The sequence below is a fragment of the Schistosoma mansoni genome, chromosome 1 (assembly GCF_000237925.1).
Source record: "Schistosoma mansoni strain Puerto Rico chromosome 1, complete genome".
Classification (NCBI taxonomy): Eukaryota; Metazoa; Platyhelminthes; class Trematoda; order Strigeidida; family Schistosomatidae; genus Schistosoma; species Schistosoma mansoni.
The window spans coordinates 49129101-49273279 of NC_031495.1; the positions used below are offsets into that span (position 1 = coordinate 49129101).

At 34.9% G+C, this 144179-nt stretch overlaps 6 protein-coding genes and 1 non-coding gene across 10 annotated transcripts; 4 read left to right on the forward strand and 3 right to left on the reverse strand.

Annotated features, from left to right (window-relative positions):
- Positions 1 to 3201: 3201 nt before the first annotated feature.
- Smp_186020 (putative heat shock protein) lies at positions 3202 to 4399 on the forward strand (the record flags this gene model as incomplete). The annotated part of the gene is made up of 4 exons (XM_018794694.1): positions 3202 to 3444; positions 3611 to 3781; positions 3890 to 4087; positions 4235 to 4399. 4 exons carry the CDS (start codon positions 3202 to 3204, stop codon positions 4397 to 4399), a joined length of 777 nt encoding a protein of 258 aa, XP_018649081.1.
- A 1464-nt stretch (positions 4400 to 5863) lies between these two features.
- Smp_185680 (hypothetical protein) lies at positions 5864 to 6295 on the reverse strand (the record flags this gene model as incomplete). The annotated part of the gene is made up of 2 exons (XM_018794695.1): positions 5864 to 6073; positions 6182 to 6295. 2 exons carry the CDS (start codon positions 6293 to 6295, stop codon positions 5864 to 5866), a joined length of 324 nt encoding a protein of 107 aa, XP_018649082.1.
- An 11294-nt stretch (positions 6296 to 17589) lies between these two features.
- Positions 17590 to 19311, forward strand: Smp_049300.1 (putative major egg antigen; the record flags this gene model as incomplete). Of its 4 annotated transcripts, XM_018794696.1 has the most annotated exons (5): positions 17612 to 17854; positions 18021 to 18191; positions 18300 to 18497; positions 18645 to 18789; positions 18920 to 19311. In XM_018794696.1, 5 exons carry the CDS (start codon positions 17612 to 17614, stop codon positions 19225 to 19227), a joined length of 1065 nt encoding a protein of 354 aa, XP_018649086.1. In that variant the 3' UTR covers positions 19228 to 19311. The 4 variants fall into 4 exon arrangements, with proteins under 4 accessions (XP_018649084.1, XP_018649086.1, XP_018649085.1 ...); XM_018794699.1 differs by having other exon boundaries at positions 17590 to 17854; positions 18645 to 19311; XM_018794697.1 differs by lacking the exon at positions 18645 to 18789.
- A 6188-nt stretch (positions 19312 to 25499) lies between these two features.
- On the reverse strand, positions 25500 to 31592 carry Smp_148560.1 (hypothetical protein). Its single transcript, XM_018794701.1, has 2 exons — positions 31342 to 31592; positions 25500 to 27317 (listed from the first exon to the last, which is right to left on the reverse strand). Exon 2 carries the CDS (start codon positions 27004 to 27006, stop codon positions 25891 to 25893), a length of 1116 nt encoding a protein of 371 aa, XP_018649087.1. The 5' UTR covers positions 27007 to 27317; positions 31342 to 31592; the 3' UTR covers positions 25500 to 25890.
- Positions 31593 to 38452: 6860 nt separating this feature from the next.
- Positions 38453 to 59300, forward strand: Smp_049330 (hypothetical protein). Its single transcript, XM_018794702.1, has 8 exons — positions 38453 to 38500; positions 40966 to 41155; positions 45108 to 45444; positions 46805 to 47078; positions 48247 to 48729; positions 51118 to 51409; positions 55607 to 55670; positions 58622 to 59300. Exons 1-8 carry the CDS (start codon positions 38486 to 38488, stop codon positions 58665 to 58667), a joined length of 1701 nt encoding a protein of 566 aa, XP_018649088.1. The 5' UTR covers positions 38453 to 38485; the 3' UTR covers positions 58668 to 59300.
- Positions 59301 to 73024: 13724 nt separating this feature from the next.
- Smp_200020 (uncharacterized protein) lies at positions 73025 to 102696 on the forward strand (the record flags this gene model as incomplete). The annotated part of the gene is made up of 2 exons (XM_018794703.1): positions 73025 to 73280; positions 102509 to 102696. The coding sequence occupies 2 exons, from the start codon at positions 73025 to 73027 to the stop codon at positions 102694 to 102696; spliced, it is 444 nt and encodes a 147-aa protein (XP_018649089.1).
- Positions 102697 to 121332: 18636 nt separating this feature from the next.
- On the reverse strand, positions 121333 to 121399 carry Smp_tRNA_02398_Gln_TTG.1.1. Its single transcript has one exon. It is a non-coding gene (tRNA).
- Positions 121400 to 144179: the final 22780 nt, after the last annotated feature.

Consider the following 144179-nt stretch of genomic DNA (forward strand, 5'->3'; position numbering starts at 1 on the left):
ACTATGGTCGGAGGCATGGGCTCAGGATAAAGAAAAAAATCAAAGGAAAAGAGAAAAGTGTAGCATGTGTGTAGTAAAGGGATAGAGTCCTATACCGTATCTGTTGTTAGTTGAGAGGTTAGTCGGGAAAACGTACGGGTAGGAGTACTCGACTGTAAAGTGTGACGGTAGTCTCGTTCGTACCTCGTGAGACTGCAATCTCATCCGAATCTAAGGGCGGCGTGGTCTGCTGATCTGAACGTGAGACTGAAGTCTAGTCTGTAGACGGTGCAGATGACACGTACTGTTGACTGGGACGTGAGAATGAGGTCTCTGATGTATCTAGTGTTGGGATCCGAAGTAGATGTACAGATCCCGCTAGAAGGTTTGATGAGTCTAGCATTGAGTCTCGGCTTATCATGTAGGGCACTGACTTGAGATGATCAATGCTGACTATCTCGACGCGGCTATGTCGATCAACCTCGAAGGCCTTTTCGTGACGGGAAATCACGTGAAAAGATCCTTCGCAAGGCTGGTGGCAATGGTCCCACAATATCCACATGAATGTGATCGTAGTGAGCATCAGGTGTAGCGAAAGTGCCAATCGGGGCAGATACATGCCTGTACACTTTTGATCGTTGTCATTGTAAGGATTGCTTTACCCATATACGGACATCTTTATTCATGGACGACCAGACGTATTGTGCAGCGACGAGGAGTAATGTGGCTCGATACCTAAATGAGATAGATCATGAAGGGCGTCAAAGATGAGATGACGGTAAGCAGAGTGTACGACGGGTCTGGGTGAAATCCGATGCATCGACCGCTATACTAAGCGTGGCTAGTGGGTCAGGATGAGAGAGAAGTGTGACTAGAGGTGGAGCCATTTTGATCTCTGAAAATGCAGTACGTGCGACGTCATTTAATTCTAGTTTGTGTGGGTTACCGCGAAGTTAGTCGGTTGATGGTCGTAACCGTTCTGCCACATGTGGGATGAAATATCGATAGACATTGACCAAACTGAGAAATGCCTTCAGTTCCTTGGGTGTGGACGGTACGGTGTACTCCCTTATTGCACGTACTTTGTCCCCCAAGGTAGAATACCCTCTTACTTAATAACATGACCTAAGAATTTTATCTCCGTTTTCCAAAGTTCACACTTGTCCGAGTTGACTATCATTCGATCATCCTAAAAGAAGCCGAAATATTAGCGTTAGGTGCTGATAATGTTCGTCTACGTTTGATGACGCGATTAGTAGGTCACAATATAGACGTGAACAAACTCGAAGTCTCGTACTATGCTATCGATAAAACTTTGGAAAGTTTGAGAAGCAGTCCGTAATCCAAATGGCAATCGTAGGAACTCAAACAGACAGAAAGAAGTCATGATAGTAGTTTTCTCGATGTCTTTAAGAGCGACTGGGATCTGGTGATATGCTCGTACCAGATCGATCTTAGTGAAGATAGTCGTACCCTAGAGTGATGCCGTGATGTCATGTACGTGTGGGTAGCTATCGAAAAGCGTAACTGCGTTTAAAGCTCGGTAGTCTACACATGGTCTCCAACTAGCCCGATACATTTTGCATACCATGTGGAGATGTTGGGCCCAGGGACTGTGAGAAGGACGAATAATACCAATAGCTAGCAAATTGTCAAACTCACGATTAGGGAATGCTGATTTGTCCGGTGGCAGTCGGAGAGTATTTGAAGTGACTGGGGGTCCGCGGGTGACTATGTGGTGTAGCACACATCAGGGGCACATGTCCCTCTTTGAATGAATGTTCACATACTCATCAACCGTCTTCTATTACTCCACATCCACTCTACACTCACAACATGAACAAACATGAAGTCAATGAGATTCCAATGGAAAATCAAAAATGGAAAAATTTCAAACTGACAAAAATTGATAGGCCTCTAGTATGAGTCACAATCAGCACCAAGATGTGAAATAATTCTAATCTGTAGTTATTTGTCGACTGACCGTGTGGTTCGTTTACATTGGAAACAGTAAGAGTAGATCAATATTTCAAGCAACTAGTGGAGTAAAGTTACTCGCCAATCTTCAAATATTTGAGATTTCTAGAACACTATTATCAGGTGTCTTTGGTTTAGTGAAATTATAATTTCTGTTCAACCCCAAGCTTATTCTGTAGTTATGTAAGTCGGATGCAGTACAACACGTACATGGGAGTATGACAACGAAAACTTCGAATTTATAAGCAATGTTGAGCATGGATTATAGCAATATTACTTCACGACAATTAGTAAAGTTTTCGACTAATTTTGGTTAAAAATACTTTCAATTGAGAAGTCGTTCAAAAGTGTACTAATGTTGAAAACGCATCAGTGCATATAACCAAAGGGACTTGGAAACACAGGCATAAATCTAAGTACGAAAGCTTTATAATAATCAATAGATGTGTCAAATATCACAAATTCTTTACAAATTTAGTCAGCAAACGTTATCGATTAGAGAAGACGTTGATCACGACAATCAACTTGCGGATTCCAGATTATTTGTGTGATAAGTAAACAAACTGGTGAAAGGAGTATTTCAGAAATACTCTCAGTAAAGTACAGTTTGGGATGAATTCTCATCTGGATACATGAAGTACGTATCATGAACTTTAAAGATTTTGATTGCTTTACACGAAAATCACTGTTTATAGTTCAGTTTTGACCAAACAATCTAAGCTGTCTGCTTTCAACTAAAAAGAGAATGAGCCGAACAAATAAACAGTCTGTTGACTATTCCCGATTGATCCTGTCGGGACTCACCTAATTAATTTGAGTGCTTTTGAAATCCTTGCCAAATAACCATGAGTGTGTATAGAAATAAAATTATCAAGTACGACATCACTAATGGTCAGTTGTGATTTGTAGTGAATAGCATTAGTATGGAAGCACTAGGATTTCACTAGAATTCCGGAGTGTTTTCTAGAGAGTTCTAGTAAATAAGGTGTGATGTGTGTTGACACAGAGCAAACATATGCCGACGTAGACCAGACAGGACGAGAGAAATCTAGAACTTTCGAGAAAATGTCCTTCAATCACCAATCAGATTTGGACTTGATTACACTGTAGAAATATTAGTGTTCTGATTGGTTGTTGCCTGTCTAGAGATTATTGGATAATCTCTCTCACCCACTACTATATAAGTGAGTTAAACAGCCGACATTCAATTCATATTGCTGTTCTATTTCTGTTGTTGTGTTCAATATGTCTGGTGGGAAACAACATAACGCAGTTAGTATTCCTGTGAATCGTGAGCAACGGTCATTTGAGAGACAGAGACGTGATCTGTTAACTGGCCTTGAACACGGGAGTGGTACTCATCGTGGCAACTTAATCGGACCATACACGGAAGACTGGCCGAGTACAGTGGACAGTTGGATCAACTCCTCGTGGAGGCGATGGGATGAAGAAATGCGACGTTTGAGACGTGGAATGTTTGCACTATTAGTGAGTTTGGCTATTCAGTATTCAGGTGATCATTAATACATATGATTTTGTGAGATAATGTTTGTAATTTGTGTATATTAGAAATGCAATAATGCATTGTGTGAGGAGATTTTGCATTAAATTCAAGGAGAGATTTGATGATCTCTGTATGTACTTTGAATTTCAGCCATTGGATACTTTCACCCACGGGATTCTGGAAAATCCATTCGCTTTAATGCACCAAATGGATCGTCATATCCAGGATATCCGAGAGAGAATGGGCTCAATGGATGTGCCGTCGACCGGTTCAGTGAGTGACTTTTTGAAGGACGCCTACGAAGTAGGTGAGGATGGCAAGGTGAGTCCGTGTTGACAAGCAGGTAGGTTGTGTTTAGTGTTTTGTGCAATTGGTTTGAATATGACCATGGATTGACGAGTGTTATTATGGTTGTTGTTTATTGCGTAGGTACATTTCAAGGTACGATTCGATGCACAAGGTTTCGCTCCTCAGGACATCAATGTGACGTCGAGTGAGAACCGTGTGACGGTACACGCGAAGAAGGAGACGACGACCGATGGTGGGAAGTGTAGTCGGGAGTTCTGTCGTATGGTGCAGCTGCCGAAGAGTATTGATGATAGTCAACTGAAATGTCGCATGACAGATGTAAGTTACTGAGTTGACGACCGTGGTTGCTGGTGGTATTGTGTGTGCGTGTGTGTTGTATTTGCAGTTGTTCGCATTTCGAATCATGTTAGAATAGTTGGAGATTTGCTTTCAACCTTGTTCTGTGCGTTTGTTTGTTTGTTTCAGGATGGTGTTTTGATGTTGGAGGCTCCAGTGAAGGTTGATCAGAACCAGTCGTTGACGCTGAACGAGTCTGGTCAGGTGGCTGTTCGACCGAAATCGGACAATCAGATTAAGGCAGTTCCTGCATCACAAGCTCTTGTTGCGAAAGGTGAGAGGAGTTGTGATTGACTTAGATGTAACATGTGTGTGTGTTGATGGTGATCTGGTGGGTGTGTTATTCTCGTTTGTGTGTGTTGCATTTTCATCATAACATTTGTATGTTTTCCTATCCATTTCAGGTGTTCATGGTCTGTCGTATGTGGATGATGGTTCAGGTGGGAAGCGACTGCATGTTGAAGTTCCAGTGGACCCAGTGTACAAGCCTGAAGACTTGTGTGTGAATGTCGATTCGAATCGTGTTGTGGTTAGTGGACGTCATCATAAGCAGAAGAGTGGTCAATATGGAAAGTCGAGTTCATTTGCAGAGTTCAGTCAGTCGTATGCGATTCCAGAGACAGTTGATCCGTTATCTGTTTCTGCTCAGGTGGTCGGCAATACATTGGTATTGGAGGCGTCATTGGAGAAGCAACATGCAATTACTCACTAGAAGAGAATATGTTTTACTGAACTAATCGTTGCTTAATGTTACAATATTGATGTAATTTTTCCGAATAAATATTTTTAAATTGCATTCGATTCCATGTTATTTATTTCGTGATCAGCGTACTGAGTTGACTTGTTGAACGTTTACTTCCTGGTGTACGGTTGGTAAGACGATAGTTTGGTTTTGATCTACATGTTGTTCCTGCGTTCAGATTCTGTGAAATTGATTTTCCATTGGAATCTTCGTGACTTCATGCTTGTTCATGTTGTGAGTGTAGAGTGGATGTGGAGTAATAGAAGACGGTTGATGAGTATGTGAACATTCATTCAATGAGAGACATGTGCCCCTGATGCCTAACTTTCACCTACCTGGACGCACTATGTTTGAAATAGAAAACGGGAAATTAAACTGTGGTGTCAGTTGTTGATGTGATTATCTATGAGTCTGATTTGTGTCCATTTGTTGATTTCCTAAACGGAATTCTCGAGACAGCCTTCATCTAAAGTTGGAAACATTATCATGTTGTTCGAAACCAATCTAGTCACTCAGTATGTTCGTCGAATTATTGTGCTTTAGGTGACGACATTCTTTTGACTAGTTTGACTGGACTTCCGTGAATTGATGAATAGCCTGCATTATCATATTGAAGTAAGAAGCCATTGATCCGTTTTTCTAGTTCGACAAATGTACTCAAATTCATTGGTGTAATGGAACTCATTAAGGTTTAAACGAAATTTTCTGCTGAACTGAGGATGTCGTTGGGCCATAAATAGTTGGATATATCGAGTATCGTTAAGACATCTTTTGAAATTATTTCTGTGAAATGGGTTGCATCATCAGCCAGTGATACGTTGGGTATCACTTCACAACTAAATATTATCATTGCTCTTTGAGTAGACTCCTCAATAGGACTATTCGTAAGTGCTAACAAACGCAAAGAACAAGGTTGAAAGCAAATCTCCAACTATTCTAACATGATTCGAAATGCGAACAACTGCAAATACAACACACACGCACACACAATACCACCAGCAACCACGGTCGTCAACTCAGTAACTTACATCTGTCATGCGACATTTCAGTTGACTATCATCAATACTCTTCGGCAGCTGCATCATACGACAGAACTCCCGACTACACTTCCCACCATCGGTCGTCGTCTCCTTCTTCGCGTGTACCGTCACACGGTTCTCACTCGACGTCACATTGATGTCCTGAGGAGCGAAACCTTGTGCATCGAATCGTACCTTGAAATGTACCTACGCAATAAACAACAACCATAATAACACTCGTCAATCCATGGTCATATTCAAACCAATTGCACAAAACACTAAACACAACCTACCTGCTTGTCAACACGGACTCACCTTGCCATCCTCACCTACTTCGTAGGCGTCCTTCAAAAAGTCACTCACTGAACCGGTCGACGGCACATCCATTGAGCCCATTCTCTCTCGGATATCCTGGATATGACGATCCATTTGGTGCATTAAAGCGAATGGATTTTCCAGAATCCCGTGGGTGAAAGTATCCAATGGCTGAAATTCAAAGTACATACAGAGATCATCAAATCTCTCCTTGAATTTAATGCAAAATCTCCTCACACAATGCATTATTGCATTTCTAATATACACAAATTACAAACATTATCTCACAAAATCATATGTATTAATGATCACCTGAATACTGAATAGCCAAACTCACTAATAGTGCAAACATTCCACGTCTCAAACGTCGCATTTCTTCATCCCATCGCCTCCACGAGGAGTTGATCCAACTGTCCACTGTACTCGGCCAGTCTTCCGTGTATGGTCCGATTAAGTTGCCACGATGAGTACCACTCCCGTGTTCAAGGCCAGTTAACAGATCACGTCTCTGTCTCTCAAATGACCGTTGCTCACGATTCACAGGAATACTAACTGCGTTATGTTGTTTCCCACCAGACATATTGAACACAACAACAGAAATAGAACAGCAATATGAATTGAATGTCGGCTGTTTAACTCACTTATATAGTAGTGGGTGAGAGAGATTATCCAATAATCTCTAGACAGGCAACAACCAATCAGAACACTAATATTTCTACAGTGTAATCAAGTCCAAATCTGATTGGTGATTGAAGGACATTTTCTCGAAAGTTCTAGATTTCTCTCGTCCTGTCTGGTCTACGTCGGCATATGTTTGCTCTGTGTCAACACACATCACACCTTATTTACTAGAACTCTCTAGAAAACACTCCGGAATTCTAGTGAAATCCTAGTGCTTCCATACTAATGCTATTCACTACAAATCACAACTGACCATTAGTGATGTCGTACTTGATAATTTTATTTCTATACACACTCATGGTTATTTGGCAAGGATTTCAAAAGCACTCAAATTAATTAGGTGAGTCCCGACAGGATCAATCGGGAATAGTCAACAGACTGTTTATTTGTTCGGCTCATTCTCTTTTTAGTTGAAAGCAGACAGCTTAGATTGTTTGGTCAAAACTGAACTATAAACAGTGATTTTCGTGTAAAGCAATCAAAATCTTTAAAGTTCATGATACGTACTTCATGTATCCAGATGAGAATTCATCCCAAACTGTACTTTACTGAGAGTATTTCTGAAATACTCCTTTCACCAGTTTGTTTACTTATCACACAAATAATCTGGAATCCGCAAGTTGATTGTCGTGATCAACGTCTTCTCTAATCGATAACGTTTGCTGACTAAATTTGTAAAGAATTTGTGATATTTGACACATCTATTGATTATTATAAAGCTTTCGTACTTAGATTTATGCCTGTGTTTCCAAGTCCCTTTGGTTATATGCACTGATGCGTTTTCAACATTAGTACACTTTTGAACGACTTCTCAATTGAAAGTATTTTTAACCAAAATTAGTCGAAAACTTTACTAATTGTCGTGAAGTAATATTGCTATAATCCATGCTCAACATTGCTTATAAATTCGAAGTTTTCGTTGTCATACTCCCATGTACGTGTTGTACTGCATCCGACTTACATAACTACAGAATAAGCTTGGGGTTGAACAGAAATTATAATTTCACTAAACCAAAGACACCTGATAATAGTGTTCTAGAAATCTCAAATATTTGAAGATTGGCGAGTAACTTTACTCCACTAGTTGCTTGAAATATTGATCTACTCTTACTGTTTCCAATGTAAACGAACCACACGGTCAGTCGACAAATAACTACAGATTAGAATTATTTCACATCTTGGTGCTGATTGTGACTCATACTAGAGGCCTATCAATTTTTGTCAGTTTGAAATTTTTCCATTTTTGATTTTCCATTGGAATCTCATTGACTTCATGTTTGTTCATGTTGTGAGTGTAGAGTGGATGTGGAGTAATAGAAGACGGTTGATGAGTATGTGAACATTCATTCAATGAGAGACATGTGCCCCTGATGCCTAACTTTCACCTACCTGGACGCACTATGTTTGAAATAGAAAACGGGAAATTAAACTGTGGTGTCAGTTGTTGATGTGATTATCTATGAGTCTGATTTGTGTCCATTTGTTGATTTCCTAAACGGAATTCTCGAGACAGCCTTCATCTAAAGTTGGAAACATTATCATGTTGTTCGAAACCAATCTAGTCACTCAGTATGTTCGTCGAATTATTGTGCTTTAGGTGACGACATTCTTTTGACTAGTTTGACTGGACTTCCGTGAATTGATGAATAGCCTGCATTATCATATTGAAGTAAGAAGCCATTGATCCGTTTTTCTAGTTCGACAAATGTACTCAAATTCATTGGTGTAATGGAACTCATTAAGGTTTAAACGAAATTTTCTGCTGAACTGAGGATGTCGTTGGGCCATAAATAGTTGGATATATCGAGTATCGTTAAGACATCTTTTGAAATTATTTCTGTGAAATGGGTTGCATCATCAGCCAGTGATACGTTGGGTATCACTTCACAACTAAATATTATCATTGCTCTTTGAGTAGACTCCTCAATAGGACTATTCGTAAGTACTAATTTTTTTCCATTTTTGAATTAATAACTACTAAAGCGTAATACGAATTAAAAAATGGGCCTCATTAATAAACGTGAGTACGTTGTCACGGTCCATAAAATCCAGGCCAAAGATCCCAAGTGGGTTCATTGTATGATGGCTTATGTAATCAAGCAGGATTGTTTCTCGATTTCCAACATATATCAACATCAATCTCATTAACTTTCGAGACAACTCACATCTTGGTTCTGATTGTGACTCATACTAGAGGCCTATTAATTTTTGTCAGTTTGAAATTTGTACGCAACGTACAGATATTTATCCCTTCTTGTTTACATGGGAAGTTGGGTCACTTGAATTTTCCTAATAACAAGGTATCTACGGTTGATTTTGTCTTATATAACCAGTGATTTATTCACTTTGATTCACTAGTAGTTGAATTCATGTGTCTTGAGAATGGTCAAATCAAACTCAACGTTTTTAAACTTTTTCATATATATATTCCAATTAGGTTTGTTGTTTTGGTTATCTTTATTTAATTCTATGGTACCTTTCAGTGTTAAACCCTCAAACTACTTCAACTCACCTTACAGAACAATGTGGTATGTCAACTGAAGATATAATGTGCATTTAATTAACTAGATTTCAAAAGGTTATAGGAATTATTCTTTTTACCATCATATACCACAACCCACAAGTCAAAAATAGTGCAGAATGTTTTTCGCTCATTGGGGTTCCTAGCTTTTATTCGCTTACCATACTAGTTATAGAAATCGTGGATTTTTATGAGTTTTAAATTTTTATTTACAATAAATAGCCTATGAGTCAATCTTTCTCGTATTCTGTCGAGTCATCTAAGGTAGACTTTACCAAACTATGCAATATTGTCAGTTTAAACAACCTTCTTCAAATCTACCGTATTAAATTCCGATTATTGCTATTTACAGAAATTTATTTGGATCTTCAGGGTATCTGTAGAATTTCATGTTCACCTGGATTAAAATGTCTAGTCATCAAGTTATTTTCGATATATGATCAATAAATGATTACTCTGTCTAGACTTCTCCAATCCTAAACTCGAAACGCATGTTTATATCTTGTACTCACATAGAAATATACTTCTTTCTGTTGCTGGCCCTCTTTTTCTATATCGAAAATGTTAAATTCTCGAAAGCCTTTCATTTCAAGATATTTAAGCTTGAATCTTCATCTCTTACATCTGAATAAAATCATGATGGTGTAATGAACTGAAATTACGTTATATTTAAAACGCGATAATACAACATGATTTAGATATGTTAGAATTTGTGTCCATTAGTATAGAGGCAAATAAACGAATTTTATGTTAATGTGATCGACAATTTGTTTGATACATAACAATATACACGAAAGATTGTCTTAAGCCGAACTCTTTGTTGTTTGGATTTAAACGGAATTGAACAACCTCATTCGTCCGATTTTGTTTGCTCATAAATTCCAATAAATTGTACCTGGATATTGTTGTGTTGTAACCAATCTCAAAACTACGTTAATTCAGTCTACGCTCATAGGTTACCTCCATCTATAAACGATTTAAGAAACGGATAAAAGTACAAATTAGCTTTGTGCAATAGAACCTTGAAAAGATGAAGCACACATCCTGGATTCCATTGCTAGCTATCATCCATCTCTAATAATTATATTTCTAGTGAATTATCGTATTTGGTAAACTTCTGAATAAATAAATTGATATGATGCTGTTAACAGAGTGTCCAAGTATCAAGAAGCGTTCATATAATGACAATCAGATTGATGAGAAGAAGTGGTATGAAAATAGTTTACAGATGGAAATCATGACAGTTAATTTTCTACTTGAAGAACTTAAATAAGGTTATATTACTGTACACCTTTTAGTTCTAATCGTGGACAGAATAGATAAGATGTTCGATAACGAAGCTGTCAGTCGACTTACACTTTGCTTTTAATAACCATGCAAGTTAACACTCTGTGATGAGATTAGAAAGTGTACGATATGTACTGAACTATATTTACATACGTGGTGGGATAATCCATTTGTTATGTTTACATTATTAAAACAGTCATCTGATTGCTTAGGTCATGAGACAGTTCATGGTTTATTCACGTGATTAGTTTATCCTAATTTTAACTACGGTGAGAAATGTTTATAATCAAGTTAGGGTTGTAATAATATTGGCCCTTACAAACTATTATTTATCTGCAGAATAAGTTTTAAATAGTTAATATCGAATTTCTATTCAATAGCATCATCGTACAGAAATACTTGTTCCAACATGTAGGAATACTTCATAAAATATCTGCTTTTTTCTGTTCAAGCTCATAATAAATCGAATGAGAGATTATTTTCTGAGTAATCGATAGGACCATAGTTCATGAACAAATCAACCAGATGTAAAACAGACACCTAGACTCTGGCACCAAATTCATCCATCCATATGGTGGAGTGGCATTTCGACATTATAACTGATGTCAGTTGTAATAAAATGCCTAGCTCTAACTCCTGATCCCGATTCATCACTCTAATTCCTAATCCTATTTCTAATTAACCAAGTGGTCAAAGTTTCTCAAATTCAGTTCGGTATCACTCAGATACTGTCCACCGAGTAATCGTACATTCATTAGTGATATTTAATTTGAAGTTATTCATTACGCTCAGTTGGAATTTCGCCAAAAACCATGTTGGATTTTCAGATTCATGCATCAATTCTGTCGTTTCCGTAAACCATGGTATATGTAGTATGTCTTGTATGCTTTTACGTTCCGTTTTCGATTCTATTGTATATTATGCCTTTTCGATTCCCAAACGTTTTACCATTCATAAAGCGTTTACAATATTTCGCAGTAGTTTCTATTGCCTGTTATTTTCTTCATTTTAGAATTTCAAAGTTCAGACTAATACTAAGCGCTGATCAATTTCATGTGAAGTTTCTTGCTATGTTTCATAAATGCTGTAGGGTTTTAAATTACTGGGACGTTGTTTACTAGCACGATGCGTGCCGATGACCGTCAGTAATTTGGTTTGTTAGAGCTTGTATATGCACGTGGAATCTCAAAGCTTTTAATGTTGATTATTAATAAATAATTCTTAAATGTACACCTTTCAAACAGAAGGTGAACTATCATCGTACCCACTGGTTGTTGTAAATGTACTATTTAGTGTAAGTAGTTTCGGTGATTAAATGAATACAAGCATGCTCAATACAGCTGTGGTCAATTACGTCATAATTCACAACCAGATATTTTATTATGATAATTAGAAGCATTCGAATCAACGTACTGACTAAGGATTCCGGAAATAATGCAATTTAAATCATGGGGAACTAGATGAGCACAAATGAACGTATTATATTTTGGATCCGTAATCAGCTCTCAGTAAAGTACAAAGGTATCATTAGTTCACTGAATTACCACATCCGCCACAGCTTACATTGGATTCCAAGTTTCTGTAATCGATTGTACTTCTTCTCCTTAGGTTCATCATGTGTCTGTTCGACTGTGTATCGGATGTAGACTCTGTATGATCTAGAATGTACTCATTGGTATTAGAATTATTAATATGTAACTTCTACAAACTCCAAACATCTCATATTTGATCGAAGAATTATTCCTTTCAAAAACTTTGATGGAGTCTCTTTCGTCACAGGATGTTTAGCATTGCTATATTGCAGTATAAATGTATCTACTCTCCTATCCAGTTCATTGAATGTTGAAGCAGCAATAGAATCAATAGCAGTTTTCAATGTCCTGACAACATTTTCATCCTGACTATTAGAACAAGGGTGACTGGAAGCAGTAAACAAATGTTTGCACCCTATACCATTCAACCAGGCAGTGACTGGATCCACAAAAAAACGTGAGCCATTATCAGTCATTAAAAGCATGGAACCCATTCTCGACTAAACACCTCTCTTAATGCTTGGATTGTGAAGTCAGAATTTGATGAAGTTGTGATAAAATCTTCATGCCACTTAGAAAACGAATCAATGACTATAGGTGCATAGTATTTGCGAAGAAATCGACCACAATATTCTGCATCGATTCTCTACCAGACCGCAGACGATACTGGCCATGGAGTCCGCTTCGAAGACTGACTTTTCAACTTATGACATTTTCCATAATTGTTTGCTGTACGACATTTATCTGCATTTTTATCTGGCCACCAACATGCGAGCCTTGCCAAGGACTTCATTTTCCCAACACCTAATTGTCCACTATGAAGATTTTCAAGGACAGATCTACCTAATGAAAGAGGAATAACGGCACGATAATTTAAACAAAACATACCATCAGCAGTAATAGATAACTCATCCCGCTTTGCAAAATAGACAGGAAATCTACGTTTCAGATTAGCATTCCAACCTTTCCTTATAGCACTGAGTACACATCCAAAGTATCTACGAGTTTCTTTAATAAGATCTGGACGTCTCACCGTTGAAGGTTTCACTATCAAACAGTTTGAATTATTAACAGGTCTATCTTGTAATGATCATCGAGAAATGTAGTCAACGTTTGGAATCGGTTAGGCACTCCTGTGCTGAACCGTATAGTCATAGACGCTCAAAGCAATACTCCATTGTTGAACCATAACAGCTGAGGAACGTGACAGGGATTTTTCAGGATGATAAATGAACTTTAAAGCTTCATGGTCGGTAACAATAGTGAATCTCTTTCGAAATAAATATTTATGGTGTCTTTTAACAGCCCAAAACACAGCTAATGCTTCTTGCTGAGTTAGTGAATAACCTTGTTCAGAAACAGTAAGTTTGCGCGAAACACAGATAACTGGTCTAACTTCCTGCTTCAAAAACTTCACCAATACCCAGAGGTGGTGCGTCAGTAATTAGTACAGACTGTACACTAGCAGAGTAAGTTCGAAGAACAGCATTACTTTGAAGAAAGTTTAGTAGACTTCGTATGCATGATTCTTGTTCCTCACTCCCATTTGAATGAATTGGATATCGAAATATGGAATAAACAATTGACACGACAAGGAAAATTAGGAATATGACGGGAATAGTATTGAAGAGCACCCATTAGTGAACGTAGTTCTGTAAGATTTTCCGGAGATGGTGCATTTGTCAGTGCAGCTAGTCGTCTAATATCTGGTGTAAAACCATTACCATCAACTAGGTATCTAAGACATTAGAAACTAGATACGCAAAATGAACACTTATTTGGATTCACCGTAATATTCTTCTTGATTAAACGACACAATAAAGCAATAAGTCTCTGGTCACGAACTACCTTATCAGCACCACTAACAATGAGATCATCTTGATAAACTTCAACAACTTCAAGATCACTGAACACCCTACTCATAACTTCTTGAAGTATGGATGGAGAATAATGTAGACCAAATGGAAGGAAGTTGTATTTGAACAAACCGAAAGGAGTGTTAACCGTCGTCAAAATAGATGAAAATTGATCTAAAGGGATTTGAAGATAAGAATCTTTTAGGTCAACTTTCGAGAGCATAATAGAACCATGAAGTCGATTTAGAATATCTTCAGCCTCCACGCATGCACGTTTGCTTCAACAAACAGGAGTTCAGTGTTAATCTATAGTCACCACATATTCTAGGGGTCTTGCCACACGACTTCAATAGAGTAACAATAGGAATACCCCATGCTGAAGACTGAATCGGTTCAATTATATCTTTCGGACACAAATCGTTCAATGTCTTATGTACTGCTTCTCGAAGACCATAGGGAATTATTCGTCTTTTAAGAAAGACTGGATCACCCTGTACTTGAAGTTTTATAGGCTGAATTTTCATACCTCCACTGCACTTGGCACCCGCAGCTATCAAATCTTTAAGCAAAGCATCAGGATTTTCTTTAGAAACTAGTAAAGGCAACTCCACTTTAAGCATTTTCAGATTTATTGAACCCAGTATTGACAGTCCTGTTTCGCTAACTAAAAATTCACAAGGCATGTATCAAGAATTATCATCTCTTATTAACAATTCACATAATCCTCGTATGAACAGTCTATGTCCAGTAATCCCCAATATTGAGAGTTCATTGGAACTCACCATAGTGTTAAGATCCGAAGATTTCAATTTTTTGAATGAAATAACGGACTCTACACTGTCTGTGTCCACAATAAAGTCAGGAAATGATCCAAGGGATGTGTATAATCGCTTTTGAATATGAGCATTACCTTTCTAAATGGTGGATAAAGATAAAAGATCATTTGGAATAGCCGAATTATTGCGACCCGAATTACAAGGTTTTGGACTGTAGTGAACACAAACAGTAATGCATAGAATCGGTTGTATTTAAACTGAAAATTATAGAACGTCTTATTAAGATCTGATAATCATGCAATAAAAACTTCATTTGCAAAATGTCAGTCAATCGTCTCAGATTTCATTGTTCCTGCATTTTCATGCCAATTGTTTGCACTTTCCGTTCTTTCCTTCTCGATCTTCTACTGAAATACATTCTATTCCTGACTATCGTTGTATACTACTTATGCGGATATAAGTAGCCCACACCACAGTACTACTTGAAGCAAAATAAACAGTAGTTTTGCATACCGACTGAATGTGTCCTGTTTTACCACATTTAAAACATTTAGCATTAAGAAATGCACAGGAATTACGAGAATGGAATTTGTCACAGGAAAAACATTCACCAAACTTTTTCTTACCTTTGTGGTTCGCTTTGCGATTCCTTGATGAATCACCTTTCATATTTTCACGAGAATAGGAATCACTATTAATCGAACGCAAGTTTGATCGATCCTGATATTGTATTTCATCACGACGACTGAGCAAAGTATTGGAATTTTCATCGACTGCATATCAAGTACATTCACTGTTTCGTAGTTAATACATGCAGTCCTAGCATCTTGATATGAACAGTTCGGCATGCTTGACAACTCTCTCTTTCCAGACCTGGTATGTTAATTCCTGCAATTAATCGATCCCTTAGTTGTACATGAAGTTGGTCACCGAAATTGCATTTTGCAGTTTGTCTGTGCAACTCAAGGGTGAATTCCCTAACCTTTTGGTTATTCTGACGAATCATCTCATTGAAAGTTTGCTCTCTCACGACATTCAAAACTGGTGCACTTCACATTATTCAATAGCAGTTCCTTAAGAATTGCATAGGGATGTGAGATAGGCTTATCTGGAAATGCCAAGTCTTTAGTGAGCTGTAGGCATCCTTTTCGGTGAATGTAAGGAAACAGAGTCACAATTTTATCATCTTTAACATCTTTGCTGGTCATACTACAGATTCCAAACCCTACAATTTAATCGTTCGAAGCTTCAGAAATTGAATGCGTATCCAACTGCTCAGTCAAAGGCTCCATCATAACCCCATAAAAATAATAATAATAATAACAATAATAATAAGCACCTAACCTGATTCGCTAACTAAGAATTTCCGAAATAGTGCATTCTAAGGTAGATAAAAATAAATGAACACAACTGAACGTGTTATATTTGGAATTCATAATAGGCTCGGATTCGAGTGCAAAGGAATCATCAGTTAGTACAAATACCCCAATTATATATTCATGTGAAATAATTCTAATCTGTAGTTATTTGTCGACTGACAGTCTGGTTCGTTTACATTGGAAACAGTAAGAGTAGATCAATATTTCAAGCAACTAGTGGAGTAAAGTTACTCGCCAATCTTCAAATATTTGAGATTTCTAGAACACTATTATCAGGTGTCTTTGGTTTAGTGAAATTATAATTTCTGTTCAACCCCAAGCTTATTCTGTAGTTATGTAAGTCGGATGCAGTACAACACGTACATGGGAGTATGACAACGAAAACTTCGAATTTATAAGCAATGTTGAGCATGGATTATAGCAATATTACTTCACGACAATTAGTAAAGTTTTCGACTAATTTTGGTTAAAAATACTTTCAATTGAGAAGTCGTTCAAAAGTGTACTAATGTTGAAAACGCATCAGTGCATATAACCAAAGGGACTTGGAAACACAGGCATAAATCTAAGTACGAAAGCTTTATAATAATCAATAGATGTGTCAAATATCACAAATTCTTTACAAATTTAGTCAGCAAACGTTATCGATTAGAGAAGACGTTGATCACGACAATCAACTTGCGGATTCCAGATTATTTGTGTGATAAGTAAACAAACTGGTGAAAGGAGTATTTCAGAAATACTCTCAGTAAAGTACAGTTTGGGATGAATTCTCATCTGGATACATGAAGTACGTATCATGAACTTTAAAGATTTTGATTGCTTTACACGAAAATCACTGTTTATAGTTCAGTTTTGACCAAACAATCTAAGCTGTCTGCTTTCAACTAAAAAGAGAATGAGCCGAACAAATAAACAGTCTGTTGACTATTCCCGATTGATCCTGTCGGGACTCACCTAATTAATTTGAGTGCTTTTGAAATCCTTGCCAAATAACCATGAGTGTGTATAGAAATAAAATTATCAAGTACGACATCACTAATGGTCAGTTGTGATTTGTAGTGAATAGCATTAGTATGGAAGCACTAGGATTTCACTAGAATTCCGGAGTGTTTTCTAGAGAGTTCTAGTAAATAAGGTGTGATGTGTGTTGACACAGAGCAAACATATGCCGACGTAGACCAGACAGGACGAGAGAAATCTAGAACTTTCGAGAAAATGTCCTTCAATCACCAATCAGATTTGGACTTGATTACACTGTAGAAATATTAGTGTTCTGATTGGTTGTTGCCTGTCTAGAGATTATTGGATAATCCCTCTCACCCACTACTATATAAGTGAGTTAAACAGCCGACATTCAATTCATATTGCTGTTCTATTTCTGTTGTTGTGTTCAATATGTCTGGTGGGAAACAACATAACGCAGTTAGTATTCCTGTGAATCGTGAGCAACGGTCATTTGAGAGACAGAGACGTGATCTGTTAACTGGCCTTGAACACGGGAGTGGTACTCATCGTGGCAACTTAATCGGACCATACACGGAAGACTGGCCGAGTACAGTGGACAGTTGGATCAACTCCTCGTGGAGGCGATGGGATGAAGAAATGCGACGTTTGAGACGTGGAATGTTTGCACTATTAGTGAGTTTGGCTATTCAGTATTCAGGTGATCATTAATACATATGACTTTGTGAGATAATGTTTGTAATTTGTGTATATTAGAAATGCAATAATGCATTGTGTGAGGAGATTTTGCATTAAATTCAAGGAGAGATTTGATGATCTCTGTATGTACTTTGAATTTCAGCCATTGGATACTTTCACCCACGGGATTCTGGAAAATCCATTCGCTTTAATGCACCAAATGGATCGTCATATCCAGGATATCCGAGAGAGAATGGGCTCAATGGATGTGCCGTCGACCGGTTCAGTGAGTGACTTTTTGAAGGACGCCTACGAAGTAGGTGAGGATGGCAAGGTGAGTCCGTGTTGACAAGCAGGTAGGTTGTGTTTAGTGTTTTGTGCAATTGGTTTGAATATGACCATGGATTGACGAGTGTTATTATGGTTGTTGTTTATTGCGTAGGTACATTTCAAAGTACGATTCGATGCACAAGGTTTCGCTCCTCAGGACATCAATGTGACGTCGAGTGAGAACCGTGTGACGGTACACGCGAAGAAGGAGACGACGACCGATGGTGGGAAGTGTAGTCGGGAGTTCTGTCGTATGGTGCAGCTGCCGAAGAGTATTGATGATAGTCAACTGAAATGTCGCATGACAGATGTAAGTTACTGAGTTGACGACCGTGGTTGCTGGTGGTATTGTGTGTGCGTGTGTGTTGTATTTGCAGTTGTTCGCATTTCGAATCATGTTAGAATAGTTGGAGATTTGCTTTCAACCTTGTTCTGTGCGTTTGTTTGTTTGTTTCAGGATGGTGTTTTGATGTTGGAGGCTCCAGTGAAGGTTGATCAGAACCAGTCGTTGACGCTGAACGAGTCTGGTCAGGTGGCTGTTCGACCGAAATCGGACAATCAGATCAAGGCAGTTCCTGCATCACAAGCTCTTGTTGCGAAAGGTGAGAGGAGTTGTGATTGACTTAGATGTAACATGTGTGTGTGTTGATGGTGATCTGGTGGGTGTGTTATTCTCGTTTGTGTGTGTTGCATTTTCATCATAACATTTGTATGTTTTCCTATCCATTTCAGGTGTTCATGGTCTGTCGTATGTGGATGATGGTTCAGGTGGGAAGCGACTGCATGTTGAAGTTCCAGTGGACCCAGTGTACAAGCCTGAAGACTTGTGTGTGAATGTCGATTCGAATCGTGTTGTGGTTAGTGGACGTCATCATAAGCAGAAGAGTGGTCAATATGGAAAGTCGAGTTCATTTGCAGAGTTCAGTCAGTCGTATGCGATTCCAGAGACAGTTGATCCGTTATCTGTTTCTGCTCAGGTGGTCGGCAATACATTGGTATTGGAGGCGCCATTGGAGAAGCAACATGCAATTACTCACTAGAAGAGAATATGTTTTACTGAACTAATCGTTGCTTAATGTTACAATATTGATGTAATTTTTCCGAATAAATATTTTTAAATTGCATTCGATTCCATGTTATTTATTTCGTGATCAGCGTACTGAGTTGACTTGTTGAACGTTTACTTCCTGGTGTACGGTTGGTAAGACGATAGTTTGGTTTTGATCTACATGTTGTTCCTGCGTTCAGATTCTGTGAAATTGATTTTCCATTGGAATCTTCGTGACTTCATGCTTGTTCATGTTGTGAGTGTAGAGTGGATGTGGAGTAATAGAAGACGGTTGATGAGTATGTGAACATTCATTCAATGAGAGACATGTGCCCCTGATGCCTAACTTTCACCTACCTGGACGCACTATGTTTGAAATAGAAAACGGGAAATTAAACTGTGGTGTCAGTTGTTGATGTGATTATCTATGAGTCTGATTTGTGTCCATTTGTTGATTTCCTAAACGGAATTCTCGAGACAGCCTTCATCTAAAGTTGGAAACATTATCATGTTGTTCGAAACCAATCTAGTCACTCAGTGTGTTCGTCACATTTTAGTTGTAATACGTATAGACAGGTAACTCACTAATCTTATGGATGGTGATCAACTAAGGCCGATCATACGACGCTGTTAAATCCTTGTGAGTCGCTCAATGTTTTTTTTCTTTCGGTGAAGATTTTTCAATGTTCTACTTTTTCATATTCTTTGATTTGCTATTAGTCCTTACCATCTCTTAACCACATATAATCTCTATATTTATCTTCATAGCAGTATGATGTATACTGGATGTATTTTTAACCCATTGTACAAATGCTGTAGCCATCTGATATACTTGTAACATGGAACTAGTAGAGACAGTGTATTCGAACTATGGGCTTTGATTTGATAAATATTCATACTTACTACAAATATAAGGGAACCTAACATCATAAAAGGATGGATGGTGGCATTACTGACCAGCATACATGATGGTGGGGAGATAACTTCAATCCACCCGCGTTTGTAATACAGAACATTTTGTTTAAATACGGCTCCTTATTGTCTAGTGGAATATATATATATATATATATATATATATATATATATATATATATATATATATTAATAACAGGGAAATAGACTATGTAGTCATACGTTAACTATTCCTCTATGAACATTGTCTGCTCTGCTTCTCATCCTTTCTTTTTCTTACACCCTTTTTCAGCCTCCTTGAGATACGCCATCGAAAACGGATATGGAAAGGGTGACTTCGTCTTGCACATTATTAAATTTTCAGATATTCCAGAGGGATATAAAGTTGCGGTTTCTAGAAAGCCCCAACTTCACATGGATCTATTCTCGATCACCAGTTGCGTGTCGCAATGCAACCTTCATAAAGCGCGCCAGCTGTGACAATGACAATACGATTCTTACTAAAACCATCTACATTCATATTTTATAGAATATTAACCCAGCTGAGTAATTTACTACAGTGAAAATCGTAACTTTTGTAACAATTTGATCTTGCCTGTAAACTGGCATGTCTCATGTAGCAAACTGTTATTTGAGAATAAATTATTATTATTTGGGATTCGAAATCAAGTACCCAGGAATAACTAGTTCATGCATATACCACAGAATTATAAATCAAAGGTTCGAAAATTGAGGTGCAGAAAACATTCACTGCGGCCAAACTGAATGGGTTTTCTACAGTCATTCAATAATGAAAACCAGCAATGAAGATAGACTGCCTGAACTTGCCACATCCATGTGTGTTTATCAATCCAACTGTTCCTGTGGGACCAGTTATATAGGGGTACAATTCTGTAAGTCAGTCGTCGCATAGCGTAATACCATCCATCTTCGTTGAGAAACAAACAGTTAAGAGTTCTATTCTCGCTCACTTGGTGGACAAATGACGTCAGTCTGGCTTGATTAATGCTTATAAGGTCATTCACTATATTCTGTCAAATTTACCACATGGTTCACAAGTTCGTCTTTTGGATATTACTGAAGCTATTGGAACCCATGTCCACAAACCTAATCTTTGTGTTCAAAAGCATTTTGTACATTCAGTGTCTCTGACTTGGTCATCGATATAAGAATGAGTTTTGTCTGAACATTTATTGACCTCGTTCATTCCAAAACATTCAAACAATCTTATTTTGTTTACTTTTTGCAATTTTACATATCCTCAATATGTCTGTTGGTTCTGAAATAGTTACTAAAATACTAACCTTTCATTAAAATAGTTTTTTTTTATTTCTTTCTAGATATTATGCAATGTAGCGACTATTGAATTCCTTTTTTCGAATAGGTATGAAAATGCCACTGGTATTTCTAGTTTGAAAACACTTCAATCAGTAACACCTTCTATAATTGAATCGTACCCACACATTAAAATCAAAAGTCAGAAGCGAAGAGGTTCGAAAATCTATTTGATAGACTATCAATATATCGAGAAACGACTGATCTAACTGGCTAATGGTTACAGGAGAAGTTGAACACTGCGCTCCCACTTGTGATCTGATGCGAATGCATGAACGAGCACCTTCAGGTAGTTGAGTCTACTAAAATTAATGTGGTCATCATCCTATGCCGAACACTTACAAAGCTATTTGTTTTGGGGATTCATTTACCGCTAAAAGTACTTTAACTATTACAGTCCCCTTTCTTCTGATTACTCAGTATTATTTTACAACCACTTGGACATTATATAATTATTATGTTATGCAACTATTCTAAGAGTATTATCTGATTGTATATATATATATATACATACTACTTATATGTCAACATAAGTAGCATACACCACGATGCCAGTGCAAGTATTCCTTTGTTTTAGTTTATTGTATGTTTTGAATGATTTTTACCAAGGTAAATAAAGAGAGTAAAATCACCGCCGTTCTACTTTCACTCATGGCAGACATTATTTTTACAAAGTTCTGTCAAATTTCTTGTTTAAAAGATATTGTTTTCACAATATAGTTTTAAGAAGACAAGAACCAGGGTTTTGAACTAATATTATCTCTCGAAGTTTTTATAAACACATGTCTAATATATTCCGATGCTTATTTTTTTAAAGCCTCACAAAAGGTCATACGATGATAATAAAGTCAGATACTTAAAACACAAGCATTCATAACTTCTCATCGATGTGTACACTCAGTTTAACATGAGTTAGGTCTCAGGATCTTTAAGTTTTTTTTCTCAGGGTATTATATGTTTAACCATCAGTCAGTAAACCAAAAACTTACTTAATCATCTATCGTCATCGGTTATACAATTTAAATTCCGACTAAATAGATTTCACAGATCATGGCTTAACGCTAGAGCTATGAGCACAACACTATTATTAATTTAGGTAGTTTTTCGTAGTCTGGGTGTAATATCTAGATAAATTTCATCATGAACTAATATACTGTGAACAATAACTAGAATTTTAACAGATAGTAATGAACAAAATTTAATTAATAGTAGAAAAGTGAACCAGCTTTGTTAGGATAACTTTGTAATTTTATAACATCAAGTCTTCCTCTATTCTAAAGATACAATTTCATTGAGAGGGTATGCAAGGAAAAACGTGAGCATATGGCTTTGGAAGATAGAATAACAAGAGAAAATATAAAGCAGCGACTTAGTATGCACAAGGTAGTTATTCAGTAATTCATAGTCTTTTAATAGATGAAAACAGATGTTTATATCTTAAGAATCAAAAACTACTTGTGAGTAGTCTAAAATCACCAGTCAGTTAACCGAACAATTTATAAATCGACCTTATTAGACACATAATGTTTACTTCATATGACGATAGTCTGATAATACTATGGTAGTCATTACGTTAATAAGAAACTATTGGAAGATCGAAATACATAATTTTCCATTTAACCATGAGTAACAATTACTCTTGACTTCATCAGTGGAAACTAATTATTTTCTAATTTATCTGTTGTATATAATGATAATGTCATCAGAGTTGAAGAATGGATTAGTCGTACACAGGAATGAATCATGGTTACATTTATTACATCTGTATTCTCACTTAAGCCTATGAAAATGAAAAGTATTCTTATAATAAGATTAACTTTTTCATCGGAATACTAAGTACCAAGTTGATCCATCACATCTGATCTAATCTAGAATATGTATGGCTTATTTTCAATGTTCACTGACCAGTGCTACTAATTGGAATAAATGTTCATTTTTGTTTCGTTTATATTTTCGTATGGATCAACTAAGAGACATAATTCTGAGTTAGATACAATGACTACTTCATCTGACCAAGCAGTAAATATATCCTTAATCAATATTAGATCGGCCATAAATTAAGACGTTTACATTTACCATACATTATAAGTAAAATATAAAGCCAAATGTGGAGAACTCTAACGGTGATGATAAATTTATGACACTACAAAAAAAATATCTTGTATATTAGTTTATTCAGTTTGACGAATGTATACAAAATAATGAAATGTATAATCAGTTGAACAAAGATAATCTGAAATAAAGCTTGAAAATTTAGTTGAATGATTATTCATCTGATATATATACAATAATTATTATTTCGACCACTCTATTTTATCTAAATTTCATTGAAATCACGAACCGACTTAAGTTAGACAACTATTGGGAGAACTGAATTTCTGTCTCGTCCCAAAGTGAGACTCCTTAGGAGTGAGCATCCACAACCTTCGGTTTCGCGCTCTAACGCTTAACCTCTAGAACACTGAAATGGGATTCCATGGTGTACAAGTCTAGCTCCAATCAATCCACGATATTACGCGACCGCCTTCCATTATCTTTGTTGAGTAACTGCGTCACACCCGACATAGTTCGGATTCACTGGTCACGGCTTCCCACTAGAATTCCGGAAATTTCGTCTCGAAACTAGTCACTAGTGAGCACATGTAATTGTCAGCATGAGATTTCGGAGATTGTTTAAATATTTATTCCGATTATTAATCTCCCATATCCAACTAACTTATAAACTTATTCAAGCCAAAATTATTCATTCCAATATTAATAATTTCATTTTGCCTTACCAATAATCTTAAATTCATATCCTGCTATTTTAAACGATGTACTTACTCTGAACTTGGTTATCCTTTCTAAACATGAATTTAGATGTATTACTGTAGGACCTAAGCTGAAGTTAGATTACTTCATGATTTCAAAGGAAATCAATAATCTTCACAACACCATATTAGCAAAAACAATATTATACGTTTATATATCTGTTTGTGATATGATGGGAACTTTCAAACAATTAATGGTAAATATTGATCATCGATATAACATAGTTTACTAAAAGAGGAACCCATGGATTTCAATCAAAATGTGGTTAATAGCTAGTTTCCTAAATGGACTGATTTATTTACCACCTAATCGTTCTTATGATCTTCTACTCAATTCCCATCGTTGTGTAATTTGTGATTGATTATCTAATCTGATTGTTGCTTACACGATTGTTCCTCTTATCCTACGTTATTTATACTTATCTTGATCGCTACCCTTTCGATGTCAACTAACCTAATATATTCACCTGAACATCTGAAAATCCTAGCTAACAGAATTACTCAAATCATAATTCTGAATTCATATCTCGTATTTTCTTAACATTAAATTACTAATTTTCATTTTTGGTTCGGACTGATAACTATGGAACATGGTAAAAAAGGATTCTCTGTTCAGATATTTGTGTTTCCGTTTGTTAAGAGCTTGATCTGACTGTATGTAAAGATAATGACAACCAATTTCCATAAAAATGTATAGGAAAATAATTTTTGTTTAAGTCTATTAATAGAACAGTTGATTAATGACTGTGTGAAATAATAAATTGTCTAGCAGAAACTGTGAATTTTTATATGTTCAAGACATGACACTTATTCACATCATAACTTATATTAGTGGGAATCATGTAAAGACTACTGGTCAGAGGTTTTATGTTAGAAATCGATATTTGAAGAGTTCACTGATAAAGAAGATAAGTTTTTTTCTTCACTATATGGTAACTGGAGTACACCTTATAGTTTTATTTTCATTATTTTTTTCCAATTATCGCTCTTGACACACAGTTTTAGGTATTTTCTCCACTGAAAGTGCAACGTATAAACTGACCCTGTGGTGTATGCTACTTACGTTGATAGACATAAGTAGTATGTAACACCGATCAAAAGAAGGTTGAGAAGAATGAACTGAAGAAAACAGGAAGGGGAATATAAAGAGATCGAGAATTGGGACGATGAAGGATGTGAAGGACAATTGATGGAAGATTCGCAAACGAAGTATTTAATATATGGTTTTCACATTTTACGAAAGAACTCTGTAATTTTGTATTAAACAATAAATTGGTTGTTCCCACCTGTATATTTGTTTACTACAACCCATTATTGTATAAGTTATAAAATTTTAACAGTAACTAATAAAATATCAAAAAAATCAGATTTGTCACTTTATTTATCTGGTACATTATTGTTCCTAAAGGCACGAAAATTTCGAAAATAATCTGATTGACTAAAATGTTAGAAGATAACAGAAATTATTAGGAACGCAGTCATAGTAAACGAAATGTCATTCAAAAAAATCGCACACAAGAGGGAAATAGTACTAAAAAAATATTTAATACTTAACATTCTGATATGAAGTAAGTAAAATTGAACAGTATAAATAACAACTAGCTCCATTTAATTAATCCTAAACTAGCAAACATTTTATTAAGTTTTGCTAATGCATATTGTAAAGATCGTTTAGGTCCAGCGGAAAATAAACCTAAACGAGTTTGATGTAGACTAGACTTTTTGACTATATTATATAAGGTATTTTGTAGTCGTTGATTTCTATCTGTATGAGATAAATTTGATAAAAATGTTCGAGCATCATTAGGATTATGATTTCGAATCTCTTGAACAGAAAGTAAACATATATGATCGGGAATATTTTTCAGAAGTTGAAAGATATTTTCAGATTCATTGTTGCATGGCTTAAACCAATGCAATTCATTTTCACAGTGATTAGATTTTGAAAATGGTTTAAGAGAAAAACCGTATAGTTGGAGAGAATCCAAAGCATTATTATAAAGCGAGCGAAATTCAGATAATCGACTTTTACCAGACACTAAGCGCCTTACTTTCTGTCTATCTTCACCGATAATCATTCGCCAATCTCCATTGTAAGATATTGAAGAAATTGTGTAGAATAAGTCATATTCATTCAACGGGAAATTTTTTGGATAATTTTGTAAAATTGAGTAAGATACGGAGGCGAGTAGATTTTTATTTTGTGATGCACACAGTTTATCATCATAAACTTGAGGTGAAGAGAAATCAGACTCATTAGGAATCCATAATACAGGCTTTTGTAGGCGCCCAGCTAAGTAGAGATGTGACCAATCACACAAATCGGTGAGCAGACTATCCAATGAAACTACACCGTATTTAAACGACAGTTTGGTATTATCAAGTGGATCACTCCACTCAATAAATGGATTGTAATAAACTTTGGGACCGGGAATACGAGAATGAAAAGCCTCTAGGCTTGATGATTGGTACTTTTGGGCATAATTCCGAACTACAAAATTGTAGTGATTAGGGTTTTCAGAAATATTTTTCAGATGCCATTCCACAGGATTACGAACAATTATAACTAGATCAATAAGTGAATTACTTGATGTTCTGTCCTTCTGTGGAAAAACGACAGATCCATAAGCAAAAGAAGCTACATAGTTTGTTCGATCTGTGTTAAGAGTATCGATAAGACGTTTGAGTTTTCCAACCAGTCTACTGTTTGTCATTATTCCTTTCGGAGACAGATATTTTTCTAATGCTTACGACAGTTCCGGACTTAACATCTTCTAGGCGTCTCTGACCACGACGTAGTGCTGCCTCTATACCAAAAACATCAGTCTTTTTGTAGGCACTTGCTTGAGATCGGAACTCAGAACGGATAAAGTCTTTGAGTTGATCAGAGTTAGAACCGTTATTTACACTGCTGGTACTATTTTCTAACTTGGACTTGATCTGCAACAAATCAACAGTTCGTAGAAAATTTCGATACAAACGAATAACTTCTAGTTGAAGTCTGCTATGACCAGAATTCATAAAACTAAAAAAATAAAAGTGTATGGGTAAACGTATTAGATAATCTTAACTCCAACCTTGACATTAAGCAACATGAATTATGTAAATTATATTGTATATACTTTGTCACAATGATGGTGTTAGATAACATTGAGTAAAGAGCTGTTGGAGAACAATAGAGTAAGCTGTCTGCTACCTTGTGGTGACAGATTTAACAGGAATGTAATAACAAACTAATCAAAATGATGTCACACAACGACATATTTTAGGCATTACAAGCATTTTTAGGTACACTCAGTCAAGCACTTGAGGTTTCAAAATCATATGACAGTTCACCATAATCTCTGACTCGACTGGTAGTGTTTCAGTAAAAAGCCTTCATAAGGTTTGCGTACTTCTGAGGTACACCTTTCAATGACAGACACTACCACAGGACCTCTCTGTCTACAGAGTCGAATTCTGCCTTTAAGTCAGGAAAAACTATCCTTGTCGGACGCCGATAAACATACCTATATTTTAAACTCTGACGAATAATAAATATGCGATCGATACAACCACGACCAGGTCTGAAGCCAGTCTGATTTTCTCATGTTTGCAGTTCACGAGTGTTAGTTAGGCGCCCGATAATTATTGAGGCTAGTATTTTAGATACTATATTAATTAAACTAATCCCTCTATGGTTATCACAGGATGATTTTGATCCTTTCTCATATATTGAGATAATCAGTGATCGCGACCAGTCAGACGGGATTACGTCCAACTCCTAGATCTTAGCTAAAAATATTAGTCAACCTAGTCTCTAAAACTGGACCACTATACCTAAAGACCTATGGAGCCAATCCATCTCGACCAGCTGCTCTTCCTCGTTTCAGATTAGCTATAGCCTTTCGAACTTCAACTAGGGTCGAGGGGCCTACTTCAATGTTCTATTCATAGTGTTTGGAAATGGTGGGTAGTTGTAGAATAACTGAAGACCAGCTGAACTGTTCTCTAAAGTGTTCCACCCATCGTCCTAAACTTCTGGACTGAGAGTAGATTAGAGTGTCGTCTTTTTCCGAGATTGTCTTGCTCACACTTGACTTCTTAATTCGTTTCCTTTATCAGTCTGAAAAGTTGTCTTGTGTTACCAATAACTGCTACCTTTCCCATTTCTTTTGCTTTCGTTCCCCACCATTGCTCATAGTCGTTCCGTAGACTTTTGGTTAATCTAGGTTTAATTTGTTTTTGCTCCTTATCGTGTTTAGAGCGTGATGGGATAAGTTTACGAGAGTCTATCAGTGTCAGAGATGTCGCAGAAATCCACTGGTTTTTCGTGACCCTTTGGTTCAAATCACTAATAGGTGTCGCCACTGTTTCTACAGCTGTCCGTATATCTTTCCAACCAATATCTGGGTCAGCCTCTTTAACAGAACTGCTTAAATGTGGACTCAGTTGTTCCGGGAACTTACTATGGCTTTCTCATCCCTCCGTTCAATTCTAATGGCTCCTCTTAGTATGGTTTTTCTGAGTCCAGTGAGGTGCAAACAAACGCGTGCTCGTGTTAGAGCATGTTCAGAGTCTAAACATGTACTCTAGAATGAGCGATTGTCTTCCGTCGAGCCTCTCCAACGATGACTGATGGCAATATGGTCTATTTGAGTCCATCGTTGGTTTGGTGCAAGGAGTTGCCATGTTAGACGATGTCTCTCCTTATGTTTAAAATTAGAGCTTGCTAAAAACAAACGATTGTCTGGACACAGTTGCAGCAGACTGTCACCATTATCTGTTTGCTGAGTCGGAATATTAAAATAACCACCTAAATGTCTCACTGCTTGATTTAAGCTACTTACTTGGGTGTTAAAGTCACCTGCTACGAGTATTATATCTGAGTGTTTAGCCTTTTGAAGTTCACAAAGATTTCTGTAAGTCATGTTTTACTTCATCCAGACTGCAGTCAGCGGGAACGTAGGCAGAAACGACGAAAAGGCAACGACGTGTATCACTACTCTTCCGAGTCCTTACGGAGCCACTAAGTCGAACATTACACATGAGACTGTTAACAAAGATCCATTTTAATAGTGCTTGTTCTGCTCTCGTAATTAGTGCTATGCCTACACCTGCCAGTTCACAAGAACTAGCCATCGGGTCGCCAGATACATGGAGGGTGTATCTTGTCGGTTCACAATTTTGGCGAGGAGAGGTCAAGTGAATGACCACACTAGGATCCTGTGTGTTTCGGAGACACAGCATACATCAATGGTACGACGTTTTAGGGTCTTAGCCAAGCAGGTCTGCTGGCCGATGTAACATAGAGTGTTTGGGGTAAAGGCTTGGCCATGGTGACATTTGAGGAGGATGTCAAGAGAAGTTTAGAATCGATGGTCGAGGTAGGGGAAATAATAGGAATTGAAGAGGGAGATTGATTGTGAATACAATGGTCTTGAGTGCTGTTAGAGGTATGAGGGCGGTTTTCACTTTCCGGTTGCCTGCATCGTGAAGAGTTCCTTCTAGAGGTAGGTACCTGAAAAGAGAATTGGGTGAGAGGTGGTCTTAGTGGCCTTAGAGTGTCACCACAGTGCCCAAGGGACAACTGCATGAGGCCGGCCACACACGACCGTTTTGTGGGTAATTTTTATGTTAGTTCCGTACTTGTTGAGACCCTACTGCCGGAGACGGAAATCCGTGGGATAAGACGTGTGTATTTTTAGGATCGATCTTTTCTAACCCTACACTTCCTTGCGGTAAGGCAGCATCGCTGTTATGCTGGTTGTCTGAAGGAAACACCTTACTGCCGTTACACCTCTGTACGATCAGCACTACGGCTCCGCCTTCGGATCTTGAGTTTGCTTCTTTTAGTCATACTGTTCTTCAACTGATCTGCCTGACATGGTGGGACCTTGAGGAGCGATTGTTTCAGCCAGTATAACTCTATTGGTTAATCACGAAAGGCAAACCTGATCACCACGTCAAGGTAACAGCTAGGGTCGAAATATTAAGGACCATGTCATAAAGTTTGAAATTTCTTATTGTAAAAGATAGTACCTTGAAAGAAACACCACGTTTTCATGGAAAACAAACCATGTGTGGTAAACATCATAATCACCGAACGTGGCCCGCCGACTAGTTTTCCTTGAGTCAGTAAAATTTACTTCTTAAACGACAAGTATCAGTGCAAAAATATTGTAGAATATCGGTTACACAAGGTTTAGTTATATAGAATCGGGTAATATGTGCCCTATGAACCAACACGTTGAAATGCCTTTTTTGTGACTATTTATTCTTTTTATAGTCAGTAAAGAAAACTCAGAATCACGAAACTAACCCGAGCAAGTTCAAAGGAACGATGGTTGTTCTTTGCAGTTTTTGTTTCAAGGATCTAAAAAGCAATTGTGATTCTATTATTGTCATTTTGCACATCCAAAAACAATAAAAAATATGATGAAGGCGAGGGGCCAGAATATTTGCTTTGCTACCTGTTGGGGCAAAATAGAGAAAACTCCCAAAAATCACCCTCTGAAGGAACACTGTTCAGGGATTCACACGACGTAGTCTACTTTCAGCACACAATTTCTACTAGTCAGTTTACACAACTTTCTCACTCAATCTAAAGGGTTTAGAAACACGATACAATTGTTGAAAGACATTCATGTACAGAAACTTAATCAAATTTTACAGGCATATCCGCAACGGGAAGGTGCCAATAAGCCCACATTAAGAGCTACATTTATGATTACGGTAAACAGAAATCCTAAAAAAATAAATTTACGAGTGAATCCGTGGTTTATCATGCGATTTGTTAAGAAATGGTGGGATCCTATTACAACCGCAACGAAAAACACGTTTTCTAATATAGGTCTACTCGGTCTCTATACAACACATCGAAGTGAAAAGTTGATGTGTGTGCAATAAACAGTTTTATACACATAATTCCCTATATCACCTCGAATCAAGTAAAAGTAAATATTTGAGAAGAATAACACGAATTCATTATATTTCGTTTGCTTCCCGTCAGCTGGTTACAAATTGTGACATTTAAAATCATGATTACAAAATAGGTTTAAATTACTCACATGAATGAGTTCATCTGAAAGTTACTTCGAAGGTATGTTTGCAATATTTTATCCAGTTTATCAAATTCATTCACACCCTTGCTATATTATACTGATGTATCTTCCATTTGAACTCATTCATGTGATAAATGCAAACCCATCTTGTAATTGTGATCTTAAATATCACGGATTATAAGCAGTTGACAGGAACCAAACGAAAGTGTTACTCATCGTCAAGATTATGTTTACCTTGAGTCAACATGTAGTGACGCAGAAGTTTACATGACGCGGTCCTAACCTTCAAACTTCAGATTTGTGTAGTAAGGACAGGTCTGGGGCCTATGTTAATCCTCTTCTAGTATGCCTCTATGAGCGCCCAGTCTCCTCTTGAATGAATCAATTTAAGGCACCGACACCACTTCTTCGGGCAACAGGTTCCAAGAATTGATGACTCTGTGTGAAAACCTGTATGACACTGGTATTTTATTCATTCTACGCTTTTCTACTTGCCTGCTATATCCTCTGAGATGCTCCGATCTAATGGGAAAGAAAGAGAGGATATATTATGCCCAAAATCACTTCCTAGTATTTTATGCATCAAAACCAGATCACCTCATAATCTGCGATAGGACAGAGTGGAGAGGTCTAGCTTTTCAAGCCGCTCTTTGTATGGTGAACCCAGCAGTTCTGGAATTGCGCGGGTAGCTTCACCTTTTACTTCTTCTAGGATATCTGAGTCACCTTTTAAACAGGGGCCTGTAGCCTGAACGCAGTTTTCAAAGTTAGTTCTCACTAAAGTTGTGTATATGGTAGTGAACATATGAAAATCTAACTTGGTGAATATCCGTCTTAAAACCCCTAGGGTTCTAAAGTCCTAGCTGCAACCTCTGGGAAATGGGCCGTGGTCTTTAGATCATGACTCACTGTCACTCCAAGATCCATGTGAGACCGGAGCACGGGTACAGGCACTTACATTATTCTGCACCTATTTACCTTCGTATCCCCAAAGTGCATGTAGACACACTTTGCCGCGTTGATCGGCATCAGCTACTCCTTACACCAGTCAATCACAACATTTAAGTCTGCCTGAAGTGCTCATGTATCTGCGTCCCCCGTTATTTCTCGCTAGATTTCTACATCGTCTGCGTATAATGACATTGAGTACTCTACTATACTTGAGAGATCATTCACATACAGTATAAAAAGTAAAGGACTTAGGACAGAACCTTGAGGTGCTCTACTAAGTAATAGTCTCCAGATGGAGCACTTCGAATTCACTCTTTCTGTCGACGGCCTACTAGGAAATCCTTAGGCCATTTTAGGAGAGGTCTGGTAATATCAAAATTTTCTAACTTCAAGAGCAGTCTATTTGTTGGCACCTTGTCAAATGCTTTACTGAAGACTATGTAGACAACATCTGTAACAGCTCAGGTTGGTTGGTTAAGAGTTGACCCCAAACAACCAAGCATATGCTAAAACAGTATTGTTCAAGTATTCATTCACTTCCTTACTTTTTGTAAGCGTTATATTCCCTATTATCTTATATTGAATGTTGAGAGCCTTTGTTTGTCTGAACAGATAATCCCACGCTCCACTGTGACTGCGCGAAGATCGAAATAAAGACCTATTCACTACTTCTCTGGTTTCTTCTGTCAATAGCACGAGGGTTACCTTAAGGCACGAAACATCCACTGATTTTCCGTTGTCTAGAGCCTTCATCTATTGCTTCCTTGCTATGAGGGGGTTTGTTGTGCAAGATGAATCTTTCATGAAACCATGCTGTTCTCTGTTTAACAAGTTGTTGGTTTCCACAAATGTCCTCATGGTCTTTTTGACTATTCTTTCCAGTATTTTAACTGCAGCATTGGTAAGGCTGACAGGTCTGTAGTTCGATGGAAGTTGTCTTGGTCCTGTTTTGTGTATTGAAGTGACGATCGTATCCTTCCAGTCCGTAGGTAATGCATCTTGGTCAAGTGACATGTTAAATATCACAGTGAGGCTGCAATATATTGTGCAATTTGTCTCAGGATTTTGGAGTGTAGTTTATTTGGTACTGTTGATTCTTCCGTGTCTAAACTGCTAAGAGCCTTAAGTACATCGTCTCCATCAATGTCCACAGTAAGCAGACGGTTTGTCGACTTCGTATTTGGGTCTACTTCTCCCTCTAGAAGAGGCTCCTGAATGAAAACTGCCCCAAAATAGTTAGCCATAGCCTCTACTTTTTCCTGATAATCCTCCATCATTTCAGATCCACTCCTTCCCGTAATTAGGTTGTGAATCCAGTGCTTCATCCTTGTTCTACAATTAATGTACGAGAAAGTCTTTCGGGCTGCTTGAATGCAGACTGTGCCAACTGCATTTCATATTTTCTCTATGCTTCCTGGATTTTAATTGCACACTTATTTCTTACCTACCTGTAGCGTTCCATAGCACTTGATGTTCCGAGGCGGATGGCAACGTTCTAACATTTCTTCTTCTGTCATAGTAAACGTTCAATATCCCTGCCTATCCAGGGACGGCCGTGCTTCTTCTTCTTTGGGACTGTCCAGTGTATATATGGTTGAGTTAACTGATTGTATAACTGCCCAATATGAGTCTATGCCTCTATAACTGATGACCCTGAATCAATTTTCCAGTTTCCAGAAGATGGTGCAGCGTTTATCGCCTCCATGTCTGCCTTCTATTTGTTAGGACAGGCAGTCGCAACTGTTTGACAGTCCATCCCAGTAATGAATTTGAATAAGATGACTGCATGAACGTTTTTTTCCCTAGAGGTGGTAGGAATGTCATTTGGCTGGAGTCATCACCATGTGTGATGACTAAGTCCAAGAGAGACGAAGGGCTTCGTAAGTCATATGTGGAACTAGAAGCCCGATCGCAATTTTCAATCCTGGATCACACTGAGATTGTGTATAATGTAGTAAACAAGTTGGTGTACAACTTAAAAAATGTTCATTTTAAAACGCATAAGGTTTTGAACGCCTTGGCTGCGACCGTGCGGCATCAGGTCGTGATCTTAAGATCATGGCTCATTATTACCCCAAGATCATTGCGAAACCAGACCTTAGGTACAGGCACTTACACTATGTTGTACCTAGTTGCCTTCGTATCACAACTGTGGATGAAGATACACTTCACTACATTGATAGGCATCAGTCATGTTTTAGACCAGCTAATTAGAATGTCAAATTCCATCTGAGGTGCACATGCATCTGCGTCCCCTATCATTTCTCGTCAACTTTTTCGACCATCGGTGTAAAGTAGCGTCATGGACTCAATTATGCTTGGGAGTTCATTTACACAGCATAAAAAGTAAAGGACCTAGAACAGAGCCTTTAGATACTGCATTAAGTACTGGTTTCCAGGAGGATTATTTAGGATCTGTTAATACTTTCTAAGACCTGTTAGGAAATGGTTGATCCACCTAAGGAAAGATCAGGCAATTCCTGGATTCTCCGGCTACAAGAATAGTCCATTATCGAGTTCCCTGCTGAAAACTACGTGGATGACACTCATAGATTTTTCCATGTCTAGAGACTGTCCATTGTTATCCTGCTTTAAGGAGTTTTATCGTACAAGATAATTCCCTCCTAAAGCCATGTTGTTTACTGTTTTACAAGTGGTTGGTTTCCATGAATTCCGTTATCGGCATGTTGATTATTCTTCATAGTATCCTAACTACTGGGGAGGCTGACAGGTTTGTAGTTTGATGCAAGCTATCTTGATCCTGTGTTATGAGGTGAAGTGACAAATGTATCTCTCCAGTCAATAAGCAACTCTCCTCAGTCAAGTGACATATTGAATTTTGATGTCAGTGTGACAGAAATGTGCTATGCTATTTGTCTGAAGGTTGTAGAGTGCAGTTCATAAAATCATGTCGTTTTTTCTGTGTCTAAGATGCTAAGAGCCTCTAGTTTGTCGTCTCGACTAAAATCTGTAGTGAGAGGTCAATTCCGAGACTTTATATTTGAGTCTAGTATATCGTCTAGAGGAGTCTGCTGAGTGGAAAATGTCCATAAATAGTCCGCGATGGCTTCTGCTTTTTTCTGGTTTACCTCTGTCATTTGAGATGGACATCTGTCCGAAACTAGGTTTGGAATCAAATGGTGCTTGCTCGTTCTGTAATTTGTGTACGAAAACAGTCTCTTCGAATGTTCGACTACAGAATACACCAACTGCTTTTCATATTGTCTCAGAGCTGCTCAGATTGTACCTATATACTCATTTCGGACCAACCTGTACGGTTCTGTCGTATTGGTTGTGCCAAGGCTAGTTGCGATCTTCTAATATGTCTTCTTTTATCTTATTATACGCCGAATATCCCGATTTATCCTGAGAAGGCCGTGCTTCTTCTTCTTTAGGACGGTCTGGGGTATAAATGGGTGAGTTACTTGATTGTATAACTGCCAGATATGGATCTATATCACCTCTTCTAATGTACCTGAGTCAATCTCTAGTTTACTGACAAGGCTGCAGACTTGATCAATTTCATGTCCGTCTTCCATATGTTAGGATGGGCCGGCTCAACTGTCCGATATACGATATCGGACATAAACTTGAGTAAGATGGCCTCTTGACCCCTTCTTTCTATGAGTAGGGGAACTTTACCTGACTGACATTATCACCTTCAGTGAAGACTGAGTTCAAGACAGACGGGGAGTTTTGTAAGAAATATATGATGGAATCTCGAATGCGGTGTTCTTGATGACCCAACTCCTCAGATTCTTAATTTGAAAATGGTACATCAAAGTTACTTGCCATAAGGCATTTACACCTATTTGATCAAAATTTAAGTTAATTTATGACTGCGATATGCTACATATAATTCAATTTTTGACCCTTTTCATTTTGGCCTCCGGAGCTCTAGTTCACATGTCCTTTTCATTCTTTCAGATGTACATTCTGTTGATCATTTTGGTTCCATTTGAGATGGTGCCACTTGTACTCAGTTACAGTCTTCAACGAATTTTTATGTTCTTTACCGAACTACATTCATGTTGTTTTAGTTGATACATAGTAATGGCGGTAGCGATTTTAATTCGCAATTCATTATAATTCTCTTGTTTGTATTGGCAAGGATTGTGCATTTTTCGATTGCGAGTCGAAGCACTTCTGGAATCCGAAAATCTCCGTGTTAGAACAAAATTAAATATTGTCTTTCGAACGATTTGAATATGATCTACCCAGAAAGGATAGAGTGTCATTTATTTGTTACACTTGATTTGACTACTGAGTGAACAACGATTGATTGAATAACTGTGTGGTAATATATATTCAGGACCATCCTTTACCCAATCACTTTGTGGTTTCGAGTAGGCGATAGCGCGTATCCCAACTAACCTTGACAATTATTCATTAATCCAAACGTAGTTTAGAAGCTACAATAAGACAGCCTTTTCAGTCCTTAACTGAAAACGACTCCCACATCAGTGTGTTTCTGGAGAATGGATAGCCCGACATTTGCACCAGGCGCTCCACAAGTCTACTTTATAACAACTATAAATTTAAAAAGCTACACTACATAAATACTTAGCACGACCGAAATCCTAGTACAATTTTTGTGGAGATTGTATCCGATATGTAACGTGGACGCGATGCCCATTTGGAAAATACGTTGGAGAAATCACAGCATATCTGAACGAATGAACTGCTATCAACTTTTATAGATTATATTTACTAAGCAACGCTGATTAGGATGCATACCGTGAACCAGTATATGTTGTAACTTATAGATCATGCTTGTAAATATGGCGCGTACCCGTCCATGCAGAAATATATAATAATTATTATACACTTTAAATGTGTCTGTGCCTCTATGACTGACAAATACCATAATGTACTGAGGACAATAGATCGATATCTGCAAACTTCCGGACAATTCTCATAATTTATGCGACTTTTTTTGAAGCTATGAACTACCATCTTCATATTTTATCGCCTCTCATGTCATAATGTAATCAGCATATAGCAAAACAGGTAGTGAAAGGAGATTAGAAAGCTCATTTACACACACTAAGAATAACACTAGTTACAAAACTTTTGAGGATGCCACAGATATTTCTAGTTTGACAACAATTCAGTCAGTAACACCGTCTATATTTAAATCGTACCCACAAGGTAAAATCAAAAGTCAGAAGCGAGAAGGTTCGAAGATCTATTTGATAGGCTATTAATATATCGAGAAGCAACTGATTTAACTGGCTAGTGGTTACAGGAGAAGTTGAGCACGGCGCTCCCACTCGTGATGTGATGTGAATGCATGAACGAGCGCCTTCAGGTAGTTGAGTCTACTAAGACTAATGTGGTCAGCATCCAATGTCGAACATTTACAGAGCTATTTATTTTGGGGATTCATTTACCTCTGCTCCTTGACCTGGGGAACTTAGGGAAGCACACCTTTTCACAATGAATACTTGGAGTTAAAACTTACTATTTTGTGGCGCTCAACAAAAGAACCATTTTTAACGGCAAATAGCCACCAATTTTCTCTGAGCCTCTGACATTCGTGCCAACCTCAACTATGTTACTGAAGACAATCTATGTCAATTCATTTTGTCACGCATTCTCACCAGATCACCATTGAACATGTCGTGCCACACATTCGTCACAACAACTAGCCAGCTCAGATTACACATTTCTGGACAAACCGAAAAACCTCCGTAATTCCTGACTGCAGGTTTGACTGAGTTTGGAATCACCGATCACAAATTTGTTGCGGACAACAGTGTAGTGAAGCATTAAATATCTGTGACATCTTTCACTTCAACATACTTGCGACATATTACTCAGGTAAGGTGATCTAACACTTCCTACCGTATGGTGGGTAAAGATCTCGATAATAATATGTCCTATGATATTCTTCCTTCCGGACCTAACATTATGAGATAAGATTCTTCAGAATTTCAGAAGCTGAGATTAAGTCATTCCCCACTTAAGTTTCTCTGTTCACATCGACGTGTGAATTACTAGAATTCTTTATCGGCACGCGAAATATGAGAACCTTTGACCTGAAAGCTTGTACCATTAATAAATCGGGAGATTTAAGTTAAGTCACTTGACCTTCTACTCTTGTTAATGAAGACTGGAAGTTTTTCGCGGCTAGTATGTCTCTTATCTCTACTCCAATGATTCTCCGGTGCCTACACGAGCGGTGTAGCTCCTACTAATGGGTATACTTCGAGTACGTAACCTATTTGTCCATTTTAAAATGACAAAGACGACATCCCCAACCAAAAGTGTTATCATAGAAAGTATGTGTTGTAATATCAACCCAATCAGACAAAAAAGAGGAAATGACGAACCTTAAGGAAATACAGGCAACATTCCCAAAAAAATTATTATGTTTATAAGCGACAATGTATCAGTAGTTTGAATAAACAATTTTTGTAAGTTGGAGACGATATTCAGGGGTAAAATAATGCAATTCTGAGGAAATAAGGGAATAATTCAGATTGTAGTTTCCTTTTTTTGGCTACCCGGGAAACATTCTTTATTTTCCTAGATGTTGCTGTTTTCTTCCCAAGATTCACACATCTCCCTAAACCCACCTACATTTATATGGGGACTTTGGAAGAATATTCTTCCTAGGTTCCTTTATATCTATGGTTTTTCTCCCAACTGCATCACCCTCCAAATTATTATAATAAAGTAATAGAGATTTCCCCCTAGGACTAATAATTTGAAAAGTCAATCTTCGAAGGTTCGAGAATTCAGATCGAATCGTTTGCGACATGTGTTTTGCTTTTCTCACTGGGTAGTGAATTATTGAAATTTTCTACCAAAGTGCACATAATCGACACCTGTCAGTGCATTCAAAGGTACACTGATCTCAATAGTACTACAGGTCACGAAAATTGACAGCCACTTGATCTATCCTTACCTCTAAAGACTGTCAAGAGTATGTTTACTTCCAGAAGTCTGTAATCATGACAATATTCTCTGTAAAACAATCGAGAATCTAAGTAAGTCATTTGTCAGCGTAATTCCCAGCAATAATTAGTGTCCATGCATGGAGTTCTGCAGTTTATTTGGTTTGAAAAACTAACATGTCACAGTATCAAGCCTATTAGGTGATTAATAACAAACTTTTCTAAGTGTCATGAATGTGTAAAACGTAAAGACTTCTATTTTCTAAAGCTTGTTTTAGTTGAAAACTTATTGTTACATTCAAAAGACCACTGAAGCCTTCTTAGAGTATGTCTAATATCGTTCGTGATCATTATTTGTAGATTTGTATTCTCGTTTTTCTTCAGAGTTCGCGCTTGCTCACTTTAACACGTGTTATTGGAAGAGCCCTTAGTGGTTATACATATGTTCTTATTTAAATTCTCTTCACATGAATAAGAGCTCTACACTTTGGTCTTCAAAGAGGCTATGCAGTCATGACTTGTATGATTTCAATTCATCTTGAAGTACTGTAGTGTTTACTGTTTTTTCTGGTACAGTACTCTCGAAGAAAAGTAGGGGCGGCCAAACCAAACCATTGAATCAATCCAAGAAGTCACTGACAAATAGATTTAGTCATGTTAATAGGTATAGACTACCTGGTTGGGGTCTGCGTGATTATTATAATCAATGGTTGGAGACTTTGAATGACAGCTTAAAATTGTTTGCAATGGCACAGGTGCATCTATTCTTTGTCTTTCCCTAAACTCCAAAATTCTAAATTCCTCATAACCTTTATTTATCTTCATTTCGCTAATTTATATTTTCCCGAGTCATATCTTCGATGCCTAATCTTTACTATTACCACCGATACTGTTATTATCTCTACCATTCTGGGATTTCACTTGACAACCTCATCTCTGTACCAGTAAGGTATGACTTGAATCGATGTACATGCGTACAGGTTCTACGTTTTGATTGACAATTTTCTGTTTTTGATGCCGTCCCGAATGATGTGAATCCAGCCACTTTTTCCGGTTTTATTATTTATGCCATACTATTCATAAGAAAATATCTCAAAGTGGTCTAAACACTAAATTGATAAATACGACCATAATTTTTACAAGTGGAATCCATAGCCAACTTATGGTTTCCAGGAGATAAGAAAAATGTATTCATTAGGAAACTACGACCGTAGTCTAAACGCGAATACCCTCTATCTACTTTGTAAATGATAACAAGGAAAATTAAATATTTCAGCTGCTAAGTGCTACGCAAATAAAACTAGAGTTATCAAGATGATTATTTAAGTGAATTTGGTAGAGTGGATACTTCATAGTTTCCTCTTATTGACTGGAAACCATGATTTGGTCATAGATTTCGCCTATAGAGGTTACACCTTTCAAATAATTTAACGTGTTTAGTTTATTCCAAAAGGTTTTATGGTAAACAGTGTAGTTTCCAAGATATAGGTGCTCGTATTTCTAAACAACTCGTTTATAAATGGTAAACTGCTTATTCATTTGCACACAGGCAAGAGAGTAGTATTGTTAAATGTTTATTTTTAGGACTGCCAAATCATATGAGTGTTCCGCAAGCAATTAGAGGGATGCAAAATCTCTGCTAACCTGTCTTTAGTTAACATCTTGGGGTTTTTTGTTAGCTTATTTTGAAATTTACAAAATCATATGTGCAGAAGTTCGTAAGTGTCGAACATTTCCAACAAAATTAGTGGTTATATACTTTGTTTCTGTTCTTCAGATAAGTATTTTAACCATCCTATTAATCACGAATGGGGTAAACACATTGCATCTTAAAGGGAAATGGGATCCATCCAACAGATATTTATTTTTGACAAAGTTTGGCTTTCAACGAACGCAAATTGATGAACTTGAAGCCACAAGGGGTTACATTTACGGGACAGTGAACCTCGAAAACGGTGTGTCAAATAGTGAGTTACACGATTTGTTAAGTTGGTTCTTTTTGCATTTTGTGTATTATTTTTCAATGTCTTGGTTAATTGGTTGCTCTTTAGGTATATTAAGTAATTTTATTGCCTATACTGATAATGATAGACATTGCTTTTGTTGTAATATAAAGATATATTTTGTGTAATGTGGTAAAAAGCGTGTTTTATGTTCTTGAATCATAAACAGTAAGTGTACGTACACCAACTCTATTTCCGCATATTCAACATTGGAGGTGAGTAATGATAAGTGCTCATTTAATTGAAGTATGATAGGTAGGTGAATTTCCGCTCGATTGTTCTCCACTGCTGAGTAATGCAGCTCTCCAGAAACCAATCCACCTAACCAATGTAGTCTTTAGAATAGTCGGTATTCATTCATCACTCACCCGCGGCTCGTAAATGAAGAATTTAGGATAATCAATGGATTTCAGTTCTAATGTAGTGGACGAAAATTCATATACGGCAAACTAATTTATTGTTTTATGCAAAATCAAACTGCGTTTGTTAAATATCAAGAACATCATTGTTTTATCTATTAATTTGAACACATAAATATTGGTACAAGGGGGCACCAGATATATATGCGCCTCACAAAACAATGAGGATGGGGAGAGAAAAAGGAAGTAGGGTGGGTATAAGGAAAAAAAGGAGAATAATAACAACCACAGGTTAGTGTATGTTAGTGTGATAATAAGAATAATAATGGGGGAAACGGAAAGGTACAACCAAAAGAATTCTTTCGGGTAAGGAAGTTATGACCACTCTTTATGAAGAAAGTAAAAAAGGTTACAGCAGGATCGCCACGTGCCTTTATTCTGAGCCATATCTGATAATGTCTCTGGCCGCTGTGTTGCACCATCTCTTGGACCTCAACCAGGGAGTCGTGAAGGACCAACAGAAGCCAGCCCTTTGCAGCTTTCTTTCATACTACGACACCATGTCATACACTGACCACCTGTGATAAGTATGATGGTATTTTGACATTTGGTGGAGGGTAAAGATATGACCGATACATCCTCAATGAGAACGAAAACCAGCCTGCTCCTCGCGAGTCAATCTTTCTCGGGTTTTGAACAACCTACGAAGTATGACAGAAGCCAATAGTTTGGACACAATCGGAAGTAGACCTATCCCACGATAGTTGTTACAGGAACGAAGTGAACCCTTTTTGAAGATCGGGACAATTATCGACTCATTCCATGACGTTGGAACACTCTCTAGCTCCCAAACCTTTGTAAACAACGTTGTGAGTTCATTAGCCGGAAAGTCACCACCATTTTTAAAAAGAGCCAGAGGTGATTCATCTGGGCCCAGTGATTTGTAGCGCTTTAAAAGTTGGTTTTCCTTGCGGACTTCCGCCCCACTTGATGGATCAGTCTTCACAGGCCACGGAGGGCAGGACAGTCTTATCGATGTTGCCGGAGCAGCAGGCCAGTTGAATTGCCCTTCAGAGAATTCTGCCCATCGTCCAAGACGTTGATGGATGTTAGTGATTGGCACCCCTTCATCTTCATTAGCTTCTCGGTCCTTACGCAAGCTTTGCCCGATTTCACTACGTAACAGCCTTCGTTTGTGGTCAAACTCACGGTCACCTTCAGTAGACTGACGGGCTTCAATGAGTTGTAAAAAGCCTGAAGAAACCCAGTGCTTGTAAGCGGGACGTTTCGCGAAGCCGCATGAGGCTTTACTCGCCATTTTCATGCCGTCATGTAGTTACAACCAATGCTCATCTATGCTTTTTGGTGGGATGGTAGCTAGCCTAGAAGCTAGCTTGGTTCGATACTTACTTGCAACAGAAGTTGCAACCAATTTGCTGACATCAATCCGTTGATGACGATCAGTTCGTTGACCACTGAAAAGTAAGGTAAGATTGGCACAGACCAGGACATGATCAGAGTCCAGATAGGTACTCCAAAAGGAGCGACAGTCTTGTACACAACCATGCTAGCGGTAGCTGATCGCGATCTGGTCAATCTGAGTCCACGCTTGAGATGCAGAGGGAGAACGCCAAGTGGCACATTGGCGATGACTGTGCCGGAATTTAGCGCTAACCGAAAACAGGTTGTAGTTTGTGCACAGTTGCAGTAGATAGTCTCCGTTATCTGACCTGCGACTAACAAGTCCCCATCGGCCACCTAAACGACTCTCCTCTGTGCCTAGACGCCCGACCTGAGCATTCAAGTCCCCGGCTAGTACTACAATATCTGTTGAACACACTTTCTGAAGAACAGTTAATTGGTGGTAGAATTCATCTTTGGTTGCATCCGGGCTGCAATCTGTTGGGGCATAGGCGGAGATGACAAAAAGTCATCGTTTCTCACGTCTATTTCTTCTCACTTTGATGGAGTTTTCTAATCTAACAGCACTGTGAGGATGGTCCACAGGTGAAGTCGAGGAGGCTCTAGGAAGCCCAGAAGGAGCCCAACATGTTCCGTCCAATCAGCTCTTGGAAGAATATTCCAGAATTGCCACGTGGAGCTTCCCTATTGGACAATGCTGATAACTCTCTGTCTGCGGATTGGATAACTATAATGATGATTTTGTTTCTACTAAAAACTATAAATACCTGATAATTTTGTACCATATTCGACACTGTTTGGAATAACATTCCTTCAACTTGTCTTCTGTGTTTTGATTTGTGACTTGGGAGGGTTCCAGCGTTCGTGTGCTCAAGTATTGTGCGGTAGACTAAGAATCTAAGTTCGAGATACAACAAGCACATGACCGACTGTTAATGGGGGATCCAATCGACTAGTGCTGCCTCAGCTATAGCGCTTAGTGCGACACCAACGCCAGCAAGACCAGACGAAAATGCCACAGGGTCCCTGGATAAACGCACGTAAAACAAGCCTTTTGAGGCGACAGATGGAGAGCGAATTTGTAGTACTTCATCAGAGTCTTGAATACGGGTCTCGGATAGACAACAAACGTCGATATTATAATTTTCTAAAGACATAGCCAACCCTATCTGTTGTCCGATCTGCATTAGTGTGCGAACGCTGAAGAAAACCAGTTTGAATGGTGTACGTGGTTTCAGAAAGACTAGTTCAGTATTCGTATTCGGTGGAAGTATTCACTTTCGACCAGACAGTGACTCGAGATCGTTTGGATAGAGCAGAGTTTCCATTATGGGCGAGCTGCTGTATAAGTTGAAAAACGGGAGTACATGAAGAGGGAATAGAGGAAGAGAAGTGACCTAGTATATAAGAAAAATGACTCACCGTGTCCACCGGCCCGCTTAAGGCGCCGGACATTCACTTTTCGTCATCTCAATTTCGCAAGCAACACCCCCGCCACGAGAGGGCAGTGAGTAGGGCTTCCCTGGCAGAGGCTGTATACGTGTGACCGTGTGAGAGCATTTTGAGAGGGAGGCGGCCCCTCCCCACTCTCGGCTGTACTAGGGCATTCGGGGGTGTGCATCATTGAGTTGTCCATTACATGCTCCATCATTCTTCCAATCCAATCATGTTGTTCTTCCGACTACTCTTTTTTCCCCTTCCTCTTTTCTTTATTCCAATCTTGTTCGCATAAGTGGCGGACATCGAACTATTACTGTGCGTAGGATTTTAGGACATAGGTATATCTTAGTTCCTCATTAATTATACTTTTTGACCTTCAAATGAAAATTAACTATGTATATCTACAATTCAGTAAAACAGTTGTCGATAAGACCTCTTTTCAAAGACTCCTTATCATTTAAAAAAATTATGAAAGTTGCCATCTAAGATGGTCATGGCGAGTAGTGTTTACCATACACTCCTGCTTTTTATTTCGATGTCTAGGAAACACTGAACAGAGGAGTAAAAAAGTAACTAATATTTCCAACCCACGTTCCTGTTAATTTAAGTACTAACTTTAATTAATTATTCTGTAACCCGTGAAACTTGGAAATCGCATGAAATAGGTATTTATTTTATTTTGCTTTGCCTCACAGCACAGAATGTGACAGATATTGCTACATTGGTTTTGGTTGACGGTGAGTTCATTATGGATCTCTATGGAAATGCCACAAAATCAATATGGACACAAAATGTAACTGGTATGACATATCAGGAAAGTCAATGGCTCATGGAAACTGAACGTTGCAACAAAATGTTTGATAAAATCAACTCTCTTGCTTGGCACAAGACGTGTTCCCCCACAGGAGAAATGGATTTACTTCGATCCGTACCCTGTTCTTCATCTGGGCTTTGCGCAGAGGAAGATGATCCTGAAAGTGTAGTACCGAATTCACAATTTACTTTTGTTGTGCAAGACCTTCGGCAACCACGGTTCGTATAAATATTGTCTATTTTCTCCCGAAATTCAATCACTCTAATTTCATTTCGATTGTACATAAAATCAAACAATTGGTTCATTATTTTGTATATTATAATGAAAGTAATCATTTAAAAATCATGTTCTTGCGCGATAAAGTAGTCACGATTAAATACTTTGAACATTGTTTAAGTATTAGATGTACCGAAGACCTGTGCAGTTGTTGTCATTTTAAGATGCCTCGTATTTTATTTTGTTTTCCTTTCAATTTTCATGTTATTGAGTAAGAAATCGTAACTAATTAAACGGAAAAAAACGTGCTTCATCTTATCAGCTTTTCTCGTCTAACTTATAAAAACCATAGGTAATATATTACTAATAAAACCTCGTAGTACAAAATGACTAAATCATCGTTGTTTGTTTACGGGTTTGTACTGTTTCGCATTTCAGTGTCAATTCCACTGCGCACATATATATGTCATCACCCTTAGTAATAATATTTGTTTTTTGAATTTTCTTTGGATTTTGATATCAATTAGCAAACATTTCATTACGACTAAACTTGTTGTTTTCTACCTACATTTGTTCTAAAACATGATGAAATTTTAAAAATGATTTCATAATACTCGTATGAATTGGATAGCGTTGTGACATTCGGCCTCCGATTTCGATACTGCTACGCAATCTTCCTATACACGAGTTCAACTGGCTTCTTGAGTGAAAAGACTGAGGGTGACAAGAAAGTTTATTGACTAAGTCTAGACAAGAATGTACGGATAGATTGAATCAAAAAAGTTCATGCACCTAAGTATTCGGTAACTATCTGCAAACAATGGTTAGGATTTTTGAGATGATGATTAATAAAATCAACACAAAATTCATTTTGGAAAATTTTTTTAAAATGAGATGCAGTATTTTTGAATTCATAGCAAGATTATCCCAGGCTATGTTGAATTAAGAATCATTTATTTACATAACAGAAAACAATATGTGATAAGTAAGTCTTGTGTTTCATTTATATTATCCACAAAATGAACGCAGTAAAAAGTGTCGATGAATGCTACCTATCATTAGATGATAATACAGTTACATGCAGTAAAGTTAAGGTCATATTTTTGTTATATATCTTTTACAAGTAAAATGTATTATTTACCAGAATTTTATATTGATTCATCCCTCAAGTTAGTAATTAGAATATAAATAATAAATTTATTCGGTAGCTAAGTAACTGCAATTTGCTCCGTCTTATGATAGTTGGCAAAGTTCATTTTTAATTTGTAGTTGACGTAATATAGAAGAAATGCAATTTTTCGAAATTATTTTCCATTGATTGATGTAATTTGAATATAGATTTATTTTCCCTTTTATATAAAGTTATTGGTATTTGAGTTTGGTCGCGTGTAAACGTAATTTAACTACATGTAAATGGGAGACTACTGCAATTCCTCGTTATTCAAATTCATCATTATCATCGTCATCAACTTATTCCTTATTAACAGTGATTTATGATATATGGCTTGTTAATGGTGAACCAAAATTACAGTCTTTCAATCAATTTGAACATCATTTCTCTTTTGAAACACATGGAATTGCACATATGTTTTTTATATTTCTGTCACTCTATATTATTTTGAATATAACAGCACATGTACGTTTTAACTGACTGTTTATAATTTATTATTATTATGTTCAAGTATTGCATTGATTTAGGTTTCGTTATATGTTTAGAAAAAAGAATATTCGTTTAAGCTTTTTCAATATAATTTTTTGTAGTATATGGTTAGTAACAATTCATCAAAAACTAGCAAATAATTTAAATAAGGTAAACTACTCTGACTTAGGTGTTAGTATTTGTTGCTGGAAGGAAGTGAAGGAGCTATTTTTAAAGTGTTTTAATTGTTATATAGTGTTACGGAGTGTAAACATAAGTGTTTTTAAGTGAGGACTTTATCATATCGTACTAAGCCAATCGAGATATTGGCTCAAGATTTAATGCAACGCAAATACACCTCAGCCAATCTTGTACTTGATCCAGCCTTCAACTACTTAAAAAACAAAGGAAAGCAAAAGGTATACCTTTTGTTTCAACCGACTTTGATACAGGGGAAAATGAGCAGGTAGTTCTAGAATTTTTTTGGTGCCCTTGCGACCCAGCTTCTAGAATACCGCGCCTTTATTCCCCGGTCCGCGCACAGTTCGAAAATTCGGGTGGTGAGATATTATTAAGAATCCAAATTGTTGGCTAATTAGGATAAAAGTTATGGAAACAACGCCTATTCCAATCGAGGATCATTGGTACGAACACCCGGTTAATGGTATACGTCTGGCTCTAACTGTATTCCTTTGTTTGAAGACATCATATAACACTGTTGATTGAAAATCCTTATAAAGTTCGACTGCACCAAGGTGGGTACTTTGCAAGAAAACCATATCACTGAAGGCTTTTTACTTAAAAAATTCGCGGTGGGGTTGTAGTTCATTGTTAAATATGATCTAACTTGAAAATATCAAGATTTGCTCGTTAGTGTTACCCATTACTCAGTTTGATTAAATTTTGCCATATCTATTTGGATTTCATGTATCAATGAGCACGTATGCAGTACCGTCATAATACACGGACATCCCGATTTGATGTAATCTTCTGAATGCTAAGTAGCAATGCCGGAATGCGTGAAATGCACTTCTCATCCCCAAATACAAAACCCTTTTGTAATGTATCGAAAGAGAAAGCATTTGTTAATCAACATGTATATTTTTGTATTTGTTTTATTGTTACCAAGTAATTTTATTTTATCTGATAATGGTTTTTTATACAGATCAAACTGGTCAATAACTGTTCACTTCATGTTTACCTCTACCTTACTCATCTTTGGTTGGCTAGTCTAGGAACACTGTTGGCTGCTGTTCACTGGGGTGTTTTCTCATTTGATGGTCGAGGACTAGGTCTGATTTCAGAGTTGGGAACAGTAATTACACAGTGGGCAGACTCAGTGTTCCTAGCTGTTCTATTGTGTACATGTCAAATGGGTTTCAGTCCACAATGTCCGTCAATCGCATTCCAATCTTGTGATGCTTCAAAAGCTCTTTGTCCACTAACCTCCAAAGTGTTTTCCAGTTTACCTACCGGATTCTTCCACCTTGGTAAATTTAGTCATAAATTGTACAGTTACGATCCTATCCGAGAAAATATTTATGCTAAGCCATCAACCAATCAGAAGTCCACGTCATTTTGGCCATATATGATTTTATTGGTTACTTTGTTGGTTGGGGTCAAAACTTTACTGTATATATGGGCTATGGTGAGTTTTTTCGTTTTCTGCTACTTTCGATATTACTACCTTTAATTCATACTTTTTCCTCTTAGTATTTGTATGTACTTATGTGTAGTGTATTGTACTGATTGTAGTGCTAGAATTTGATATAATACTTGCGGTCGATATGATCCTGAAGTATAGGTATCACTGACCAATAGTCATATGAGAGATGCCTTCAATAGATGTCGGAAATAGAATCTCAGTGCATTTACATTTATTTTCTTGGAAAAAACTACGGTGGACTAAATGTTTGGATTTTGTTTGTGAAATACTCAGACTATGTCGATCACTAATATGGGTTACTTGTAATGTTTCTACAGTTGTAATATAAACTTGGTATTTATGAAGTTATTCACTAGGTACAATCTAAGTATTTGTTTTTATGATAACTTTCAAACACTAATTGGAAAGTGAACAGTTTCTGATAAATATTTAATGTAAAACAAAAATGTAAGGTGATATTAAGGATTCAAGTAAATTGTCGATGTTTTGTAACCTTTTACTGGGGCCGTATTCCTGACTCTTCTGTCTGTCCATTGATTTAGATAAGCCTATCCATTTTTAATAGACTTTATAAGTGAGAACTCATTATCATGACTACTAACTTCTCAGTGCTAGCGAGTTTTTAAAGTGGTAGGATAGAGTTTCAGTTAATCTGCTCTTTTTTGTGCATATCAATTTAAGGGGCAGCTTATTTGTTGAAGTATTCGGTTTCTAATCATTGGAATGGGGTAAAGAGGTTTGGACTTTGCCTCAGATGCTTTAGTTTGATAAGTCCTTCAGTATTTTTGTCTTTCACACAAATTGTAACTTCAACTAAACATGCCAATCTGTAGTGGGTTGCTTAGTCACAAGGAAAAAACGCATACAGTGTCTCCATTTTGATCATTTTAAACCGATTATCATTCTGTACCATCAGTGCCTCAGTATTAGTATGGGATCATTAACATTAACATTGAATGGTCAGCATTTTCCAACAAGGTCAGTTCAGAAAAAAATGAAAGAAATTTTATTGTAACTGGTTGTTGTGAAAGTTTGGTGATTTTATGCTCAAATTATTTAAACGTTTAGTTATTATTACTATTATTCTGGAGAATGTTTCCATTGTTATTCATTAACTGGAATTAATAAAGGTTCTTTTTATTCATTATGCAAGATCCTTTCTCTTATCAAAAAATATTGTAGATGACGACAACCAGTCAGGTAACTGTTATAGCATTTTATTTATTTGAAGGTGTTCTGTTCAACTAGCTATTAATCCATTATGAGGATATTTTATTTCATGAGTTGAATGATTTATTTGTAAAATTATCTGTTTCAACTTAAAGAACACTATTAAATTTTCAATAGAAAAAACAGACTTAAAGATTTCACCAGTGATAGTCCAAAGTATGATTTATTGTTTTACCTCATTGTAACTTACATATTTTGTAATCTGTAGTTGGGAATACTTTTGGTGTAATGGTTTACACTCAATTAGAATACCATTCATTTTCCAATTTTTTCTAAATCTTGAGTTTTAACGCTAATCAATGTTTTTCTTTTTCCGATTTCATTCACTTTTCCTAAACTATATTTCCTGTATTCCTAGTTTACACTATGATTAAAATTGTTATTTTGACTTGTTTGCTTTTCATGTTGTTAATTGTTTTGTCCTTCATACTGATTTGAAGAAAATTTAGATTGACGAACATTCGCTGTTGGTCTATTGTTATTACTTGATTTTAGCGGGATATACATTGGATTAAAGCATGTTCCATGCACGATTGTGTTAGTGCACACTGAACGGCTATTTCTTATCCAATCAGCGCTAGTCGATACTTGAAGAAGACTCTAGAGTTTTCTCATGTAAAAACTATAAATATACTAACGTTTCTCTTATTGTGCTTCTTACTTCCATCTACACTTGTTATTTGGAATATAATTTCGTTGCTGTTCAACTGTGTTCTGATTTGGGGACTTGTCGAGTGAATTGGTGTCGAAGAATACTAAGCAATAGGAATAGCTGGGTCGTAATAAGAGAAATTATAACACTTGACGTAACTGTGTTAACGTTGCTTAAATATGTAGATGATTAATTGTTTCAACTATCTATCCACTGACGATGCATAGAGTTAGTTCTCTTCGTAAATTCTTGTTAGATTGAATAACTGAATAGATCACAAAATACAGTACATTGCAGACAACTAATAGAATCACCACTGAGCAAATATATTCAACTTCAATTTAAATCACTCTTTAACGACAAAATTATTGTGCAACGTTTTTGTATCTTGGACTCGTTTCTTGTGACTAGAATTAATTCAATTAAAATTAATTAAATTTCTTGTAAGACTTTCTGTGTAATGGTTGATTTTTTCTTATGTCTTTTAGTTTGATAGAGACCCTGTTATCGATTTTTCTGTTTGGAATACAGTGCCTGGTTGTTTATTGTTAGCTTTAAGAATTTGCCTAGTGTTCTGGATATTGGTAGTTGTAGGACGCAGGCATTTTATAGCACAAATTTACTCTGAGTCGTATAATATGGATTTATGTATCTTGGGCCCAAATATCAATACAATGCAATTTGCCGCTGGTTATCTCCTATGGATTGTGATCTTACCATTAGTAGTGTTTATTGGTGAGACAAGTGTATCTCCCTTGTGGCGAACAAAAACTATATCAAGTAAGTATTTATCTGGAGAGTTGAATTTTGTAGTTAGTAAAGTTACTTTCTTTTTGTTAGCTTTTGCTACCTCAACTTTTGACCATTTGGTTGTAGGTTTAAACCTTTCTCCCCAAGTACTTCATTTTTACAACGTAGTATATATAACAAACCCTTATATAGGAAGTTTGTTGATAAGCTATGTAAATGAACTTTGTTATTGAGTTGAAATTATCGACGTTTAACAAACACGCCATTGTTTTCGAAATAATACACAAAATATATGTTACATCTTTTTCTTATTTTTGAGTGTAATGTTATCAATATACATTTAAAATTGGCTCATTAATGTTAACACACAGTTCTAAGGCGCCAACCGAAAAGTCGGTCCACATGAATCGATTTAACTTGGAGGTTATTTTCAATGACGTCTACAGTTGTTATATATTGTAGCTTAGGATAGAAACTTTCATATGGGTGCTAAATAATAATTACTCAGTTTTTCGTACTGTATTGGAGAGTTGTCCTATTCACTCAATTAGTACGGTTTCACTGTGGCAGGTGTTAAAAAACAAACTTGGTACTCAATTTGACACTACCTTCTTGAACTGTTGATGCCTTAGGGCTTAGTTTCTTAGATATCACCTATTCTATTGTGAACATAGGAAGTGAAAAAAACGAATTCTTAGAAAGATACTCGAATACTATTAGAGGTAATTTCTCAAATTATCAAGTAAACATGAAGGTATATGAGTATTTTGTTTTATTATTTTTGCGAAGTAGATTGATTAGTCAACTAGCTTAAGTGATTATTTTTATTGACTGCATCTGATTACTTATTGGAATCTCGATATTATTGTAATAAGTTGAGTCTCTGACATCACCTATATCCACTCATAAGATACTAGTTTGTGTCATTGGTACAGCGTGAGGATAATTATTTACAAGAAATCACTGACTAAGTAATAAATTACAAACAATATACTAAAGACAGCATTCATAAGCAACCTAGAACCTATTTGATATGTACATCAGTTCAAGTTGTCACGTATCAACATAGTGAAATGAAATTATCAGGAAAAATGCCTAGGCAGTTGATACTGTAGAAATGTACGCAGTAACTTCTTAGAAAAAGTCATTAAAGTTCAGTCCGTTAAAAAATCTTAGTGAGAGTTTGACCCATTAGTTGTTAACTTTTGTCAAACAATGAAACAGAAGGGGGGTTTTGTGGAGATTTCAATAATTTTATTTAATTGAAATCATGAGTCAATTGAAGCTAGATCACCATGGAAAACCTGGAAGCACTGGACGGCCGTTTCGTCCTATTGTGAGACTCCTCAGCAGTGCACATCCACGATCCCGCCTCGCGAGATTCGAACCCAGGATATTGGTGAATGGTTGCCCAACTTCGTAGATTGGTTGAAGTTAGACATTAACACCGTTGGATGCTGGGTCAGTAGTCTAGTGGTTAGGCGCTCGCGCCCGAGACTGATAGGTTCTGGGTCTGAATCTCGTGAGGCGGGATCGTGGATGCGCACTGCTGAGGAGTTCCACAATAGGACGAAACGGCCGTCCAGTGCTTCCAGGTTTTCCATGGTGGTCTAGCTTCAATCGACTCATGATTTCAACTATATAAAATAATGAAACAGTTGAAAATTACACTACGAAATCCTATCATCACTGACCACTTCATTTTGAAATTTCGGCATTGCGGTTCAAACAATTAAAAATGACAATCTGTACAATGATTGTATGAGTTTAAAATGCTATAAATGTTATCTGAGTTAAATGTTTCACAAGAAATTAGCTATCTTAAACATTATGATCTATTTCTAAACATTCATTTGCTCATCGTTATCTAGGTGAACATATTTATTATAATAGTGTTGAATGTAATGTATTATTATGATTGACTTTATTGAACGGAATACGTTTTTTTGGATTATCTTATTTCTTAGAAATTTGTTTGTCATATTTCAACATTAAGTGACATGAACATGAAAAAACGTACACTATTGATTAGTTTGAACTCATCTGATTTTTTTCTTTATTTATATAAAGATTTTTAATGCTTTATAACATGACACTATCGGTTTGTATAGATTTTGTATTTTACAATTTATTAAATTGTCAACTATCTATTTCTTCCATTTATTGTTCATCTAATTATATATTCATTGAATATTATTTGCTTGACAGTATTTGAATATGTTATTATTAGATATCTGAACAATCTTTGGAACTACAATTGACTATAGTGAACTTTTATCTTTATGAGGAGAAAGTTTAATTAGCCAAGTCGATTTCACAACTATGAGATTTTCATTATTAATCCTTAATATGTATTATGGTTACATAGTGAACTAGTCAGAATATGTATGTGTTATTATAAGCAGTTGCTGAACCACCGACTGGCCCGACGTGCAATGTTTTATGATGTAGGAGTAGGTTGGAAGAAAGCTAGGGGCGGCCAGACCGAAACGTGGTACAAATCCATGAAGTCACTGACAATTGGACTGAGTCATGCTGGTAGGTGTAGACTACCTGGTTGGGATTCGCGAGATGATAGCAATCGATGGTTAGAGACCTTGAATGACATGGCTCAAAATCGTTTGCAATGGCGAAGGTGCATCCACTCTTTGTGTTCTTCTAAATTCTAATCTTCTGAATTCTTCATGTCCCTATCCTTTTTCTCTTTCCAAATTTATTTCACTGTATTATACTCCTTAAATAACATCTTCAAACCCTAATCTTTCGGTTTACTGCTTATACTTTTACTACTTCTACCACTATGGGATTTGAATCGACAACTGCATCTTTGTGTTAATGTGGTATGGCAACTCGAACTGATGTACATACGTACGAAGTTCTACGTTGTGACTGACTGACTGAACGTACATTAACATTGAATATTCTTTAGATCTTTCTGAAAAATGTTTAATTTTCAGTTTAATTATGAGGGGCGAATTTTATGAATAACCATGTACTAATGTTGACGTGCTAGAGACTATTAAAGAGCCAAGGAATCGGAAGTTTCTAAGCGTAATCAACTTCTTTAAGGCATTAGCAACTTAATGGGTTATGATCACTTAACTTGCAGAGTTATTTTGGTTACATTGTTTATAGTTTCGGATGTACTTCGGGGATATTTACCTCGTATATGGATCTTTAGATTAATAATAACGTGGTTAACTACCATTACAGTTTTTCTCGGCATGCTATATTTGTTGGTATACACGTTTTGTTTCGCTAACTCAGATTGATTCTATTTAACATGATTTCTAGACTGTTAGTGATAACAAACAATTCTAAAGAATGTTATCAGGTATACACATTTTTAAATGGTTTCTTTACGTATGTTAGTAGTTGTGACTTAGTGCATAACTTACTGTATTAAAAAGGGACTAAAGCTTTGTGATAGGATCTCTAACGAATTACCTATCTTTCAAAATTCAGTAAAGTTAACCAGATCATGTGAATCAGAGACAATGTCATACTTTTAGTGTTATTTTAGAAATAAATTTTAATTTAACAGTATAATCCAGTTACAATGAGAATGACTCAAAAATGTAAGTGGCCGATCTTTATGTATCAGTCATGACTAAGCAATAGAGAGAAAATTTTGATAAAGAGACTTGCAAATAGTCTTCCTTACAGACTAACATCACTTGTTTAGGTACGAAGTGCCAAAATAATGTTGAAAGGCTTACCACTTGGTAGTTCGGAAGTCATATATGAAAGTCTGGTTATTCAATGTCACAAATTATCTTGAAAGTGTTAAGTTTTTAGATATGTTGATGCTGGTTCCTAAGTTGGATGTAAGATACTATACTTCATGGGGCTATTTTAAAATTTATGTCCTATGGTGAATACAAAATATTCAATGAGCTAATAGCCTACTAGTTTGCTAGAACATACAACTTGGAATCCCGAACTTGGATCTAAGACATAGACAACATCTTTTTTGAGACCTTGTTTACCATATTTTTGTCTGCATGAATTGATATAAACGTTTATACCAAAAAGTCATTCTGAGATTAGATATGCTGTACTAGAATATCTATTTATCCTTTATTACTTATCTTATTTGCACTTTGTGATAATCGGGTCATAAATTAATGAACTCGATAATGATGTCATGTCTTTTCGTGAGTTGATTATTTTTTTAATTTTAGTGTAATACTGAATATCCAAACATTTCTTATTGTTTCATTTTAGTAATATGCTTCTCTACTGACTATGTAGCGGCTGTTGCGTACGCTTGCCTTTTATGGCGTTCAAAGTAAGTTTTTGAGATCTGTAATTGATTATTTTCCGTAATCAAACGTAATATTTAATCGTCAATTCATTTTATTCTGCTTTCCTATTGTCATCGAAAAATTTCTTACTGTCTTTGGTATAAGTTAGTAAAGATAGGTAAATTAGCAGTTTTGATTAACTTAAATAGTTTAACTAGGAGCAGTTTATTGTTTTACTGAACGGAATTTTTAATGAGAAATTTCCAATATAATTAAACTTATTGTATTTTGTTAAAACTAGCTAATGGTATTACTTGACAAATTCCTTGAAATTGTAAGCTATTGAAAAATAAGCATATTCAAGTTCTCAAGATAAATTTATCCAATTGTTTTTTTCAACTATTCAGAGTAAGATAATAATAAAAAGGCTCCTCCTGGGGCCCCTCTAGAATTACTACCGGTCCCAACCCAGATGAAAAAGGAAGGTTGGGTGTAAGATTAGCAACCGTATTTAGTAAGAGAGAACCTTGCTCAAAAAACGCTAACCAGAAATAGTCATTTAAACCATTTAAACTCTGCCCTGGGATTTGAAAGGTCTTCATATAGAAACGTTATGATACTTAATGGTGGAAGCTGTGATTCTTCGAAAGCCACGAAGTTTATCCCTCTTCTTACAATCAGAATAGGAATTAATATAGGTACATGGAATGTCGGGAAAATATAACAGACTGGAACGATCATCCAAATGGCGACAGAAATGCAATGGGATCTACTATAATTAAGTGAAGTCCATTGAACACAAGTTTTACAGAGAAGATTAGCTTTGAGAGAGGTCAGTCAGTCAGTCAGCGACAACGTAGGACCAGGCACATATATGCATCGGTCCAAGTTGCCATACCTCGTTAGCACAACAAGATGAACACCGGATTCATAGAAGTAATTAATTTAGTGGTGGTAGTATATAAAGAAAGGTTGTATATAAGGATATAGTAGGAAAAAAGTTATGAAGCAATTTTAATCTCAAGGTTTAAGGGAAGATAAAGAGTGTATACACCTACGCCATTGTGATCGATTCTGAGCCAAGTCACTTAGAGTCTCCAACCATTGGGTACAATAGTCGCGTTGACCCCAACCAAGTAGTCTGCATCTACCAACATGGCTCAGACTAGAAGTTAGTGACTTCAAGCACTGATGCCATGTTTTGGTTTGGCTGCCCCTAACTCTCTTCCAACCATCCCCTACACTAGTCAACATTGCGCGTCGTGGTAATCGGTGTTCAGGCATACGTAACACGTGGCACAACCATCTCAGTCGATGAAGATTCATGACCTCATCAACTGATTTACCATCATTCGGGAGAGGAGGTACTGTTGTATATTGATCATAAGGAAGAAAATATTCTCGCACAGGGAGTTAGTCTGGTGGTATTCAAAAAAGCACTAAAAGAACTTATAGAATATGAATCACATGGCTGAAAGATTAAAGCATCCGTCCTGTAAAACAAGGAAGGAAGGGATTAGAATGAATGTTACTCAGTGCTACGCACCCACGAACAATAGCAACGAAGAGGCTGCAGTGCATTTGAGGGGACTGTTCAGGAAAGTATCTGACTATCATGATAGAGAACCTGGACACGAAGGTCGAAATAGACAACACCGGGTATGAAGCCGTGATAGCGCGACATGAACTGTTATAAAGGAACGGAAAAATAGGTACATCTTTGCTTTCAATAATATGGTTGTAGGTGGAAAAATTTTCCTGACAAACGCGTGCTTAAAGCTACAGGGATGTCACTGGACCACACTACAGAGAACGAGAGCAATAACATCTGCATAAATTAAAAACTCAGGTTCATGGAATACGTAGGAATAAATAGAGGGATGTATATAGCTTCATATCAACACCTCGTGGTGGCCGAGCTAAACCTGAAGTCAAAGAAGCATTAGATAATTGTCAAGGAGCACTACAAAGTCAAATATAGCCTCCCGTCGAGGTACTAACATACTCAGCGAATTCAAGATAACTCTTAGTAACAAGTTCTAAGGCTGACAAGATCTCCTAGAAAGTGAAGAAACCACTGTGGAGGACAACTGAGGAGAGAATAAAGAAGCAACAATTTTGATATGTAAGGAGGTGCTAGGGAGCAAGAGTTACCAACATAAAGAATTGATTTCTATTGATACTCTGACCAAGATTCAAGATAAGAAGAACTAGAAGACTGCATTCAGCAACAATCGCACAACAGCAGGGGCGATCAAGCCTCAGGCTGGATGTACAGAATCAAACAAACAAACGAAGCGAATTAAGTCTGAAAAGAGTAAGTATTTAGAAGACCTAACAATGACATCAGAAAAAGCTGTAGGAGAGGGAAATATGGGACAACTATATGATACAATGAAGACGCTAGTTGGAAAATATAGTAAACCAAAGTGAACTATCAAGGACAGAGAAAACAGACCTATCATTGAGATTCAAGCACAGAGGAATAGATGGATAGAACACTTTGAAGAACTCTTAAATAGGTCAGCCTCACTAAACCCACTGACCATCGAAGCAGCACACGCAGACCTTATAGATGTTATCTCACAAACAACCGGAGAAATCAGCATAGACATCGGACAAATCGAGAGGGGGAGAGCAACAGGACCGAACAACATATTAGCCTAAACACTGAAGTCAGACATAGAGGTAATTACATTAATGTTCTGTGCTCCCTTCAGGAAAATTTGGGAAAAGGAACTAGTGATTGTATACTAACTTGGTCATTTTGCTTCGGCGTTAGACCCAGTTCATTCACATTTCTAAGGGTAATACAATACAATTTTAAATGTTTAACATTATATTCAGGTTATATTTTGCGTTTGTAAACTTGAGAAGCTTGATCGTTTCAATGAAATCAGTAATTTATAATGACTGTTTCTATTCGTGCATATTTTGAACTATATTCGAAGTATATTTCTTATATATTTCTTTTTCATCCCTTTTTTTCTCAAAGCTCACTTTTAGATGAAAACGTGGTGGGTTATCGTTGTTCACTCTAGCTTTATACCTCCCTCCCCTGCTTCTTACCCTTTCCTCCCTATCCAACGTACTCTGTTCGAATCCTGTGAATCATTTGATGTTTATTATATTCTACACTTCTATTATTGTTTTTTTTGTTTCCAGTCTATTTGCTAAATTTGTGCATTATCAACAAATCTATACAGATGTTTCAGAAATATGATTTTTTGTGCTGATACCATGTGAATTACACTCATTATTTGCGATTTTGGAATTTCACGATGTATGTTCATTGTTTTCTTTCTTCACTTCCATTTTCCTATTAGTGGATTGCCAATCCTTTTCTTCTCCTTTTTCGTCAGTGTTCTTCATTATTTATACTTTATAAATACTTATTTTTATAGTGTTGTCTAATTCACAAGTTAATTGAGACTTTATATTTTTGCTCACAGACTAATAACAATTGATTGTGTGACTAATTATTGCATAACAGATCAGTGGATTTGGGTTTTCGCACTTTATGTATTTAACTATGACAGTGGTGATATGACCTAACTTTAAATATAATGTACATTTTTAAAAAAATTCGGTAAACAGTTCACAATACACGTGATACTATTACTTTGTACATTTTCGGATTATAATTTATTTATTAAATTGTATTGAATTGATTGAGAAGCGGTTTATTTAGTACACTTATTATTGTTTCTTAGGGAAAGGCACATTGTACACATGTATTCTCTATAGTAGACTGTTTTCTTTAGAGTTAACCACTATTTAACTAAAGAAACTATACGAACATTGAGTATAATTTATTTCCTGGTCATATAAATGAAAAATGGTGTACAAGTAATACGTTTTTAAAGCTAATTTTATCCAACATATCAACTGCTTTTATTACATTACTCAGGTTTCCAAAACTAGACAGAAACTGACTGACAAAAGTGAACAAAGCAACTTGTTTTGAAGTGATGAATGTACTAGTCTTAAATTAATTATTTAGTGGTAGACTATTGTGTTTAATCACTTCACAATACGGACAGACCTAATTTTTAACAGATAACATTGTCAAATTAATTAATACATGCCTCATTTTGGCCTTTGTAAAATATTATAATTATAGACCTAATTTTATTGGTCGCGTTTGAGTCCCCTAGATTAGCATAATCCTTCTTAACTTCAGATATATCTTATTGAATAGTACCGATTAGCTCGAAACCTAGTTCTCGGGGTTCCTGTTCATTGCTTCCAGCCACCTAGGATAATCAGGGTTTGGGTTTCATCGCGTACTCAAATACCACTGTGTGTAACCCATATAAATTATTTTAGTACTTCTAAATACCAAACCTTTATTCTTTTAATCTGGAGTGATTTCACTTTGAATTAATCTGTTGGAGAACGATATCTCTAAACGTCTTGTGTACTACGGGATGTCATTTCTTTTTTATCCATATTTTAAAGCTGTGCTTACTTTAGAAACGATATCGCTGCTAATTGTATACTGACTACTAAAAAAAGATAGATGATATTTTGGCTTTTGTAACAACGTTATATAAGCTCTATATGTTAGTAACTTATGTAAACTACGTTTGTCAGGAACTATATCAATAACACATCTTCAAAAGTGAGTTTTACGGTTTACAATTTACAACATTACCGTTTAGATGAGCAGAATGTTTACTGACTACTCCACGTTTGATGTGTGCCATAAGCAGTCTATCTTTTCGTAAAAGACTTAAAAATTGAGTCATGCAACCCTCCTTAATCTTGTGTTTTTAAGACCCAATTATAAGTATTGAATGAATCCATTTATTAATGCCTATCTTACGGATATCTAGGAAGGATTAATTAATTCAGTGTAATCGGCCATTTCTTTAGCAAATATGAAAGCTAAACTTTAAAAATATGACTAGTTTATTTTCAGCTGGCAAAGCGGAGTCGACTTATTTAAGATTCCTATTTATTCAGACTTAAGTACTCATCATTGCTTTTAGCTTGATGTGGATGAACTAAATCCTAAGGATGTATTGGTCGCATGATTTAGATTCCCTAACATTGCTGATCCATTGTGCCTTTGACTGTGTTGAATAGGGAAATGAAAGTGGAGGCTAAAGAATAAGTATTTTAGTTTGTAGATAAATCCACAAGCAAAAACAAGCTAGTAATAGTTGAGTTTAACAAAACAATATGTTGTCCACTTTGCCGTCATCTACTTGAAAAAATAATTGGATGGTGGATAAATAACTAGTTGTAGCGCTCCCTGTTAGGATACCCTTTTACGACCATGATACAAAAATGATTCAACAATGTCTGATGAATAGTCAAACAGAAAAACAACTGGAGCAAGAGCTTTACATAGTCAAAACACGAGCCTGAGTGCCTGGCCAAGCCTTGTTCATAAGACGTTAAAGTAATTAATCATGAGGTGTGTTAAATATGTTAGGAAACACATAGAACTAGAATACCATCAATAAATCATAGAGATAAAGAATCTGTTAATTACAGAGGGGAGGGGGTTTGACGATCGAGTAAAAAATAGGTGTGTAAAGTATGAGTGCATTAAATAGGTCAGATGATAAGTGGATAGAGAGTGTTCAGCATTATAAGCAAAGATAGATAGTGGCTAGCAGTGGAATCCAGGACACGCGTTTCGTTCTATTTGGGGCTCGTCAACTGGATGTACCTGCATCTCAGAGTTGATGTTCACTCTGGGACTCGAACCCAGATGTTTAGGACTGCAATTGATCAGTCTCTTATTGGGATATGTGCATACTGTGCGTATTGCCTCGATATAGCCTTAATTCAATGGGAAGATTCAAACAAACAATATCAAGTGGTATTCAACATTGACTATATGTTTTCTTAGCTGGGGTGGGTTTCTATCGTCTGACTACATATCGTTTAGTAGTTAACCGATAGCTTACGGGTTGATTACGGAATTTGTTTTTATTACCTCTGCTTTAAGAAACAATACTGTCTTCATGGGGTTTCACAAATGTTTCCTACCAAGTCTGCCACGCTTTTTGATAATAACGAACTAGTGTAGCGAAGTTTAGCTTTTCAAGAAATGATCATACTTGACAAGAAGTCATCAAGGCGATCAGACTAAAGTAAGTGGTTTTAAATAGAAAAAAAAATATGCCCCACTCACCTCAGGTCCGAAAATGTATTTAAATTAGTGTTTAGGTAGATATAATACCTCACAATAAAAACTAATAAGAATAATTTCACATGGATGGAATCTGAAAAGCTAAGGTGATGACTACTACTAATTTACTACATTAGTCAGTGTCGAATAAAGAGAGCTGGTAAGAACTAGGAATGTATTGTAGCTGTAAATAATTCCCCAAAATCAATAGCTCATTAAGTGTTCGACATTGGATGCTGACCACGTTGTTTAAGTGGACTTGTTTAACTGAAGGCTTTCGGTCATGCATCCGTACCAGATCACGTTGCAACTCGGCGTGGGACACAGCTCCTACGTTTCCATAGTCAGCTAAGAACGAACGCCTCTCGATATATTGGTAACGTATCAAATATATCTTTCCTACCTCTTCTCGTCTGACTTCTGATTTCCTTTGGCCGGGAACGATCGAATATAGAAGGTACTACTGGTCGCTAGTTGTTAAACTAGAATACTAGTCGTATCATCAGTATAATTTATTTCTCTGACAAATCCATAAACAGTAAGGAAATTATCAATCAACAGGGAAAACAAATATACATTTTCAATAATAATAATACTGATTATTCAAACTTCTATAAGTCAATACTTGTACTTATTAATCTAATGTAGTCGAAACAAAATAGTCATTGTTTAAATAGAAGAAACATTTTAGACATATATATGCGCGATAAACTGTAAAGGCATTTATACTTGGAGACAACATCACTTGTCCTACGTTATGATTCACAGTTTTACTTTGTAAATGTTTTTCTTGTGATCTACGGTTTGTAATTACATTTTAAAAATAGCATAGTGATTATGACTTACTCATTATTTTATTTGTTGAAATTTTCTAATACAACAATGAATTGTTAGTCACTATAATCTTAGATATATTATAACCAATTGTAATGGATAGCTCAGTATCGAAACTGTTCTCTATTCGATAAAACAAAATATTTTCATGTCAGCACATGAATCGAAAAGTAACTTTCAATGTCTGGGATGTTCGTTGCCAAGTAACTTAATATCAATAAAAGATGTTTAAACTAAGACTTGTACAAATTCACCACAGTACGTTTCTCTTAATAAGTTCAAGTTTAGCCAAAAAATAAACAAGATTATTTCAATTTTTTGTTCAAGTGATTTACATCCAAAAAATTATTAATTCCTTCAATTAAAATTCATTCTTTATAAAGTGATGAGTTGTTAGATTGTGTAAAACTGTAACCCACTTCATTACTTTAATGACTGAGCATGAAGTTGGTACTAAACTAACTGTCATAGGTATCAATGTCGAGGTTATGAATGTATGTCTATTTACTAATAAATCTTTGTACGTAGTTGTGGTTAGTTAGTTAAGGAATAATATTTTCAGGTATAGGGTTGTAGGCTAGAACAATTTAACTATCCATCATACAAAATTTATAACTCATTGTTGATTATGCAAATATTTACTTGATATTACTTAGTTTTATTATTCTAATGTTGGAAAACATGAAGGTCTTAAAATATTCCATCAAAAAAACAACAACTAGAACTATTGGACACCGTGGATTAGTTAAACTTCATCATTGAATTTTCTTCGAAATAAAACCTATAATCGACTTCTGCAGAAGTTCTGAACTCATCTAATGCACTTTATTGAGCAGGTTACATGCTTGGTGTCTGCCCAATAACTGCAATCAGTGATTGAAGACATAGTGTGACTTATTTTAAAGTTGGAATCGAGCAGGAGCATATACGTTTCATTTCTCCATGGGTTTTGAGTTTTATTATTATTAAATAAATTTTCTTTTTTAACCATATCCTCGATTTGTAATCATATTTACTGTTATTAGTATAAAGATAATCTCGATTCCTGTAGAATTCATTTCGTAAACTTTATTTCATTATGCTCATTTGTTATAGGAACTTGGGCTGATTGTTAGTTTTACCGAGCTGTATTCTGATTATGACTACTAGAATAATTTTTAGAACAATACTTGAAAGCTTGTTTCGTGTCATTATAAAAGAATGATGTAATCCATGTATGAGTTATTTAGTTTGTGTACTTATAAATTTGAATGAAGGAGCTCTAGTCTAAAGGTAGCCTAGCAGATGTTCTCGTTAAATATGCTACTAGTGTTTGGGTCTTGAAAACACCTTAACCAGTAACACCTTTTGTGATCGAAATATGCCAACTTAGTCAAATCAAATGTAAGAAGAGGAGAGGTTCAAAGACATATTTGATTGACTATTGATATATCTAGGAGTGATCAATTTAGGCTGGATAGCGTTCGTAGAATATGTGTAGCACGGCGTACCCACTAGTTATCTGGTGCGGATGCGTGACAGAGCGCCTTCAACTAGTTAAGTCCATTCAAACTAATGCTTTCAACATCAAATGTCGAAGACTTACAGAGCCATTGATTTTGGGAATTTATCTACCGCTACATCGTGATCACTGTTACGATGTTTCAGTTGATTTGATAAAATTCTGAAATAGTTCAAGATGGTTTTACTCATAATTTGCTAATGAAAATGATCCTCAAATTTTATGTATCAAAATACAGGATCACTGGCTGACTAAGTGTGTGAATATTGATCAGAAAATGAAGCTGTTATTTCGAATAGTGAATACCCAAAGAAATTAGTACGATTCTGAGTTATCTATCCCAGAAAGTTAGTTAAAAATGAAAATGAAGGTCATTAAGCATAGAATGGTTATCCATTTCTGCTGATCGTAACAAATTACATCTGAATTTGGCGAATTCATTAAAGCAAACCTCAGTAGACAGTTTAAGAAAGTTTTATTTATTTTTGTTTTTTATTGTAGTAAACTTAAAAACAGTTCTTTTTCTCTTAAAAGTAGATCTTAGTCATGTTGGAACCTAGACAGTGTTTAAATATTTTGAATCCAAATACTTCCAGACAAGTGTAGAGTTAGACAACTCAGTGTTTACCATACATCAATTACGATAGAAATAACCATTTTCCTAAATACCCATCATTTGATAGGGTGGTTCTGTTTTTAAAGTAGTCAAATTTTGACCAGCGGGTTACAGGATAGATCCCAACTCTATTTCATTTTGGACAGCCCCAAAAGAAATATGTGACTCTAACTCCGGTACCTAAGCCTATACCTGTTGAATGATTTAAACACTGATTTTAGTGTTTGGAGCTTATTTTTCAACAAGTTTTACTAAAGATGTTTTTTGAACTATGAAATAATATTCTATGCTTCTTAAAGAATTCATCAACTAATCAGTACAAAATAAATAAAATAACCCATAAGTACACTTGTTTAAACCAATCGGAAGATTATTTTATTTCACCAGTTTCTATTCGTTTACTCCAACCAGTTATGCGCTGCATTCATTATACCATTATGCTCTTTGTTTATTGTATATATTGTTAGATGTCGCTGGCTTTCATCACACTGTAGAAACGTCGAGTCGCAGTTGACTATGATCGTCACTACAGACCAATTACCAGGTTAAATCCCTCAGTAGGGTAAATATTAGAAGGACAGTTGTAGATTGTAGTTAGTATATATTTGTTGGTGATTTCTTGATATCGAAATAATACCGAGATCGTTCCAAATTTTACAGGCGAGACTGCCGTGCGTATGTAAGTTCAAGGTCACAAACGGCGGAAGTGTGTTTTTCGTACAGTTAAACAAAAAGGTACAGTAAAACAATCATTGGTACAGTTAGTTATAATAATAAATGTTTCCATTACACCAACCGGGTTCTCCTCATAAAAGTAGGTCACTACAACACCTTGAATCATAAGTGTGATAATTAGAGATTTGGTTGTCATACTGGAATATAAACTTATCCAATGAATGATGCATTTTAATTCATAAAGTGCATGATTGTTTATGATGATTGATTCAAATTACAATACCAATATTTTAATGGATATACTGAGGCTTGGAAGTTGCACACTTTTTTCTTCAATGAGTAAGATTGTAATGGATGTCTTGTATGATGTCACAGCAGAATCAACTAGTTTTTCTACTTTTGTGCCTAGAGGCATTACGAAGATGTGACGAACTTATAAGGTGCAGTTTGCCACACTGACAAAAGGGTTTGACGTCTGGTGATGGTTTTCATATGGAGTTAGGATTATTCAGTTGCTCATATTAGTTGAGATGATTAATTCATGAATATTAGTGATTGATAGATTTCTACTGTAAGCAAAAAAAAATCAGCTTATGTCTTCTTAATATCAACATAATCATAGTTAATATCTTTAAAAGCAGAGTAGACATCTTTTTAAGTTTGGGGATTATAAGAGGGTGTCTGAACAAGTTGCTACTCTTGTTTGTGAACAAGGATGAGTTTTTGAAGAAATGCCTGATCACTGCTTATGAAGATTGTTGAACTTGAAAGTTTGTAATCGAGACAGATCTTAGTTAGAGAACCTTTGAAATTTAGGAAACGCTGGACAGTTGTTTCATTTTAGTGTGGAATTCCTCAACAGCGACTAACGACGACACTACCTAGTATCAGGACTTAATGATCTCATTTCTAGTGCTTAACCTGTAGACCACTCACACGAAACCCAGTGGTTCACATGTTTAACGCTAGTCAAAAGTCGATATTCCGCAACCGTCATCCATTCCCATTGACCATATTTGTCTCCCTCCTGATACGGTTTATCATAGTTGTATTTAATAGCGTATTTGTTGCCTATGGTATTTGGCGTGGTGATGTGACTGTGAGGATGGATAGATTTATTACGTGTTATTTTTGGAGCCCGTGTAATCAGACCGTAAAACAGGAGAGCAGTTGTATTGATCTACTCCAAGTGTTAATTAACTCGTCTGGATTGTTTGTCTAGTAAAAATGATTTCGGCTAACCAACAACATTATGACATTAAAATATCAGCTGAGGACAACAACTAACGATTAATATTATTATTGTTACTCACAAACATCTTATGAGTACATAAATGTTGTGAAGAAACCATTTCGAGTTTCTTCAAAAATGCAAAGGATATTCAATATGTATGAGTCGTATATGCATAGTGAAGATGAAACGAGTCTGAAAAGTTGATTAAAGCGTAACACAAGTTCAAAAACTTCGTAATCTTAAGAATAATATCTATTTGGGGGGAAAATAGAGAGAGAAAAGGAATCCACCGTTCTACAAAGCGGTGAGCAACTGTCTCCGCCATAATAGATGTGATGGGAATAGCTTCGGGCCATCGTATGAAACGATTGATGCACGTGAGTATGTTGCCATGATGGCAGTGATCTAACAATGTCCATATGAATGTGATCGTAGTGAGCATCAGGCGTAGAGAAAGTGACGATAGGGAAAGCTACGTGCCTGTGCACTTTCGGAAGTTTACACTGTAAGCATTGCTTTACCCACATACGGACATCTTTATTCATGGACGGCCAGACGTATCGTGCAGCGATGAGACGTAGTGTGGTTGGGATACCTGGATGAGATAGACCATGAAGGGCATCGAAGACGAGACGACGGTAAGCGGAGGGTACGATGGGTCGAGGGAGACCCGTAGTAGTGTCGCGCAGGATAGTACCTGAGTAAGCAGCTAGGGGTACTTCCCGGCACTGAATGGACGTGGACTGTTGTGCTTCCGTCCATGAGGGATAATTTGCTTGGGCGGCGGCCATAGCAAGTAGATCGAGCACTGGCAAAGTAACTGCATTCACTTGGATACGTGACAGAACATCAGCAACACAGTTCGACTCGCCTTTGACGTGACGAAGGTCTGTCGTGAACTGAGAGATACAGTCCAAATGTCTGCACTTCCGTGGTGAGTAGCGGTCAGACTTGGTATGCAGAGCATACGTTAAGGGCTTATGGTCGGTGAATAGGATGAACATACGACCTTCTACTGCGTGCCAGAAATGGTTGATGGCGCAGTAGGCTACTAGGAGTTTGCGACCAAAAGCGCTATATCTCGTCTACGTGGGAGTGAGGCGTCGTGAGAAAAATTCGATCGGTTGACAACTCTCGGAGATGTTCTGTTGCATAACGGCTTCTATATCAAAATCCGATGCATCAACCGCTATACTAAACGTGGCTGATGAGTCAAGATAAGCGAGTAGTGTGGTTTGAGCTAGGACCGTTTTTATCTCTGAAAATGCGCGCGGCATCGTGCAATTCCAGTTTGCGTGGATTACCGTGAAGGAAGTCGGTTAATGGTCGTACCGTCCTGCCGCGTGTGGGATGAAACGTCGGTAGAAGTTGACTGAATCGAGAAACGCCTTCAGTTTTTTGAGTGTGGACCGTACAGTGTACTTCACTATTGCACGCACTTTGTCCACACAAGGCAGAATACCCTCTTGCTGAATAATGAGACCTAAGAATTTTATTTCTGGTTTGCAAAGCTCAAGAGATGTAGTACATTTAAACAAACAGGTACATTATAACAATCACTGGTACAGTTGGTTATAATAATAATTTTTTCCATCACGCCAATCTCGTTCTTTTCAGAAAAATAGGTCACTACATATTCAGGATGAAAAACTGGAAACCAAGACACTTGATGTCCATACCTTTTCCAGGTTATTCTTTCCTGTTGATTTTTATGAACTTTTTTCATGGATCATGTATTTTATTTTTCCTTTCTACTAATACAACATAATAACTTTTAGACAGGCAAATCTCGATCTCAGGTTATATAGAAGCGATAAATAATAATCTATTAGTTGATCTGCAAAGACTCTTTATATTTTATTTCTTAGTATTATACCTTTGAGTTTTTGATAGGTTACTGTTTTCACTACAAAGGTTTCGAACTGGCATATATTTTAAAGAATCAATGTGTGTTCTGTAATGTAATGTCCTCTTTTTAGTAGATTTATTGGTTTAGTTCTTTCGTGTAACTAACTTCAGAAATACTCATAACTTATTCAGTTAACTAGTTTTAGGGTGGTGATTAATATCATGTATTCTATCCTAGAATGGTGACTGAATCCTATTGACCGGGTTGCAGTGGGGATAATAAGCTAAGAGGTTTGACGTCATGTTTCACTTTTCCAATGTTTTTGAGGCTAGTGTAAATCAGCGAGTATCTGTTCATTTAAAATTTCAGGGACATCTATTTGGATCTCGTCAACTCAATAAAATCATATTCAGAATTCTTAATAGTTTGCTTCAACAGCCTAATATTAAATCATAATTGCAATCAAATATTTGTTTCACGGAGTAAATAATGAGTTACAAGTAATTTAAGGGCTTTTGATCATAATCATTTCCTTTAACACTTGTTTGCCTACTAAAATGAACTCTTACTACTATAATCTGCATATACAGTATGCACTTGAGAATTTGATAGTGAAGTCATGCTCACTCACACAATACAAAGTTCAGTGTGCTTTACAGTGGCTTCAACTTGTACTTTTGGATATTTTATTTATTCATTCGAAGATGTTCGTCTTTTTGTTTATGACGTTTGTTGAATATGCACTCGCTTCCTTCCTCGATCAAACAGTATTCCATATAAATCTACTTGAACCGTCATTCATTGGTAACAGTTTAGAGTGCGATATTGTCAAAACCTTCATGACTGATTCCTGATCTAATGCTGCTAGACGAAAGGTAACACTATTAGGCTCTGACTTGTTTCATCATTACTTTAATTCACATTGTTTTTGACAGTTGCCATATCAGAGTACTATGCTTTAGTTGTGACTGTGAACTGATTGTTTTGATTCTCTATCACGGATATCGAAGCATGTTCCATATTTGTTTTAAGAACATTTGCCGTTGATAACTGGTAACCAGTTGGATTCCTTATGTATATATTACTTTATCATCGATTTTTCATCTTCGGAACGAAATGAACTAACCTATCCTTTCGCTTTTCGTGGAATATTCTTCCTTGACTAGTAAGTATATTTGTTTTGTCATGGTAACTGGGTTTTACTGTGCGTCTGCACGCATCAGGAAAAGTGTTATTCAGGCCGATTTAAATCTGTTTATACTTATATCTTTTCCAATAGCACCTTTTCCGTGCCCTTTTGAAAACCTGTCACTTTACTATAAGAAGGTTATCGGCAGTCTTCGTCTTCTGATCTATTCGATCTTGAAAGCAAGCAGTTTAAATGACCAACGACAAATACATTGAAACTCCTCGAATTCTAGACTTACTAATGACTGGGTGTACATATCAAAACGACAAGGGTACTAACTTCCTAGAACTGCTACTGATAGGAGTTTCACCGGTCGGTATGTAATACGTATATTGCATACTGTTAAACCGAGAATCATATTCGGAGTAATATTGAAAATATGAAGGGCTTTATTGATGAATGTAATATTTTACAACGACGTTTCCATGAGATCTATTCAGGCTTGGATATTTTATAGTCGGGGAAAAACGGTAGCAGATTATGGAAAACAATGAAGAATGAAGCTTAAGTATACAATGTTATAAGTATTGATCATAAACAACAGGAAATCTTGAGCGTCTTAAAGAGAAGTCAAAATACGATGTTTGAAAGTCGTCATTGGGTTAGGTAAACTAATATGGGGAACACAATACAGAGTTTGTTTTTAACGAGGCATGTGTAGCTTCAATCAGAAAATTGATACTAGGTTAATGTATAGATACTTCCAGTGGATGTAAATCATATTTGCCAAATCTTCCTTATTCTTGTGAATTGTTATTGCCAAATTACACGTATGACAATCTTAAAGACATTTTTTAGATATGATTCATCTATGATACTAAAGATGCCACGGGTACTCGGGGTTTGACAAAGCTTATGTCCATAACACCTTTATGATCAAAAGATATCAACTCAGTCAAATAATAAGTCAGGGATGAGTTAGTCCGAAGATACATTTGAAAAGTCGCCGATATATCAAGAAGTGACTAATTTAAGCTGACCAGCAGTTGCAAGGGATGAGTAGCACGATGTACCCATTCGTGATCTGGTGAAGACTCGTGACCAAGTTCCTCAACTTATGGTTATTCCATTGAAGCTAACGAGGCCTGCATCAATGTTGAAGGCTGACAGAACTATTTAATTCGGGAGTTTTTTCAACACAATAGATTCACGAGATAGTGGTCCAGAGTCCAGACCATATCCTACGTATGTATTTTGTGTCTAGAGCGTTACCGAAATATTTTTCACTATAGGTTGAACGTAAAAGTCTATACAGACCACTCGAATGGTTAAATAAAGCTAGTATTCCGTGCTGAACCGTAGGCTTTATACACAACATCATTTTTGATGGAATGACCTGAAAGCAGAATAATGGACATGCGTTATGCATACTTTTTCCTCTATCTGAAAATCATGATTTTAATGAATGGCGTAATGTATTCGATTTTTTGGTTATGATAGTTTGCACTCTTATTTGTTGAACGTTGTTTTTATGAATCATTTATGCATTTACTCTGTTTACCGGAATTTTCATAACTGACAAAATAACCTTCAATCAGCTGTTATATCAGAAAGGTCGAGGGTTTCGATGCAATAGGTATGTGTTTATTGTGCTTTATCCCTTTAAAAACAATTTGCATTGATATCTGCTAAGTATATTTCACGAAGCACCTCCTAATGAGAATATACACTTAGTTTGACTGTTGAGTGCCACAAACTAAAAGTGGTCGCTGTATTTGTCACAGTAAATTTGTGGATAAGGTGAAACACAAGCGTTAATAACGGTCAAAATGATTTAGAAAGCCTTTTTGTTTCATTATTGATGGTAGATAATTCTACACAGAGATCCTTGAACTATAAACAGCTAGTGGGTGCGTATGCTTGTAAATGATTGTATACTTGGAAACATTTTTAGACTTTTATCGGTCGTGCTTTTGTTCTTCTGATATAATTTTGGCAATAACTCGACCTTTTACAGAATGGCTACTCATATTCTCATCATATTACCACTTTGTATTGATCTTGTTAACTGTACGTACTGGCTTAGTTATTTAAATCAGACACTAATCTGCCTGAACCATTTCAACTCGCGATAATAAAAATATTTTAGCTACTGTTTATAAAGTGTCCCAAGTATCTGAAGAGTTATTAACCAATGATTGTTTTCGGCCTACTTAGTCCAAACAATCGTACTATACCCTCATCACATTCCTTATTTAGGTACAATCTTATAACGAATTTGTTGTTTCACAAATTAATGCTGCATAATTTACGATTATATCCCTATTATTCTTGGCGGAATACAACCTCCATTTTTATAGGGTGATATATCCAGTAATTGTATAAAGCGACATGTTTTGTTATCTAATTTCGGGGTCCTCAATGTTCAAGTGTATCCAATATTGGAAAAATCCTTGTGCTAAAATTCATTCTGATCACTTCGTCGACTTGTAGGTCGACGCTTTAATCAAAGGGCCATTTTTGCCGACCAATTTATGATAAGTTTAAACTGGATACCATGTTGTTCATACAAAGCACTTAAAAAACCCAGAATTCTGGCTGTACACATTCAGTTTGGTAATGCTCTGTATTAGTGAAGTTAAGCGATCATGTTTGTATTGTGTGAGTTCAGGCGCCCAAAATAGACCGAGATTGTGTAATGATGATCTAGGCGGAGCTATGGTCAATAAACGATATTGGGCTATAATCCATATTATTCTGGGATGTTGTTCTCTTTTAATATTAGAGAAAATTTTCAAAAGATTTGAATTTTGTGAAATCACACCATCCGTGACACTGGAGTGATTCGGGCTAGAAGATTAAGGAACTTTTATATGTTTTGTAGTAATGAAGTTTACTGTGCTGTGCATCAGTTACATACTCATCAAAAGTTGATAGGAGTGTATAACAGAGTTTGTCTTATTATGTGGGCTTTTCTATCACTATTTGCATATTCAACGCTTTGAAGCGCTATGCAATGACGCAACTAGTGTTTTTCAATACCCTATTGTTTTCTAAGCTGATTACATTACCGTTCAGATCTATCATCTGTTTATTGATTCAAGAGGAAACTCATTTTATTTACCTTGTGCAATCACAAAATAATGTAAATAGTATGTGCTTAAATTATAAACTAGGAAAGTGCTAACTTCTGCTATTCTTTCAGCTTTTGAGCGTAGCTATTCATTTTTAGTAGCTTTAGGATATGAAAAACACTATATATATATATATATATATATATATATATATATACATAACCACAAATGTCAACTCAGATTCTTATGGGCGCATGATTCCTGTACATATCCAAAGACCTCTTTCCTTTATTTAATCACAAACGCTTTTTTGCGATTTTTCTCACCAGACCTCTGTCATGGTAAAGACATTTCAAGTCTACTTAGGAGCACAAGGAAACAGCTCAACACGAAGCAACAGCAGCAACAGTAGTTGCAGTAACAGTAGCGATACTGATGACCGTACATACAGCTGTGTACATTGTCGTGCTCACCTTGCTCGTCATCAAGATCTTATTTCCAAGTCATTTCAAGGAAGCCAAGGTCGCGCATATCTGTTCGACACGGTTGTTAATGTTTCTTGTGGGAAACCAGAAGAAAGGCTTCTACTCACTGGTAATTTAAAACTGTTTATACTTACTACAATAACGTACGATTCATCCTACTTATAAAAATATATGTGTACCTAATACTATGAACAATGGGTATCAGACATTTTAAGATGTATTTCGTCATCTGATCGAAGTATCCAAGAATTCAAAAGAGAATTTTTAACTTGGGAAAATTTCTTTTAATGTAAACTTACTGGGAATCACGAATACTTTATATGTAAACCAAAGTGATGTCTGTCCACACTATCGAAGTATCTTATTATTGTTTTAAACATTCTGTTTGTCAGTTTCGGAGTTTGGTTGAAAGGTTTAGGTACTTCACTTACAAGTGGTATGTTGTAGTTTTGAAAGCCCTTATATCGACCAGAGTCTAATGTTACTAGTAATAGTCAAATGATAGATATGTTCTACTCCCATTATTTTTGCAGTTACCGCTGTAATAATTTAAGGGAATCTAAAATAAAGACTGCGAAGCAATAACTTTAGTCCACAGCCATTACTTTGAAATTCAATGTAATTAAAAGATTTGGATCGTATTAAAAGTGGCATTTGTATTTTCTAAGGAGCTGGATTAACTGTTCGTCTAATTTCTATAGAACATAGATCACAATAGTTTTGATGTATTAATTTTTTACGATACTCTTGACAGTGAGGCATTTTGTAATCTCCGTTAGTGAGATAGTTTAGGTTGTATTCTATGTTCCGTGTTCACATTTTTGCTCTTTCTGTACGACTGAGTATTTAGCCAGTTCAAAAAGTTTCAACTTTGTATAAGAATGCACGGTTTTTTTTTCTGTGAAGCTGTCTCTAATACATCACAATCATATTTAGCATCAGTTAACTAATACATCCCAAAATATGTACCTATCGTCATTTACGTGTAAATGTATAATGGAGGTAGGGTCTTATATGGATTTTAAAGACAACTGTCCTAAGTCTTTAACAGTTAGTTTATTTATTTTGCGTTGATCTTCTACGTTCAGTGGTGCTTTTATATGACTTTTTTAAAAGTAGCAATGATCACTCAGTTAGTAGCATAATTATAAATTTAATGACTCACTTACGCCTGTTACCCCTCATGGAGGAATATAGGCCGCTCACCAGCATTCTCCATCCAACTCTGTCCTGAACAGTTCTTTCCACATCTTTCCAATTGTTATTCATCATTTTCATATCTGCTTCCAATTCCCAACACAGTGTGTTCTTCGGTCTTCCTCTTTTTCATACCGTTTACATTCAGAATTCCAAGTTAGCAATTGTCCCGTGATGCAGTTACGTGATTTCCACAGTATATGTCCCATCCACATCCAGCGTGTTTACCTAATTTCCTCTTTAGATTGAAGCTCGTTCGTTCTCTCCCACTGTAGGCTGTTTCTGATTGCATCCAGCCAACGGATATTGAGTATCTTGAGTAGTCATGTGTTTATAATTACTTGTAAATTTTTGATGATGGTTGTGGTAGTTCTCCAAGCTTCACCTCCATTCAGTAGAACTGTTTCGACGTTCGTGTTGAAGATTATGACTTTGATTTAGGTTTGCAGACAGTTGTTTTGAGTTCTATATGTTGTTGAAGTGTAGGAATGATCTTCTTGCTTCGACAATCCATGCCTTCACATATACATCAGATCTTCCTTGTTTATCGATGATGCTGCTCAGATATGTAAAACTTTCCACATCTTCCAATACTTCTCGATAAACTGTGATTGCATCGGTGTTCACTGTTTTTTATTTCAGGATCTTGCCTTTTCCTTGTGAATGCCAAGGCCTTCTACTGTAGATGCTTCTACTACATTGGCTGTCTTCACGTGCATTTATTGGTATGTATGGAATAGGAGTGCTAGGTCATCTGAGAAGTCCAAGTTGTCTAGTTGCATGCAACCTGTTCATTGTATTTCTTGCTTCCTTCAGATGTGGAGGTCTTCGTAATCCAGTCAACTACCAGAAGAAACAGAAAATGCAAGAGTAAGCAGCATTCTTTGACACAGGTCCTCACTCGCAATTCATCTGTCAGTTGTCCTCCACTCGCAACTTTGCACTGTTGTCTGTCGTATGTATTCCGAATGATGTTGACGATTTTCTCAAGTGCACCATAGTGTCGAAGAAGGTTCCATAAGGTTCTCTTATCCACACTATCAAATGCTTTCTCATAGTCAAGGAAGTTGATGTAAATGACAAGTTTCACTCAATTGATTGTTAAACGATGATCTGTAGTGTCGCGACTTGGTCTGCGTACGGCCAATCCTTACGGAATCCAGTCTGCCAATCTCGAAGTCAGGAGTCTACCTAATCTTTTATCCTGTCTAGCAACACTGTTGAAAACTTTTTCTGGTACTGATACTAGTGTTATTCCTCTGTAGTTTTTACAATTGAAAACTGTTTCATATCACTCTACATCAAGTTTAATGTAATGACGTACTGAATCTCTAAGCTAGGCTGTCAGACTTTACTATGAAGTAAAGCACGATACTGGTTACTGGTCAGCGACATCAGCCAGCAATCAGAATGAGTGAAGCGGTTCTGGTTGTTATATAACTTAAAACGTCTTCTTGCGTCATATATGCAGATTTTATACTGTTGATTAGATTATTTAAGTTATCCTTGACTGACAGCATAACTTATGTGGAAATAGTGAATAAAGTCGGGAAAATGTTTATGTTTTTTGCAGAAACCGAGTTAATGGTTTTGTTTGTGACTGGGTAGATAGACTACACGGCTTGACTCATCCATATTGATTGAGTGACTAATATAATTCCCCCACTGATTCACATAAGATTTTATTTAAATAAATTTTATCATTTACGAACTTGTATCATTTTGACCTTACAATGTGACACTAAAACAATGGTTAGATGAAAGTTACTACTGTAAAATGTAGCTTACATTCTAAAAACTAGTCAAGAACATTACAACATATTTAAAACATATATTTACTATTACTTTTCTGAATCACGGTGTTTTTTGTTAGCCTTATTAACTCACTTTCAATCTTAGACATTATTAAATAAATTCACTTGGTATTGTTTGTTTGAATCTTCCCATTGATGTTTAGGACTGCAATTGATCAGTTTCTTATTGGCATATGTGCATACTGTGCGTATTGCTTCAATATAGCCTTTATTCACAAGCATTATAAGCAAAGATGGATAGTGGCTAGCAAGTGGCTAGAGTGAACATCAACTCTGAGATGCAGGTACATCCAGCTGACGAGTCCCGAATAGGACGAAACGCGCGTCCTGGATTCCACTGCTAACCACTATCCATCTTAGCTTAATAAATAAATGTTCTCAAAAGTGTGATCAGATTTCAAGTAATTCATATGTTTAATGATGTCCTAATAAGTTAAATTATTAGCCATTAAATTGATCAGATAAACGTTACGCGAATTAACAATATACGTTGAAGTTACAGTTAGCTTTAACAAGACTTGCAATAAAATAAAGGAAATAAAAACGAAATTTTTATTATCGTTATACGAAGTGTTCTAATCAAGAAAAATACCTGTTAAATAATCTTACTTAAGTAAAATTGTCTAGTTTGTCCTCTGAGGTCTGTTACTATTCACTTTTTCGTTGGAAGACTAATCAAAGATTAACCATAAATGTTACTTCTTGTGTAACAATGTTTTAGTTTATGTATTACAACTATTTACAGGTATATGATGCAGACTAGCAATTTTATTACTGGCTTCATAATTTTCTTTGTGAGACTTTTATTCAGTAGTATGTGTACTTCTTTCCTGATTATTGAATCGTATGGTAATAATGACCACTTAATTCAGTACCACGTGTTTGATTATAATAAAGAATTCGTAACTTGAACCATGTAGTGTTCCAGCAACTTGTGGGTATCCAAAAAATGTTTGGAAGGTTTCTAGACAGTAATCAGCAGTAATACATTTCCATCTGCAATTGCTTACGACTAGTCTTAGCCCCATAACATCTCTTTTTGTATATATTGTACCCCTATTACATCAGTTTTTTGTCAGTAGAAAAATGATATCCTGAGCATATGCGAGACAGAATAATAAGATTATTTTTTTCATTCAAAATAATATCTTTACAGCATACTAAGCAATATTACAGATATATCTGGAATGGAAACAGTAAAATATCCTAATTAATTAAGTGTAAACGATTTTTAGTTCTCGAATTTTTAGATAATCATGTAAGGCTAATGTTAAATTCAAATGATTTTAAACTACTTTTATAGATAAGTAGTGTATTCTACCTGACCAATCTTAATGTTAATAATAACCCCAAATAGTATTGTTTATGTTTACAGTTTATATTCCTAAGCTTTTACGTCTCAAAGTCCGTTATGGGTCTGTATATGTATTTCTAATAATCACCGCTATTAGTTACTTAGTCTCGTAATGTTTAATTTTGTTCTGTATCATCTGAAGTAGGACTAACAAACTTCCGTTTTACCATTGGCATAGTTGCCAGTGATCGAGACCTGAACGTTAGTTCTCTAGCTACTTCTTATCGAGCGCCTAATCAGAAGACCAAGTTAGCAAGTAGATATCTCTGTTTTGGAGTAGTTCAGTTGTATGAGTCAACTCATTCACTTATATAGTGCAACTTCGTAACCACGCCTTGATGCAAATAAGAAATTATAATGTACATGTAATGACACAATACATGAAAGAAAAACCAATCTATGAATCCATGGTTAACTAAAAATAGTCTGAGGAAGTTAAGACCCTCAACATTAGTTTATACACTAAGAGAAATGTCAGAAGTAGAGAGAATATAAATACACAATAATTCGAATATATAATAATTATACAATAAGAAATATAGACAATAATTCTTCATAAGATAGTTTTGAAAGTTAATACTTTTTCAATATTTGCTCTATTATAACACTTAAATCTAGGCTTGTACCTTTGGCTGATTGAACTTTAGATCTCTACCTTAAAATGATGTAAAACATAATACTCATTTTAACTTTTTATTTAAATCAATCAATTTCTATTTTACCAGTCAAATTAAACACAATGGTAGTTAATAAATAAATATTTTATGTAGTTGAAACCATGAGTCCATTGAAGCTAGACCACCATGGAAAACCTGGAAGCACTGGACTGCTGTTTTGTCCTATTGTGGGACTCCTCAGCAGTGCGCATCCACGATTCCGCCTCACGAGATTCGAACCCAGGACCTATCAGTCTCGCGCACGAGCACTTAACCATTAGACCACTGAGCCGGCCGGCATCCAACGGTGTTAATGTCTAACTTCAACCAATCCACAAAATCGAGCAACCATTCACCAATGTCTTCAATGAGTTGATATCTCCCAATTGACTCATGATTTAAACTATATAAAATTACTAAAATCTCCACAAAACCCCATTCTGATAAATAAATATTTTGTTTTTTTATTCAAAAAGTTATCGGAATCAATATTTTGATTGTTATTTTGTAAATCATTTCTATCGCAACAACAATCAATCAGTTAATAAAGCATGACTGAAGATAAAAAAATATATTTTTTTGCTATATCTCAATGAGTAGAAAAATAGTGTATTTCTGACATTTCGTGACTTAATGTTTTAAGTCACTTCTTCAGAGTAAATAAATAACCGAAATGAAATTAATACAAATTCCCTTTTACATCATTTAAACTTGTGTTAATTTGATTCGATTGTTTATTCAATCTAAAGAAGTGGATTACAGTAAATCACGAAACATCAGAAATACAATATTTCTATTCTATATAATTGTGATCATGAGTCAATTGAAGCTAGACTACCACAATAGGACGAAACGGCCGTTCAGTGCTTCCAGCTTTTCCAAGATGGTCTAGCTTCAATCGACTCATGATTTCAACTACATAAAATTACTAAAGTCTCCACAAAACCTCCTGATAATATTTCTATTCATTGGGATATAACAAAACAAAATATTATTTATTGTTAACTTACTACTTAATATACTGAATTTATATGTAACTATCAAGTTGATGGAGAAGATTTGTAACTTAGGCAAATGCTTTTGATAAAAACAAACAAACTATCAAGTTCAACTTTGATATTGATACCTATAATTGGAGATGTAGTTAATTATCAAATTTTTATTGTAATTTTATTAACTTATTATCATGTTTGTTTTTTTGTCAAATATATACAAATTCCATAATGTAATTTCAAAGAAAAACAAATTGGTTTATCATTTTGATAAATTAATTTCCGTACAATAGTTAATACTGTTAACAAGATTGATTATAATAGTTTTGTGATTTTTCAGTTATTGATTTCTGAAAAAAGAACTAGAAGTTTTTTTATATAGTTGAAATCATGAGTCAATTGAAGCTAGACAACCATGGAAAACCTGGAAGCACTGCACTAAAATCTCCACAAAACCCCATTTTAATATTGATCATATGCTCACTAGTGACTGACTCCATGAGGTTTTTCCTGGAGTTCTAATGAGAAGCAGTGACCAGTGGAGTTCAACCAGGTCTGTTATGAGATATCAACTCACTGAAGACAATGGTGAATGGTTGCTCAATTTCATGGATTGGTTGAAGTTAGACATTAACACCGTTGGATGCCGGCCGGCTCAGTGGTCTAGTGGTTAAGTGCTCGTGCGCGAGACTGATAGGTCCTGGGTTTGAATCTTGCGAGGCGGAATCGTGGATGCGCACTGCTGAGGAGTCCCACAATAGGACGAAACGGCAGTCCAGTGCTTCCAGGTTTTCCATGTTGGTCTAGCTTCAATTAACTCGTAATTTTAACTATATAAAAGAATTACTAAAATCTCCACAACACCCCCTTCTAAACTAAAAATGGTTCCAAAAAATAATAACATTTCAATAGAGATGAATAATATTTTACTTCAAATAAATACTATTATTCAATGTAACACCTTATTCTAGTTGTAGACATGTGAAGATATGTTACAAGTAATTAGTTAGGAGATCTAGCTTTTGATCATTAGATTGCAGATTGGAAACCTATTTTATTTACTTCAGTTTGAATAATTTATTGGATGAAATAGACTTTATACATTACAATTTTAAACAAAGTATTGAAAGTCATAGTTAGTTCTTGAGTTGAACTAAGATGATTAATTGTGGATTATATTTGTTGACAGAAAGTTCTATTCCATTTAAATTTTAATCATTAATCAGTTACTATAGGTCGAATTCGATTGGAAAGAATTTTTTCACATTTTTGTGTTCATAATTCGATCTTAGGAATTGGATTGTGATCATAAGAAACTACAAATAAGAATTTTTTTTAAAATGGAGTTTCATTAAGAATGAAACTTATTTTTATATCGTTCTTCTGTTTATGTTCAAATGTCCAAACATATTTCTAGCCTTTGTAGTGTTGTTTCATTTTAGTTTAAGACGATACACTCACTTGCTCATTCAGCTTATGAAATCCTATTTCATTTAAATTCTTATTAAATCAAACAGAAGTAGAGTGGAGTTATGTAATTATTAATGTGTTACTCATGAAACTTCTATAAACCAGTTCTCTTTAATCAGTATATGTTGATTTGATTAACTTTACTTTCGGGGAATAAATAAGTCCAGTTCTTCCTCTTATGGTAAATAATACATAACATTATGGCTTATTACTTACTTACGCTTGCTACCCCTCGTGGAGGAACATAGGCCGCTCACCAGCATTCTCCATCCAACTCTGTCCAGGGCAATCCGTTCCAGTTCCTTCCAGTTGTTATTCATCCTTTCCATATTTTCTTCTATTTCCCGACGTAATGTATTCTTTGGCCTTCCTCTTTTCCACTTCCCTTCCGGATTCCAAGTTAGGACTTGCCTTGTAATGTATATTGGTGATTTCCTTAATGTATGTCCTATCCACTTCCAACGTTTTTTCCTAATTTCCTCTTCAGCTGGAACCTGGTTTGTCCTCTCCCATAAAACGTTGTTGCTGATAGTATCCGACGAGTGAATGTTGAGTATTTTGTGTAGAAAACTGTTTATAAATACTTGTACCTTCTTGATGATGAATGTAGTAGTTCTCCACGTTTCAGCTCCATACAGTAGAACTGACTGTCTTGACGTTCGTATTGAAGATTCTCACTTTGAAGTTAGTTGACAGTTGTCTTGAGTTCCATATGTGCTTCAAACGTAGAAATGCTGCCCATTACAGCTTATGCTATTTCCAATTTTTATTACTTGTTAATATTTCAGTGTAAGATTGTTTCAATCTTACATGAATAGATTTGGTAATGTTTATTAAGAAGTGGCTTTCACTGTATACTGATATTAACCAGGGAACCGTTGAAAATTATGGAACACTGGATAGCTTTTGACATTCTTCAGCAATTTACACTTACAATATCATATTAAACTTAACTTAGAACTGTAAAGTCTGACAGAAAGCTTAATTCCATACTGTTTATGAGTATGAATTAAATGATACACATTGCTAGCCTTTTTAATTCCAACCTATTCAACTTCAGAAAATCTCAGTATGTCAGTAAAACCTTCTGAAATTTGTCTTCAAAACAGTCACTAATGCACAAAAGATTATGAAGCAGATATATATAGTGGATATTCTATTATGTTTCAAGTCGTTTAAGATGATGAACTGTTTGTTTTTACATAAGGGTGATATAACAACTTGGGTTTTCAACGTGATTGTCTGCTATGAATTAACTTGAGTCTAATCATTTTTAAATAGTTTAATTAGTCAATGTTTAGAATGAAACCATCATTTTTATTGATAATTAGTCCCAATTAGGTTATCTAATAAAATGACAATTTTAATAAACATTTATTTAAACCATTATAAGCAAAGATGGATAGTGGCTAGCAGTGGAATCCCGGACGCGCGTTTTGTCCCATTTGGGACTCGTCAACTGGATGAACCTGCATCTCAGAGTTGGTGTTCATTCCGGGACTCGAACTCAGTACTTTTCGCTTCAAACGCCATCGATTTATCCACTCAGCTACTGAGTTCTGATAGCCACTTGCTAGCCACTATCCATCTTTGCTTATAATGCTGCTTGTGAATTTAGGCTATATCGAGGCAATACGCACAGTATGCACATATACCAATAAGAAACTGATCAATTGCAGTCCTAAACATCAATGGGAAGATTCAAACAAACAATACTAAGTGAATTCAAATTGTTTAAATTGTTTAAAAATTGTTTTCTGACAATAAAAACCCAATAGTTTTTGTCAAGCTATTGATTAACAATAAATGTGTATATATTATTCGAACATAGGAATCGGAAGTTTATGTATTGACACTTTGTAAGTGGATTACTCCGAGTTATCATACGAAACAAGAAATTTATTGAGAGAAGTATATGATCTGATACATGATTACTTGATAAGTTGGACGTAGTTAATTTACTGTAGAAATTTTAAGAATAACTATTTCTATAGAGTCATTTTTACAGCTTCTATATCGAATGAATTTCGTTCTATGCAGAGTTCAGTAACCTATTTTTCACACTACAGTTATGTTTTAGCAACTAATTGATTGATCATAACTCACTGTTTTCCAGTATTTTCTTAGCCTTTGTATGACCTTTCAACCTTTTACTAATTACATATTTTGCAAGTAATTTGAGCCTTAATCAATATACAGTCTACTGCTTTCAGTGAGCTGAACTAGTTAATTCAGTGAAAACTTCTATTTATTTGCTTTATATTAGCTGTTTTCTTCATGAATCGATATTGTGGGAGGATCTAAATAGATATATGTCCCACTTTGATACTTCTCAATACCCAATATCCATGATCTCACTCAGAATCGGAACTAGGAACTTCAGGTCTCGCGGTGACTATAATAAGGTTAAAACTTCGAATAAAATTCACTGTTGATAAAAGGTATCTCCAAATTAAATTAGTGTCACTGAGCCACTCAACGACATTAGCTCAAGATCACTAAAGTTAATGAATGATATTCTTTATTTTAGGTGAATTACTTCATGTACACTGTTGTACTCATTTTGTACTAGACAATATAGTTATTCAGTGTTTATACGACTTCGTTTAGCAAATGAGAATTGTTGATCTATGCAAGTGAGCTTCCACTTCTTATATCACACCTATTAAAATTTGTCATACATCATTCATAATTCCGTCTAATCTGAACCAATGATTAGACTCTTGTTCTGGATTGCTTTTTACACAACGTACTTTTAAAGATTTTTTTTCGCTTGCTTTCTTCTCTGAAACTTTTTTCATATTTACAGTATAGATTTGAAATTATTGATTATTTTTTTGTAATCAATCTACAATTGATTATCTATATTGATCAGATTATTGTTTTATTATCATTTAACTTTTTATCAATTTCCTTTGTATTCATTGTTTAAGGGCGGATAACCAATTATGTACAATATGTAAATAAGATCTATGGTGATAGTGAAATGAAACATCATGCTTTTATATATTTCGCTTAAAATTGTTTTTTTATGTCTTTTCTTTTTTCCCTTTTTCTTCATTTAAACCTCGAATTAAAAATAAATTATAAATATTCTTTTCTTTTAAGGTTTATAGAAATGTATTAAATAAAATTAATTAATTTATTGTATCACGAATAATTTAGTTAGATAGATATTGTGGGACTCCTCAGCAGTACGCATCCACGACCCCACCTCGCGAGATACGAACCCAGGACCTATCAGTCTCGCGCGCAAGCGCTTAACTACTAAACCACTGAGCCGGCTGGCATCCGACGGTGTTCTATTTAACTTATAAAAGACTTTTTTCTTCTTTTTTTATATTTTAATGTTAGATAGATTTAAAATTAACAATAACATTGATAAATATTTTATTAGTTACATAGTTTAGAACAGTATAATAATTTGTTTAACAATGGCTAATTTTCAGATGTATCCTAAATTCCTAGCAAGAATTGTTGATGTGTTAAGTTTCAGCTGTGTTAAGAGTAAGATGGTATCTTTGATGATACTACTGGATTATCACTACTCAATATAAGGGATTTACTAAGGTTGTAAATGTACACGATTAACTGCTGACTTCTTGGCTGTGTGACTTGAATGTCTTGGGTTATATTCTTTCATAGGTTATGAGTATGGTGTGTTAAGAACTTCATGGTCGTTTTGTCTCACTAACTAATGTCATATGCTCACTAGTGACTAGCTTCAAGATGTAACTCCTGGAGTTCTAGTGAGAAGCTGTAACCAGTGAAGTTCAATCTGTTTCGTGTTTGAGACAGTTATCCACCTCGGATAATGGATGAAGGGCTGCGCAAGATCATGAGCTGATTGAAATTAGACATTAAAACCGTTGGGTCCCGACTCAGTGATCTAGAGGTCAACCGTTCGTGCGAGACCAAAGGCCATGGGTTTGAGTCACGCGTACGGATCGTGGGTGCGCACTACTAAGGACTTCTATACCTAGACGAAACGCCTGTCTAGTGCTTCCATGTTTTCAATGGTGGTTTAACTTAGATCAACGCGCTATTTGAACTGCGAAAATATTACAATCCCCACAAATACCCATGCTGATATAATTATGGATTAGTATTTTTAATATTTTCAGTTAGTAAATATCACTTAAGTAGTAGGTAAGTTAGAAAAAATAGAATCCTCCTTTTCCTATTTATAAGTTCATCCCTTTATTGGAAAACACCAATATTAACGATAATATTGGTTGAAGTTAGACATTAATACCGTTGGATGCCGGCCGGCTCAGTGGTCTAGAGGTTAAGCGCTCGTGCGCGAGACTGATAGGTCCTGGGTTTGAATCTTGCGAGGCGGAATCGTGGATGCGCACTGCTGAGGAGTCCCACAATAGGACGAAACGGCAGTCCAGTGCTTTCAGGTTTTTTCTGTTGGTCTAGCTTCAATTGACTCGTGAATTCAACTATAAGATAATATTTGTTGTTATCGAATGTGCTCTGTGTACTTTATAAATCTATTAAAAAAGGAGTGCATCATATTAATTTTCTTGAAATGAAGTAGAGATTTCGTTTTACATTACACTTTTGATAAATAATTTGTGAAGATCTGTAAAGGTTAATTTAATATGTAAATAGTTTGTCATGAATTACTGTCAACTAAGGATCTACGAAGAAGTTCCAGAAAAAAGAGATTGAACAAAACTACTGTCCATTACTTCATGATTTTCAATAACTCTTTATTCGAACTTATTTCTTTGTAATGAAAACTAATCTCTGAATCAGAGAAATCATCCTAATTTTTACTTATTGTTTTCTTACTAATGATTAGCTACAAGTTAAGTGTTGTAAAGTTCTATTCAGGAATTATGTGATGTTAAGCTTAATAAGATTTGAGTAAAATAGTTGTTCACCAGTAATTTTGAATAAGGATAAGGATATATCATTCTTCATGACTACATGAGTTAGTCTTTGCTTACTTACTTACTTACTTACGCCTGTTATCCCTCATGGAGGAGCATAGGCCGCTCACCAGCATTCTCCATTCAACTCTGTCCAGGGCAATCCTTTCCAATTCCTCCCAGTTGTTATTCATCCTTTCCATATTTTCTTCTATTTCCCGACGTAATGTATTCTTTGGCCTTCCTCTTTTCCACTTCCCTTCCGGATTCCAAGTTAGGACTTGCCTTGTAATGCATATTGGTGATTTCCTTAATGTATGTCTTATCTATTTCCAACGTCTTTTCCTAATTTCCTCTTCAGCTGGAACCTGGTTTATAAATACTTGTACCTTCTTGACGATGGATGTAGTAGTTCTCCACGTTTCAGCTCCATACAGTAGAACTGACTGTCTTGACGTTTGTATTGAAGATTGTGACTTTGAAATTAGTTGACAGTTGTTTTGTAGTCTTTGCTGGGATTTATTAACTTCTTGTTATGGATATTTCATAAATTCTTCACTAATTTCATCTTCCTCATTTTTATCACTTGATTAGTTCAAATTTATGTGAAAACATAGAAAGAACCTTTTTAAGTTGGAAGTAAATTTAGTCAGGCAATACATGCATTTAAGATTCGATTATTTCTTTGTTAGTAACTGAGTATTTGTTGTGTGTCATTAGTCTATCATCATCATTAATCAAATGCAAAGTTCCAATTAAGTAGTCTACTAATTTATTGAATGTTTACTTCAGTATACATAATGATGTTTGATATATAATTTGTTGATAGAATTATGGAGGAAGATGTCATTTTATTTTATCGATAAGTGAGTATTTCGAGTCTTTCCTATTTTATGTTATTATTTTTAATCTTACTGTTGTTGTTGTAACTTAACAATAAGGGTAGAGGATAAACATCCATCATTCTCTATTGCCAAACATATAATCGAAACAGGTTATAAGATGGATCTTAACTCGACTTTTGTGTTGCTGTAAAAAAGTTTAAAGGGGCGTATACCAAGGTTTATTGAAGCCTCAACCATACGAAAATTCAAACCCCCTTTGTGTATCCAAAAACAGTTTGTTCTCTCCTTAAACCTACCCTGGTAACATTAGCTTATTATCCAGAGTGATTATTTGTTAAATTGTTTTCACATTATTATTATTATTATTATTATTATTATTATTATCCTTGTCTATTCTTACCTCCCATTTCCAGTCTAGTTGATCTTTTGTTTTTATATATAAATGTTCTTAACAAGTACATTATGTGTGATCAGATTGTTCGAAATGTATTGCGCTAATATATCATCACATAGCTCTGATAATCTTCGTCTTCTTATTACATTATGGAAATTTAACAAAAATATATTTTATACTCTTTTTTTCATACTCTTCAATGTTTCTCTTTGTTACCATTTAGTATTTATCACATTGAAAGTGACATGTCTAAACAAATCATGTTTTTTTACTTTTAAAACACTTTTTTACTTTTTTTCAAATACATTTCCATCAAGTTTTGATATACAGAGATATTGACATGGATATCTGAAAAAATATTTAACCAATCAAAGTGATTGGTGAAATAATAATGACAAGGAAATAAATTACATAACTAACTATAATAATTACCCAGTACAAATTCATTGTGAAATGATAAATGTATTGATAGTGGTGATAAGAATAATCACATCTTGGATAAATATTTCAACATAGGAATTATTTAAAACTTTCAATTTGACATATTTTGTTTTCGATTAGAAGGGGTTTTGTGGAGATTTCACTATTTTCATAGTTGAAATCATGAGTCAATTGAAGCTAGACCACCATGGAAAACCTGGAAGTACTGGACGGCCGTTTCGTCCCATTGTTGTACTCCTCAGCAGTCGCATCTATTACTATTGAAATGTTTAAATATTGATCATAGTATTCATTTGCATTATGTATGTGTTGGGTAAGACCTTATCAACTGGCTTTTTGAACGTCTATGTATTTGTCTTTTTATAGTTAACGCTGGAATATCTTTCAGCTACTTCAATCTCCAATAAGTTATTTTTTCTCTTTTAAGTTATGATACTATTATTTTCATGGTGCTGAATTTATCATATTTTATCAAACAGCTAGTGATAATGATAATTATTTTATTCAGAGTTATAAGTATTTTTACAGTTGGTTCCATTTGCGAATTAAAGTAATTTACAAATAATGATTGACAAGGAATAATATGAATTCACTCCCTTATTTGTGGGTCCTTTTCAGTTGTTCACAATCGTATTAGTAGTGAAATAAACATAATATTAGATAATTAACCATTGTAACTGGAAAGTCGATAAGAATTATAGTATATGTATGTGTGTATATTAATTCGAATACGGTTGTGAACAACTGCGAAGAATCCACGAAGTGAAAAGTGAATTCATACTAGAAATTGGGTTACAATAAGGAATTTTCAATATCTACTGTACAGGATTATAATAGATTTCCCTCTAAGATGTATTCAAATTTTAATTATTCAAAGTATATTTCATAAATGTTTTTAACAGTTAGTATCTGCCACTCTTCTGCAATCACGAATGTCTGCTACCATTCTAGCTGCTAGGATGGTGTGCACTACTTATGCGGACAGACATAATTAGTATGTGGCAGGAATTGGAAGTAGAATGCTTACCAGCAGAACAGTGAAATAAAGAAAAGAGAAAAAAAAGCAATCGAAATGACAGCAGGATCGGAAGAATGGCAAAGTATGTAAAGGACAACACAAGGAAGATATGCAAATGATGTATTTATTGTATAATTTTAAAATTTCAGAAGCTACTGTTTAATTTAACGTAAAACAATAAATTGATTTTCCCCACAAAATCTTCATTCACTATACCAGAACTATATTTTCCACCTATCGTCTATCTTTATGTTGGATGAATTCTAATATATCCATCTTTTCATTTTTTGAAAGATAGACATAAAGGAATATATGTTCACAACGCTAGTATTTTTCTTAAAGTTATCCACCAATTATCATTAGATTGATTTGTCAGCATTTTTAATGGTATAAGGGTAAATACAACTCATCTTCGTAATTATTCAGTTCAAATAAATTTACAATAAAAGGGTTATTACAAAATTTACACAGAAAATAGATATATCAAACATTTAAGTAGGTCTTCAAGAATACTTGAGCAATTAATGTATATTATAGTCGAATTGATTTCACAAGAAATCGTTTGAAATCTAACAAATAGATTCTATCATAGAAAACATAGAGATTATGAGTATTAAATTGTTATTATTTTAATATATCTGCTAACTTAATCCTGTTATTCCTCATGGAAGAACATAGGACGCTCACCAGCATTCTCCATCCAACTCTGTCCTGAACAATTCTTTCCACATGTTTCCAGTCGTTATTCATCATTCTCATATCTCCTTCCAATTCCCAACACAGTGTGTTCTTTGGTCTTCCTCTTTTTCATCCCGTTTACATTCAGAATCCAAAGTAAACGATTGTCTCGTGATGCAGTTACGTGATTCCCGCAGTGTATGTCATATCCACATTTAGCGTGTTTCCTAATTTCCTCTTCAGATTGAAGCTCGTTCGTTCTCTCCAACAGTAGGCTATTTCTGATTGCACCTAGCCAACGGATATTGGATATCTTGAGTAGACACGTGTTTTTAATTACTTGTACATTTTTGATGATGGTTGTGGTGATTCTCCAAGTTTCACCTCCATTCAGTAGAACTGTTTCGACGTTCGTGTTGAAGATTATTACTATTATTATTATTCGCTTGCAGACAGTTGTTTTGAGTTCTGTATGTTGTTGAAGTGTAGGAATGGTCTTCTTGCTTTGGCATTCCATGCCTTCACATATGCTTTAGATCTTCCCTGTTTATTGATGATTCTGACCAGATAAGTACGTGAAAGATTCCACCTGTTCGATAGTTTCTCCATCAATTGTGATTGGGTTGGTGTTCTCTGTGTTGTATTTGAGGATCTTGATTTTTCCCGTTGTGTATGTTTTAATATATCTAGCTGGTTTCTTATTGGTTCTACAACCATCATTCTTAAGATTGTCAACGTTGATTATACTTCCAATAATAACTCGTATTTAGATACTTACCTGAAGTTAAAAACTTAGAAAACTGTAGGCCAATAAATTTCCCCACAACTATCATTATATCATATTCATACAGTTTCGAATATGATTCATTGTCCCTATCTGTTATTTAGACACTGGATGGAATATGTAGTTCCATGACTTGCATTCTATTATATCTCTAGAGACTATACAGATTTTATGTCATTGTAGTTGATGTCGAGTCGTGGACGGACTATGATCACCACTACTATTCGATTACGCGTCCAAAAACGACTTGGTTCCCTTGATAGCCCGTAAATCAGAAGGCTTTACTAGTCCAGATCAAGTATATTTATTGGCGATCTCGTGGTATCGAAATAATACCGAGATGTGCCAAAGAGTACAAGCGAATAAGCAGTGCGTGAGCAAGCTCGAACCAAACAAGGCGGAGAACGAAACAAGAAGTGAAACTGATACAGTTAAACAAATACAGTAAAACAATCTCTGGTACAATTGGTTACAATAATAATAGTTGTTTCCGTTATTCCAATCGTGTTCTTATCGAGACTGGCCGGTCACTACAGGAGCCCCCCGCTAGAAAGGGTTTACACTTTCGATACGTAGCGGTTTCGTTCGTGGGACTGATCGCGAAACGTGCAATTGTAGGACGAAGGCGTTGGCAGAACAGGAAGTGATCGTTGATCCTCGAGTTGCCACCAAAAGTCTTTGACGTAGAACGGTACCAGGAGGAAACGTACTGTATTGATTGCTTGGGTTAGCATGCTACACCAGAGTGGTTTGTATCCAGAATCTGAAGGTTGCGTTCGTAGAGGTCCGGACCAGAAACGCTGCAGACGTAGGACGAAACCAGATTGAGCCAAGGAACCAGATGCGACCAGGATAACCATGTTCGGGACCAAATGTATATCATACGTATTTGGAGCCAGAGAGATCGACTGAGTGCGTTGACTAGAGCGTGGGTGATCAGGCCAGCTTTCGCCAAAGTTTACTGAAGTCGACGATACCGGAACAGCGATGGTCGAAGGCGTAGGCTCGGAGTAAACAAAAAAATGAGAGAAAAAGAGAAAAGTGTAGCATTCGTGTAGTATAGGGGTAAGGTCCTATACTGTATCCGCTGCTGGTTATGAGGTTAGTCGCGAAAGCGTACGGGTAAGCGTACTCGGCGACCGGAACGTGAGACGGTAGTCTCATTCGAACCTCGTGAGCCTGCAATCTCATCCGCAGTCAAGGGCGGTGTGGTCTGCAGGTCTGGACGTGAGACGGAAGTCTCGTCCGTAGACGGGGCAGATGACACGTGCTGTTGACTGGGACGTGAGAATGAGGTCTCAGGTGCATCTAGCGTGGGATCCGAAGTAGATGTAGAGATCCCGCTAGAAGCTCTGATGGGTCTAACATTGGGTCTCGGCTTATCAGGTATAGCACTGTCATCGACGTGTGCTGGCTTGAGACGATCAATGCTGACTGTTTCGATGCGGACACGTCGATCAACCTTGAAGGTCTTTTCGTGACGGGAAATCACGTGAAAAGGTCCTTCGTAAGGCTGTTGTAGAGGTTTGCGTACCGAATCTACTCGTATGAAAACATGTGAACAGGTAGATAACTCTCGAGGGAGAGCGACCTGTCGATGTTGTATACGAGTTGACACCGGAGTCAGTGTTCGCATGAATGCAGACAGTCGTTGGACGTAGTCTGATTCGCCGAACTTAGTGCTGCTCCGTGGTGTGAAAAATTCCCCAGGCAGACGCAATGTCGTGCCGTAAACAAGTTCAGCGGCGGAACATTGAATATTTGCCTTTAGACTCGTTCTGATTCCCAGGAGGACGAGCGGAAGGGTTTCGTACCAATTGTTGTTTTCGTGTGCTCGAAGAGCACTTTTAAGTTGGCGATGAAACCGTTCAACTAAACCGTTTGATGCTGGATGGTAGGCGGTAGTGCGTATGCGTTCCGTACCAAGCAGCCGTGTTAGTGAGGAGAATAATGCGGACTCAAATTGTTGTCCTCGGTCAGTCGTGACAGTCGAGGGACAACCGTACATAGCTATCCATCGTTCTACGAAGCGGTGAGCGACTGTCTCCGCCGTAATAGACGTGATGGGAATAGCTTCGGGCCATCTTGTGAAACGATCAATGCATGTGAGTATGTGATCATACCCGTGCGATGGTAGTAATGGTCCTACAATGTCTATGTGAACGTGATCGAAGCGAGCATCAGGCGTAGCGAAAGTGCCAATAGGGGCAGCTACGTGCCTGTGCACTTTTGATCGTTGACATTGTAAACATTGTTTTACCCACATACGGACATCTTTATTCATTGACGGCCAGACGTATTGTGCAGCGATGAGGCGTAAGGTGGCTGCGGTACCAGGATGAGATAGACCATGAAGGGCATCAAAGACGAGACGGCGATAAGCGGAGGGTACGATGGGTCGAGGGAGGCCCGTAGAAGTATCGCATAGGATAGTACCTGAGCTAGTAGCTAGGGGTACTTCCCGGCACTGAAGGGACGTAGACTGTTGTGCTTCCGTGCATGAAGTATCGTTTGCTTGGGTGGCGGCCATAGCAGGTAGGTCGAGCACTGGCAAAGTAACTGCATTAAGTTGGATACGTGATAAAGCATCAGCAACACAGTTCGACTCGCTTTTGACGTGACGAAGGTCTGTCGTGAACTGGGAGATATAGTCCAAATGTCTGCACTCTCGTGGTGAGTAGCGGTCAGACTTGGTATGCAGAGCATACGTTAAGGGCTTATGGTCGGTGAATAAGATGAACTTACGACCTTCTACAGCGTGCCAGAAATGTTTGATGGCGCAGTAGGCTGCTAGCAGTTCGCGACCAAAAGCGCTATATCTCGTCTCCGTGGGAGTGAGGCGTCGTGAGAAAAATTCGAGGGGCTGCCAACTACCGGAGATATTCTGTTGCATAACGGCTCCTATGGCGAAATCCGATGCATCAACCGCTATACTAAGCGTGGCTGATGGGTCAGGATGCACGAGAAGTGTGGCTTGAGCTAGGGCCATTTTGATATCTGAAAATGCAGTACGTGCGGCGTCGTTCCATTCCAGTTTGCGTGGATTACCGCGAAGTAAATCGGTTAACGGTCGTAACTGTTCTGCCGCGTGCGAAATGAAGCGACGGTAGAAGTTGACCAAATCGAGAAATGCCTTCAGTTCCTTGAGTGTGGACGGTACAGTGTACTCCATTATAGTACGTACTTTATCCTCACAAGGTAGAACACCCTCATGCTTAATAACATGACCTAAGAATTTTATTTCCTTCTTCCCGAGTTCACACTTGTCGGGGTTGACTATTATTCCATTATCCGAAAGGCGCTGGAATAGTAGCGTCAGGTGTTGATAATGTTCATCTACGTTTGATGATGCGATTAGCAGGTCATCAATATAGACGTGAACAAAATCTAGGTCTCGTACAATGCTATCGATAAACCTTTGGAAAGTTTGAGCAGCATTCCGTAATCCAAATGGCATTCGTAGGAACTCAAATAAACCGAAAGGAGTCGTGATAGCAGTTTTCTCTATATCTTCAAGAGCGACTGGGATCTGGTGATATGCTCGTACCAGATCGATCTTGGAAAAAATTGTCGTGCCCTTGAGTGATGCCGTGATGTCATGTATGTGGGGAATGGGATAGCTATCGAAACGTGTAGCTGTGTTTAACGCTCAGTAGTCTCCGCATGGTCTCCAACTAACCCCATCCTTTTTTCGAACCATGTGGAGAGGTGAGGCCCAAGGACTGTGAGAAGGACGAATAATACCAGTAGCTAGTAAATTGTCAAACTCACGTTTAGCGAAAGCTAATTTGTCCGGTGCCAGTCGGCGAGGTCTTGCCGTGACTGGTGGTCCGCGGGTGACTATGTGGTGTACCACACGATTGGTCACCGATGGAGTCTCCTCGAGAGGTTTAGTTAATTTGGGGAATTTCTGAAATAAAGCGTGGAATAAATCGTCACGCGAATGAAATACACCTGTGATTCGGTACGCGTTTGTGTGGGCTTTAGAGCCCATAAAGTTGCTGTCCGACGAAGTATCAATTAGCTGCAGCCTACGTGAATCGACTAGCAATTCATAGTGCTGTAGGAAATCGATACCGAGTATAGCTGTGGGAACATCGGCAATGATGAACGTCCACAGATACTGTCGTCGGTTGCTCAGGTTGACCGTAAGTTGTCGTGTACCATAGGTGGGAATGACTGAGCCATTCGCAGCGCGTAGTCGAAGCATAGTGGCTTGAGACTTACTGTTACCGATAGGTACGACAGAAACTTGGGCACCCGTATCCACAAGGTACCTAGCGTTGGTGCGATAATCGTGCACGTAAAATAAACGGCCAACCTGAGGTGAAGTGCCGGCGAGTACGGCCGCATTTACTCGCCGGCTGAGGAGTTTCCCGCCTTGTATGAGCAGGGAGCTCGACAATGACGGGCACCGGCTCCGAAAGCACGGTGAAACCAGTACCAACCTGGACTCGCTTCCGAAACCGCCTTCTGGCGTGGCTTGGAAGATGCCCGCTTGGGGCGAGTCGTTACGGCCTTACGAGATTGTGACCTGGGTCGGGGGGCGTAGGGGGCTGGCACACTTGCGCGGTCTCGGAAACTGAGACGAGTATGGATACATCTGTCCCTATCCCCATGAGCCGGAGGTCGTCTAGCATCGAGATCAACGTTAGAACGGGAAGTACTAGCAACCAAATAGTCGTCTTTGGTGTTAACTCGTGCTAGAATCTTATCTGCTATGAGGGCCACCTTGTTGAGCGGGGTGTCCTCGAGCAGAGCCGTAAGGGTTGGCTGGATACTGACTGGTAAGGCTTCGAGCCACAACTCTTTGACTATCTCAGAGTCAGCTGTCATGTTTCCTGCAAGGGATTGCAGGCGCGTGAGGTGGTGGCTCGGCTTAGCATCACCCATAGGGTGACGTGCTAATAGTGTCCTCAATCGTTCCTCTCTTGATGGGAGGAAATGTCGAAGGATGGCATCCTTAAGACGGTCATAAACGTTTGGAACGTTCGGATTGAGGACAACCTCACGGACAGCGGTTAGGTGATCCCCGGGCAATGATTCCAAAGCGTAGGCGTACTTCTGCCTTTGATTGGTTATGCGGCGGATCTCAAATTGAGATTCCAGTGCCACGAACCAGACTTCTGGATCATGAGGGATGAAAGGAACCGGTCGAAAACTGATAACCTGTATCTCGGAGTCTATCATATTTATGTTATTCTTATCGTTATCTACCATATTAAGTTGCCAAAATATTATATATTGAAAAATATCAATACGAATATATGCAACAGATGTGGATAGATAAATAGACTCACCGGATTGATCTGGTTTGGAGAATTGGCCAAGTTTGACTTGTGCTCGATGGATTGGGTTACCAGCTGTATTGCGTGTTCCAAATACGGCTCACCAGTTGTAGTGGATGTCGAGTCGTGGACGGACTATGATCACCACTACTATTCGATTACGCGTCCAAAAACGACTTGGTTCCCTTGATAGCCCGTAAATCAGAAGGCTTTACTAGTCCAGATCAAGTATATTTATTGGCGATCTCGTGGTATCGAAATAATACCGAGATGTGCCAAAGAGTACAAGCGAATAAGCAGTGCGTGAGCAAGCTCGAACCAAACAAGGCGGAGAACGAAACAAGAAGTGAAACTGATACAGTTAAACAAATACAGTAAAACAATCTCTGGTACAATTGGTTACAATAATAATAGTTGTTTCCGTTATTCCAATCGTGTTCTTATCGAGACTGGCCGGTCACTACATCATCTCATTTAACAATATTGTATATTCATCATTCTACATTTTAAAAGAAAGTAAATATACAATAGAATTAATGGTAACAAGTTACTTTGTATAGTTCATAAAATATAATGTATACTTCAAAGTTGCGCTTAACTATTCTTTTATAATTATTATTTGTAATCAGTAAAACTGTACAAAGTTTAATTTTGAATAAATAAACTTTGTCATCTCATTGTGTAAATTTATCATTGGGATCAGTCATTTCATTATTGATTTTATTAGTTACCATGTGAATTATTAAAACCTACTTGTTCATATATATCTATCTAATAATTTATATTAAAAGGAAGGATCATTGATTCGTAATATCTTTATTTATTTGTTATTTAGATTGATTGATAATGTGATCTCTTTTATCCATCAAATTTCATGAAATAATACTTCATATGAAATCTAATAAAGTATGGTCTAAGCCTATATCATTGAACTAATGAGATGAATGAATAATTAGATTGATATTTTGGTCAGTTGTGGAACTACATTATAACTGTGATTTGTTTGACATTGCATTTAAATTTTGCGTGGTCGGTATGGCACAGTAGTAAATTATTTTTTGAATGGCTTTTTTTCAAACTACGAAGTTTAATTTGATAGTAAATTATTTGATGTTTAAGTATTAGGTAGTTGTTTTCTTCTAAACTTAATAGATCTCAACAACAATACCGTTTTTTCTTGGAATGAACTCAGAGAAAATGTCTGAAACAGTTCGACCGACGGTCATTATTACTTATCTTTTGTTAACCGTGAATGCAACTAGATGATTCGGACTTTTCAGACGACCTAGCTCTTCTATCTCATACACACGAGCAAATGAAGATCAAGACAACCAGTGCAGCAGCAGCCTGTGCATCAGTAGACCTCAACATACACAAGGGAAAAATCAAGATCCTCAAATACAACACAGAGAACACCAACCCAATCACAATTGATGGAGAAACTATCGAACAGGTGGAATCTTTCACGTACTTATCTGGTCAGAATCATCAATAAACAGGGAAGATCTAAAGCATATGTGAAGGCATGGAATGCCAAAGCAAGAAGACCATTCCTACACTTCAACAACATACAGAACTCAAAACAACTGTCTGCAAGCGAATAATAATAATAGTAATAATCTTCAACACGAACGTCGAAACAGTTCTACTGAATGGAGGTGAAACTTGGAGAATCACCACAACCATCATCAAAAATGTACAAGTAATTAAAAACACGTGTCTACTCAAGATATCCAATATCCGTTGGCTAGGTGCAATCAGAAATAGCCTACTGTTGGAGAGAACGAACGAGCTTCAATCTGAAGAGGAAATTAGGAAACACGCTAAATGTGGATATGACATACACTGCGGGAATCACGTAACTGCATCACGAGACAATCGTTTACTTTGGATTCTGAATGTAAACGGGATGAAAAAGAGGAAGACCAAAGAACACACTGTGTTGGGAATTGGAAGGAGATATGAGAATGATGAATAACGACTGGAAACATGTGGAAAGAATTGTTCAGGACAGAGTTGGATGGAGAATGCTGGTGAGCGTCCTATATTCCTCCATGAGGGGTAACCGGCGTAAGGAAGTTTTTCAACAGTGAATATAGTATGATTTCAAAGTAACTCAGATCTCTGTAAAATCTGATATAATTTGTAATGAAAAAGTAGCGAGTTATTTAAAAATTGAAGGATAGGAGATGAAAAAATGATACATTACTTATAAAGTATAAAGTAAATTGAATTTGTCACTTCGCATTATTCATTACTAGTGCAATGTACACTTCCTTAACCGTCGTGAATTAGTTAAAGAGCATTTCACACGTATTGAGCATGGAATTCACGTGTTTGATAATTTTTAGACATTTAGTAATCCCAAAAACTATGAAAATCATTTCAATAAAGTTGTACAATAGCAGTGTTAAGGGATGGAAGTTTTTTAAGTGAATTGTCAGTCAAATTATACCTTTTTCGTCTGTTTATCGGTTTACTGATTTATCATAATTGCCATGTCAAACCTTGATTGTTAATGATAATTGATTTGCCTGTTTGCATATTCTTTAGATGAAGTGATTTTCTGAAAATCATTTTAACCTGTTGAAGGTGACTATTACTTATTGATCCCAGTTGGAGTTACCATTTAAAACCAAGAAGCACTGGACCACTGTGGGACTCCTTGGGATACTAGAAGTCTGATAGTAAGACGAAATATCTATCTATAAGTCCTTGATTTTAAATGGTAACTCTAACGGAGGTTGATGTGTGACGGTACCTCTTCATGATTACTATAATCGTGTGCTTGTCATGGTTTGCTTTGCGATGAGTTTCTCAAGTTATAGTGAGTTTTTATAAACGGTGGATTACAGATGTGTTTAGAATGAAACAGTCCTCATTAGTGGTATTGAATAGTTATCTCAGTGTCTTATAATTTGTCTGAACTTGGAAATATGTGGTATTAGATTTTACTCAGGTGATATAAAGGTTTAACAGCACTTACAAGACTCGAAGTTCCTGGAATGCATCTTTCGAGGAGACGCGATTGTTTACTGTTGAGTAATCGCATACTAAAATGAAACAGGCGCTTGGTGCTCTCTATTTATTTATGTATCTATTTAATTATATACCAGCCTACCAATAGCAGACTTGTATAGCAAAGAACAGTAAACAAATATGCAAAAACCATGATCATTAAATTGTCCATTTTATTTTCATCTCCAATATAATAAATATTGATACTTATTACCACGGTGACAAATATTTGGTAAAAATGTGCAGGTAATAAATCTTTTTTTCGTTATTTTCGACTATCTTTCAATGTTTTTCTATTTGTTTTCTTTTTATCACCATAGTAACTGCAACATTTTTCTCACAGTACTACTAATAATAGCAACTATGTACATATATAGTTATTATCGTTGACTTTATCATCCCAATTGTTAACAACCAATATTTATTAGTGTAGTTACAATGGCGGTTGACTTAGTTTGAAATGAATACATATGTATGTTTAGATATTTTGAAAAAAGAGAGTTATAGGACACTTCTCAATAAATTGATTATTTCTAATGTAATCATTATTTTTGTTTTCATTACCTGAAGGTTGAATGAAATTTGAAGGGCAGGGAAGAATGATTTAGAGAAATGAGATAAAGAATGGCTTTGTTACAGACATTAGACAATTTCCATAGTCCTATCCTTATTGATCACATCATTTATTGTTTTAAGCAGTAGCGTATATATAGGTATGTAGACATGTGTTGTTGTGCGTATATACATAGCATTAATTCTATAACAATTTTTACATATACGTGTAAGTGTTTCGGAGTCTTTTGGAAAAAATGGGACTACTGTTTCTGACCACAAAAATGTAAATGCCTTTTTTAGAGTAATAATTTTTACTTTAAAAAAACAGGATCGTATGAATTCTTCTAGGGTTAAAGTTTTGAATAGGTTTGCATTTTGTTTGCATGCATGATACACCTGATCAACAGATGTAAGCATAATTTATAGAATTGTTATTACTGTTGTTGTTTTAAGTAAACATAATGAAAACAGATGTATAGGCAAATGTATTCTTAGTGTTATTAAATAAGAGAAATACTGAAACAATACATAATAAACATACTACTGATCTGTGTTATCAGGCATAGAGTTCATAGATTTAGGGTCGTTGAGATAAACGTCCTCAGTAGTTGATGAGGTTGAGTAATAAAGATTGTAATTGACTGTACTGAAATTAGTGTAATGACTCTTTTTTTCCCTCTATAACATGACTTTCAACAATTCTCCACTTATACTTTAGCTTCATTCCTTTTTCTGAAGCATATGTTCACTGTTCCGTCTTTCTCACTATCCTTATTACTATTATTTTAATTTCTTTTCTTCTTAATTTCACCTCATTTCGCTGATTTGATGTGTCAACGTGTGCTAATACACATTTATACCAATTACTACATTAATTTTGACTGGTCAAGTTGTAACACATAGCTCCTTATAGTAAGGAGAGACGAACAAAGCAAGCTATTAGAAGAGTGTTTACCAAAGACAAACTCGTTGGGTTCAAACTTCTGGCTGGCCGCGTCTTTGGGTCATCACAACCCCACTAAGGGAGCCACATACACTAAGTTTCTTGATATATCGCTGGATAGTCCCCAGGATCAACCAATTTGTATATTAACCTCAGATAACTTATTCACCCCCTCGACTGAAGATTATGTAAAAGAATTAGTTAAATCTTGATAAGGTGATTTATTTGAGCCACTAAAGAAAAATTGATAGGTCAACAAAAGTATAATGTGAATGTATTCAAAATGTACTTGAATGAAGAGCAATACAAATACACTTAAACATCAGCGAAACAATGAAAGAGTTCTTATTCTAGTCTGTTTTAGGATGTATGACATCAGGATGAAAAACTTTATTTCTAAACTATGGAGAAATAAATAAACGGTGAAAGGTATTTTCAACTTGAGATGATTTTGATAATGTTGGATTCTTCGGCCTGGTTTCAGAGCTTTCTATTACTTGTTTGAAAACATCCTCAGTATTAAATTAAAAGATTTAGCAATCAATGGTTTTTTAAGAAGTAGTGTCCTGATGACATTATCATAATTGCCCATTATTCTTTCGCTCATATGTGTTTACGAATTTAATCTTTCACAATGTGACTGTTGAGAATTTAGATTTATTCCGGCATGTCTATTTATGAAGTTTTATGTTAATCTATCACTTGACTGCCTGAAGTGATTGGAGCCAAATGATAATTACTCACAAATACTAATTTCCTGATGTAAAGCTCAAATTGATGGAGTATCAGTTGATGAAAAAAACTGATCAGCAAATTATGAGTCGTTTCATATAGAATAATCATGCATTTATGAAAAACAATATTTCACACAAGACAAATATAATTGAAATTCATTTACAATGTAAATGATTATTAACATCAGATTTTGTGAATCATTTACTAACTTATGAAATTATTGTTATTGGTCGTAATTAATGTCACTTTTTTTACGACTCAGTCAATTAGGCAGTTGAGTAATATCACTAGTTGTTGGGCGTAAAATAATATGGATTTGTTTTTATTTCATTTCATCTACGTGCTTTCTTTGTTTGAAAAAGTAGAGCTGAGTTTTCCTGTATTCTCCGTATATGTATATATATGCATAATGTAATTTACTTATTATATCATCAGTCAATTTGTTTATTAGAGATCTTACTTACTTACGCCTGTTACCCCCAGCATTATCCATCCAACTCTGTCCAGGGCAATCCTTTCCAGTTCCTTCCAGTTTTTCATTCTTTTCATATCTGCTTCTATTTCCCGACGTAATGTATTCTTTGGTCTTCCTCTTTTCCTCTTCCCTTCCGGATTCCAAGTTAGGACTTGCCTTGTAATGCATATTGGTGATTTCCTTAATGTATGTCCTATCCACTTCCAACATCTTTTCCTAATTTCCTCTTCAGCTGGAACCTGGTTTGTCCTCTCCCATAAAACGTTGTTGCTGATAGTATTGGGCCAGTGAATGTTGAGTATTTTGTGTAGACAACTGTTTATAAATACTTGTACCTTCTTGATGATGGATGTAGTAGTTCTCCACGTTTCAGCTCCATACAGTAGAACTGACTGTCTTGACGTTTGTATTGAAGATTGTGACTTTGAAGTTAGTTGACAGTTGTTTTGGGTTCCATATGTTCTTCATTTGTAGAAATGCTACCCTTGCCTTGCCAATCCTCGCCTTTACATCTGCATCTGATCCTCCTTGTTTATCAACGATGCTTCCCAGGTACGTGAATGTTTCCACCTGTTCCATCAATTGTGATTGGGTTGGTGTTCTCCGTGTTGTATTTGAGAATCTTGCTTTTTCCTTTGTGTATGTTGAGGCCTATTGATGATTAGAGATCTCAGTTGATAGTTAATTTGTAAAAGTCACATGTGGTGAATAAGTGTTGAAACATGAACATTTTTTAAACCCTTTTATTTTGCACGCCACGAAAATTTCGATTTTTGTTTTCTGTTATATATATGATTGCAATTTACTGAATGACTATCACAGTTACTTGTAACTAAAAACTAGTTTATACTCTAATTATTGCTATGGTAACAAGTGTTTTTACTGGTTTCCAGGTGATAAATAATATTTTTCTTATCCTATATTGTTCATTTTGTTCACTTTTTTACATATTGAAAATAAATTTACTTCACTGATTACTTGATATTTTATGAACTCATTTTATACTGTAAGGGTATGTGATTTTATTTCGTAGTTTAAAATGTGTGAGTTTAACATCGTAGTTATTTTTTTGTGTGGATAATAACGGAGATGATGTAAGTGGAATCTATGTACAATAATTTGGCATGAATTCCTTATGAGATCATAAATTTGACAGAGTCGCTGTGATCGAAATAATACATAGAATTAAATTAGTCTAAGCAATCACCTAACAACATCCACCTTAAATTAAAAAAAAATTCCAGTTGATTGTATTGGTTGATTTTGTTCGGTTGGTATCTTGTAGTTCGTATGATTAGTTTTCAGTGGTTGATCTCCATTGGTAGATCATCTAGAATATATTCATTTCTTTGCCATTCATTTTGTAGCAAATGCTAAAACGATAACATATTGACGTTTCATTCGTTAAACATTCTTGTAGTTACACCAAGTTTTTTAGTTTTTTATATATTTATTAATTGGAAAGTCCGTTTATTAACCCATAGGTTTTGGATCTACAAATTCAAGATTGTTCTAGTTAACTAACTGACAATATTTTGAACCTTGAATATTAAAATCCCAAACTATATGTTTTAAGATTGAACCAACTGGAATGGAGCTGATTGATAAGTTGATTTCCTTCGTTTCTAACGGAAAGTTATTTATCTTTCAATCCTGGAATATTTTATACAATTTAATTCTTATTAAGATCATGAATTATACTCGGATCAGTTTGTGATCTTAACAGAATTCAATAATCTCCACAACTCCTCTACACTGTTGTTTTATTGTTGGTATGTTTTTTCTTCCCATTTACAGGTCTCCATTCTGTAGCAGATATCTACTGTGATTGTTGTCACACAGTATTAGGTTGGAAATATGAACAAGCTTTTGAATCTAGTCAAAAGTATAAAGAAGGCAAGTATATCATAGAATTAGCTCATTTAATTAAAGACAATGGATGGGATTGGGTAGTTTCTGAATTAGAACAACGAAGACCTTATTGAAAGTGTATTTTTTATTGTGAAGACGAGTTTATTATCATTTATTAAATCTTCAAAGCGAAAGCCTTCTACTATTACTACTACCGTATCCTATGTTATGCATCTTTACAGTTATACAAACATGTGTTGTTTGATTCGTGTGTTATTTTCTATATGGTTACATATTATACAGTACATTGTAACAAATATCGCCCATAGTCTTTCAATTTTCAATGGAAATCATCACCCTTTTCGTCTATAGCCTTTTGTCTTTTCTAAATTTTACTTCTCTAGCTTTCTAACTGTATCTTCCCTTTCTCAGCTACCTTCGTGTGTACGTGTTAGTCATAACACTGACACTGTAGGTCAAGAAAAGTTTCTATGATTCATTAAACTTTTTGGTTTTATAGTTTATCTTCTTTTTAATCTTGTTTACATATTCCTCTGTTTGTCCAATGGATACTTCTATTGATATTATTCTTCACTCAAATTTGTCTATGTATCCGTTCACGGCGAATCAACTGATAATTATTGGTTTGGATGATGCACATGATCATAAAATCAATGATCCCATTACACATCTGTGCGGTTTTGCCTTGTGTGTATTTTATGTTTCTCCAAATAAATCCAAAAAAATGTACTATGAAGCCATGTTTATCTTTCTATTGACTTCGGCATGATCGACCCAACAGAAAATATTAGATTGATTCAATTTCACTTTTTTTTGTTCTTAAAATGTTAACATTTTATCGTTAGTTTTGTGTTTGCCTTTTTTTTTCTCGGCACCATTTATGCTTGATTTTATTCTCAGGATAGGATCAATCAAACTGATTATATCATATAATTCCCATTTAAATTAGTACTTTAACAAAACTTTTTCATATATATATATATACGATTGTACAGCTTGATAATAAATTCGTTGAAAAGAGATCCCTTCGCTGAACTTCGTGTTTTTTTATATCATATAAGTTTGAACTTATAAATTATTAGGTATTCTTTACATTGTTTGATGCTAATATTGACCACTATTGGATAGGCCTATTACTTCATTGAATTGTTACATTATCGAATAGTAAATCATAACTTCACTTTTAGCAAGAAAATCTTTCGTCTCTCTCGCTCGCTCTCTTTATTCCTCCTTATCTATGTTTCTTGTTATCACTAAATCTATGGACGAATTGCAAAACATACACTATTTTCTTTGTTTAGCCAGCTTGATTAATTTTGTCTGTTATTTCGTGCTTTTTTTGGAATTACTTTTTTTTATTCAATGAAACAATTTGTAAAACTTATACATGTATATTGCTTATGTAAATATGCTACTCTTTATATTTACTTATCATTATTCTACTACTTTTGCATACGCTTTCATTGTTTATGTATGTTTATGTATGCTCCTATGTTGTTCAGCAATTGTAACAATAACAAAACTCAATCATCATTTATTTTAAGCTGAATAATTTGTTTTTTTCAGTTTTATCTATAGGTTAAGTAATACATGTACCAAATAAAACATACATATATACACACATACACAATGATAACGATTAGATACTTGGGAATGTTCATTAGTTTTACTTTGATTATCTTTTACCGATTATTATCATTATTATTATCACTATGACTACTCAAATTTTTTTTTCTTTCTCATTTATTTTATAAAACTTAATTGAATGTTATCATCTTTATAAAAATAAATTGATACACACATATAAATCGAATGGATTCAATGATTTCTATCATTGTTTTTTTTATAATATCGATTTCCTATATTCTTCCCCTTTTTATCATAAAATTAATAATTACTCATATTCTATTCTCTTTTTGTGTTTCTATCATTGTTTTTTTATAGTATCGATTTCCTATATTCTTCCCCTTCTTATCATAAAATCAATAATTACTCATATACGACTCTCTTTTTTGGTGTTTTGTTTTCTCTTAATCAATAATATTCTCATTTAAAACGATGTATAATTTTGTATGGAAGAAACTTTTTTTTCTTTTCTTTTTTTTTAAGAAGGAGAAAAAAAATTTCACTTGACTTCGCCTGTTGTTCATTCCTTTAATCAACATTTTGCTTTTTTGGTAATAATTATATTTAGAAATTATTAACTGTTATATTATTGATTTGGTTTCAATACAATCATTATTAATAATTTGATTCAGGTTCTTTGCTTTTATTGTTTGTTTGTTTTCTTTTTTTGCTTTTGATCTTTTACTACTATCTATTATATGATTTCAGTTTTGTTCCTTTATGTTTTGATGATCAGTGTTTCAAGTTGTTGATACTATTCTTGTCATTAACATTATCATCATAGTACTATCTTGTTTATCATGTTTCAATGAACAATAAACAAACAAAACATAATGATGGTCAAAGTGGGTAACAAATTATTAGAACCAATGGACATCATAGTAAACGATTTAAAAGTGAATATAGAGGGAGTTACTCTCACTTTTGGCTATATCTATCTATTACCAATTTTAGTTATCATTACACCAATGTGGTAAATTTGCATTTATGTTTTTTACTGTTATAAAAGGCAGACGAACATTAATAAGCTTTTGTTTATTATTATCATTATTGTTGTTCATATTTTGCTTTGATTTTCTTATTGTGTGATTTTTTTGTTTGTTTGTTTATAAATTTATGTAACATCTTATTCATTACATCTTAAGTGAATGTATTACTATTCAGTCACTTCAAAATTCACATAATAGACAACATTAATAAACAAATTAAACTTGTGAAACATCTTTCGTTTTGTTTTCCCTCTAGTTCATTCAGATTCTTCTAGGATTACAATATTCTCATTTATTATTTCTATGTGTTTCCCTCAACAACAACAACAACAGCAAAAATGTCTCCAATCCTATATTCTTTATCATATATTCGTCAATATATACATATATACGTGTATGCTATATTGTTCATGCAATTTTAACGCTTCGTTTCCTCCACCTTATCACTTGTTCAATATTCACTTGATCATTATTGTTAATCTTTTCATTCAATAAAAAACAAACATCTTTAGTTAAGCATCAATATAATGTAGATAAAAGAAGTAAACAATCTAGATTATTTTTTTGTCGAAATAATCAGTTTGTGTAAAATATTATTACTTAGAGGTTGTTCTTTTTTTTTGCCTTTCTTTCTTCTTCTCTTAGTGTTTCCTTATTATTACTTCTATATTGTCTCGTATAATGTTTACTAGATGAAGTCATAAGAAATGATGTAAATGATGATTATTTTTAAAGTTATCACATAAAGCAATGTGAGGGAAATGTCTTGAAACTTCTTGTTGTACAAATATATCTATGTATATATAATACACATATAATGATATTATTATTATTGTTATTACTAATTCTGACTGACTATCATTAATCTTATCAACATTAATATTATCGGTTCACTTTTTTGTTGTTGTTGTTGTTTTGCTTATACAATTTGAGCAGGGCTCAATTATTCAACATTATTCAGTTACTATGTGATTCAGTTTTTCATGGGTGGCTTTTTGTTTTTGTTGGTTTCATTTTATAATTATGTTTCATGAAAAAGAGAAAAAAGTAAAAAATAACAAAAAAAATTTATAAATAACAATAATCTTATATTGATCAAACTGTTTTATTTTTAAATAAATCATAAATAATAATTTTTATTATATTTTGTATTTTAAGGCATATAAGTTATATGTACTTGTATTTCATTGTTGATATTTACATTGAATCTTGAATATAATGATTATTAGTTCAAATGGTAAAATGTTATCTACTTAGTTACTAGGTATAGATCATTACCAACTTCAACATGTGTGAAGCTACTTATAAAACTTTGTAATTACCGGTTGTAGAAATTCATTACTGAAATCGGTCATTCTGTAATGACGTCTGATTAACGATGAATCCATTTATTGTTTCGTTGATTTGTGATCAAGTACATGCAGGTCTATAGGTTTATTAGTATTATGTGCTCATTAGTGACTAGCTTTGTGAGGTGATTCTTGGAGTTCTAGCGAGAAGCCGTGACCACTGGAGTTAATCCGTGTCAGGTAGAGACGGGTATCTACCTCAGACATTGAAAGATGGTTGCACAATTTTGTGGATTGGTTAAAGTTAGGCATGAATACCATTGGATGCAGATTCAGTAGTCTAGAAGGTAAGCGTTCGCGCTGCTGAGGAGTCCCATACTAGGACGAAATGGCCATCCAGTGCTTACAGATTTTCAATGGTAGTCTAACATTGACCGATTTTATGATCTCAATGAATTCAGTTATTTGCTAATATTTATAACAGTACATGAAGTTCTAGATATTGAATTTTGTATCAGTAGACAGTATATTGTTAGAAGACAAAGTTATAATGAAGTTTTATAGCGAATTAGACTGACAGTTCAAGAAAATTAGAAAAACTAATCATTTGAATTATAAGTAGAGTTATTGGAAAGCCAAAGTTTTAAAGTAAATAACACATAAAAAAACGTTGAGAATATTAAGTTTTGTATGGATTACTATTTGAAATATAATCTATAAGGATTATTCAAATTCGATTTTAGCAACAATTGTTAAAGGTTACTTGTTTTGAAAATGTTTACTGTTTAAATGAACGATAATAATGATACATGTACTGTAGATAGTAGTGAATTAAACAAAGGAAAAGAAATAGTTAAATGAATAGATTGAAGTTATTTTTAATTGAGAGTATATTTATGTATCCTGCCAATACTTGATATGTTATTATTATAACTAGAATCTAATATTCCGGTTCAGAGGTGTCAATTTATTTTTATAAAATTCATCCACATAATTACTTAAAGTGTATGGGCTAACAGATAGTTTAAGTGTTGACCTATTAACTTAGTTTTATCAAACCTTTGAATAAGTTTTCTCTTTAGAGAATTAGGTTATTCAGGTGGGAAAAATGAAAAAAAAATTATTGAATGGGTCGTCAGTGTTCATTGATTGGAAGTCCTATTTTAAGACGGCTTTCTGATACTACGTTTTTGTAAATGAACATTCAGCTGAAGGAAGACCAGGATATGAATTATATCGAATTTTTTCTTTGAATGTTAATTATACTAACCAGAATTGTGTCTAAGATTACGTGATTAATGATGGGTAAGAGTTAGTGTTTCCGTGTTATTGATGTTCAGTATTGAATTTTAACCGATCTCTGTTAGCTTATCTATGCTAAGAACAAATGCCTCAATGTTCATTGTTGTTACATATTTTATTATCATATAATAATGGTTGTTTGTCAACAGAGGCTGATCAAAATTCGACTGTGAATGTCATTAACAAGAAAAAATTAACGAATAATATCATATCCATTGAAAAAGCTGATGTTTATCAAGACTCATCAGCTTAGTAGACTACAAGTTGATACTCAAAATGATGAATGTTTATGAACACTGGAACGATGGCACATTTAGTTGACGTGTTCTAAATAGAACTCAACAAAATCTGTGATCCCACTGTCCTTTCGAAAAAACCATTAAGTTCTTAATTTAGCATTATTGGGAAAAGTTACTTTATAAACGGAATCAATTTGATTACGGTAAGTTACATAAAGCGACTAATGACAGAGTACAATAATACGAGTTTTATAAATGTTGATTATTAACAGAAAATATTTAATTTAACTTTGATGGTAGTTGACCAGAAGTCTAAGAAAATATATCTTTTCTCAAATATATGCAACATTATTTGATATTTAATCATGAATGATCTTACACCGTTATTTTCGAGACAATCGATTCGACAGAGAAATTAGTCGGGTGATAATAACAAGTAAACTTCTTTATTAGTGCTACATTAAATCTGTGGAAAATGTTTTGCTATTTTACCATTACAAGGGTTCTATTGAGATAATACTATATGACCTTCTACAATGTTTTCAGCTAGTATTGAATACTAGATTATGGGCTTAGATATTAAACTGTGATAATGATGTTTATTAATTATGTTCACATTCTCATTACTTCGATTAGTTATGTCTTGTCCTGTCTGAAAAATGTTTTTGTTTCATTTATGGATTTATTTGAATCAATAAACAATATCTAGTAAATATATCTGTTGGAACTGGAGATAATGTACATCATCACATGAGCTAGCTAATTACTAAAAAACTAAGAGGTACTTTGCAGTGGTATTGTAGTGTGGTCTATTTATATCCACATGTAGTTTATGGTGATGGTCGGGCATTGAATGTATTTCAGCAGAAGGTTGATAAGAAGAGAACAGGAACGGCACGCAATTGGTACGAAAATGCATGAACAATTATAATCGGAGACTATGGACGATTATTTGCAGAAGAAACAGTCAAATTAAGACAATTGATTGTTATTTTGCAAATTAACTATTCACTATATGGTTCTCATATTTTAATGAGATATTGTGTAATGTTGTACTAAAATACATTCGATTGTGCCCAATCATCTTCTTGTTCACTACAGTATCTTATCAATTCTTAATCCCTTCAGAGTCTATTTTCATCACTTAAGCAGAGGTCAAGCTTAGGACCTTCATATCTTACAACGACTATTCTACTTTTAAACTACTGAGTTATCATCCAATGATCCCAATTTTGAATTTTAGTGAAGTTACAATGGTGTGTAATTACTATCGATTGGAGTATCTGTATCATCTAAACCCTTTATTTTGCTAAACACATAAATTCATTATTAACTACTATCAAAGTGAAATTCTCATCATAGCAACAGAATTTATCCAAATTAAGTATTACATGAATTTAGGCAAAAATAGTCAATATTAATTTACATGTAAGTTGTCTAGACAAAATAATATTTATCTTAATGTGAAACCAAAAAAACAACAAATTTTTTCACCATCAAAATGCTTTCAAGTGAAGCATTTTGAAATTCTCAGATTAGTTTCATTATTCAAAGTAGAAATGGTTTGAGTAATAACAATAATTTACATATCTTAAATAACTCAACTAAAGTATATATAGAATGGTAAATGTTTATTGGTTATGATTTTATTCCTGAGGCAACCAATTAAAATGCTTCATTTTAGATGTCAGCTGATGGATGCTACTGCATTCTAGATTAACGAATCTGTATAATAGTCTAAATTGTAATATCTTATATTATTCAGGTTGTAATTTTGAATTTCAAACAGAAAATATATATCAAAAGTTGTGTTTGCCGATCACTATTTGTTTTATTCATCGATTTTCAGTGTGCTTCATAATTCTAAGGTGATCAGCACGACGGCAAATCTCTTATATTATAATTCAATTAAATTTAGCAGCATGACAACTTGACTAGACCCTAGATCAATAACCAAGAATGAATTTTTTTATCTCTTAAGAAATCTTTGAGTATAAGAAATGTTATTTTGTAAGATTAAAGAATATTACCTGTCATTATTAATGTGTTAAATCAACATTTTGATTGATACATGCTATTCTTGCCTATTGTAACTCAGTTATCAATTATAGTCTTATGTACTTGAATTTGAGTTAATAATACTAATTAGTTATTCAAACTAATATTAATAAAGCGAGATTTACACCTGAATCTGAATAATTAAACATTAAGCACGTTAACGATTGATCTTCATGTATTAAATACTAATTATTAAAATAATTCTTTGAAAAAGTAAAATACTAACAATTTGAAATGTTATGTAGTTGAGATCATGAATCAATTGAAGCTAGACCACCGTGGAAAATCTGGAAGCACTGGACGGCCGTTTCGTCCTATTGTGGGACTCCTCAGTAGTGCGCATTCACGATCCCACCCCGCCAGATCCGAACCCAGGCCCCACCAGTCTCGCGCACGAGCACTTAAGCACTAGACCACTGAACTGGTCGGCATCCGACGGTGTTAATGTCTAACTTCAACCAATCCAAGAATTTTTTTTAAGAATGATAAATGTTTTTAGGTTAGTATTTTTAATTCGAATTTGTAATCTTGATCTATTGTGAAATGCAATGTACTCAGATTAAAATTAAATACTTTACAACTTATCAATCTTCTATGTACCATACTTTCTTTGAATTATCAACTTATAAACCACAATTAAATAATATGAACTTTAAAGATTATTAAAATTGAACCATATTGTATAAAGTATGCTAAAGTGTACTTTACATTTTAAAGATTATTTTAGATTATAAAATTAAATTTTATCTTTTTATTATATCTTCAAATTAATCTTCTATTCAGAAATGTGATATTTCCATAGTACACCATGAGAAATTGAGTTAATCATGTTATGTAATTATTATATTAACTATATTCATAAGTGAGTCAAACACGTTTTGATACTTATTTACAGTATAAATATTGAAACATTTGTGGGAAACGTTCATGAATTACAAGTCCCTTGATCTTTCATAGATAGAACTCAATTAACCGATTTGAAAACGTTCCCATACATCATAATAGAGAGTAAAATCACTTGGTTACAAACAATATGATCTAATTATTTAGAAAATACCATGTAAACTATCTGGATTCGAACTTTCGTCTTAATTAGAGCAAATAGTTTCACAGTATTTGAGCGCCGAGTTGATATAAGACATTAAATAGGAATAATATATTTCCTAATATATAATTCCTTGAAGAAGCTTGAACCAGATTGCCAGATGAAACGTTGGATTTACTTCAAATTCATTCGTTGAGATTTTACAAATTTATTATTCCTATTTAATATCAGGATTCGTTTGATATAATTACAAGCTGATTGATAATAGGAAGTAGAGAATAGAATACTGTCCTCATTTTACATAATAATCGCTTTAAACACTTTATACAAACGTGTTAATTCAATAATCTTACCTAAGTTGTATGAATAAAGTTACCTCACTAAATCTTATGTAATTCAGATAGTGAGAACTGAATTAAACTACTATACATCATTTTTTGTGTTAATATTCTTTGTATAACGAATCATCATACAAACATTTTAAAACAATAACGATTCTAAAACATGTCTGGTATAGATAATGGAGACATAAACGATGATAAAAATCGTACAAAATTATAAATGAACACTTGTAACTTGAGTATATATATATATATATATGTACATATGCCTGAATATTGAAGTAAAATAAAAACCCAGTTATGTTCATATGTGTAATTGAGATAAAGAAAATTAACTACAAAATTGACAGTTTTTTTGTTTTACTTTCAAAAAATTCATTCTATGAATGTAGTTGCATTAGTTTATTACAGTGATGTTAGACAAAGAATCATTTAAGTGGAATTTTGTAGAATAAAAAACATGTCACATGTTTTATATTGATGTTGATTGTAATCATTATAATTGAATATGAAATTGTTATGTGTAATGATTCATTTAAACAATTATAAACAATTGACAGACATATTTTGTTTTATTTCTTCAAATTTGTACTTTATTTTGTCCTCTTTTCACTGATATGAAACATTATGGTGTATACTATTGATGTCGATAGATATAAAGTAGTATATATTATTAGTTGAAAATGAAATGATTGGAGGCAGAACGTTAAGAAGATTAAAGAAAAGAGAATGAGAACAAAGAATGATTGGTGTGGAAATGAAAAAGCAATGAAGTCTGGGACGATTGATTGACATTTTACAGAAGGAATAGTCAAGTTTGAGACAATTGACTGATATTTTGCAAATGAAGAATTTACTGTGCGATTCTCATATTTTACTAAGATACTCTTTATTTGTGTATTCAAATACATCCGATTATCACCTCTTATGTTCTCGTTCACTACAATATTAACAAACGGCGAGACTATAATTTATGGACGACCTTTGAACGAATCTAATATTACCTTGAGAAATGTTAGCCAATCAGTAAACAGTCAGCATAGAGTAAAAATATATTATACAAAACCAAAAATTAAAGAGGATACGCTTGTTTTATATGATCCAAAAACTTGGCAAAGTTAGAAAAATGTTCAAAGGTTACAAAATCATAATGCATAAGGTAGAGGAACTCATCCATATGTCTCCATAATAGTTGGTCTCTGGAGCCATGATAAGGTCACAAAAACCCTCTCAGCTTGGACCACATAGATTTAACATTGTTTGTGTGTACTCCGGTTGTGTAAGTTTATCATTTTTGTTAGGGATATGTCCCTACAATACTCATACCACTGAACAGCAGAAGCTTCAATAACATCTGCGATTATCGCAGCCAATGTTACTGGTGCTTTTATTATACGGTTCGCAGCAATTATTATAATATGCCTTAGTCTCAATCTGGCTCGAGCGATAAAGGTCCCTATTCCAGTAAACGTCTTCCTTTAACATATATTACATCATTTGTTGTAAGAGCTTAATTGTCGAGTCTTCTCTATAATTATCTGTGAACCGATCTTAAATGAACACCAGCTACTGAAATAGGCGCCATGACCTTGAAATCCCTCAAGCGCTTCTGATTGGCTCGTCCATAAATTACAGTCTCGCCTAACAAACTGTTCAAAAAATCATTCGATTCGTGTGATACTTACTGATTCCCACCCAAAAAAATATTCGACATTTTAGTATTTATTCTATACAATTATGGTAACTTTAAGTTAAACATTATTATTTTAATTTGATCGAGTTATTTATTTATTATTTTTTGACATTTATTCAATATTTTATTGATCATACTTATTTCAGGAAGGACATTGTTTCTGATTGTTGCATTTTCTGGGTTTGAATTTATGAAAGCGATCGATATATGATCTCTTATAGTAAACATAGAAGATATAGACTAATTTATTTGTAATGATATAAGAAGTCCATATCAAAGAACTTGTGGTATTTATCAGGAGGGGGTTTTGTGGAGATTTTAATAATTTTATAGTTGAAATCATGAGCCAATTGAAGTTAGACCACCATAGAAAACCTGGAAGCACTGGGCGGCCGATTTGTCCAACTCCGGGATTTTTCAGCAGTGCGCATCCATGATCCTACACACAGAATTTGAATCCAGGACCTATCAGACTCGCACACGAGCACTTAGCGTCTAGACTACTGAGCTAACAGGCAACGGTGGCAATGTCTAGCTTCAACCAATCTACGAAATTGAGCAACCGTCCACCACTGGCTACTGCTTCTCACTGCTGAGGGGTCCCATAATAGAACGAAACGACCGTCTAGTGCTTTCGGGTTTACCATGGTGGTCTAGCTTCAATTGATTCATGATTTCAACTCAAAATGTCTATCATAGATTTCAACTTACAATCATGTGTGAGGTATTAAACTATTATGAAATGTTTATGGGAGGTATTTCAAGTAATCTAGCGACAGAAAATTAATCAATATTCAGGAAAAAGATAAAGGTATGTTTGAATAAAAAAGTACATGCAGAGAATAGCGCAATTCAATTCTGTAAAAATATCTTTATTTTGTTAACTAAAACACTGAAAAATGTAGGATAGATTTTAATGACAGGAGGTTTTACTCCTTTTGGACCATATGATGATTGTTATTGTAATTATACATGCCGCCAATCGTTGTATATAATAATCTACTAAAATCGCGTTAGTCAATAACATAATTAAATAAGTCAAATACGAGAATAAAGTTTTGAATACGTATATTTCATACACTTGTTAATCGGAAAGTGAGGCAAAACAAAGTGACGCTCAATAGAGAAGGCGAGTTAACCGACTTGATATAATCAAGTGTGAATCGATATTTATAGTCCAACAAAAACAAGTTACAGATATGTGATGAATAGGATAAGAAATGCATACACATACGCTCATATGAAAATAGTCAAGGTTGATATGGGAATAATTAAGGTCAAAATGTGACACAAGATGAATGAATAGATTGGTCTGTCCGGAAGCTAGAATAAGCTATATGGGCTTGACATAGTAACCGTCACTACAAGATAAAGTTTTAAATATTTTGATATGTATACTACTAGTTATCTACAAGTTGACGAATGAAAAGTCGTAAAAATCTTTTAGTTGGCATTACCAAAACAGATAGTATTTGTATATGATAAGTCATTATTTCATTCACTATCTTTTGGAGATAATATTGAACGATGAAACAGAGAGTGTAAATTCTTCAACATGCTGATGTATGTCTATTTATGCCAATAAAGGAATGGATTCAGAAAACAGTTTAAATGAAGTAAATGATACAATTAGTAAATCATCAATAAACATCTGAACGACATCATATGAACTTTGTTTCCTCATGAGTATACCTCATCTGGTTTATCAGAACTGTAGCATAAAAGATTGATGAATGCAACATAAAACATATATTTAAAAAGGTTAGAGGAATGAAGAGTATCTAGTTAACGTGAGAAATTATTCTGATTTGTTCTCGTAAGTATTATTTCAGCAAAAGTTTTACAACAAAATCTAGTTTCATAAGCAAAGATGGACAGTGGCTGGCAGTGGAATACAGGACGCGCGTTTCTTCCTTTTTGAGACTCGTCAGCTGGATGTACCTGCATCTGAGTCGATGTTCGTTCCGGGACTCGAACCCAGTCCTGTTGAGTCCCAGAGTGAACATCAACCATGAGATGCAGGTACATTTAGCTAATGAGTCTCAAACAAACAATACCAAGGGACTTCAAAATATATTTTGATTTCAAGAGTTTAATAAACAAAAAAACTTTGTACTTATGCGACTATAACAGATTCACTAAGATCCATTACACTTACTTGAGATGTATACCCGTTTTATCAATATATATTCGGGTCGACAATACAGCTTCAGTGGATTTTAGTGATACTAATATAGAGTTTATGAAGTTTAATAAATTAATCTCCCTTAAGTACACAACAGATTATAATCTAACTTGCACGCAACTTCGATTCACATGAAACAGTATAAATACACGAATATATAAATTAACAAGTATAATTTGGTTTAGCTAGCATGTCTGAGCAGTAAAAAAGTATGTGGCAGCAATTCAAAATGACCATTAGAACTACCATCAACCAAAATAATTGATCTTCCGTAATTTTTATTCTTAAAATTTACCAAAGAAAAAATATATATCTAAAATGAACATTTTGTTTTTGATAAAATGTATGGATATTTGAGCTTAACGGTAAATTAAACATTTTTCATAGTTGAATTCATGAGTCCATTGAAGCTAGACCATCGTAGAAAACCTGGAAGCACTGGACGGCCGATTTGTCCTACTCCGGGACTCTTCAGTAGTGTGCATCCACGGGATTCGAACCAAGGACTTATCAGTTTCGCACACGAGCGCTTAACCTCTAGACTACTAAGTCAGCATTCAACGGTGTTAATGTCTAACTTCAACCAATCCACGAACTTGAACAACCGTCCACCACTGTCTTCAGTAAGTTACTATCTCACAACAGACCCGGTTGAACTTCACTGGTCACAGTTTCCCACTTCTGAGGGGTCCCATAATAGGACGAATCGACCGTCCAGTGCTTCCAAGTGTTCTAGTCTAGTGGTGGTCTAGTTTCAATTAATTCATGATCTCAACTATTCAAATATTGTTACATAAATTATATTTTTTCCAGACAGACAATGATATTTATTGCTTTCATGTTAACAATGTGATCATATGACTATTAGACATAGCTAATAGACATTAAAATGAATAAAAACAAAATTTGTCAAATATAGATTATTTATTTACAAATAATTAAATTAGATTATTCCAGATCAGGATAGTTTGTTTTGTTTTGTTTTGATATTTATTTATCACGTTTTAGATTTTATAGATTTTAATAGAATATGTAAACAAAATTTATTTAACATATATGATTGAAATCAACTGAACTAGTCAAAATAATATATATATATACACATGATTTTAAGTAAGATAGTAGTATAAATTAGATGATTAGTATTTTGATGGAGTTTTGTTCTCTGAGCTGGATGGTTTGGTCGTGGAGCTTTCATCGTCCTTCTGAACAACATCATCAGCACAAACTTTGGGTAGATGATTAGTAATTTAAATAATAATTAATAAATAATTTTTTAATATCAGAAGGGGTTTTGTGGATATTATAGTCATTTTAATAGTTGAGACCATGAGGAATCCCATAATAGGACAAAAACGGTTGTCCAGTGCTTCCAGGTTTTGTATGATGGTCTAGCTTCAATTGATTCATGATCTCAACTATTAAAATTTTTAATAGCTGAGAGAATTTAAAAAGTTTCTATTTTGAATCTACAAAGTAAAATAAGAGAAATAGTAACTATGATAATAACATAAATAGTTTTATTTAAAAGTTAGATACTACTGATATTATGTATTATTTATTTAAATTAAATAATATGAATACAGAAACTATAATGTGTATATTCAAAAGATACTTATCTTATGGAGATCATTTATTTTGATAAGAAACGGTATATATGTACAGTCGAATGTACGTGAGCAATATCAAATATACTCTTAATGATTATCATTACAAATGGATAGTATTTCTCTAACCAGATTATATATGATATAACATGATGAATTCAAAATTCAATCAAATTAAACCAATCATAATTCAAATCGATAAACAACTGTAAAAATGTTACAATTCTTTACAATCGATTTATTTCTAGATAACCATAGAAACTAAATAAAAAATTTCAATGATCATTCTTTTCAAACTTATGTTTTTCAATGATAAATAAGAAGGGGTTTTGTGGAGATTTAGTATTTTCATAGTTAAAAGCTTGAGTCAATTGAAGCTAGACCACCAAGGAGAACCTGGAAGCACTGGAAGGCCATTTCATCTTATTGTGGGACTCCTCAGCAGTGCGCATCCACGACCTTCCCTCGCGTGATTCGAACCCAGGACCTACCAGTCTCGCGCCAGAGCACTTAACCGATAGATCACTGAGCCGGCATCCCATAGTGTCTATGTCTAACTTCAACCAATCCACGACATTGAGCAACCTTTCACCAATTGTCTTCAATGAGTTGATATCACACAACAGACGTGGTTTGAACTCCACTGGTCACTGCTTCTCACTAGAACTCCTGGATTTACCTCCCGAATCTCGCGAGGCGAAGTCATAGATAAGCACTGCTGAGGAGTCCCACAATTGAACGAAATGGCCGTCCAGTGATTCCAGGTTTTCCTCGGTGGTCTAGCTTTAATTGACTCATGCTTTTAACTATGAAAATGATAAATAAATTTAATGAAAGATATTGAATTAGGATTTTTTCTTTCATATAATATTTTCTCCCTAAATATAACAGTACTGGTTTAAAAATAAAGAAAAGAAAAAAAACGAAATCACCTAAAACTATACAGTTTTTTTTAAAAAAAATATTCACATGAAAAAATTTGATTTTTTTTGTTATTTAAAAATATTGTGAAAAACAAAAACAAAAAAAGAAAAAAAAACGGAAAAATTCAAATTTCTTTGTTATTGTTCATTATTCAATATTAGTAAATATTGATTATTTGTTTATGTAAACAACAACAAAATGTAATTGTATCAAATAAAATCAATTATAAAAATTTACATTTTTTAATTTATTTATGTTAAATAAAATATTTAAAAAAATAGAATAAAAAAATTAAATTTATTGTCAGAAGGCGATTTTATGTAGATTTTAGTAATTTTATATAGTTGAAATCATGAATTAATTGAAGCTGGACCACCATAGAAAACCTGGAAGTACTGGATGGCTGTTTCCTTCTATTATGAGACTCTTCAGTAGGTTTTCTATAGTGGTCTGGCTTCAATTGACTTATGAATTTAACTATAAAAATACTAAAATCTCTACTAAACCCCTTCTGATAATAATCATATTCTCACTAATGACTGACTTCAAGATGTATTTCATGAAGTTCTAGTGAGAAGCAGTGACCAGTGGAGTTCAAACGGGTCTGTTGTGAGATCATGTTTTACTGAAGACAATGGTGGATGGTTGCTCAATTTCGTGGATTGGTTGAAGTTAGACATTGACACTGTTGAATGCTGACTTAGTGGTCTAGTGGTTAAGCGCTGGTGTGCGAAAATGATAGGTCTTGGGTTCGAATCTCGTGAGGCTGGATCATGAATGCTCACTGATGAGGAGTCCCAGAGTAGGACAAAACGACCATCCAGTGCTTCCAGGTTTTTCACCGTGGTCTAGCTTCAATTCACTCATGATTTAAATAAATTTGTTATTCGAAATTCAATCACTGATTTAGTTTAAATAAAATAACATTTTGTAATCAATATATTGTTTATATATTTTAAATTTTAAATATATGATATTTAAGGGGGAATTGGTTTCACTTTAAGAAAGTATTCTTTACTGGTATTTATTTACGATTGATGTTAATCTTTAGTTTGATATCAACAGATGATGAATATCATGTTTTATTTTGATTGAAATGATTTACTTTTTCTGAAGTATATATAAAAACATTTTTAACACTTTGAATATTTTATATGGGGTTTATGTTATATTTAGAGCTTTTGATTCTTGCTATGTTGCCTACTACCAGACTACTTGAAAGATCAAACCTGCAACGTCGCAAGACAGAAGACCAGTAAGTAGGAATGTTATTCCTAACACAGTGTCAAATATAGTACAGAAATCTCATGTATTTATAGTTTTTGGCTGAAAGTAAATCATCATTTCGGACATCCTATAGGCACATAAGAGATCCTTCTTATTCATCCAATAGGGAAGCTACACGTCGACACTCTCGAATGTTCCTCAAGCGGTGATTGGATGGAATGTCTTCGACTATTTCTGAGCTCCTTGAGTTTGCCAAAGAGCCATCCTTACAGTTTACAATTATTATACAAAACAAATTGCGGGTTGTAATCATATCATATAACTTCAACCCAATGATTTCAATGAATAAAGGTTCATTGTGAGAACCGAAGGTTCCAGGTTCAGTCGTTGGCAAGCTTATGGGTGCTCATTGTTGAAGGATCCTATCATAGGAAGGAAATGGTTATTCGGTGCTCCTTGGCTTTCACTGATATTATAACTGAGATCAGTCTGTGAAGAGTGTAGCCTACAAATACAAGACAATATGAAATCTGGTCATTTTATATTTAATTATGTATAAGATTTTCAAATCAATTCGCTTTAAACTGTTTCTCAAATGTCTTCATTTATTGAATGTAATGTTCAAAATTATACCGATAAATAATGTTCGACTAAATCAAATAACTTCATGATTTCAAATATTTCGTTTTGAGCTAGTCATGGAATCGAAGAAAGAATATGTTCTGTAAGGGATAAAATAATGTAGAGTGAATGTATATGAATGACTATTTTGAGAAACGTGATGAGAGTGTGTCAAGTACTTCTTTGATATAAGGAAAGACGTACTTATAATTTTGATTGATATTGTTCTAGAAATCCGAATTCGTGTCCCCCCATTGATGCGATTAGAAAAAACATTTTCATTGAGCATTTGTGGCCTTGACCGTGTTTTTTTGTAAAATTATATCTATAATCCGTCACTAAATCTCAACTATCCACTAAGTTTTCAGTATGAGAAATAAGTTAAGCGATCTATCATTTTGATACACATGTTTTCAAAAAAAGATATTGAGGGGGAGCACAATAGTCTTGAGAATTCTATTAGTTTCTACATTTAAAACTCTGTAACGATCTTTTTATAATTCCTGTGTATAAGCAAATAGCATGTTAGATGCTTTACAGATAAGATACTTAAACAGACAAAGTAAACAAAATATAACATGATATATTAAATTATTATTTCTACAGATAATATTTTATAATAAGCAGAAGCAATGTCAGAAAAACATAGGGGTGACATGACCGGTAGAAAGAAAAATAAGAGAGATGAGATCATAAACTTTGTCTTTTATGTTTGGGTACACTGTAGAGTCAAATATTTAATCTTTCACGATAAGACAATTTAGTAACTTTTAAAAACATATCAAACTGACAAACACTACTCTATCTACACTAGACGAATGTAAATTTTATCCATCGAAGCGAACACAATGTAAAACAGCTCAGGTGATTATTTGAAGTGGTTTATCATTAATACTGGAGTTGTAATAACTCAGAAGTAGCACAATTATGGACGCTGATTACTAACTGATTAGGTATTTACTGATTAGCTCACGAGTTCTTGGACTTTGAAATGATTTTATATATACATATTTATGACTGTAATTGATTTCTTCAGGCAGGAATTTCATAACTTAAGAACACGCGTTAATTAGAGTATAGTCGTTAGGAAAGTCAAAGGGAGACGGTAAAATTAGAAAGCTTGATTATTTCCAAGTTTTATTCAGAAAAGTCAAGTCCGAAGTGTTTAAAAGTTCTTACTCAAACTGAAGTATTTATATACATAGCTCTCACGACTTCATTAAACTTACCAGAGGGAAATTGAAAGCAAATCTAAGATCAAGAAACATAATGGCTGTTGGGATATGATGTATACAGTGGTATTCAGTAATTTAGCCGACACTGTATTTTTTGATAAAAAGAGGCCAAATCTAACCTGCTATGTAGCGAATCATTTTGTAAATATTTAGCCATTACTTAGCAAATATTGTGTAGGAGATTTCCTTGCACATAACATGAACCATTTTTAAAAATAACATGGTCCAATCAAATTTTCTACATTTTCTAGAGCAATCTGTTTAGTTGTAAGCAAAAATGGATAGTGGCTAGCAGTGGAATCCAGTACACGCGTTTCGTCCTATTTGGTACTCGTCAGCTGGATGTACCTGCATCTCAGAGTTGATGTTCACTCTGGGATTCGAACCCAGTACCTTTCACTTCAAACGCCATCGCGTTATCCACTCAGCTACTGAGTCCTGATAGCCACTTGCTTGTTCAATGGGGTGATTCAATGAGAAGATTCTAACAAACAATACTAAGTGAATTTAACCTGTTTAGTTATTTGACCAAAGTTTCAAGATATTAAAAGTGCACTAATATTAGCTTTCGTTGGATGGAATGCTTCGTGATAATTGAGAGCTTTATTTTTACCTGAAACCTTCATTACTCAAATTTGAATCAATGCCTAAAGATGATCAAACATAGATCAGTTTCTTGAATGAATAATCCCTAGTACGGACTGTTTCGCTCGATATATTTTGTTCATTCTTGATTCAAATAATTAACATTATCCAGTTTTCCTCCATTTGACCTTTTTCGTGACTAATTCATATTACTTAAATGTTTAAAATCTTATCATTTTACTAATTAACATTCACATGAATATTCCAGGTACTTTTATTAATTTGAAAAAAATATCGGTTCAAATTGTAACTATACATTTTTAGGAATCATTTACTGAATAATGAATAGCTTACTATATGCAATGATTAGATATATATTTGATTTGATTTTAGAACAGTGTAGAACTTTATATTCACTTAGTGTTGTTTACTTGTATCTCCCCATTGTTATTTAGGACTTCAATTGATCAGTCTCTTATTGGCATATGTGCATCCTGTGCGGACTGCCTCGATATTATCTTAAGTCACGAGCCTTACAAGCGAAGATGGATGATGGCTATCAGTGGGATTCAGGATGCGAGTTTCGTCCTATTTGGGACTCTTCAGCTGTGTTAAATTTTATATTAAACTAATAATTTACAACTATACTTTTCAATACATGATACATGGTATGATAAAAGACAGTAATTACTGTAGTTCATCTATTTCATTAGAGAATATGTAACAAAGTACTTACTTGAAAGTTAGTCAAGAGATCAATAGTTACATGTCTTTTAGCTAATATTTTCATTTTCGGTATTTCTAAATCTTGTCTAATTCAAAGGGACATATGGAATATATTAATGATAATAATTACTATTATAAGCAAAGATGGATAGTGGCTAGCAGTGGAATCCGAGTGGATAACGCGATGGCGTTTGAAGCGAGGGTACTGGGTTCGAGTCCCAGAGTGAACATCAACAAATCCTGGCTACCCTCGTATATAATTATCAACTTAAATCGTGTTAATGAATAACCGAATTAAATAAGTCGAATACGAGAATGAAGTTTTGAATACGTATATTTCATACACTTGTTAATCGGAAAGTGAGGCAAAACAAAGTGACGCTCAATAGAGAAGGCGAGTTAACCGACTTGATATAATCAAGTGTGAATCGATATTTATAGTCCAACAAAAACAAGTTACAGATATGTGATGAATAGGATAAGAAATGCATACACATACGCTCGTATGAAAACAGTCAAGGTTGATATGCTAATAATTAACATAGTCAAAATGTAATTTGAGAAGAATGAATAGATTGGTTTGTCCGGAAGCTAGATTAAGCTACGTGGGCTTAACATAGCAACCAACACTACAGAGTAGGAATGTTATCGTTATCACTACGCTAAAACTGCAATAAAAATCACAAAAAATAACTTCTGTCGCATTACAAAAGAAAGATTTTAAGGTTTATTGTAATACAAAAACATGGTTCAAACGATTTATGCATCACTATTTAATTCGTATAATTGAATTCTTCTAACAAGTAAATTGTCTACAAGTCGGTGCTTCTTTATTCTATAATTTTAAAACGAATTAAAATGAAATACACATCACCTGTTATTTTCATTTACATACATGTTTGTTCTGAAGCTTTCTATGAAATGGTTCCTAATTCTCATCGTTTATATTTGTGAATTCACAGGATGGTATTAGATTTATATAAAGTTTAATACAAATACATTCAAACAATTCACTAGTTATTTGTTTGTTGGTATCCTCCCATTGTTGTTTAAGACTGCAATTGATCAGTCTCTTATTAGCATATGTGCATCCTGTACAAACTGCTTCGATATTGCCTGAAGTCACAAGCTTTTTAAGCAAAGATGGATGATGGTTACTAATGGAATCCAGGATGTGTGTTTCATTCTATTTAGCATTCGTCTTTGGCGTTTGAAGCGAACGGTACTGCTTTCGAGTTCCAGAGTGAGCATCAACTGTGGGATGCAGATACATCCAGCTGACAAGTCGCAAATAAGATGAAACGCGCATCTTGGATTACACTTCTAGCCATCATCCATCTTTGCTTACATTTAAACAAGTTAAAAGAAAACGACACATTTTAATACATCATCATTCAGTTAGTTGTTTTATAAATAAGCTACTAACATTTGTGAATAGATTTTTCACACAGACTAAGTAAAATACAAAATATTTTTGTATTATAAAATGTCTTGCTGTGTAAATGATTAAATACTTTTATAAATGTGATTCTATATATAGATCTTATTAGTATACTTTATTGATGGATTATAAGCTAAATTGAATTCCTAGAGTATTCTTTACCTTGAATCATGTCAAGATTCTTGGGTTATAGTTTAGTATTTGAATGAAAAACTGAAAATATGTAAGATTTTATCGTTTACTAAGAGTATAGATTGAAAAGATTCTTTAAAATATACATACACTTAAAATATTTAGTAAATAGAACTTAATGGTATTTAGTTTTTGTACCCGATATTTTCTTGTTTAGTTTTTGGATTGAATAATACTGGATTACACTTTACAACTTCAGTTAGATCATAATATTTACAGTTTGTATCTAATTTATATGACGTGCGATGGTTGATATGTTTTTTAAAAGTTGGATTCATGAGTCGATTAAAGCTAGACCACCTTGGAATACCTGGAAGCGCTGGACGGCCGTTTCGTCATAGTATAATACTCCTCAGTGGCCTAGAGGTTCAGCGTTCGAGCACGAGACCGAAGGTCCTGGATTCGAACCCCACGTTCAGGATAGTGGATGCGCACTGCTGAGGAGTCCAATACTAGGACGAAACGGGTGTCCAGTGCTTCCGGGCATTCCAAGGTGGTCTATCCATAGTCGACTCATGAATCCAAATATTAAATTACTACAATTTCCACAAAACCTCTTTCTGATAATTATATGTTTTTAATAGTTCCTCGTTAAATGTTAATCCGTAATGTAAAATATCTTCGAATTAATCATTTTGTAGCTATCCAATAAATCAGTGTCGGTGACTTTTTCGAAAGTTATATATATGTATACATACATATACCTATAAAAACAGCGATTCATCTATTTTTAGCTTTCGTTGTTGTTGTCGAACATGTACGTTTATATTTGTCCACTGTAATAATTCAAGTATATGTGTTAGAAGATATTTTCCGAGATAGTGCAATCTATATTTACATGTTTTTCTAAGTCTTAAAATAGACACAGGTTACTTTATGTATTCTAACAATACTATCTATATGATCTATGAAGACAGTTTCAAAATTTATCAAATTTCATTTTACTAAAATCATTGAGAATATCTCATACAGTTTACTTAATAAATTCAATATATCCTAGACTGTGTATTTCTTTTTTATTTCTGTCTAGAAAAACAGCTTGTCCGTTCTTACGATTAAAGAAAGAACAACAAAGATCGTTAACATACATAATTGGCTGTGCAATACAACGTACACCGGTAAAATTATAATAAATCACGTATTGTCTGACCACTAGTTTCTTTTGTTAAGATACAATATAACAGTTTTTTTTGGATGTCAGACAATCCATTGGGGTCTGACATTCAATACAGCATAGGTATATTTAAATTAGTTATTCATGAAAGTTAATTTATATTTTAAATATCCAAGTAGTAGACCATCATGTATTTGTGGTTACTTTTGTTATGTTGTAAATGACAAGGCTGTTTGTTGGATACCAAAGCATATTGATCGTAATCATAAGGTTTTATTAAAATCAGGAACCATTTGGAGATTGTTGTGATTTGAATGTTTACTCATGTTATCAAATACTTACTCCAACAAATACAATCGAAAATCTAAAATAACAACATAATTCGTCTTTAATTCTAGAGGATTAAAAAACTTGAACATTCTCAAGTTGATTCAATATCTAAACGCTTAAAACATAAATTGAGAAACATAAAAATCTTAAATGTGCTGTTTCACCATTACTGATCGATGTTAAGATACAATAGAAGGTTTTATAGAAACGGTGTTTATTCAAAAATATTTCATTAAGCTATGTAGTACTCCTATAGAGATTTAGCAATTGAAAGGCACCAGATAACAGTAAACATTTCTCATATTACATTAGAAAAATTTAGTATTACACGCACATATAATATCGCATGATATCTAACTTGAAACCTTTAATCCATTTAATTATTTGCCGCCCGTTCACACTCTTGACTACAGTATAACACAGCACAAACACAATCCAATTATATCATTTGGTGACAGATTCTCGATATAGTTACCTTTAACAGGTCAAAGTTTTACACTAGAACACTCAAACATTCATTCTGACACTAAATACTAATAAACACACCTCTATTATTTGATCAAGTTAAGACGAAATAAATATTCAACGATTCTTGATCTTTAACTATTCCCCTGATAGATGAATTTGTGATGAAAAATTATCTAAAAAAAGGGCAAAATGTTGAGTATTGATTAAAAATCCACTTGTAAATTAATCTCTATTACCACCATTAGAACTTGTAACCTGAAAACATTGATTTCAATCTATTTACATTGCTAAACAAAATAATCGGATAACTATAATCCCCCCCCGGAAAAAATTCTTTTTTTTAATTGGAGTTAGAGATAAAAAAGGCTAGATATTTTAAAATTACAAATATGAATTAGGTCAATTATTAAAGCAGTTTATATATATTCGATGAAACATTTATAAATTTAAATAGAAGTGAATATTCAATGTTATTGCTAAATTAGTTTATTTACTTCAAAATTAGATTTGTTTAAACCTAACTACATTTCAGTTTACATATTTTAGAGACTTCTGTCACCGAATTGAAAGTTAAATGATTATCAGATTAATTACTATGGTATTTCTTAACGGATTTTCTCAGTTTCATGGTAGATATTGTGAACTTAGTTAAACAACCGGAAACCAGGAAAGATTGGGCAGCTGTTTTATATCACCATGGGATTTTTCAGTAGTTTGCTGCCAGTGACCGAATCAAAAAGTCTCGATGTTATGTAGAAACCCTTCACCTTTTAGACACTGAATCAATATCTATTGGCTTATGTGTTTACTTTCAATCATCGTTCAAGATACTTGATGGATTAACGCCTCACACACGACACTGTTTATTAATGATATAGAAGTCACTCAACTGCAACAACTATTAGTGTTTGTTAATACCAGTGCAGAGAACGAGTGTCTTTTTGTGATTTCGAATCTTCGAATTTATTTCAAATTGACGGTTTGAATATAAAATAGAATGTGATTATAAGTATGGTATCAGGGACTGGATTTTTATCAACGATTGATGGTATATGTACATCCCGTGCTCATTGCTTCGATGTAGCTATTTGGTTGTAACTCTTGAAGAACAGACGAACTGTGACTAACCATAGAACACACGATGTCCTTTATTGTTCATATCTTGAGTAAATTTTGCTACGTTAGGACTGTTAGTGATATTGAAATACTTGGAGCATATATTTTACTAGACTCTGTCCTTAAAAGCTTGTCAAAATTACTGAAAACAATCTATATTCTGCTGTCAGCTTTGAGAAGAACGAAATTTAAAATTTTTCATGTGATATCGTATAAATTTCAACCAACTATCTTCTATTTAGAAAAAAATTTTACCAACCAACAATACTAGGATAGGAATGAGCACATTTAGGAAAACAAATAACCCAGACAATAAAAAATGACGTTAATGGATATCCTTCAATCCATATGAAAAACGGAAAGTCATTACATTTCATCTTTATATATAAAATACATAAATACTTATATGTACGCCTATAAAGCTACAGACGATAAAACAAAAGGGAGTAAAGTAAGTGAGAAAAGGTTTATATTCGTATATGTAGTAGGATTTACATTTTATGAGTCAGTATATACTTTATTCATTTACCGTTTAACTTTGTTTTATCTATTCTGTCAATTATTTAATCATAGTCTGATCGTAGTGGATGACTATGTCGACTGTCATTGTATAAACAAAATTATGACTGAACTTATTAATCATTTTAGTTTTATAAATATTCTAAACTTTATGACATTTTGTAAATAATACGAATATTATTAATTCAAATTTGTATGATTGAAATCATGAGTCAGTTGAAGTTAGACCACCATGTAAAACCTGGAAGCAGTGGGCGGCCGTTTCGTACTATTGTGGGACTCCTCAGTAATGCGCATCCACAATCCCGCCTAGCGAGATTCGAACCTATCAGTCTCGCTTTCAGGTTTTCCATGATGGTCTAGCTTCAATTGACTCATAATTTCAACTATAAAATTGCTGAAATCTCCAAAAAAGCCCCATCTGAGAACTATGATTTGATTAATGAGGGATATTGTATTTAAAGGAAAGAATTGTTGTCATTAGTTTTACAATAAGTGTTTAATGTATCACTTAGTTGTTTTTTAATAATTTTAAGGGTGCTATCCTTTTGAGAAGGTAACTGACGGAAAAAGAGGTGTATATAAAGTGTTTATTTAATAATAAAATATCAATCACTATGAAGCATTTGCGGTATAAAAAATCCTGATAATTTAATAAGTATGTTGAATATAAAAATCAAAATCATCCATCTGAGCTACATATCGTCTCCACCATCTTAGTATCGTACGTAATTTGGGATAGAAATTCACAAAAGCGAAATCAAACCTAAATGAAAAATAACATTTTAAAACGAATAAGCTAAAACTTCAGAATCTATACAGTTGTATGTCAATGTGACACATATCACAAACAGAAATATATAGTGAATTATTTGAATTATTCAATAACTAAACTAATCATTCAACAAGAAAGGATTATACAAACACTTAGTATTGTTTGTTTGCATCTTCCCCTTGATGTCTAGGACTGCAACTGGTCGTGAATTAAGGCTATATCAAGACAATACGCAAAGTATGCACATATGCCAATTAGAGACTGACCAGTTGCAGTACTAAACATCAATGGGAAGATTCGAACAAACAATACTAAATGAATTAAACACTTCACTCCGATGCACAAGCAAGTGGCTATCAGGACTCAGTAGCTGAGTGAATAACGCGATAGCGTTTGAAGTGAAAGGTACTGGGTTCGAATCCCAGAGTGAACATCAACTCTGAGATGCAGGTACATCCAGCTGACGAGTCCCAAATAGGACGAAACGCGTGTACTGGATTCCACTGCTAGCCACTATCCATCTTTGATTATACAAACAATTTAAATTGGTAAGGAAATTTTTCAATGCCAAAACATCCATATTATCAGTAATATTTCCTAATGTAACAATCTCTATGTATGATTGACATAATTCTTATTGAACAACATAGTATCACTATTCAAATGAATTAGTGAGCTTTTCAAAATGAACTTGAATGAGATATAAGAACTTCTAACGGTTAAAAAATTAAATAACAAAATCAAAAATTACGGTATGCAAACTACTAGGAATGAGATAAATGTATACTTGAGAGATTTTAAAATATTTTTCCTAAAAGTAGTCAACGCATTAATGACTGCATATTTTAAAACATCATGTGAAAACAATTGAGATGAGTAAAGCATGAACCTTAAGAATATGAATTAAATACTAGGAAACTACAATATTAAATGTTTTAAACAGTAAATAGATGAATATTATAGAAGATAATATAACTGTTGACATGATGTTATTGAAGAACAACAAGTATGAAACATGCTCAAACAGTTATAATAAGCTTGGTGATTTTGTTGCGCAATACAGATTTCTGGGTAGTAGTGACAAAACGACTAATTTAACAGAAAAACAATCTGCCAGTATAAACAGGAAAAATAAGGTGAATATATCTTTGATTTAATAAATTATACTTTATTATTTTCACGATAACTAGTGGATAATATGCGTTTCTTTATATTTTAGTTTTTTGCTTGGATGTATTTAGATCACAGTGTTGATGGATCAGATATTCATTACTTCAAGTGGTAATAAGAAGTTGTGATATGATATGATTTAATTGTTTAATTAATATGAAATATTATCATGGTTGTTAGGATTCGAGCTTTCCGGTTGCACTGAGTTAAGGATAAAGTTCTGGTGTCTTAAACGCTGAATACTTGATTTAAATCTCAGAATAAATATGAACATAGATGCAGGGTAATCCTATTCGCTAATCATTTTTATCAAAATAAAGGGTTTTCCATTGATTAAACTATTACTACTTATCGTATTGAGCATATGATTTTATTTAACGAAAATCAAGGTGTTCATTCGAGAAGTCTTTCTATCAACAAAGACTTATCAACTAAAATTTAAATATTAACAAAGGTTAATATTGAACTTTTGTAAAACTGAAAAAAAAAAAAATAAGTATCGTCATCAATTATTTATGATCATTTATGTAAACCATAGTCATGTGTTGTTTCTAAGTGCCTAGTTTAATTATAATTTAGTTTTATTTTATTTATGAAATTTACAAACATCTTTTATAAAAAAACGTGACTACACGTTAGAGATAATGATGTGTTATGTTTGATAAAACAAAAAATGTAATACATAATGAGTTTATAAATGAATAAAAAAATTTTTTTTGTTTTAATCTCTCATACAGAACCCTTGAAATAGATATATATCATCAAAGACAATGATGTCATAGGATGTGAAATACATTGAAAGGTTGTCGTTATCGACAAAAAAAAAACAAAGAAAACTCATCATTAAATGTAATCAGTTTTTTTTTATACAGAAGAATAGAGTAGGTGATTACCGTTTTAAGGTTCTTTTGATCTTAATTACATCGAGTTATAAATAGTTGAATCAATGAATTTAATAGAATTAGTCCCTTTGATAAATTTCGATAGTGTAATGAAGAAGATCAAGAGTATCAGAACTATGTGATATATTAGCGTAATACATTTCGACCAATCTGATCACACATACTGTACTTGTTAAGAACATTTATATATAAAAATAAAAGGTCAACTAGACTAGAAATGGAAGGTAAGAGGAGACGAAGATAATAAAGAAAATAATTTGAAACTTCATCACTCTGGATAATAAGCTCATATTACCAGGGTAGGTTTAAGGTGACAACAAAACTGTTTTTGAATGAAAGTAAACACCAAAAGAGTTGCTGGTAGAAAATAATGCTCAAAATGAGGAATTAAAGAAGTTACGTTTACATTTTTTTTATCATAAATACAAAGAATACTTGAAAATAGTAATAAGTTGACGGATAACATTTTCTATATTACAAAATTCGTAAGAATAAAGCTATTGGATTTAACATCACTTGTGAATCTATAAGCATAAATTAACGAAAAGAGACATAATAAACCGTGTAGACAACTATGAAGAGACAAATTTAAATGCAGGAAGTTTCTATGATTCTAGAAAATCTCCTAAATGCCGTATATGCAGTAATGATGACAAACATCCAATATACAAAGTTATAAGATAAAGTTCATATAGCTACATGATTAAAGATCAACTTTGAAAAAAAACACAATCCATACGAATGTACACAACGATAACTCGTTACAGATTAAGCTAGCAGAATGAAATAATGAAACATTCTTATGACGGTCATTTTTTTTTACAATCAAACGATAATTGAATCGTTGAAATCTAATTGTTTATTTCAGAAAATCAAATACCCGCTCTCCAAGCCCCCCCCCCCGCTGAGTGATAAATTTCAATTCATTTCAAAACTAATTTTTATATATAGCAGACATCAAAACAAACTAGGAATTTATAAAGTATTAAAGTTAAATCTCTGTATGGAGGTGTTAAATAAATTACATATATTTACTTGATGCATACAATACGGTAAAAGGTACATTTGTAAATCTCACAGTTACCATATTACAGTAAATTATATTCAGTAGTCTGATCTATATATTAGCTTTCTGGATAATTTTATATCATTATACAATTAGATTTGACGATTTACTTCAACAGTAAACTTGTTTACTTTCTATTTAATCTCTTTGTCTCTTTTATGTTTTTTGGATTTGTTTTCGTCGTTCTTGTTGTCATGCTTCTTCTTAGTTTTATGGCTTATTTTGTTTTAGCTAATATTTCAATAACGATTAGTTTTATAGGTAAAGATGGATGATGGCTAGCAACGGAATCCAGTACGCGCATTTCGTCCTGTTTAGGACTCGTCAGCTAGATATACCAGCATCTCAGAGTTGATGTTCAGTGTTGATGTTCAGGACTCGAACTTAGTGCCGTTCGCTTCAAACGCCAACGCGTTATCCACTTAGCTACTGAGTCCTGATAGCTAATTGCTTGTGGAATAATAAAAGCAAACGATAATAACAAAAAAAATTTAGATACGATACGTATCTGTAAAATTGTAGCACATCTCCCTTCTAATATTCAATGTCTATATGGAATAAAGCAGTTTTCAGATATTTTCACATTCATTTGGTTGGGAAACATTTCATAGAATGGCATTATTTTCAATTTGAATATCGATTTAGACTCTAAATCTCAATTCAGTTGCCTTTTTCTTCAAGGAGGTAACGATGAACCACAGTGATGTGTTCATGGAAGACGTGTTTGGATAGATTTATATGAACGAAATGAAATTCGCAGTGAAATATGTGCTTTTAATTGAAATACCTTCCATTAAATTAAAAAAGGTCGAAAATGCAGCGTATTTCACTTTTATTAAATATTGAATAAAAAATGATTGATGTCATGTAAAAAACACTTTATAATTCGAAAAAAGTTCATCTTTTAATGTAACTGTAGAAGAGTTAACTGTGAGTGAGACACTCTAATTTCAACAGAGAATACAATGGCACCAAATCGTAGTCTTTCAAAGATGATAGATGTGTTAATTTTATGCATAAAAGAAGTGAGTCACATGATCATTATCTGCTGAAGCTTGCTATTGTATGCGTTTGCATGTATTTATCGTTGTTTCATTCTAACACTAAGTTACTGTTTTGCATGTTTGATTTCCAAATCGATTTGTACCTACCAATCAGTCTTATATTATAGTTATTTGTTGTTCTACAGAACGTTTCCCATTGTGATATATAATTAATTAACTATTTTTCATCATTGCTATTAAGCATTTTGTTTGTTTTTGATATTTTGACTACCGATATTTTATATTGTTAAAAAATAAGTGTAGAGTATATCTGATCTTCAGGAAAATTTCTCTATTGTTTTCATGTTATCGAGTAACCACCTCCGTTAACAATTTCAATTTCAATCACTGTGAGATGTTTGTAGCTTAGAAACATACTGTCAACATCATCTTGTTATCCAAGGGGAAGTTAATGAATATTTATGGTTTGATTACTGTGCTAATATATTCCGTATCTCCATTCAAATTCTAATAGGTGATCCTAACGTTCGACAAAATCGATTAGACTCAATGAAAAATGGCTCAGTAGGTAATTTATTACTCTACTGTACAGTATTGTTATACCTACAATTTATTGATTTGTCAAGCATAGATCATAAATTGTGTAACTTTGAAGAACTCTTGACGATTCAATCGATGTATCAAATTCTGAATAGGATCATAGATCCTTTATTGAAAATTTAATATTAATACAATATTACCGTTAGAGAAAACAAACAAAATTTTTGTATATTATCATACGGTTAATTTTTGAGAACTGTTGAGAAAAAAAGGATCCTTTTTGGAGTATAGTTGACGTCGTCATTTTGGACGGTTCATGTTGAAATTATTGATCTCTATTAGTTTTTGAACCTTTACGTAATCATTACTACTGAATATGAATTTATGATCATATATATATATATATATATATATATATATATATATATATATATATATATATATATGAGAGATAACGAGAGATACAATGAATGAAATATTGAATAATATATTCTTTATTATAATTGAAAACATGTATTATTACTGATCCGTTACGTAATATGATTTGTTTATTACTTTGAAAGTATATAAAATAAAAATAATTGTAATCCATTTTCAGTACTTATTGTTTATACAGAACCATTTTGATTTAATCTTCAACATATGATAGTACAGCATTTTTATTGATCTTAAAGTATACCACGGTTTTATGTATACAAAAGCATAATCAAATGAAATAAATACAAATTACTTACAGTAATGCTGCAGTGTACAAGAAGACTACTCGGGGGACAATCGATTGTATTTGAAACGAAAATTACAGACTATCTCACTAAAATCTGACAATCATACAGTAAACAGTTAATTTGCAAACTATCAATCAATTGTCTCAATCTTAACCATTCCTTGTGCAAATATCAGTCCATCGTTTTCGATCATTATTGTTCATGCATTTTCATACCAATTGCGTCCCGTTTCCGTTTTCTCCTTGTCGATCTTCTAGTGAAATATATTCTCCGCCCGACCATCATTATATACTACTTGTGTGGATATAAATAGCCCACATCAAAATACTACACTATATAAATTATTGTACTCATCGGTAACTAGATTCGGAAATAAATCAAAAAGATTGTAGTTAGACACTATAACCTATACAGTCGAAAAATTCAACAGTATGGTAGTTATCTACCGGTTACTGCGTATTTAAACCATATTATACCACAAATCAACTGATGCTGTGTTGGTAATCGATTATACTCGGATTCATTGAGGAAATGATAACAAGCTGAAAGTTCTAGATTCGATCATCTAATATGAATGAAGATATTGGAAAAAGATCAAAAATATATTTTTGTTAAACACTACATGATATTTAATGACTTTACAGATAACACCAATTTAGGAAGAAATAGCAACATCAAAATATAATAATTTGTAGATATTCGTTCAAATAAATCATTCGAACTAATCAAAACTAAGTTAAGGAAAAAAACATCAAATAATGATATGAGCATTGACGGAATTAAATAAATGCTCTGTTATACTCCAAAGTGTAACGGATTATACAGAAAGATTTTAATACTCGTAAGGAATGATGATACTTGAGTTTAATTTTGTCGTCTTGTTAACAATGAGTTATTTAGAAGAAGTGAATAAGTTTTGTATGTTGCCCTAGTTTAGTGGAGACTATTATTAATGAGACTTCAAAAATCTATTCCAGACTGATCCAGTTGATTGCGTTCATTTATGCAAAACAATAAAATGTGGGCGACGAAATTCCAGGGAGCAGAAAGTAATTTTTTCTTTGAGATCATAAATCAAGCAATGTTAGACCACCATTAAAAACCTGGAAGTAATGGATATCCATTTCGCCCTAGTATGGAACTTCTTAGCAGTGAACATCCACGATCTCACACGCAGGACTAGAACCTAAGACCTTTTGTCCCGCACTCGAACAGGTAATGACCAGTAGGTTTCAACTGTGTTGAGTATGAGGCGGTTACCTGCCGAAGAGAGTGGAAGATGGTCGCACAATATCATGTAGTGGTTGACATCAGACATCATCATCGTTGGATGCCGTTTCAGTAGTCTAAAATTTAGGAGTTTGTGCGTGACCGTAGGTCCTGAGCTCCAGTTCCGAGTGTGAGGCTCGGATGCTCATTGCTGAGGAGTCTTATACTGGGACGAAACGCCCATGCAGTACTTCCAGGTTTTCGATAGTGGTCGAACATTGACCGATTCATGGTCTCAATCAAAACTCAACAATCTCCACAACCGTATATTGAAACTCATTTATTTTGAATTTCCTAGTTGATTATTTCTCTCAGTAATTTTTGTCGATTACAGCTGTCACTTCTGTGAATTGGTGTTCTTCACAAACACACTTTATTCTGTCGATATTTCTTTGAAATCGCCAAGTGTAATAATAATAATAAGCTAACTAATTATGATATACATAAAACTATGACATCAAAAGAGAAATCTCAATTTTAAAAACCAAAATAAGCTACATGTTATTATTCATATAGAAATTTTTTTATGTGTTGCTGATTTGCTAAATTTACTTGATTTTGTATACTTCTTTTATTTATTTATTTGAGCACATAAATATTGGTACAAAGGGGCACCAGATATATATGCGCCACACAAATCTCATTAGATTTGTGTGAGGGCTGTGATACTGCTCAGGTGCCCAAACAGAAACAGGTGGTCTTCTTAGGGGGCCACATCCGGAGCCTTTGACCTAAAGATCTGATCCACAAGGCAGTGGAGCATCATAAGGAGATACAGTCCCATGGTGACCGGTGACCTCAGGATACTGCAGCCCATGTGCACTATTGGTTAGGAATCAGGGTTTTCCAACTCCCATAGATGGTCTTTCCATGTCCACCAACTCGGTTAAAGCGCCGGGCATTCGCTTTTCGTCCTCTCAATTTCGTAAACAACACCCCGCCACGAGAAGGCAGTGAGTAAGAATTCCCTGGCAGACGTTATATACGTGTGGCCATGTGAGAGCATCTCGAGAGGGAGAGCGGACTTTCTCCACTCTCAGCCGTAACAGGAAATTCGGTGGCTTATATTTCTCCTATCACTTCAATTATCTTTGGAATTATCTATCTATCTAACGATATATATATATATATATATATATATATATATATATATATATACGGTTTATTTGTCTAATTATAACCATGACATTTACATTCAATACAATGGTTGACGATAAAAAAGAAAATTTATTTTAGTTATCAGATAATCAAATCCCTTATCTATTGTAGACGAATTTGATTATGTTGTTTATTTGAAATTCAGATAAAACTAGTACTGCCTCATGTGATAATACTCATTTAGAAAAAATTCATATCAACCATGTGATGATGAAATATCTTATTCTTATTGGATGATTTGTGTCTCTATTGTTATGTAAATTACTAGAAAATAAGACTTTTAAAGTAGTTTTACAAATTGTTGTATTGTGTAATACTACTTAATGATAATCATCTACCCGATTTATAAATTTCACTCGGTGTTAAGAATAGACAAAAAAGTTTTTCCACATGATTGATCACTGTATGAATATCTGAATTCTTTGATTGTCACAATGGATTGATGTATAACAAGAGGAATTTCATAGAAATGTATGTTTAGTGAATAAGATAATTCAGTATGAGAATCAATGATTTATATGGAAATGTGAGAGTGTAAACCTCAATCAAATTAAATGATACACCGAAATTATTTATAAATAGACTTTAAGAAATATTTACTTAAAGTGTCTTCGAATGACGAACTGCTACTTAGCCTTCGAAGTGAACCTCTATGTGATATGCACAAATTTCTTTATTTGTGATGGTGGTGACTGAGAGATTGAGTTTTAACTACGTAGAAGGAGACTGGAGTTTAAAAACATAACTTTTAGCCAAATTTAAACAAGAAATCCATCATGTGAAGTGCAAACTGATGCTCACCTTTACATTACACAAATTTAGACACAAAAGTCAGTGAAGGAAATAGAGTTGATGCCTGAACTTTCTATTGTTGTTTGTAAGGAAATAAACATGTTGATTGAAGGTCACTGGTTTAAACCCTGTGACAATATAGGTTTTTTTCATCTTCAGTCATCAAGTAGGCTACAACTTGATTTCTGTATTAAATGGTTTCACTACAGTATAATTCATTTAAAGATGTGCGGATCAGTGCTTACTACATCACAATCAAAAAACTATAACTAATAAGTCAACTCAGTTGAAACAAATGAAAAAGATAATATAAAGGTTTAGTATAGTTGTCTTCATACATAGGATTTATTCTGAAATAAACCTGTAAACGGGAGAGTATAATATCAAAATATGAGTGTTTGCACTAGAGGGAAAATGTCAATGAAGAGCTATATTACCAGTAAAATACGATACTTTGATATTTACAGTAAACAAATATCTTTTATCAGTAAAAGGTTTTGTGGAAATAATGGAGTCTAAATCACCGTTGGATAACAGCTCAGTGGTCTAGAGGTGGAGCATTCAAACGCTAGATCGGAGGTCCTGTTTTTGATTTCCGAATGTGGGGTCATGGATTTGCATCGCTGAGGAATACCATAATATGACAGAGCGGCCATCCGGTGTTTCCAGACTATAAAAGTGGTCTAACTAAAATCAGTCTGAGATTTAAAGTCTACAAAAATATATTTTAGTTTCAAAAATGTATTTACTGGTTAAGTTCAGAGATGTATTTTAGGACGTAGTTTTGTTTGATAGTCAAATTATGGTTTGTAAAGATATGGCATTAAGTAGTTCACAACTATCTTACTCAGCAACTCACTCTCAATTGTCCCAAGAGAACCGATAGCAAATTAAGAAGAACTATTCTGGTATACGTTATTTTTTTGTCTGTCTTTAATTGTTTACCACCTACTTTATGCAGATCAGGAATTGAGTGTAAAGTATTTTACGTTTTTTAGTTAAACATTTGTCAGAAAAGTTTGTCCTCATTAAACAGGAATTAGGTTCAATAGTAAAATCGAGAATGGAATAAATAAGATTAATTTGTGTGCATTCTATCATAGATGTTTTCCAGATATTGTTTATGCATGGTGGAACCGCTGAATCACGAGTTTTTATATCAGGAGTAGATGAAGGATAATGATATGGCTAATCGGTTGATAAGGTTGTGAACTATTCTGACTTAGGTGATTAGAAGTTATGTAACAGACATGCAGTTACTTCCTACCACGCTGTATTGGATAGCATAGAAATGAGTTCAAAAAATTTATGGTGACCAAACTAAGACTTGATATCAATGTATAAAATCACTGACATTTAGTTTCAGATTTAATTTTGTCTTTCCAGTTGATTATAGATAAACAAAAATAACCAGTGGTTTATGCCATTTTGTAAAGTAGTTTGAAGTAGATCTCAGAGGTTCCCATTTCTAAATGTATACTTTCAGTTCATCAAAATAATAAAACTCAATGTTATACTGTTCGAAAGCGCTAAGCCAACTGGTTATTTTAAAAGTTTAGTCAACAAAAACAGTTAGGCTATAAATGATTGTCTACGAATAGGTAGGGTTTTCCTATTTTTTAAAAATATGAACTGCTTACAGTCAAACGAATTGTTAATACAACTATTGATATCTATAATCATTATATAGAATAGGATCACTTTTAAATAAATATATTTCTGTATTGAGATAAGATGGTGTTTGGAGGTAGTCAACAGGAAAGGTGGCAAGGTGGTCGTCGTGAGACTTAAAAATTATTGGCTTGATCTCTGTGATGGAGTCGTTGTTGAGCCCTTAATTTCCAATAGTAAGTCAATCTGTAACGGTAAAACGTTTCCTAATTAAATCAATTTCCATAAAATCGTTTGTTTTAAAGAACACAAACGTTTAACGATATGAAGTGAGTGCAGCTGTATGTATAAAACAGCGAATACTAAACGAACTAATCAATTAACAGTTGGAATTTCCTATAGTTGTAGAATCACTTAGATTCCTAAATAGTTTACGTAAAAAGCAAGGATATATTAGACAGTTTTATATTCTACATATTCAGTATGAAATCACCAATTAAAATTTGGATATTTATCACATTCTATTATTTCTAAGTATAGACTTGTCGTACATAATTGCATCTTAGTTTTAATATCTGAGGATATCTCAGAACCAATTGGACGATTGGGACTTCGCAGATGACCTAACCGTCTTATCTCATTCACACGAACAAATACAAACGGAGACAGCAAATGTAGCAGTAGCCTCTTGATCACTAGGCCTCAATATGCACAAAGGGAACAGAGAAAATCTCAAATACAACATGGAGAACACCAACCCAATCACAATTGATGGCGAAACTCTGGAAGATGTGGAAATATTCACTTACTCGGGAAGCATCGTTGATAAACAAGGGGGATTGGATGCAGATGTAAAGGCGAGGAATAGCAAAGCAAGGACAGCATTTCTACAATTGAAGAATATATGGAACTCAAAACAACTGTCAACTAACTTCAAATCGAGAATCTTCATTACGGGCGTCAAGACATTCAGTTCGACTGTACGGAGCTGAAACGTGGAGAACTACTACATCCATCGTCAAGAATGTACAAGTATTCATAAACAGTTGTTTACACAAAATACTCAACATTCACTGACCGGATATCATCAGCAACAGCCTTCTGTGAGAGAGGACAAACCAGGTTCCAGCTGAAGAGGAAATTAGGAAAAGACGTTGGAAATAGATAGGACATACATTAAGGAAATCACCAATGTGCATTACAAGGCAAGCCCTAACTTGTAATCTGGAAATGAAGCGGAAAAGAGGAAGGCCAAAGAACACATTACGCCGGGAAATAGAAGCAGATATGAAACGGATGAATGTTAACTCGAAAGAACTGGACAGAGTTGGATGGAGAAGTAGGGCGTAAGTAAGTAAGTAAGTTTAATATCTGAAGAAATACTTCACATAATTTCAGAGCATAATCAAATTTATCTATTTAAACTTGTTATATGTCAAATTTGTAATGTATCACAAATTGTACATGATGTAGATTGTTTCACATAATATGTATTACCTTTAGTACATTATTTGAAAGACAAATTAACTATGATTGTTATACTTATCTTGATAAATCGATTATTTCCTTATCTGAGAGAATAAAAAAAAACAAAAAAAATTAACTTCCTAATTTATTCTGATTTTTATTCGACAGTACATCCATTTCGTATTCAATATGAGAATTACTCCATATATGATTTGTTTGTTTCTATGATATTTTGTTCAACGTTTCACTGTAATGCTTATTCAAGTTACGATATTCTTAAATCAATTTCGTATGAAATTCATTCCGTATGATATGTAACTTCAGCTTTGTTCTTTTTTAATTTAGTAAATCCGTGTATTTCCCTTGTGTAATGATTATCAAGTATAAGTGTAATCAATATAGAAATAAGGGTATTCATGTGTCATTTTGATTTATTGCCAGTATCCAATAAATCCATATCACCAGTCTTCTTACTACCCATTATCGAATTCAGGGTTTTTCAACACTAAGCACAAGACAACCAAGCATTCTGAAGACATAACACAGATAAATATAACATTTCAGTTAAATATATTCGTAGTATACCAATTAGCAAGAAATTGAATTTATGACATTTCGAAGCTTAATATAAATTGGTTCTTTATAACACAAATAACAGGATAGAATTAAAAAGGAACAAATTAAAGTATTTGGTGCAATCAAAGCAGGTTTAACTACGCGAATGTCATGTTATTCTGGTCATATATATATATATATATATATATATATATATATATATATATATATATGGAGTGGGTGATAGAAACGTTTATTTTTATTTTAAAGTCTAGTAAATTTGTACGTTAATAGTGGGAGATATTGTAATGTCGGTTGATATGTTCAGCCCATTTACTTTATTCTATCCTCTGGACAGGCCAATTTACCTATCCATCTACTGTATGTAATGTATTTAGGCCTGTTACCCCTCGTGGAGGAGCATAGGCCGCATACCAGCATTCTCCATCCAACCCTGTCCTCAGCAAAGCTTTCCAGTTCGTTCCAGTTAACAGGACCTCCGGTGTTCCTCATGAACGCCTAACCTCTAGACCGCTAAGGTGGGATTCAGAGGTATCAGTGCTTAACTTCAATCAATTCAGATTACAAGTTAGGGCTTGCCTTGTAATGCACATTGGTGATTTCCTTAATGTATGTCCTATCTATTTCCAACGTCTTTTCCTAATTTCCTTCTCAGCTGGAACCTGGTTTGTCCTCTCTCACAGAAGGCTGTTGCTGATGATATCCGGTCAGTGAATGTTGAGTATTTTGTGTAAACAACTGTTTATGAATACTTGTACATTCTTGACGATGGATGTAGTAGTTCTCCACGTTTCAGCTCCGTACAGTCGAACTGAATGTCTTGACGCCCGTATTGAAGATTCTCGATTTGAAGTTAGTTGACAGTTGTTTTGATTCAGAAGTTGCTGCTACATTAGCTGTCTTCATCTATATTTGTTCGTGTGTATGGGATAGGTGGGCTAGGTCATCTGTTAAGTCCAAATTGTCTAATTGGTTCTGAGGTGTCCATTTTATTCCGTGCTTCCCCTCAGATTTTCAAGTCTTCATAATCCAGTCAATCACTAGAAGAAAGAGGAAGGGGGAAATTAGACGGCCTTGTTTGACTCCTGTCCCTACTGGAAATGCATCTGTCAGCTGTCCTCCATGCACCACTTTGCACTGTAGTCCGTCGTATGAGTTCTGGATCATGTTGACAATGTTTTCAGGAACTCCATAGTGTCGAAGAAGTTTCCATAATGTTCTCCTGTCCACACTGTCGAACGCCTTCTCATAGTCAATCGAGTTGACGTATAGTGACGAATTTCACAATGATCCGTAGTGTCGCAATCTGGTCTGTGCACGACCTATCCTTACGGAATCCAGCCTGTTGATCTCGAAGTTGGGCGTCTACTGCGTCTTTCATCCGATTCAGCAGCACTCTGTTGAAAACCTTTCCTGGTACTGATAACAAACTGATGCCTCTGTAATTCTAACATTTGCCCAGATCTCCTTTGTTTGGTATCTTGATGAGTTATCCTTCTTTCCAGTACGTTGGCACTTGTTCCTGTTCCCAAATCTTCAATAGAAGGTGAAGTTTGTTTGCTGTTACCTCAATGTTTGACTTCAGTGCTTCAGCTGGTATATTGTCAGGTCCGGCCGCTTTCCCGCTCTTGGTTTGTCTGATAGCCATCTTGGCTTCTTCGATCAATGTTGGCGTGACATCTATAGGAAGGTCATTGTGTGCCGCTTCGATGTCCGGTGGATTCGATGGAGCTGGTCTATTCAGCAGTTCCTCGAAGTATTCTGCCCATCTTTTCCTCTGTTCTTGAGTCTCAGTGACTGTCTTTCCTTCTTTGTTCTTTACTGGTCTCTCCTGTTTGCCATAGCTCCCTTCTAGTTTCTTTGTTGTATCATATGGTTGCTTCGTATTCCCTTATCTCGCAACTTTTTCCGCTGTCATTGCTAGTTCTCCCATGTGTTTCTGCTTGTCGGGCTCAATGCTTTTCTCCACTTCCTTGCTTGCTTCTGCGTAGTCTGCTTGTGCCTTGACTTTCTCTGCTCGTGTTCGACTGTTGTTGATTACTGTCTACTTTTTCTTCCTTTCTTGAATTTTGTCCAGGGTTCCCATAGAGATCCATTCCTTATGATGATACTTCTTGAAACCCAGAACTTCCTGACACGTTGAAGTTAGTGCCTCTTTGATCCCTTTCCAGTTGTTCTCCATCGTAGTGTCTTCTCCTTTCAGTAGACCCTGTAGAGCTTGGAACCTGTTGTTGAGAGTTATCTTGAATTCGTTGAGTTTGTTAGCATCTCGAAGGAAGGCTGTATTGAACGTTTGTAATGCTGTTTCTCCAGTTGTTCAGTGTTTCTTTAGCTTCAGTTTCATCTTGGCCACAACCAGGTGGTGATCTGAAGCTATGTCAGCTCCTCTCCTGGTTATCACATCTTTCATTGACCTTCGGAATTGTTTGTTGATACAAATATGATCTATCTGGTTCTCTGTGGTGTGTTCAGGCGTGATTCATGTGGCTTCGTGTATGCGTTTGTGTGGAAATATTGTGCCGCCAATAACCAATTTGTTGAATGCACATAGATTTGCAAATCTCCCCCCATTTAAATTTCTCTCTCCTAGTCCATTTAGATCTCCCATCAGGATGGTGATGTCCTTTCTTGAGCACTTAGCTATAATTGATTGCAGCCTTTCATAGAACTGATCTTTATCATCGTCGTTGCTATCATCGGTGGGTGCATAACATTGGATAACGTTTATTGTGAACCCTTGCTTCTTTGTTCTGAATGATGCTTTGATAATTCTTGATCCATGAAATTCCCATCCTACAAGTGCATTTCGTGCTTTTTTGGACAGAATTAGAGCAACTCCCTGAGTGTGTGGAGCATTTTCCCCTTCGTGACCGGAGTACAGCAGCATCTCTCCTGCACCTAACCTTTGTTGTCCAGTTTGTGTCCAATGAGTTTCGCTGATTCCGAGTACTTCCAAGTTGTATCTTCTCATTTCCATTGCTATTTGGCTGGTCTTCCCTGTCTCCCACATTGTCCGGACGTTCCATGTACCTATAAAGAGTGTTGCTCTGGTTGTTAGAAGGTGCATCGGTCTCATGACTTCCGAAAAATTTCGGCTTTCATCATGAGGCGTCATAATTATTCCTTCAACCCTCAGGGCAGAGTTTAAATGGTTTGAATTATTTTTTCTGGTTAGCGTTTTTAGCGAGTAAGTTTTTCTACCGGATGGGGACGCTAACTACATGTCCAACCCTCCTGCCTTACCCGGGCTTGGGACCGGCAGTAACTCTAGAAGAGCTATAGGCGGAGTTACCTATCTATCATGAGTCACATTTTGACCTTTTTAATTATTCCTTTATAAACCCTGATTGTTTTTTTATATGAGTGTATGTGTGTGTACGCTTTTTATCCCATTCATCACATGTCTGTAACTTATTTTTATCTGACTTTAAATATTGACTTACGCTTGATTAAAGAGATTTGGCTTACCCGTCATCTCCAATGCATGTCATTTTCGCTTCGCTGTCTTCCATTCGCTTCATTCCTCTGATTTCCTGTCCAAATCCATTAGTGTACAAAATATATGTGTTTAAAATGGATTCTCTAATTTGGCTTATTTAATTTCGTTATTCAGCAACGAGGATAGACAGGATGTATATTTTGACAACAATCACTCATACGATCTAGTTG

What these genes read in the sequence shown, in the direction of transcription:
- Smp_148560.1 (XM_018794701.1), bottom strand. Translation starts at nt 27,006, where the DNA reads ATGACAAACAGTAGACTGGTTGGAAAACTCAAACGTCTTATCGATACT.
- Smp_049330 (XM_018794702.1), top strand. An exon ending in CAAGACCTTCGGCAACCACG is followed by an intron (nt 45,445 to 46,804) that starts GTTCGTATAAAT and finishes TTTTATATAAAG; the next exon opens with TTATTGGTATTTGAGTTTGG. An exon ending in TGCCTTTTATGGCGTTCAAA is followed by an intron (nt 55,671 to 58,621) that starts GTAAGTTTTTGA and finishes TTTTTCTCAAAG; the next exon opens with CTCACTTTTAGATGAAAACG.